The 137,011-nt window shown below is 40.7% G+C and overlaps 1 protein-coding gene across 1 annotated transcript; it reads right to left on the bottom strand.

The window, feature by feature from the left end:
* Positions 1 to 11,271: 11,271 nt before the first annotated feature.
* nck2a (NCK adaptor protein 2a) lies at positions 11,272 to 92,096 on the bottom strand. Its single transcript, XM_079821031.1, has 4 exons — positions 91,898 to 92,096; positions 25,055 to 25,296; positions 14,743 to 15,533; positions 11,272 to 12,860 (listed from the first exon to the last, which is right to left on the bottom strand). The coding sequence occupies exons 2-4, from the start codon at positions 25,278 to 25,280 to the stop codon at positions 12,666 to 12,668; spliced, it is 1,212 nt and encodes a 403-aa protein (XP_079677157.1). The 5' UTR covers positions 25,281 to 25,296; positions 91,898 to 92,096; the 3' UTR covers positions 11,272 to 12,665.
* Between the last annotated feature and the right edge of the window lie 44,915 nt (positions 92,097 to 137,011).

The raw sequence follows: 137,011 nt of genomic DNA on the forward strand, positions 1-137,011 counted from the left end.
TTTTATATCTCAATGACATGCAAGAAAACAACCAAATAAAGGATTTCAAGAGAAAAAAAAGGTAATAAATTCCTTCCTGTCACTTGAGACTGCCAACTTCCTACCCCTACTTCTAGGAAGCAGGTTATTTTCATGTAACTAATAAGTATTTTTTGTTGACATATACAGTATGTATCTACATAATCGTGAAGGTCTCTAGAATCATCCAAACAAAACAATTCTTACCACAGATCTATCGTTATTTGTACTTAGTCAAACGTGCAAGCGGAAACTATAGGTGCCGGGTAAATGCCATGTAAGTACATATAATGGGGTATACTGTGTTAACAGGTTAATAAATCAAGGTTTTTGGTCTTTAGTGCTTTTTGCTTTCATAATATCCCGCCTAAAACATAACTTAACCCTTTAACTGACATCTCTACTGTACAGTAGACCTTAAAGGGATAGTTCACCCAAAAATGGGGTATAGTTAATTCCAAACTGGATGAAGGGTCCTCAATAATTTGGCCCTTACAAGACAAAATTTTTAAGATTTTTAACTTCAACCGTTGCTGTGTGTCACTCATAGAATGCATGTCAATGGATACCGAACAGTATTTATATAATTTTTTACCTTAACTTCTTAACCCGCACCGGTTCGTGGACGGGGGGGTTGACGGAAGTGGGGGGGTGTGTACTTTTATCTACTTTTGTTTTATACAAAATATTCAATCAACTATCACAAACTATGCATCATTTGAAAGCTAAAACACTCAAGATTCATGTTCTGAACTTGTTTTTGCAATAAATACACCAGAGAGGAAAGGGTTAAATGAAACACTAAAGGACCGGCCATGTAAACATTAGAAAAATATCAGCGTTACTCATCTTTCATCTCCTGTCGTTCAGATCAGATCGGACGAATCCAATAAACACCCGCATACATCTCTGTGTAAGAGTCCATTCTTCAAAATGCATCCCACTTTTTAATCCAAAACAACGAAAAAATAGGGAAAAAACTAAAAATCCTCCGTTGTTTGCAAGAGAGTTTTGAGTTAGCGTGATCAATCATGTCCATTTTCAATGAAATATCGATTCTATTCCGTGTCTGGCAAACTCCCCCTGCTAGAATGGCTTCTCCCACGTATTTTAAACCCTCCCCCGTCTCTCTCCTTCAATCAGAGACTCTTCTGGGATGCATCATATAGAGGAAGTGCCTTACAGGCTTGGTGAGCTGTCAATCATTGCGCCCATGGTTTTCGTTGGATAAAGGCACTCGGTGCCCAGCCAATGCCTTTTCAACAAAGGTTTGATTGATGGACTTAGTAACCAATCAAAAGGCATTATCTTGCGCAGTTTGCGTAAGTAGGCTTTGGTGAATACTGTTTGCGCGCTGGCTGCACGTTCTCCATGGCGCAACTGCAGTGGAGCGCGCTGTCTCTCACTGACACTTATTATCAGCTAAATGAGTTTTTTACACTTTGTAATCTCTGTAAATAGTTGCTTTAGTTTTTCAGTAACTATTTATCCATTATAATTAGTAGTATATTGCAGTTTATTGCAGATTTATTTGAATGAAAAACGATACTCGGTTACTTAACGTAACCTCGGTTCTCTCTAGAAGAGGGAACGAGTATTGCGTAAGTTCCTTACGCTACGGGAAAGTATTCTTTCTTCGAGATTTCTGAAAAACCCAAAATTATCCTTAATTTTGTAACATTGTCAACGCAGTGCGGCAGCCTGGCAGACCATAGCAGGCTATTCCAGCGTGCTATTGGCTGCTCTGCTGGCAACTGCAGCAGCCTATCGGTGAGCCCGCGTGACGTGGCGACCAATGAGGGCGCTTCGCGCCCACCTGGCTTCATTTGCCTACAGGTGGGGCGTGGCCACGTGTATATAAGCAGGGCTCACGGGCTGCATATTCGGTTTTCTTAGTTCTGAAGCGTAAAAGCCAGCGGGGCGCACGGCAAGGAACGCAATACTCGTTCCCTCTTCTAGAGAGAACCGAGGTTACGTTAAGTAACCGAGTATCGTTCTCTTACGAGAGGTTCTCTCGTATTGCGTAAGTTCCTTACGCTACGGGAACATATTGTCAACGCCGTGCGCGCCTCGCATACAGCATATGTATCCCAGGGAACCGGGGACCATAACACTGCTCGGGCAGGGTGGCCGGTAAAGAAAAAACGGGCCACCACATATACAGACACTTCATTCGAACTGACGGGTGGTTTACGACGGGTGTTTACAACACCCTGTCCCATGAATGAGGGAACGGCACCTGCCGGTCTCCTTCAAATTCACCACACCTTGTCTCATGAATGAGGGAGCGGCAACGCCGGTCGCCTTCAAATTCACAATATCTTGTTATATGAGTGAGGTAACGGCACCGCCGGTCACCTTCAAACTCACAACAGCTCGTCTCGTAAATGAGGGAACGGCACCGCCGGTCTCCTTCAAATTCACATGAGCCTAGTACCGAACTTACTACCAGTATGTGAGCTATGTCTGCGCAGAATCACTGGGCAGAACCAACGGCCCTATTGAACTGATAACACTTTCGCCTGTAAGGCAGGAACTTCCAGATTGTAAAATCTCACGAACGTAGACGGGGAGGCCCAGCCTGCCGCCATACAGATATCGTGGATGGAAATCCCTCTGGCCCAAGCCCACGAAGAGGCCATGCCTCTGGTGGAGTGTGCTCTGACACCTAGCGGGCACTGCAGGTGTTTGGAAGCGTATGCAGTTGCAATCGCGACCACTATCCACCTGGACAGGGTCTGTTTCGAGGAGGCGAGACCTTTAGTGCGCCCACCAAACGAAACAAATAGCTGCTCAGAACGCCTGAAGGCGGCGGAGCGTGTGACATAAACCCTCAATGCCCTGACAGGGCAGAGGAAATTGCCACCGTCCCCCTCATCGGATGCTGGCAGAGCCGAGAGGGAGATAATCTGCGCCCTGAAGGGAGTGCCGATCGCTTTGGGGACATAACCATGCCTCGGTCTGAGAATGACCTTAGAGTCATTAGGACCGAACTCCATACACGTCGGGCTCACTGAGAGCGCGTGTAGATCCCCCACGCGTTTCACTGAAGCCAGAGCTATCAGAAACGTGGTTTTCAGCGAAAGGAACCTTGGTTCCACAGTCTCGAGCGGTTCAAAGGGATGAGCCTTCAGGGCCTCTAGGACCAAGGCCAGATCCCATATAGGAACCGACGGGGGCCGCGGGGGATTCATCCGTCTGGCTCCTCTGAGGAAACGGACGATGAGCTCGTTCCTTCCTAGCGTGCTACCTAGCGTCGTCTGAGCGAACGCTGCTATAGCCGCCACATACACTTTGAGCGTGGAAGGGGACCTGCCCAATTCCAAAAGCTCTTGGAGGAAGGAGAGCACCCGCTGGACCCCACATTGCTGTGGGTCCAATCCCTTGGAAACACACCACTCAGTGAACACCGACCACTTAGAACTATATAACCGCCTCGTCGAGGGGGCTCTAGAGTGTGAAATCGTGTTCATAACCCCTTCGGGCAGGTCAACGGGTATCCGTTGGTCACCCATACATGCAGAGACCATCGCTCTGGATGGGGATGCCAAACTGAGCCTCCTGCTTGAGAGAGAAGGTCTGCTCTCAGCGGAACTGGCCAGGGGGGTGAGTGCGACAGCTTCACCAGCTCTGGGTACCAAATCTGGTTCTCCCAGCGCGGTGCTATAAGGAGCACCGGACGGCGCGTTTCCCTGATTTTCGCTATGACCTGGGGCAATAGGGAGATCGGCGGGAAAGCATACAGCGGGAGGCTGGGCCAAGTTTGGGACAGCGCATCCTCGCTTTTGGACAGAAACGTCGGGCAGCGGGCGTTCTCTTTTGTTGCAAAGAGGTCGAGCTCCGCTCTGCCGAACAGGCGCCATACCAGCTGGACTGTCTGGGGGTGCAGGGACCATTCTCCTGGGAGAATGAGGCCCCTGGACAGCTTGTCCGGGCCCACATTGAGGTGGCCCGGCACGTGCGCAGCTCTCAACGAGCGCAGCGAGCTGTGTGCCCACACGAGCAGGCGTTCTGTCAGATTGCCCAGACCTCTGGACCTGACACCGCCCTGCCGGTTCACGTAGGACACCACTGTGGTGTTGTCCGACCGGACTAACACATGGTGTCCTCGTATAAGCGGGAGAAACTGCTTGAGCGCGTTCTCTACCGCTATCATCTCCAAACAGTTTATGTGTAGGAGTTTTTCCTCGCTCGACCAAAGGCCCGAGGCTGATCTGCCCTCGAAAACGGCGCCCCAACCCGTGGTGGAGGCGTCCGTCGAGATGACCTTGCGGTGTGAGATGGCTCCCATCGTCACTCCCCTCTGGTACCAGTCGGCTACTAACCAGGGCTCTAGGGCTGACACGCAGCCCTGAGTCACTCTGATCCTGAAGCCACCGGACGCCCAGGCCCTGTGAGGCACTCGGGCGTTTAACCAGCATTGCAGCGGGCGCATGCGCATTAAGCCCAGCTGGAGCACAGCTGCAGCTGAGGCCATACGTCCCAGCATCCTCTGAAACAGCTTGAGAGGTGCGATTTTGCCTGGCCGAAAATACGCAGCCATGCGCCGAACTTGGCGCGCGCGATGGGGTGACAGGCGGGCTGACATTGCCACAGTGTCCAGATTCAAACCCAGAAATGAGGTTGATTGCGTGGGCACTAATGAGCTCTTGGTCCAATTGACCGTGAGCCCTAGGCTGTCCAGATGGCTGAGCAGCATTGCCCTGTGGGCGAGGAGCTCGGCCTCCGACTGCGCCAGGATGAGCCAATCGTCCAGATAGTTCAATACTCGCATCCCTCGATTTCTCAGAGGAGCGAGGGCCGCGTCCATGCACTTCGTAAATGTACGGGGTGCTAGTGACAGGCCGAACGGAAGGACGGTGTATTGATAAGCCTGGCCGTCGAAGGCGAATCGTAAGAATGGCCTGTGACGCGGCGTTATCTTGATTTGAAAATATGCATCTTTCAAATCTAGGGAGATTAGCCAGTCTCTCGGGCGAATATGCGCGAGGATCTGCTTGGTCGTGAGCATCTTGAACGATCTTTTCATAAGAGCTTTGTTCAGACGCCTCAGATCCAGAATCGGTCTGAGCGACCCATCCCTTTTTGGCACGAGAAAATACCGGCTGTAAAAGCCTGACTCGCTCATAGAGTGGGGAACCGGTTCTATAGCCCCTTTGCACAGCAGCGTGGCTATTTCTGCTCGAAGTAGATGTGCTACTTCCTCGCTCACTCTCGTCTCTGTACGCGCACAGAAGCGCGGAGGGCGGCGAGCGAACTGCAGAGTGTAGCCGTGCTTCACTGTTTTCAGCACCCATTCTGATACACCTGGAATGGCTTCCCACGCTCTCGCGTGCGCCACACGGGATAGAACGGCCTCCGGGCTCGAAACGCCGCGCTTCGCGGGTTTGACGGCCCGTATAGGAGGGGCGGGCGCAGTGCGCGCGCTCTCTGTGCTGTGGGCCAGCCGATCGCTCGCGATGGCTGGCCGCCCTACACACTGCATCTCTGCCGCTTCGAGCGGGGAGTGGCTTGTGTGCGGCCCTACACTCATCGCTCCGGCCACCCTGGGCGGAAAATAAATGGTGTGTGGCGTGGCGCGTGGCGCCTGAGGCATAATGTTCGCGAAAATGTGTGAGCGCGTTTGAGCGGGCACAACTCTTACGCGTGGAACATGACCGGTTAAGAGTGGCTGTGTGACAGCGCGTGTGGTGGTTAGTCGTGGACGCAAACAAGCGGACACGTGACCTAACTCTAGCACTCGAGCGGCCGGTGGCCGCTTTATGTGAGTGGGGGACACAGGGTTTATAGTGCTTGTGTGCAGGGGTGAACACAGAAAAGTGGGCACATTTACTGCATTTGAAACACATACGGCGCGAGCCGTGCGACCAGAAATAATGCAACTTTTGTGATTTCTCTGGTTCGCCGTAAAAACGGCGGTTGTTGACAGGCGAGAAGGCATTTTTGCCGGCTCGTTGGCTGCGTGAAATCCATCTGCAGCAGCCACAGTGGTGGGGGCTGACAGGAAAAAGAGTTTTGACGGTGGTCCGGCCGCGGCGGGACTTAACCGTCGTTTCTCGCCTCTTGCTAGGAGGACTTTGGAGGCTCGGGCTTCAGCGTGATCCTAGGCCGGGGGCCCCGAGGTGGAGGCGGCTTACCACGGCTGGAAGAGCGCGATCTGGGGCGGCCGCTCGGTCTTCTCTGAGACGAAGGGGGCCGCGCTGGGCGCTGCGCGGAGCTCGTTGCTGGCTGGTCACGAGGACGGCGAGCAGCGGAGCTATTGCTAGCGCCGGGGCGTCGAGGCAGGAAAAGGTTCATGGCCTGCGTCGTTTTCTGCACTTCGGAGAAACGGTCGACGATCCCCTTGACCGCTGGTCCGAAAAGCCCAGACGGAGAGAGCGGGGCGTTTAGGAAGGCCGCGCGCTCTGTTTCTCGCATGTCCGCGAGCGTGAGCCAGAGGTGGCGCTCAGCTACCGTGAGGGAGGCCATAGAGCGTCCGAGGGCCTGTGCTGCGGTCTTGGTGGCGCGAAGGGAGAGATCCGTCGCGCTTCGCAAATCCGTGATTAACTCAGCGTCACAGCATTTCTCGTCCATGTCGCGGAGGAGATTAGCTTGGAGGATTTGCAGCACGGCCATAGAGTGCAGAGCGGACGCAGCTTGACCGGAGGCAGCGAAAGCGCGGCCGATCAGCGATGACGTCACTCTGCAGGCCTTAGACGGGAGGGCAGCCTTTGAGCGCCAACCAGAAGGCGGGCAAAGGTGCGCTGCGACCGCCTCTTCCACCGGAGGGATAGCGTTGTAGCCTTTCTCGGCCGCGCCGTCAACTTGTGAGAGCGTCGAAGAAGCCTGAGACGAGACCCTCGCGGAGAATGGCGCATTCCAGGACTTTGCGAGCTCCTCGTGAAGCTCCGGCAAAAAGGGTGCAGTCCTGGAGGTGGGCGCACGGCGGCGACTGTTTAGGAAGCATCCGTCAAGTCGGTTCGGCGCTGCCACCTTGGGCGGGGCCCATTCGAGGCCTAGCTGCTCGACAGCCCGGGTGAGAAGGCGCAAGAGTTCGGCGTCCTCACCCGCTCGAGAGCGTCCGGAGCCCCGGACTGAAGAGGACGCGGAAGACCAGTCCTCGCTGTCGGAAGCCATGATGGAGCAGCTGTCGGCGCGTTCCGCGGCCGCATCCGCCTCATCCCCGGAGGCGGCAACAGAAATGGCGGCCTGGGGTGGGGGCGGGGAAGGCGAGAGTGAAGCGGGCGGGAAAGGTTCCGGCGAGCTTCTCTCTGCGAGCTCCGGAGTCCGCTGCGAGCGGCGCTTCTTCTTGCGCGGCGTGGCAGGGACTGGAGGGATATCATCTTCGAACAGGACGAGTCGAGCCCGCAGGGTCGACATCGTCAGTTCTTCGCACTCTTGGCATCCGCCAGCGTGGAGTGCGGCGGCGGCGTGATCACGGCCCAGGCAGAGAGCGCAGATCACATGGCGGTCCCCGGAGCTGAGCTGCGCGTGACACGAGCCGCAGGTGGAACGAGACATTTGTATCAACGCTCGGCTCTTTTTGTGAAAAGTGTGACGCAGCGGCGACAACACTTTGAGCGTAAAAGGATATGGGGCTGCCGGATAGCAGAGCAGGCACGGAAGGCTGAAGGTGGCGCGATGCTGCCGGCTTCCTCAGGCGCTGTCCTCTGCTTGCTTGTCTGCGCGGTCACGGCGGCGGGTTCCAGATCCAGCGATGCGAAGGGCTTCGCTGAAGAAAAGAAAATCGAATATGCAGCCCGTGAGCCCTGCTTATATACACGTGGCCACGCCCCACCTGTAGGCAAATGAAGCCAGGTGGGCGCGATGCGCCCTCATTGGTCGCCACGTCACGCGGGCTCACCGATAGGCTGCTGCAGTTGCCAGCAGAGCAGCCAATAGCACGCTGGAATAGCCTGCTATGGTCTGCCAGGCTGCCGCACTGCGTTGACAATGTTACAAAATTAAGGATAATTTTGGGTTTTTCAGAAATCTCGAAGAAAGAATACTTTCCCGTAGCGTAAGGAACTTACGCAATACGAGAGAACCTCTCGTAAGAGAACTACTCTTTACAATAGCAAATGTTCTGAAATAAATGGCCTTTTTGAAATGACGCCTAGACTTTTCTTGACATAAAAGCTCACAGAAGCTACATTACTGAGAGAATCATCCTCATATTTGAATCATGACATGATTAGACATTCAGTTTTATATTTAAGTTATTTTCAGGCTCTTAACATTAAATTATAATATTTTTTTCCCTAATTGAAAACAAAAAACAAAAAACGTGAGTCACTTACATGTATATTTACATGTATATTACTCTGTTCCCATATTACTTTGAGTTATTATGACTCTTGGGTAGCAATATTTCAAGTGTCTAGTTTAAAATAAGACCAGGTTTATGAATATAGACCATAGGGTTTAAGAGCTGCAGACATTTTCATTTGGGTATATCGTTTTCAAAAAATTCCACAAAAATGGGGCGCTTGTTAAGAGGTTAAATACAACACCATGTCCAACAGCCCCGAAAGTGCAGCACTTCCGGGAAAGAAGGTCAATGTACACGATCTAGTGTAGAGACATCACTTCCTGTGTGTGAGGTCTCTACACTAGATCGTGTACATTGACCTTCTTTCCCGGAAGTGCTGCGCTTTCGGGGCTGTTGGACATGGTGTAGTATTTGAGGTAAAAAATTATATAAATACTGTTCGGTTTCTCTCAAAAACCGATCGTTTCGTGTCTTAAGACATAAATGTGTCGTCACGAGCCGCATGGATTAATTTGAAGTTGTCTGTGCATGTTTTTTTTACCCTAATAGAATTAGACCCCATTGACATGCATTCTATGAGTGACACACAGCAACAGTTGAAGTTAATCTCCATTTGTGTTCTACTGAAGAAACAAAGACACCTACACCTTGGATGGCCTGGGGGTAAGCAGATAAATGTCAAATTTTCATTTTTGGGTGAACTATCCCTTTAATTCGATAGGGAAAAATATCATATTTTATGATATTATGTCTTGTAAGGGCCAAATTATTGAGGACCCTTCATCCAGTTTGGAATGGATGCGTTTCATTCTAATCGGTCAAGGACCCTAATTCTTTTTATGACTAGTAGCTAACGATTCCATTATAATGTGGAAATTCAGACAAGTAATGAGCTTACATTTACATTATTATATGAAATCACCTACTACAGTCAGCCATTGAATACTATAGGACTATTTATTTATTTTTTTATATATATATATATAGATGTAATTTTTCGTCATTATATAAATTTATTTTCATTTAACTTTTTGATACACAATGCCCTGTTAGGGCAACTTAATGGCTGCACTTTGAACTGCACTATGTTCCGCCACTTTAAGACAAATGTATTTGTTGTATTTTCATATTCAACAGATTATTAGATGCAGCTTTTTTGAGTTTGCATCGAATGTTCTTCGACTTTTATACACAATAAATTTGTTTATGAATAAAGATTGATCTGTTGAAAACAGTTATTTTGAGTTAGATGCCAAATGTTCTCATCCTAGTCAAATTTGACATTGAAGAGGTGCATACAACACATTTCCCCACCGGCAACTATAGTTGTGGCACATTCAAATACGATTTTCAAGAAAAAAAAAAAAAACCTGGGGAAAATAAATGCAGAACATGTTCACATAGGACACTATTAACATGACTATATGCATGAAACCATTCAGAAAAATTTGGCCACAAATGGGTTAACGTAGCAGTGCTCAGCATATCAGAGGGATATTTGTGTATGGGACGGGTCGGGTGTGATGAGCCACTTTGTGCCAGAAAGTTCAGGGCCACTTTTTTGCCCCAGTCCGCCAACATCAATAGGCACACACTCAACAAATAATAAAAACACTTGTAGCTACAACATAAACCAACATTACGAAATAAACCAACAACACAAACTGCTAAAATCGAAGCAATAATAAGTCACAGATAAAACCAACAAGAATAGAGAAACTCCACAGCATAATCTATTCAACTGCGATTATGAAGAGACAACTCCAGTGACGTCACAATAACAAGCGTGTATAAAGAGGAATTCACTCTTGAGCTCTGTGAGTGTCTCTCAACTCGTAAACACACATTCATCAGCTAAAGGAATACATTAACACTCACACACTTTTCTCTGCATCGACAGCCGAGTGAAGATTTATCAGGGGATTGCGGATGCTTTGAAAAGGTGCATCTCGGGCATAAAACCTGGTTTATCATTGCTCGTCTGCTCGAGCAATATTTGCATAACATTCATTGTTTACATATCATTACTAAAGCAATCGGTAGTTGGCTAATACCCAGCTCAACGTTTAGAGATTACAACACAAATCAGTTCATGACCATATTAATGATCTTTTTTTAATGTTTTTAAAGCATTGGTTAATTAATTATTTAAAAAAATCCCCAACAAAAATAAAGACAACATTAAACACAAAAATAAAGATGTGGGGTATAATGTGACGTTTAAAGAGTGCAGGTGAGTATATATTTTTGGAAACACACAGTAAAAAAAACAAAAAAAACGTATTTGCTAATTATATATATTTTTTACCAATTACAAAATTAAACTGACATTTTAGCCTATTATGCTACAGCTGCACAGCTCATCGCTCCATATTTATAGCCAATTCCATATTTAGACGCTTGTCAGTGTGACTGGAAATGGCTATAAATATGGAGCGATGAGCTGTGCAGCTGTAGCTAAATATTTGTGACGTCACATATAAATCAGAATTCACTCTTGAGCTCTGTGAGTGTCTCTGAACTCCAATACATATTCCTAACCCAAAGCAGTCAGAGTGTAAGTGCATATTGCAAAGTTTAACAGTAGCACAAACGTCCCAGGACCTGCAGTATGTCAGTAGATTTCTTCTGACACAAATATTCCACAAGGTGTATTTGCTTATTACAGTAAGGTAATATGATAATGGCTGTTACTATGCTTAGATAAGAAGGCGCTTGACATTATTGTCAAGGATAGATGGAATAGGTCTTAAAAGATAAAAACGGGTATATGGTCTGAAAAGACTGGGAAAGATGCATTGTTTTGTTTCTGGTTTACTCTAGAGCTGTCTAATGGTGACATCCACTGGTGAACTGCACACATGACATGCAGATTTTCTAAACAGTGATATTTATATTCTTAACATGGACTGATACAGTCATTCTCTGCACCATAGAGATCAGTATATCTGGGGGGGAAAATTAGAAAAGAAAGCACAGGCAACAGCGCAGAAGGTCATTTTACGTTATTCTGCAAAACTTTTATTGAACAAAAGTATTTCAATTCTCACCACACTGTCCTCAATACAGTACCATAATGCTGGATCTAAACGATTCATATATGCACCATATCTTTTTTTTAATATATATATATATATGTACATACAGTGGAAAGAGGAATTAAATAACATTGCTCAATAACATTCAGACAAATAGATTCTTTTTTTTAAAAAAATCTGAAAACCCCTTGACCAACACGCTTATTGGTAAACAGACAGAGTAATTGACAAAAGTACGGACATAAAAGCATATTTTTGTTTTATTACTCTTGAATTAGTGTTCACAATCAACTATGTGTTACTGAGAGCAGAGAAGACGTGTTGGTGAGGTGCAATAAGACATCAACAGTAGCAGAACTGGAAGTGGGTGGCACATTCGGTTGAAAGGACACACATTCGAAATCTCCTGGTCTACAGAAACTAAGCTACAATCTCTTGTTTTATCCCCGTCTCTTTGAACGCCTGTCGTATCTGCGGCATTGATCTCCCTTTATGAAGTACCCTGATTCTGAAGAAACCCTGAAGTGACTCGGATCCAAGAGAAATACCTGGAAAGCTGTGTATGTTCGCATTGTAAGAGCAGAGAAGTCCAAACACTGCCTTCATGAATGCTGGACGGACTGTAGATGCAAAAACAGCGTCTGCAAAGGCTCAGAGGATGAGACAGCACCGCTTTATTTCAGGGTGAGATCTGACTGTCATTCCAACACTTGGTTTGGATTTGGATTCAACCAGTGTGAACGCGTAGAAATATTGCGTGGCCTTTGGATGAGCTCGATGAATGGAGACAAACCATCTGTTGGGAACCAAATCACACTCCTCATAATCTTCACATGGCCCAGCTGCTCTGAAGGATCAAGGTTAAGCCATGCACATGAATCTATTCTCCTCTACGAATTCAGTAGAGCTACAATTGTACATACGGTAATGCTCTTTTGGGCAGAGAAATGTAAACCAGTATAATGTGGGCTGAGGTTGTGGATTAACCAGCAGCAGGAAGAGCAGAAGAACAGCTGTCCAGAGGCCAAGAGAGTTCTAAGTAAGGATAGCATTCTCAGTCTTTACTAAAACCTCCAAGGTGGCTGTAAATCACTTTAAAAAACAAAAGAGAACATGAATATAGAAGATGGACATCTCATTTTAAAAGAATGATAAAGTTGCTACTGCTCTGTACAATAGTGGAGGCAATATAGGGCTCTGAAATGTCCTTGAAGTTGCTTGGGAAAGGAACCTATCTTCATCCCCTCAGTCAAGGGTTCAGTAAAGTCAGAGGAGTGTGCAGGAAGAGAAAAAAAAAGACACAGAAGGAGGACACGGAGGTGCGTGGGGGGGAGAGGTAATGTCTGTTAAAACCAGATTCAGGCAAGGGGCTTGACAAGGTAGAGTTTGTCTCCTTGCTCACTGGTGAAGATGGGAGCTTTCTTGTAGTGCTCTACAAGCTCATCTATACTGCTAAAACGCCGCTGACCGATGCAGTACACCCCGTCCTGCAGCTGCACCTTGAAGTGCTTGTTCTTCCCCACAGCCTTCAGAGAAATGGAGAAATCACTGGGCTGGAAAACAACAGAGAGACATTCGGAGAGATCAATTGATGGGACATTGTTGCTGCTGCTTTTCCACACCAGATGGCAGCATTGATTTAAACTAAATAAGGTCACATAACAGCCAAAACAGAATGTAGCATTATTGGGCAATAGAATTTGATCAAGATTTCTTTAATGAAATTAATAATAATAATAAACTTCTTTAATTATTCTTTGTGAGTTCCATCCTTCCTAAATCACTTATCACTGAAAAGCTGATGACCAGCTTTTTTAATGTGAAATGCTATTTTTTTTAAATATTTTTTTAATAACTCAGAAATTATATGCATAGTAATCATTTACAATTGTTTTGAGAGCACAAAGCAACAAACTAGAAGACAGAAGAACTAGAATAACTAAGTTACATAAGGTCATGATTTTGGCATGATTTTAAAAATGCAACATGCAGAAATATGTGTTATAATACAACTGTGGTGTAGTTGAAAGGACCATTCAGACAGCTTTGGTGATTATAATTGGAGTGATTTCATTTTTTTGTGTTGCTACGATCCCCTCACATCTGGTGTAGGCTTTTGGTTGCCAAGAAATATTGCAACTTTGTGTATTACTATAGAATTCAAATTACATGTGTGTGTGTGTGTGTGTGTGTGTGTGTGTGTGTGTGTGTGTGTGTGTGTGTGTGTGTGTGTGTGTGTATATATATATATATATATATATATGAAATGAAATAAAGTACTTTTTATTCATAACGTATTTCACCAGATTAGGAAAAAGGGTATGCAATAGTATTAAACAGTGCAATTGAGGGACTCAACACAACTATTAAAAAAAAAAGGTTCAAATAAATCACTGATGCATTATGAGAAGGGGGTGAAAACATTTGAGCAGGATGAAGATGTCCATTGTTCATATTTTGTTTAAATATCTTTTTTTATTTTTTATTTAGTACTGCCCTTTGGAAGCAATAGAAGATACATGTTTCCCAGAAGGCAAATTAAGTACAATGTACCTTGATCTTCAAATTCTAACCCCCCCATGTTTCCTTCCGAAGCATCAGTGAATGTTTGCACCTTTTTTAGTAGTTGTGTTTGAGTCCCTCAGTTGTCCTCAGTGTGAAAAGATGGATCTCAAAATCATATGGTCACTGCTGAAAAGGGTTCAAATATGCAAAAGATCGAGGAAAACTGAAGAATTTATAGGACCTGGAGGATTTTTCTGAGGAACATTGGGCAGTTTAACTGTTCAGGACAAACAAGAAACTCAAGAACAACCATCACAAAACAAAACAAACAGCCATGGATCATCCAGGTAACGACACGCAGTATTAACAGGGGAATTTGTATAAATTCAGCTACTTTTTTTTACTTGTGGACTACATGTAAACATATTTTATGTAAAGTAACTCATTCAGAACGGTACTACATAAAAAATTACACATTTTGAATGACCCCTCTTATTTTGTTAAAATAAGCATTTTTCAGATTCTGCAAGGTGTATGTAAACTTTTGACCATGACTGTATATTGCATGACCATATATATGTAATAGGAGATAAAACATTTCTTATGATTAAGATTTTGGTCATACTGTTCCCTATACAATTCCCTATACTATGGGAAGTCAAACTCTCGATGGAATTCAAATAAGTTGCGCAAGTTTCATGGTTTATTCAGAACTGTCCAAATTGGTCTGTGGTCACACAATACAGTCAGTGGGTTGTGCAAGTAAACGTATCCACTATCCTGTGGGTCGCACAAATAATTGGTTCACACTGTGCGGTTCAGATGGCTAGTGGTGCTTTTTTACACTTTGTTTTCCCATAAATTACATTTAAGGTTGTTACAACAGGTAGTTTGGCATAGCACAGATGTGAGCGAATCAGTTTAACTTACCGATGACTCGCTGTCCCGTATCAGAAAGTCCCCTTCCGCTCCTCTCTCATTAAGCGCACACTCTGCTTGGTGCCGTGTCACGTTACCATAGTACCAATCCTTTCCAGCGAATTTGCCTGTACGTGAGGGCACTGTGTGACTGATGTGAGGTGAGCCATGACTTGACCCTAAGCCCTTTGCTACTGGCCCATCACTGAGCACAACCACATAGTTCTTGGGCACAAGGCCGACCATGCCGCGGGTGTTTTTACACCTCCACCACTCTGGGTCATTCTCTGGCTTTTCCAAAACCTCCATAGTCTCACCCTTCTCAAAGTTCAGTTCCTCCTCTGTAACTGAGCTGAAGGGGTACAGAGTCTGGACCACATGCAGAACAGAGCTCACAGAGCCTCCCGGCCGGCCGTTGGCCATCGTCGCCCCTTGCCCCACTTTCAAAGACCGGAAGCCCCCCAACGTGTCCCCAAAGACCCCATCATGGTCTGCGTATCCCACCTCCTCTTGGACATAGTTGGATGGAAACCAACCGACTCGGCCACCATGGCTACCCCTCCACCAGCCGTCACTGCACTTCTCCATGACAACCACCCTCTCCCCTTTAATGAGGTTGAGTTCATCTTCACGCTCAGCTGCGTAAGAGAACTTCACCTGTGCGGGAATGTTCAGGTCATAGATCCGCTCGGCCCCGCTCCCTCCACCTCCTCCTGCGCTGCCATTGGATGGGTATTCGGCCTCTGTGCTGGGTGTGGGAGATGGATCACGAGCACTGGTCTTCCTTTTTGTTTTTCCCAGACCTGAGAAGAATAGAAAGAGGCAGAACAGTAAGGAAATGAAAATTTGGAAGAAAGCTGCCATGATTCATTTGAGTCTAGACAGATCATTGATATGACCGTAAACAGACGACATGCCTTTCTATTGCAATGTACTTGCTGGTTGCAAACGTAACAATACACATTCAGTGTGACCAGAAAGACATGGTTCTTTCGAATGAATGAGCCCCACAAAGACAAAAAGAAAATGTATTGGTTTAATGCCAAATGGGACAAAACTTATTTGCCAATCTGTTGGTGATATGAGTGGTGCAGAAATCACAGACTTCTCCTTTAAATTCCCATACCTACTCTCTAATCACAGACTGCCAAGTATCCTTGAGTTCCCTGATTTCTTAAAGCATTACATTTTCTCCTATTATAGAAAATTGCCACCACTTCTGGGAAAATAGAAGCTGATCTACTCAAGACGAGTGATCTGACAGAGCAGGCTGTGTTAAAGGCCAAGAAGGAAAGTAAACACTTGAGTCCTGGGGGTGCATTGGGAACTGTGGAAGAAAAGAGAGATTAAGGATTGAAGCTGCTCAAATTCAGCTTTAAAGAGAAATGGGATTACTATGATCTGGTTATCTAACAAAGGAACATGTAACCTAAGAAACAGACAATGCTTTGAGCGCAGATCATAAAAACATACACTGTCAGCACTAGCAAAATCTTGAACAGATTATGTTTAATAGAGATGAAGTGCTATGAAAAGTTCATATCATGATTATAGTGACAAATGACGGTTATCAATATTATCATAGTCATGTTAAAATGTGCTGGAAATATTCAAAAAGTACTGACACACACTTCAAATACGGCTTCCATGACAATTAAAATATAAAATAAATGTTGTGCATTTTATTGTCATCCCTATTAATAACCTGGCAATGTGCAGGGTTAAAATCTGGTGTTCTTTTATATAATACAGGTCAAAAACTGTTTTAGCAAAACCAAATCAGCGCACATAGGTCTTTGCCCATTTTCCAATTTTGCTCTGCATATAAATACCTTCACCAGCTTTCTGGCTGCGTATTCAATGTGTGCATGTTTTGGTTACAAAACTGGAGAAAAGCCATACGATTTTAAAACCTTGTTGTTTGGTTTTTATAATGAGTGTTTCGTTGTACATGTCAATACATTCATTCTCTAAATGCCAGTGAAACAGACAGGTACCCTGCCGTATCCTAAGTAGGACCCCGGTTGGAATCTCAGTGTCTTGACAGGTAGCCAAAAATTAGCCCTCTCACTTGTTTCCAGGTAACAGAGTAGATCTGCCATTGCCTCCTCTACCGATCCCATGTGGACATGTACACCACATAATCAAAAGCTTCATGTGTGTGCATGTGCACGTTCAGAGTACATAGTAGTATTGTCACGATCCTGGAATCTCCATCTTCAATACGACGATACCATTTTCGATACCACAGGGAAAACAGCCATATAGATAATTTGTTATTATTTCATAAAATTCTTTTGACAATTTTGGTAATTTAGTTGCAATAGCTTACACACAGAGAGAGTAAATAAACAAATTGCAAACGATAGCTCAAATAAATACAATAGAATACAATAGTGGGTCTAGTATTCAGGTAAGAAATAGGCCTACTTCAGACATGAAAGTAATTCATGTAAAATAACACTGGATAGTCTTCATTGTAAAATACAGATTCATGATTACAAGTGAAATAAAGAGCAGCTTGTGATTTTCTCTGTCTTTTGTTCTTTGATTAACATGACAGATATCTGTAGGATTATTAGGCTTATGTCACTTTAAGAGCATATGCACGGATCAAATATACCGTTATACAACATATGTTTCTCTCAACTATTTATGTTCCAAAACTGACTATATTTTAGAGGTCGACCGATAGTTGATTGGTGGAACAATCGGTTATCGGCAAAAATCCTCACCGATAGTTTTCCCATGTTGCGTCCATTGCTGGAGCGGCTGAGACGGGTGCGCTGTCATTACACAGTACAAGAGCTCTGAGAAGGGTCTGTTGGCATGATATAGCACGAGAGCGGCCTCTAGAGGCTAAAAAAAAACCTCACGTGTGTTGTTTACATTATCACGTGAGGCTGCGCGCTGAACGGAGAGCACAAACTGCACAGAGAGCGCTGACACATCAGATATTTAAAACATGCCAGCGAAGCGATATGAATACAGAACACTACAGTACTTGTTGCCAAATCATTATAAAGTAATTCATTTCTTGACTAGATGCTGCATTAACAGGTAAATAACAGCAGTGTGTATGTTTGTCGACGAGGCTGAGAGGACGCTAATAGCAGTACCTCAAGCAGTTAAAACAATGTGATAAAAACACACGCAAGTCCGACCCAAATGTTGCATATATAAAATTAGTGATGTGAGAAAGCAAACTGTATCATCATGCTGCCGACAGAAACATAAACAAAGCATAAGCGCATTTGTTTTTTATTAGATAATCGCCTTCTAAAAAAGCAGACTGTTTGGATTTGTATGAAATGGTAACACTACAATAAGATTCCATTTGTAACATTGACTAAGGTTAATAAATGCTGTGGAAGTATTGTTCATCGTTAGTATGTTAATTTCAACATTAAATTGTTTGAATTTGTATCTGTTAACCTTGGTTAATGCACAATGAACTAACATGAATGATCAAGGTACAATTGTATTGCTCATATTAATACATGCTGTAAAAATATATGCATAATGCTTATAGTTCATGTAAGCTAATACATCCTTGTTGCATAGGGACTTGCATGGTGTTACCTATGAAATGTACATGCATGTTTCTAGATTATAGGTAAAGAACAAATTTGACCAGTAATATTTTAATGTTTAAATTATTTTCTGAAGAATTTGTTATGTTAGAACTTCTCATTTTAATATTCATATTTATATGTTTTTAATTTAGCCCATTTTCAAAGTCCAGCACTGTTTTAATTATGTTTTTTTATCCAGTATTCATTTTAAAACTATCGGTCAATTAATCGGTTATCGGCAAGTGCGGTCCAACCTAGTTATCGTATCGGTAAAATCCACAATCGGTCGACCTCTACTATATTTACCTGAATACTTTGCAAGACGGATATTTTGACATAATTGTGTATGTATTTGACTGTTTAAGCGCAATAAACCACAAAAAAAGAAGTCAATTTGGGGCCAACTCTACAACTATATAACCGGAGCGAATGAGACGAGTGAGTGAGAGGAGGCGGGTGGGTGGTTGTGTCGCTGTCAGAGAAGAGAGAGCGAGAATGCACAGCTGGTATCGGTGTATCGATACTGCAGAAAAGGCCGTTTCAGATTTTTCAGTATCAATACAGATCGAAATATATTTATATTTTTGACAACACTAGAACATAGTGTAGTGAGGCATGGAGATTGAGCTGAGGCCTGCCCACTCCAAACCCTGTCTCAAAAGCAATGGGCCTCCCAGGCAGCAGGGGGAGTATGCTGGAGCTGATGAGACTGAGAAAGGTGCAAGGGGAGGATGAGAAAAATCTCTAAAGAAATTCATCCTGACGTGAGTTGACAGGAGAAAGAAGTCAGTTTGGCAAGTAATGATGCACAGAATAACAGAGAACATTTGATGTCTGTCACATTTCTCTAGGAGCCTATCAAATGAACTGCAAAGCTTTCACACATTCATCCATGCGTGCTTGCGCGCACGCACGCACACACACACACACACACACACACACACACACACACACACGTCACATGCCTAGGCACTAACAGATACGTGTGAAGACAAAAAAAGAAGCCCCATTTTCCATTAGTCCTCAACTCCTGGGTCCTTGACCACTGAAGTACACTTAACAGGTAATTCCCTTGGGGATGTCAGTCTCATACCACACTGCACATTAATCTGGAAATACCTCTGCCAAAGGCTTTCTGAGGTGAGAATTGACCGGAAACCATTCCTGACTTTAAAGTAAGATATATCAACCCTTTGCAGTCTGGAAGGTAGGGATGGGCTTGAGTACCCGACAACTCTGAAGTGAGAACAATGCTCTATCGTGATATGAAGTTAACATGAATTAACTAATTACATGTTATACATGTTCATTTGGGAATGAGGGTTTCACAGAATTCTCAGTTCCTTGTGTCAATTTTATACATGCCCCGGCAATGACAATGTTTTTTAGATCATTTCAGGAAAAGTCTGTTTAAACTATCCGGACGTGCAGATCCTTTGATCTCAAGCAAACGCTTGTCTGATATAATGGATGTAATTAGTTGCCAAGATAGGATTGGTCAGTAATGTTTTTAACGTTTAAAGTGTCAGTTAGCATCAGTGCTCTAAACAGTGACTTGCGGTCTGGAGTAGTAACAGTATTCAAATCTCTACGATGGGGGAGTGACCTGAACTGAAACAAGAACAGTTGAAAGTCAATCTTCCAGTTCAAAGGGAGCAGAAACTTTCCCCCTATGCTAGAACTCGGAGACTGTGTTGGCTGATAGTGGTGTGTACTTCTGAGGCTCGGGCTGACAAGGAATGAACACAGCAACACAAACAGAAAAGAGACCTTTTGGGAAATCTAGAAATAGAAGCACGTCCCACCACCAGTGACAAATACGTGAGAGGAACGCCTGAGAAGGCTTAAAAAAAGGAAGAGAACGAAGACAGGAAAATCTATGAAAACTGAGTGCAAGTAGTCTTTGAGGTGACACAATGTGAAACCTCTTTTCCAAAGTCCCAGAGAAGGATGAAGCTGTTGATTTGAGCAGATTTAAATAGCCGATCTGGTCCATCTCAACTACTCAACATCTCAACTACTGCAAGTAATACAATAACAAAAACTCCCTTATGGCTGTTCCGACACATTCATATTAACAGGCATATTTATACACCATTCCAGAAAGGCACTCACACAACTGTACACCCACAAAGCCCTATTTTTTGCATTTGCTTTCTTCATTTACAAGTTGGCAAAATAACCATCCATTAACTAACATTTCCAGAAAGCAATCACCCCTTTCTCCTTAACCTTTACACTTATGGTTTACGGTCTTCTGTCTGATATAAAACTGACTTCTTAACAGGCAAAAATCACCCAACCATCAAAGCTGCAATAATGGTGTTCCCCCCTACCATTGTGCTGTCCATTAACCTCCATACCACAATATTACCCAAATATCTCTTCATTCAATTAACTCCCCATCTATGCGATTAGCTTGGAACTTAACCCACAGTAAACCTGCAGGCTCCATTTGCCATTTATTGAGTCTTGCCTCTATTAGGGAAATACAATTTTGCACATTAAGAATGTTTTTTTAGACAGGGAGACTGTTCCTATCAAAGCACATCAACATCCACATAGTGCAGTGTTGATATTTTAGAAAGTGATAGAACCACTGATCTGTATAATGACTGGATTACTCATCGCGTTCTAAGCTGCCAGCAGGCGGTGAAGCCACCGGAAGTGTATGAGCAGCCATCTTACGATTCCCTACAGACAGAGGACCTCATTGACTTACAGCCAAAACATTGACCTAAAAATCACCCAATTTGCAGTGGATCAGTCGCACAGATATATGTATGTACATTAATTGAATAACTGAATCTGTAATGTTTATGGTCTTTTCGGGCAGGAATAGTGATAAATAGAAATTGTTAAGATGGGTCTACTGCACACTGCTGACACAGGTAACTGAATTTCTTCATGAATGTAATTATGCTGGAAATATTAAGCATAAACATATATCTGGGATTATTAGCAGACATTTTTTTGAATATTACAATACAATCCCCTATTACTATATTGCACTGAAATGTATTAAAATCTAACGTTTACCATGCATCATCTTTTTGTTGACCAACATCCACTTCAGACTCTTAGAGATCTTGGAAACCCTCGAATTGTATGTCTTTTTACTAGCATGACAGTTTGCCTATGAAATAAGCGTTATTTATATATTAATAAAATATTAATACCAATAAAATTATATAACATTTACATAAATCACAGTGAATTGTACGGAACTGTATGGCAAATTATGTTGTATGCACATGCCTTATTAAGCATAAATATGTATTCAGAAGTGTATAAGAATTATTTTGACAATTGGAATTCAAATGTCCCGTCCGTCAGCTGATCTGATAATCACTACTGTAATGTTTAGGACGTTTGCGTTGTAAGAGGGAGACTTCAGATTTAAAAAACAAAACGCTGAATCGTTAGGTAATGTTTTCTCATTAAAATGAGAAAAGTTTAATCTATCAACTAGCTCCGCTTCACCTTCTTCATTGCTCTGGTTGGTTGTAGCGCTATCCTATTGCGTGCAGAGGGAATTTGAAAGACAACCGTTTATCCCGCCCCTCGGATTGAGCCCTGCCAATGGTGAGTTCCCAGACCCAACATCTTGATGTGGGTCTGGCTTGTCAGGCTAATGATTTCCTATTAATTCAATAGAATGTGAAAGAATACCAATATGGCGGCACGTTGGCTTCACTTTTTATGACGTCATGAGCAATCCAGTTCTCTATTTATATCGGTGGATGATAGAACCCCCAACAGGATCAGACAAAGGAATAAGATCAAATTGATATAAGGAAATAAAAAAGCAAGATTTTATCAAAAGTACTAGTACTTTAGTCCCAAGTCAATATTAAATATAGGAAAAATGTGGGTGCATGCCCTGAGTGCCCATGCTGTGCGATAATGTGTGTGTGAACAATCAAATGCATTTCTTGGTTAAAATGCCTTAATGTGGTTTTAATGTAAACACAGTTGGTTGTTCAAATGCTGAACTTTATTCTTTGAAGTCCATAAGACCCTAGGGTGTCCCATGTGTCATGTTATGATTCATAAAGCTACTCATGGGCCTGTTTGAGGTCACCCTTGATACATCCTTTTGTGGACTGCACAGCAGACAAAGCAAAAGTTAATAACGAAAGAAACTAACCAACTATCTTTAACTTAAATATCTGCCACTGGTTAGACAAACAGATGGAGAACCCAAGGGATCGAGGTTTGAGGCACATCTTTCAAAGCATCTTTCTCTTTTGACAGCCACTTAAAAGTAGCTGTATGCACCAGCCAAGCATCTTCTATTAAAAGGATAGGTCTTTTCGGTCAAGCTAATGTTGCTGCATTGGGCTAGTTGGGGATACCCAAACAAACAGAGCTGTTAGCACCACAGAGTTACATTCTTTTCACCTTTTTGTTCTCTTGTTGGAATGGTTTATTAGGAACTGCCAAATCACAGCACAACTCTTGTGCGATGCAAGTGGAATGATGGTAAGTGTGAGTTCTGGAACTCAGAGGTGCCAAGAGGAAGTGAGCGTTTGTGTGTGTGAGGGCACGCTGACAGTTCTTTAGAGAGATCCTCTGATCTTCAAAGAGTGACAGGTTTTGAGCTCAACAGGATGGAGGGAGGGTTTGAGTATAGGTATCCGTGACAACCACCAATCAAAGGTCCCCTGTGGCCTTTCAGTGGGAATTAATTCCCAATGCAGAATTAACTTAGAAGGTCAATGCCGCATATTCATGACCTTCCTCTTGGTATACCAGTAAATGGTCCCCTGTTATCTTTGTTTCACATTATGGGGAATACTAATGTAATCATAACTCCAAATAATTTCACAAATTAAAAAGTCACTCCCACTATGTTGATCCATCTCTACTGTTCATTATCCCAAGCTGGATGTTTTTCTGCGGATGAACTGATTAAATCTGAATGAGGAGTCTCATTTCAACACTTGCCTAACCTGCTTTAACAATTCTCCACTGAACCTGCCTGGAATGCACACGCATTCACTCACACACAATGGAACACAATGGAAAGGAAGCAGGTAAAATGTAACATTCAGCTTTCATGAAAGCTGAATGATAGCCTACTCCAATTTCATTGGCTGTCACAGGGACCTGCACGGGGAAAAAGCATTGCGTTTAACAACTTCAGTAGCTATTAAACCTCTCAGTGTATCTACCCCCTGCAGCAAAGGAGGCATTATCGATTCACTGCTTCCCGTTGTTCAGAGCTCATTAACAAAATAACAAAATGTTATTCAGAGCTCATTAAATCTTGGTAATCACATATGGAATGAACAAAAGCATAGACGGGGATAAGCATGATTTAGAAATGCATAAAAATACAATGGTCAGTGCAGTGTGGATGGTATCTTAAATAAAACAGAATGCAATATCTTTTAAAGTTTTCCATATTCTCTTTCCAAACTTTCCAGGTTACATTCACAACCAGTACCCATGAATAATTTTTCTTCATCTGCAGCACGGAAATGGAAACACTCTGGCCTAGAACTCATGAGCAGGGCAGAAATTGGGATGCACTGGAGCCAGAAATCCATTAATCCTCACACACCTGTAGTGTCTTGCCTAAATGTAGGTCCTGAGATGGCACATGCAGAGAACTGATGGATAACTTGCACTAGTAAAACAAATATTGGCCGGTTATATCAAATACGATTCTGTACTATTAGGATAAATAAAAACCAAAGCAAGAGAACACACTACATAAAAAGCATCTCTGAACATCTCCAAATACAAAGTAGAATATATCAATGTTTACTTTGAGGTCTAAACTGTATAGTGTAACAGAGTATTGGGGATTTTGCTAATGGACAGCAGGGGGCTCCTGACGTCCAGAGTCAGCCCCTAGAGCCACGCTGATCTTGAACACTAGATACATTTTTAAACAGTGACAATTTTTTAATTACATAATTCCCATTGCTCCCATCTTAACAAAACAATAAATCATCAAGAACTTAAGGCAAGTGATTGTTCAGATGCTTACTTTTGGTGTTGTGAAACATATTATATAATTAAGATGTTTAATTAGAATGAATGAAGGAAGGCCCTGCACGCTGATTTTAAATCAAAGTACCTCAACAATAAATTTAATCATTTTTACAAAGCTTAGCACATGCAATCAAAGGCACTCCACTGGTTCAGTCACTTCCTAAATCCCAGTGTTTGTTTTGTGTTGTTAGCTTGTGCACAACTCGCTGCAAAAAACGACAGTCCCAAGAGTCTTCCTTAGTGCCTTGAGATAACAGATTGAGCGTTAAAGGCATGAAGCGCCGGAGGCGTATGGGGGAAGTAGGGCATGGCAACTGTGAGGGTGTTTTATACATGTCATCTCCTACTGAAGGAGTATGAGGTCTAGACCTGCACAAGCTATTCAGTATGACTTTTAGATCAAAACAACACCATTTATCTAATGAGCAGAACCTTAAATCTCCTTTGGAAAAACTGAGGATTTTTAGCCATGAAAATACCTGTTGTCAAATTAAAAACTAAACTTAAACAAAGGAAAGCAAGCCTTTTGTTAGATTTTGCTGATTTTGGCATGTGTTATGGACTTGGGGATTTCTGTTTTCTACCTACTTGACTATATATTCTACTTGCCTAAATAAAAAATAGCTTCCTAGGGCCATTCCCAAGATGGCTGCCGAATGAACCAACTTGCCTTAAAGGGACTTTGCTAGTTTGACAGGACTGTGAACTGGTGAAATGCTTCACTGAACTGTGAGACGTCTTACCGAGAGTATCCTTCAGGTTCTTCACAAGTGAGGTTTTTTTCAGACTGTTCTTTCGCTCCACGTAATTAGAGGGGACGTAGCCGGTGCGGTTGGATGCGTTGCGGACTCTCCACCAGGTCTTGGAATCATCCAGCAACCACAGGCGCTCGTTCTTCCGGATGTCCAGTTCCTGGTCTTGCTGAGCCGTGTAGTCCCACTTGGCTATAACAATCACCTCCTCTGTCATCTTTCATCGAGTCCCACTGCCAAAAAAGAGAGAGAGAAATACATAAATAAAATTTGGAAGAAGAGCTAACTCCAACTAACTGACCAACTATAGCATTCATTAAGTGCCAAGGAAAATGTACAGATAAAACCCTTACAAAGGTCTGGACAATCTCTTGCAGTAAGACAGTAAGTCAAGCCTCTATGACAAATGCATGACTCAGACAAGAGACAGACATGATTACATATGCTCTATTTAACACATCTTAATCAGCAGGTGAGCTCACACTCCCTCCACCCAACCCATATACCAGACGGAGGGAGAGAAGAGCAGGAGAAAAGACATGACAAACCGTAGGAGTCAAGAAACAAAAGGGAGTTTGGATGATACAGTAATACTTTAGGTAAGACACAAATAACAAGTCATTCACAGGTTCATTTCCCTGAAAAGTGTAAACACTTAGGCTCTGTGGTGTTATCAAAACATTGCTGTTTGTTTGAGAATCCCAATCAGCGCTTCCCTTACAATGATATAACTTGCTAGCCTAGAAATCTAGATGCACCCTAGAGGCAGCAAATCTAATTTTCAGCCAGGGTAGTCTAGCAACTCTCCGTTGGTGTGCGAGCTGGAAAAACCAAACTCTGGTCAGGCCAATCACATCGTGTATAGAGTCGGCGGGTGGGCTTAAAATAATGATGGCAGAGTTGATGCGGTTCCGCGTGCTACTTGTAAACAATGAAGCTGGTGAACAGCGGTCTTTCGAATCGGGACTCTGGAAGACTTAGAGTTAAGCTTTTCTTTGAGAAAAGAACAAAGAACGGCACTGAAGACATTCTTAAGAAAGGGAGATGTGTTCGGAGTTTTGCTGACCGTATACGGCGAAAGTTTAATCTATCAACTAGCTCTGCTTCACCTTCTTCGTTGCTCTGGTTGGTTGTAGCACTATCCAATTGCGTGCAGAGGGAATTTGAAAGACTTGATTATCCCTCCCCTCGGATTGAGCCCTGCCAATGGTGAGTTCCCAGACCCAACATCTTGATGGCTAATAACTCACTGCTTAGCAACCATAGTATAATTAATCGTTGGAGAAATTAACTAGCTAGTCACAACTGTTTCCTGAAATTGTAGTAACTTCGAACCATCTGTCCAAACCATGTGTTTTCATTCTCTTGGACAAACTAAATCACATAAAATGAAATCGGAATTAAAGATATACTGAATGTTGTCCCAAATTATACACTAAACAATATGCATTATGTGCTCTTACTCTCTAGTGTATGAACTGACACTATAAGGTTATTTTTGCTATCCAACATCAACGTCTGATAGCCCCTCCTCCTCGGGTACGTAAGCGACAATGCATAAAGTGTCCAACATTCCACATTAATTAAGTGAATAATCCGGGTATTTGAAGTGCAGTGGAATTTTTATTGTAAAACACTTCTCGCACTATTCATACAACAAAATTGCATAGAATAGTGCAAAAGTATATGAATTGGGACGCCAATAGTCCACATCTCATCCTAACAAGAAACGACTTCTAACCAGATGGTGAGAACTGTACTTCCAACCACACAACTTTGCGATGCTGTTTGCAAATGTTCGTTGTAACTATGGTTTTAAAATACACAGAATTGTTGCTAATGACGGAACTTGCGACCATAGCTGGCTAACAATGCTTTTGCCAGCTCGATACACCAACAGAAGCTTGCAGAAATGGTAAACTTGTTTGAACACATTATTTGTGTACTTCCATTTGTTGACACTAGTGGCAAAAAAGTTACACATCACCTCAAGTTTAGATGTGAAAATTGTAGATAAATTGTGTTAGTCTTATTGACAATATTAGGATCAGGAAATTATCATACATGTCTCCCATTGACTAACAAAGCACAATTTTTACTTTGGTGAATTTTTTTGAGAATTATTCAATTGATTCCAACAGTAATATGTATGCATTATATCACATTATATCATAACATGGCATTATATTGGACACCTGTTTTGCTCTGTCTTGGCCTTTACAAACCCATATTGGTTGCCATCGCTAAAATGTATATACATCCTCATTCCATTAAACAGCGAGACCGGATATACCTAAATATAGCTGACAACAGTACTAAAAGCAAACAATGAATCTGAAGACTTAGAAAGGGAGTGTGAGCAATAAGAAGCAAGTGATACAGGGAAAGCGATATAGGCAGAAAAGTGTTTTCGCTCAGAGTCGCGAAGGTTAAGCCACTTAATCCATGCCATTGGTCTCATTAAATAAAGAGCTAAACCTTCAAACAGAAAAGCCATTAAAAATGACTGAGACTGTCAAAGGCTGAGCAGAAGTTTTCAAAATACATGGAGTGTTCTTGTTCCTCTGAGCAAAATGACAGAAATGATAGTAGGCAATTGCTAAAGCCATAAATGAATAAGTAGGCGGGTTTATTGGCATGGCCAATTTTAAACGGCTTGCCTGAGATGTGAGAGAGAGTTGCTGAAGGATTAAATATGCACTGAATAGTAATGGACTGATTAAGTATTGATGGTGTTTCAGGCAAGCGCACTTAAAGCTCTGTGCTCCTGCTGAGAGAGGCTTCAGGCGCGGGTACTAAGTCAAAATGCACAGCCATTAGAAAGAAAGGGCAGCCCTAGTGAGTCTGAGAGTCTATGTGCATGTGGGTGTGTATGCGTGAGCAACAGCTTTCATTTCACGCTTTGCCTACAACACACAAGTCATGCAGATCCCATATGCAAAGCTTTTTGGTTTCTGAATTCTGTTGTAAGTCTTTTCTTTTCTACACTTTTACCAAACTACCCAGTTAATCCTTTAGTGTTTGTCTAGCAACGTTTATTCTCCTGGTATGTGAAAGCAATAAGACCCTAGACTGTAGAATAAACAGACCTTCCATCGAAGAAAAAAACTCGCTGCAGTGTGTGTCTATCAGCACAGGACTTGGAGAGGGAAGTTGAAGTCTTCCTCAACTGTTCTCAGAAGGTCGCTACAGTATTTAAGTTGTTTTGACAAAGCTAAGTCGTAGCTCAGCCTCAGCCAGCGAACCACAGAACGTCCACTGACCATCTGATGCATGTTGCACATAAAACTGCCAAGTACTGAACAATTGTTCAAACTGCACGTAAAAACAAGACAAACTGTGGCTCAGATGGTCTCTTTCTATCTAAATGGGAGATTCTTGGCCAGAATAAGCTGCAATGTGGACCAGACCTTATGCCCAAATCTGGCTTCACAAGACTAATTTGACCTGTGAATTATGGGCTTTAAACTCAAATGCAGATACACATACCATGTCCTGCGAGTTCACTTCATTAGCATTTCACCATTTAATTTGATAAAAACGTCATATCTTCACTACAACTCATCAAAAAATGTAGGTTTAATAGTGTCAGAAATCCTATTGTAATCAAATGATAAAATTGTTAAATGTTAATGTTTGATTACCACCATTTTTGATAATACATTTGGGTCACATTTTCGATTAGGGTCAAATTTTTAATATTAATTAACCTTAATTTAACGTTATGAAGCGACGAGAATACTTTTTGTGCACAAAAACCAAAAGAAAAATAATGACTTTATTCAACAATATCTTCTCTTCCCTGTCACTCTCTTACGCTATTCACGTTTTTGGGCTATTCACAGTGCAGTGCTTCCGAGTTGTTCAATAAACTCATTATTTTTGTTTGTTTTTTGTGCACAAAAAGTGTTCTCATCGCTTTATAACATTAAGGTTGAACCACTGGAGTCACATGGACTATTTTAACGATGTCTTTACTACCTTTCGGGCTTTGAAAGTGGTCGTTGTGTTGCTGTCTATGTGGGGTAAGAAAGCTCTCGGATTTCATCAAAAAATATCTTCATTTGTGTTTCGAGGTCTTACGGGTTTGGAACGACATGAGGGCGAGTAATTAATGACAGATTTTTCATTTTTGGGTGAACTAACTAGGGGTGTGCCATATCATACCGTCCACAATAACACCAGTATACATTTGTACATGATAAAAAAAGTGTCATCTCGCGATATCAATGATATAGCGACGCGATTATGTATGGCACATTTACGTATCCCCATCGTTGCTGAGAAATATAATGTAGTGATCCAGTAGCTTAGCTATTTTATTGCTGAAAGTCGCAGGTGGTGTTGATACGTTTCTGTGCTCCTGAATGCGCAGCGCGATTCAACTGAATTCAACTGTGCATTAAACGATTTTATTGCACACCTTCCAGCCAATCAGAATCGAGTATTCAGACAAACCATGGCATAAATTAAAATAGTTATTGTTAAACTAAAATGTTAAAGAGTTATGTTATACTTTTACTTAAGATTTCCAGTGAAAACACTACCAACTTGTACCAAGGCTACTTTTGTTACTTTGCTTACATTCGACTGATGCTATGTGACTGTGTCACTACTATTGCACTATAATGCTGCTGCTGCTTATAAGGTTTTCAATGGAAAAGGATGGAAAATGCTAATAAATGCTGCTGCCTACCAGCTGCAATCACCAATAAAACTTTGTTTCATATATTTTTTCCTATATCGTCATAAATATCATTATCGTAAATATTCTTGAAATAACGTGATATAACTTTGAGGCTATAATCACCCACCCCTACAACTAACCCTTTGGGAAAAAAACTGAATTTGGGAAAAAAATGTATAATTATTATTCCACAAGGCCCTAATTTTACCTTTGTTTTATTTCTTTAATGAGACGGCAATTCTAATATTAACACCCATCAAAGCACAGCATATAACTCAAGAGATGCCTGCCACACACAATTACACCACATAAAGGACTTCATTACCTCTGGTGAGATGAGTATCCATGCTGGGCTGTATTTCATAAATGCAAATATGGCAGCTAAAAGGCAGAGCTCGTTTTCTCTAAAAGCGGTCGTTAAATGACAGTTCAATTAGGAAAGAGGCTGGCCAAGACAGAGCAGCAGCTGGATAGAAATGTCCCCATGCTTTAAATCAGTCATTCCACTCTGCTGACTGCGAGCTTCAGGTTCAGAAGGTTACCAGAAGCGTGTCACCTCATTTGCCATGTTTGAGTACAGGGTGGGAAAGAAAGCCACGGGGAACAAGGAGCTGCTAAACGAGATTCTCTATCCGGCATACAGAGGGGACGATTGGAGACAAAGGCGGCAAGAGCAGGCCAAAGCTCGTCACTGAACACTGTCAAAGAATGCAGATAGGTAAGAGAGGGAAAAATGGAACAGACATGGCAATAAGGATGGATCAATACAAAAATGACCTATTTATGATATGATCTTTTTACTAAAATAGCTTGGGGGTGGGGGGTAATTAGTACATTTAAAAATGATAATTTGTAAAATAAACAGATTTATATTTAGATGGGAACTTCTTAATTCTGTAATCTTAAAAAAATTAATTGAAAATATTAATACATGAAAATAAAAAGGTGGTTAATTACTGTAACCACCAGTGCACTCAGTTAATCTGTGAAGTGAGGATCATATAGTCATATTCAAATAAAACTGCTGATGATGATCATTCAAAAATGCCAATATATCATCAGCCATGGCAATATATTGGTTGACCACTAATCATAATTTTAAATGCACAATGCATTCAGTTCCTCTCTAGAAGAGAGAGAGAGAGAGAACAAAAAAAAGTATGTGTAAGGGATGGGTCCGAATGGTTAACTAATCGGCCAGTCATCCAATAATTGACTTAGTGAGTTGATTACTAATTTTTTTAGTGGTGGTGCAATATAAATTTGAGGTTCTCATTTAGGGGGCCTCAGCAAACTTTCAAGGGGGCCTACAAGATGACTTAAAATTATATTTAAAAAAGTAATTATTAAAACTCATTTAAAATGTTAAACACACACAATACATACAAAACATAAATACATGCATACATAAATAAATGGCAAATGTATTAATGAAATCAACATTTCCAGTGCTGTCATAATTACAACAGAAACTCCAGAGGAAATCTTTGAATCTTTGAATATTATTTTGGCCTTCAAGTCTAAAGGTTGAGAACCACTGATTTAAAGGGAGACACACTTGTCAAATGTAACTTATAGGAGCATGCAGCTCTCGTACAGTCTTCTTAAATAATCTCAACTAAAGCAAAGCTGCTATAAACATACAGTACAAATTCATCTGAATCTCAAATCTGAGTCTGGTGGACAGCCTAATTATTATAAAGGGCTGACTTAAAGGGATAGTTCCCCCAAAAATTAAAATGGTCGCACAATTTACTCACCCTCAAGCCATCCTAGGTGTATATGACATTCTTCTTTCAGACAAATAGAAACAGAGTTATATTAAAAAATGTTCCAAGCATTATAATGGCTGTCCAAAATTTGAAGCCCAAAAAAGTGCATCCTTCCATTACAAATGTAATCCATGGGGGTTAATAAAGTCCTTCTGAAGTGAATCGATGGGTTTGTGTAAGAAAAAAGTAAAATATCTAGCTTCCAGCAGACCACCTTCCTTATTCAACTTACAAAGAAAATGTGTAACGCGTCTTCTTGCACTTCAAAATGCTTACACAACATCCGACGCCATCGTTGCGTAATATTTTTTTCTCCGTAAGATGAATACAGAAGGCGGTCCGCCGGAAGCTAGATATTTTACTTTATAACGTGTTAAATATGGATATTTTTCTTACAAAAACCCATCGAGGTCACTTCAGAAGGCCTTTATTAAGCCTCCTGGAGCCATGTGAAGTATGTTTATTATGGATGGATGTGCATTTTGGGCAGCCATTTACTGCCATTATAATGCTTGGATGAGCCAGGACATTTTTTAATAGAACTCCGATTGTATTCGTCTGAAAGAAAAAATGTCATATACACCTAGGATGACTTGAGGGGTAAATTACGGGGTAATTTTCACTTTAAGACTAGTCGACTGATTTTGTTAAACATCTCATCTGAATCTGATTGATAAATAAAGATAAAAAATATTTAATGATTTCACAAAACCCTTTTTACAACTTTGTGTGAAATGCCAGCTGTGCTGAACAGTAGCACATTATCATGCATGTCAGATACCAGCATTTGCAATGGTTTTATCACCAACACGACTCATAACACAACATGACGTGAAAATACTAAATTAGCAAGAATAAATGGCATTGCATGCAGAGTATGCTGGTGCAGTGAGAACAGATATCAGAACACATTCTTCTTCAAAGAAGCTCAGAAATGGAGGATACAAATATGAATGTTTGCTCTACCATCTGCTGAGATAACAAAGTCAACACCATTTGAAGAAAAAGCTTGTTTGTAGAAATAAATGTGTGACAGATTTATGGATACAAGCTTCTGATATAATTGTACATCTAATTAAACACTGCATTGCTATCATCACTCATTGTTTCTAGTCGCATCAGGACAGAATCATGGTCATTGTGTCCTGGAACGCTGTTAAAGGTCGCCGTCCATCTCTTTCCCCTCTCTCCTCTTCAGAGATCCGAGGAGGTCTCTGTCCCGGCAGCGCAGTGATAGATGACACTCATTTCGCTAATCAGAGCCCCGCCCCCCTGTAATATCCACACAGTTTAGCCCACCTCCTTCATAATCAAAGCTGTTAAGAAGAGCGATGGCTCTGCCGCGGGAAAGCAGATCAATCCTCACGGCTCAGCGTTCACTCAGACGCCGGAAAGCTGCTTGGTAATGATCAATCTTACCCTGCTCAATGTCAGCTTATGCTCACTTACACACACACACAGACCAGAGAAGCCTTTTAACCAAGAAGAGACAATTAGCCGGGATATAAACATTTCTCACCACAAGCAGAAAATCAGTCATACTCCACTTCAGATCTGAAAACAGAGTCTGTCTTACGTTCGGCAGCCATGATGTCTAGTGTACAATGTTTGTGAAGACCGGAACAGAAGGAAGCCACTCTCTGACCTTGAATTGATCTATCCTCAGCCAAGATGTGTTCCCATAGTCCAGAAGCACTTAGCACTCTGAGTCCGGCTCTCGAGGGAGAAAAAGCATTTAATACAACTAATACATCCGCTAGGCAAACGTCCAGCTAACATTCGCTTAACCCAACTAAACATCGGTCACACGCAAAGCAGTTGTCAAATATCTCTGCCTAAAAAATATATTCACTGCTTTATTTAAAAACAAATAAATGCTTCCAAAAAGGTGTTTTCATAGCGATGCCATTGAAGAACCATTTTGGATTCCCCAACGAACTTTCAGTGAATAGTTTTTCCTTAGCGTGAACAAATTTTCCCACAATAATGAACCTTCTGTTCAATGTAAATGTTCCAAGGATATTAAAAGTTCTTCATGGAACCATAGATGCCAATAAAGAAACTATATGTAACCAAGTAAAATAAAATCAATGCAATATAAGTTCTTTTATAATAATGAAGGGCTTAAAAGAAGCCAGAATTGTACTTGTTTTTAGTAATTGACCAGAAGTATTGGGACATTAAAAGACAAGCTTGTAAAGTCAAGAAATATGTAAATATGATTAAAACATGAAAATGTTTCAACACATACATATTTTACTATTTTACTAAGGACAGCACATTTAGAGTTCCATCCCTCTTATGTCAGCATAAGTACCGAGACCATTTACAACTTAAAAGCAATTTAGTTGCAAATCACAGACGTTATTTGAAATACTTTTCCAAGCCGTTAATGCAGCCATTTTCAACTGTTGCTTGTTTTGGTGAGTTTCTGCCTTTAGTCTCCTCTTCAGCTGGTGAAATGCATGTTCAGTAGGATTTAAATCTGGAGATTGGCTTGGCCAATCTAAGACCTTCCATTTTTTTCCACTGATAAACTCCTAGTTGGCAGTGTATTTTGGGTCATTGTCCTGTTGCAATATTAACATATTATTGAACATTGTTCAATATGTCATCAATAAAGATTTGTGAGCTTGTTCCAGAGGCAGTCATGCATGCCCGTGCTATTACACTACCTCCACCGTGCTTTACTGATTCATTTTCAGCTCCTGTTTTTCTTCACACCTTTGCTTTCCCATTACTTTGATAAAGGTTAATCTTATCGGTCCATAAAACTCTGTTCCAGACCTCTACAGGCTCATCTCTGTGCACTTTTTTTTGTTGCAAACTCTAATCTGGCCTTTCCATTTTTGGTGCTAATCAGAGGTTTGCATCTCGTGTAGCCTCTGTAATTCTGCGGTCGAAGTCTCCTGCGAACAGTAGATTGTGAGACTTTCTGGAGGTGATTTTACTGACACTTATTTTAGGGTTCACAGCTTTGATGATTTGTCTGTCATCAGCTGCTGTTGGTTTTTCCTCGGTCGACCTGGTTGATGTCGGTTGCTGAAGTCGGTGCTGGTTTCTTTCTTTTTCAGGACATTCAGAATTGTTGATTAGGCTATGTCCAGTGTTTGTGCCAAAGCTCTAATTCAGTTCCTCTTTTCTCTTAGCATCCAAATTGCTTGCTTTTCTCTCAAATTCAGCTCCCCCATCTCAATCCTGGCTTGTTATGTGTGTTGTCACCAAACGCAAGACTCAGAATGCAGAATCAATAGATATAACTGATACTACACATTCCCTGCTTTTATTGTGTGAACAATTAAAAGCAACAGGACACTGATCACTTAGAAACACCTGTGAGCCAATTGTCCCAATACTGATGCTGACATTAGATGGATGGATGAAACTCTAAATGTGCTGTTCCTGTTAGTTCCTGCATGTACGTGTTGAAATAGCCAATAATAGAGTGTGACTCTGTACTTTTGGCTCATATTCATCTTTTAATCATTACAGATTTCTTGACACCACAGCAAACAGAGCAACTTTGTCTTTAATGTTCAAATAATTATAAATGGCACTGTGTGTGTGTGTGTGCATGTTTATGTGATTTATGGGGACACAAATGTGTGTAATGACATGGGTATTACACTGGTATTACAACGTAAACGCGGTTTATGAGGACATTTCATATGTCCTCATATTTCAAATAGCTTTAAAAATATACTAAACAATGATTTATTAAAAATGTAAAAATGCAGAACGTTTTCTGTGATGGGTGGGTTTAGGAGTAGGGGGATAGAATGTACAGTTTGTACAGTACAAAAACCATTCCGTCTATGGAATATCCTCATAATGTAGTTGCACCAACGTGTGTGTGTGTGTGTGTGTGTGTGTGTGTGTGTGTGTGTGTGTGTGTGTGTGTGTGTGTGTGTGTGTGTGACATTCATCTAGGCACCAGTAATACTGCTATAATCTCTATGTACAATCACAATACATAATTTTAGGGCTTTTTGTGCTGAAATCATGCTTTTTGTACTGACTCTACAAATAAATGAAAGTCAAAGTCAAGTCATTCTCTTTGATGTCTCAATTGTTAGTGCTAGAAAGCGATAAGATGACAAAAAGGCGAACAAATGGAAAACTTTGCTTCAGTTTCCTGGGGAGAAAAAAAAAGAAAGAATAAGAACAAGGAGAAACAGAGCACAATAGAAATCAAGAAAGAGGACGTTATAGATGTACCCTTACTTTCCCAAAATCCAGCCAGGCCTTCCCCCGCAAGTGGGAATTTTGAGTGGGATTTAAAGAAAGGGTTCTCTCCGGCTGAATCAGCACTCTATAGAAACTCTCTCTCTCGAGCTCTTTACATAGCACAAAACACTGGGGAGAGAGGTAAAGAGGCAGCACAAGGAAAAAGAGGGGGGGGGGGGAAAGAAGGGCTGTCGGATTCTTCAGTACACAGGTTAAGCAAGAATACCAGTCATCTATTTTACGCTTTCCTGGCCTCTTTTGTATTCTTGTCATGCCAACAGTGGACTGCCACATTCATCTCACTCCAGCAAACATCTCTGGCACTAATACAGACGCATTCAGAACCATCCAAACCGTCACAAGAATTGAGCTAATGTAGTGGGGTGTGGAGAAGGGGACCGAGTGAATTTGGCCCAGTATGAAAGAGTTAGAGAAATCAGGTCAGGATCTTTAAAAAAGCAGGTATATGTGCTTTTCCATTAGTCTGAACCAGCAGTAAAGCGAATGAACTCACACACACACCAACCGGGTGATCTCAGAAACACAAGACATGACATCATACAACAGTGAGAAATGGATGAGCAGCTTAAAATAGAAAGTGGCAAGAAGGAATCAAGTTTGACAGTGACATGGCGAGACAGATTTCAAACCAGTTATTTGTGAAAATGAGAGACTAGGAGGATGATGAAACGGCGGTAGACTGTCAACAGCAGTTATGCTAAAGGATAACTTTACTTGTGATATTTTACATATGGACAAAGTAACTACTTGAATCTGAATCTGTACCTGAACAGTCTAAGAATAAATGTGAAAATTAGGGGTGTTGAATGTAATTGCTGAATCGTAATAATCGTATTAAATCGCACCATAATCGATTATAGCCTATTGACGTATCTCGGACATCATTCGTTACATACGTGCTTCTGCAAGCGTGCGAGTGTGTGCACAAGGCTGCATGAGTGTATGTTTGCTACATTCAGGAAGTGTACTTTCTTGGAGAAAATAAAATAAAAAAAGTTAATATATATCTGACTGCTTGTATTCATTGACAAAAATGTAGCCATGTGCAGTAATATAAAACATTGAGGATGCAATGCATCATGATATTGAACCGAATCGTTGACATGATAATTGTAACACCCCTAGTGAAAATGTCTAACATTTGTGAGATTTACAGTAAATGCCACCAAGAGCACATTCACATGGTACTCTATGAGAACTGTACAATTTACAAATGAAATATTTTTAAAACTGTTATAATCATGGATGCTTATTGATCGATGCGGTGTTCAAATCCTGCTAAACATACACATCTAAATACTAATTTACCAGATTTACTAAAATCACATACAATAATTAATTATCTTTTAGTTCTTTTTTTATCTTTTAGCAGAAATTTGCTTAATAAAATGCCAATTTGTGCTCTTCATGTTGCTCATCAAAACTAGTTTGTGACAAACCACATACACTGTATTGCCAAAAGTTTTGGAACGCCTGCCTTTACATGCACATGAACTTTAATGACATCCCATTCTTAATCTGTAGGGTTTAATATGGAGTTGGCCAACCCTTTGCAGCTATAACAGCTTCAACTCTTCTGGGAAGGCTTTCCACAAGGTTTAGGAGTGTGTTTATGGGAATTTTTGACCATTATTCTAGAAGCGCATTTGTGAGGTCAGGCACTGATATTGTACAAAAAGGCCTGGCTTGCAGTCTCTACTCTAATTCATCCCAAAGGTGTTCTATCGGGTCGAGGTCAGGATTCCGTGCAGGCCAGTCAAGTTCATCCACACCAAACTCGCTCACCCATGTCTTTATCGACCTTGCTTTGTGCACTGGTGAGCAGTCATGTTGGAAAAGGAAGGGGTCATCCCCAAACTTTGGGAGCATGAAATTGTCTAAAATGTCTTGGTATGCTGAAGCATTAAGAGTTCCATTCACTGGAACTAAGTGAAACCCTGAAAAACAAGCCCAACCCCTGAAAAACAAACCAACACCATAATCCCCCCTCCACCAAACCTTACACTTGACACAATGGAGTCAGGTAAGTACCGTTCTCCTGGCAACCGCCAAACCCAGACTTGACCAATGGATTGCCAGACAGAGAAGCTCTAGAGTCCAGTGGCGGCATGCTTTACACCACTGCATCCAATGCTTTGCATTGCACTTGGTGATGTAAGGCTTGGATGCAGCTGCTCGGTCATGGAAACCCATTCCATGAAGCTCTCTACGCACTGTTCTTGAGCTAATCTGAAGGCCACACAACGTTTGGAGGTCTATAGCTATTGGCAGAAAGTTGGTGACTTCTGCGCACTGTGCACCTCAGCATGCGCTGACCCCGCTCTGTGATTTTACGTGGCCTACCGCTTCGTGGCTGAGTTGCTGTTGTTCCCAATTGCTTCCACTTTGTTATAATACCACTAACAGTTGACCGTGGAATATTTAGTAGTGAGGAAATTTCGCAAATTGACTTATTGCACAGGTGGCAACCAATCACGGGACCACGCTTGAATTCACTGAGCTCCTGAGAGCGACCCATTCTTTCACAAATGTTTGTAGAAGCGTCTGTATGCCTAGGGGCTTGATTTTATACACCATGGAAGTAATTGAAACACCTGAATTCAATGATTTGGAGGGGTGTCCCAATACTTTTGGCAATATAGTTCAACACAACACCACTAATAACGATTTGTAAGCAGATCCTACATAACCATACAAATTCATATGAATTCACAGCCAATTCTACAAAATGTAAAATAGTTACAAATTCCATTGATCTTATCAGTAGAGTTAAATACTATTTATTGATATCGATCTAAAATTGTGATTGGTATACCACTAATATCTATGACTCACCAGTTCTGTTACAAGCATGTCACGTTTATTGTTTTAGCTGATATCCAAAGCAAATAAAAAGCATCCTAAAGTCCAAACTCCAATACAGTGGGCTGTGCTTGCGGTGACACAATGTCTCTGATGAGGTTAGCGGTTGCTCCTCTTCGGTAAGCAATAAAAGAAAATGAATGACTGTTTGACTGCTTGGTGACGTCATCCAAGAAGCTTTCACGCAAAAGCAAAAGGCTAATGGTGAACAGATTTCCACTGAGGTCTCGCTCTCCTTACAAACATTTGATCACAATGCAAGAAAAAAGCTTATTACTGAGCAAAACCTTTGAAAAAGCTACAGCACATGACTTTCAGCATGTCCCAAAGTGATGCGATTGCATGCTACACTTTTCTTACAAATAGCAACCATGTTTGTGTCACAACCAAATCAGGACTGTTTCTGTCATTGATTTGCATAATGAGAGTGATCTGAATTAAGACTCTGAGTGCAGTGAAAAAACATTGAAAGCTAGTTTGTCTTTGATGTCATTCCTCTACTTTGTTCCAGCAATGCTTTTTCCGCAAATGAATTCAGCATTGTTCAGCAAACAATCTTTCCATTGTTCAACATGCATCTCAGACCTCTGAGTAATAATCTAAAGAACCCGCTGATCCTGAAATGACCCCTGAACCCTGACATATAAAGAAAAAACCCACACAAATATGCACAAGTCATAAGAAAATCTTGACTTACATTTGAATACTATTGAAGTTCTAAAAACCATCAAAGATCGTCTAATTTATTCAAAATCTATGAATAAATATTATGCAATCTAGGGATGTGCAGAATGACATATGTTTAGGGTGGTCTGAATGATTACTCTACTACTATGATCTAAAGCAGTGGTTCTCAACAGGTTTGGCTGTGGGACCCACATTTTCCCATGGTCATTCAGCCACAATCAAATTGACAAAGTACCATCCCACTCCACTTAACATACACATAAATTGTAAAAAATATCGCTAACACTATTAAATAGCAGTCCCAAACTAGTTTTTGTTAATACAATAAAGTTAGTAAATTGAGCCACCACACTAATCAAAAATATAACAAACAACACAAAGTGAAAAAAGTTAAGGGGTTAATGTTACGGTTACAGTTGCCATGGTAAATAAAACATATTGATACTCATCCAGATGAATACACTCTAAAAAATGCTGGGTTAAAAATAACCCAAGTTGGGTTGGAAATGGACTAACCCAGCAATTGGGTTGTTTTAAGCAAACATTTATCCCAACCGCTGGGTTAAAACAACCCAATTGCTGGGTTAGTCCATTAGTGCACTGGATAATGACACAACAACATGCTGCAACTAACGATTATTTATATAATCGATTATTCGGTTGAAAAAAAAAGAGATATTGCAATTGTTTTTTTTTAAATAAAAAATTAATTTTAATTAATTATTTTAAATAATAATTTCACATCTTGCCCAAATGCTGTCCCCCAAACAATGGTGTAATATAAAGCCTATGAAAAACAAATATAGTGAATGTATCTATGTAGGCAATGCTGAACATTATGCGCAAAAAAAGGGTTAAAATACTTTCTAAACCTAAAAACAACTGATTGCTTACTTTTGTAAAGCAGAAATTAAAACGACCAAATTAAAAACGATAAAAACAAAAAGCACAAAATGTTAACTTTTGGCATAAAAGGCATAAAGAACATATTCACTCGTATGAACAAAGTAATTATATTACATTAATGGGCTATTCCAAAAGTAGTGCCTTTAATGTTACAGCTCTAATAAGTATGTACTCGTGTTACATGTATATTTTTTAAACCTACACTTAATTTCTTACAAATAAATATTTTAGCAAAATGTGTATTTTAGTCAGAATTATTGCACTCCTGTTCTATTGTGTTTCATCTGTTTGATATGTTCAATGAACACGCTTGAACACGACAAGACGCTTGTTGTCAGAATATGCCAAATGGAAATACTCGCGGGACTTTCTAACATTTACAGATAAGGATATACACACATTAAATATAAGTTATGCGCTGAAGAAAACACATGTCAGAGGCATTTAACAGCACACGCATGTGTCAAAGCACGACAGGGCAAGACGTGGTAAACGCTTTTGCTTTTGTGCGAAGAGCTTAAAAATATAAAGTACTCTCATGTTTCAGACAACTTGGATCATGTACCTTTCCCGCAGCAGCGCTCTCTTTGTCCTCCGCTATTTTCCATATGTGTTTTGTCCAAAGAAACGTGTTACTCACAACTAAGCATGTGCCGGTATCAAATTTTCATGTTGCGATTAATTGCTGAAGCTTTTAATCACAGTATTGAAATAAGTTGCAAAAAAAGTGTTGTCATAGAACAGGTTTAATAACTTTCTAATAACCAAAAGAACCAGACATTTAAATACAATAAAGCAATACACAAAAATGTATAAAGTAAATAAATATTTAAAATATTTGTATAATTATAAAGAACAAGAGATAACATTTTACAATAAGATCTCACTTGTTAATGCATTAACATTAACAAAGAGCGAATAGCTCCATTTTTACACAAGTTATTCTTTGATAATGTTAGTTTAAAAAAGCAACTGTTAGTTAATGTTAGCTCAGGTCCATTAAATAATAAAGTTACAACTTTTGATTTTAATGTGTTATTAAATGCTGAAATTTACATTTAACTAAGATTAATACATGCTTTAGAAGTATTTTTCATTGTCAGTTTGTTAATGAATGAACTAATGTTAAATAATGGAGTCTTATTGTAAAGTGTGTGACTGAACAACAAAGAATCAGAACATATTCAAACAATATCTAGGGCATGTAGCCTAGTCCAGATTGAAATATAAAATGTTTAAGTTTGAAAATGAAAATGAATAGCCTTAAGTCTTTAAGTATTAAGTATTTGGTTATGTGATGAGCACCGTAGCGAATACAGAAAACTGAATGGCTGTGTGTTTAGTAACACAAGTGTTTTGTTTACAAGGATTACCAGGGAAACGGCTGCATTTCTGCTGTTCCATCAGCGCTTCTCTTTCACTCGTTCCGCCATGCGCTGCTCATGCACGTTGGGTGTGTTTACATCAGTGCACGTTCCTCTTTGACGTGTTGTTCATATTAAACGGTTGCTGGGTAAATTATTCTTAAAATGCCTTCTAAAAATGGGAATAATTCATAATAAATATCTGATATCACTAAAAATCACTTTATTTTGACGTGCCCACGATAACAATATCGTGCATGTTCATTATCGTGATATATCGTATTACCGTATACCGGCACATGTCTACTCACAACTGTAAAGCGACGTAACTGGCTGATGGTTTCCTGGGCACAGGGCGCAGACACGACTTGATAATAAACGATTTTATCGATTAGTTGTTGCAGCAGATACTGAATTAGGCAACACATTTTTCTCAGGTACTTTAACTGCTTCTGACAGAAGAGTCAACAGCTTTCACGCATGTCTTTCAAAATAAAAGTCTTGCATAAAAAAAACATGTGGAATATTTGCACACTCCGTGACCCACTTCTGAGTCGCAAATCACCAGTTGAGAAACACTGACCTAAACAAACCGATTAATACAAAAAAATTTGGCTGGTTTCCAGTTCATCTGACCCAGATGAGACAAGTTTCTTAGAGTGCTTTTATACCTGCCTCATTTAGTTCGGTTGAATCGTACTAGAGTTCATTTTCCCCTTTGATGCGGTTTGTTTGGTCAGGTGTGAAAGCAGCAATCGCACTCGGGTGCGCACCAAAAGCGTACCGAACAAGCGTACCGAGAACTCACAAGAACGGCGCGATCTTCGCTTGAAATGTTTGCAGTGCATCAGGTTGTTTTTTTCAAGCCGCATCCGCGCTTCATTATAGAAATGTATTGTTTGCATATTGTGGTGTATACAAACAATGTAATATATTATGGCCAGGGACAAAACAAGCTCACGCATTCGCAGTTTAGGAAATAGGCCATGGCCAATGAGTGATGTGGATGTTGTCATGTGACTGCATTTTGGTTCGTTTCAACTGATTTGGACCAAAGCAATCAGTGTGGTATGAAAAGGAACCAAAAAAGCTGAAAAATGCTACAATGTATAATTGTTTGCCCTTGGTTCGGACCAAATGAACCAAACTAGAGATGTGAAAGCGTGCTTATCAGGTGTGAAACAAAAAGGAACAGAGTGCAGGATGTCTCAACACACGGTTTAAAAACGCCAGTTTTTTACTTGACAAGGCATTTAAAATATGCAAGATGCGTCAAAAAACAATGCATATTCGGCCCCCACCTCCAAAATAACCTTCCAGTTCACCAGACTAATATAATTACACCAACTCTGTGCTTGTATAATCACGCAAATGTAGGACTATGAAAAGTCTCCATGAAACTGATGAATAAATGTGCGGTCACATTAGCTACATTTCGCTAGCAAAGAAGCTCCATGTCTACTGCTAACAGTGTAGCACATCTCACACAGAGCTTTCGGTTGGTCAACACGGCAAATTAGCGTGAAAATCTTGAACCCATAACAAAATCTGTGTGGGGAAATCTTTTGCCCTCACGTGCCTGGATTTTGTCCGTGAAAATTCCCTAAACAACGGTAAATGTGACTACACCTTAAGAGAGAAATTTGTCAAGATTGAAATTAAACATCAGTTTCCCATTTCATGGGATACACATGAACACTGCCATTTCTTACGCCACACAGGAATGTGGGTAACCTCCATCTATGTCATGGGTCTGACAGCTCTCACGCTCATCTCCCCAGGACAGATTACCGTGCAACACGGATCTCCTTTCCAGCGCTGAGCATTCTCACTCAGCCTTTCCCTTTCTTCCCCCTCTCCTTCCTAAGAGTATGGGCCATTGTTTGCAGGGTTTCCATGGTTGCAGTGGCCAAACCCTCTCTGTGGCGAGGGACAGACAGGCGGACGGGTGTCTGGAGCTGAACAGAAAGAGGAGACTGAGCCCACAGAAACTGAAACAAAAGGGTTTGCCATGCCCAGCACACCAGAGATGCACTGAACAGGTGGTCCTGAATGGCAAACCGCATAGTTTGGAATCCTTTTCCAAAAAGCTTTCTCGCCCTCTAAAAATCAGGAATACTGTTAATCATTTATTTTCTCATCACTGCTGTGAAAAATGAGGGATAATATTTAGTGGTGGGTGCTATAAGCATATATAATGATATGAGTAATTTCAAATGACAGTTATGGCAGGATATATCACAGTTCATTTTGCTGTGAATTTAAAGGGGAAAAAATGCTAGCGTTCAAAGATTTGTCATTATCAGCAAGATTATTTCAATGTTTTTGAAAGAAGTACCTTATTTTTACCAAGGCTGAGTTTATTTGACCAAAAGTATGGTAAAACCGTGATATTGTGAAATGTTATTACAATTTAAAATAACACCTTCCAATTTTATTAAAACATTTTTTTTAAATATATATAATAATAATGGCAAAGCTGAAATTTCACCATCATTACTCCAGTCTTCAGTGTCACATGATCCTCCAGAAATCATATGATCTAATATGCTGATTTCATGAATTTCTTATCATTATCAATGTTGAAAACAGTTAATATTGTTGAACAGAAAGTTCAAAAGAACAGCATTTTTTAAAACAGAAATCTTTTGTAACATTATAAATGTCCATATTTTTTAACTATACAGTAGTATAGTGTATATAGGATACCATACTTTAAAACAAGATAAGATGACACTCACTTTCCCCTTTTCTACTTGATTTTGCTCTTCTGAGAGTCCTGCACTTCCTTCAAACGCCTCATAATTCCCTCTCATGCTGCTTGTTTGGTTGGTTGCTCCTCAGAGTGAGGTTATTTCTTTTCTTTTCCTGTTTGTGAGCTCAAAAATATTCCCACTACACACACTAACAAACCGGAAAGAAGTGATACACTGAGAATAAAAGCTTTGAAGTGTTACCCACTTATGAGGTCTGTCTTCTCCCTATAGAAACAATGTTGTATGGTTTATTCAGAGAAAATGTCACAGGGAGGTCAAAGCCCACATTTGTGGGAACACTTGCTCTACGGCATGTTATCTCTTTCAGCTCCACTATTGGGGTCACATATCACACAACAGGCAGGATATTGTCTAAGATCTACAAGTCCATCCTGTTCTACAACCCAGCCCTGACATGCATTGCAACTGATTCCTTATCCGTTACAATTAAACACTGCAGTGTGCTACTGTCGACATCATCCGATCTAAAAAACCAACCGCACTCAAGCTACATTAAACATGCTTTCAGTAGAGCATGTGGAGTGTATTGCAAATTCAGCTCAGAGATTCTTCCCTCCCTGTGGTGTTTATTTCCTCAGTAGTTTAAAGTCGCAAATCAAATCATCCCGATGCATCGCCCCAGGGTGTTTTCCATGTGAATCTGAATGGAATCCATCAGTGTGGGTAAAACTGTTGCCTTAGACAAAGACGAAGTTGAACGCAGACATTTCACAAGGGTTAAGGAACAACGTGCTGCCATTTAAAAAATAATTCAGCTTTACATTCAAAGCTAAGGGCGGCTAACACTGCATCAAAGAACGCTGAGCATCCATTGATTTCAAAGGGAATGGTGTGTTACAATGACATTGAAAGTTGAGGAATTTTACTTTGCTGCAAAATTCAGTGACATGCATACATTAACCAATAAGAAGTAGGTCCAACTTTGTTTTATCTTTTGAGGTCTTTGTACATCCTGCAAGTTTCATTGAAATCCTGCAAGTTTCACTAAAAATAGCGCTTCAACCCGTGCACGCGCTCATGAACTTTAAGGAGTTAAAACACCATCCTCATTATAAACAAATCATTTATTTAATCAAGATCCAAAAAAAAAGCCAGCTTGTTTTGATATTGTCTTTGACGTCATAGGAGCAAATACATTTGCATATGACTGCCTACAGAACAAGACATCAACGAACAGACACCATCACACCATAGGCCCCGCCCACTGGCATTCATTTGCTTAAAGGCTGACATTTGACTACACTAGATGTGAGCGTCACTTTGTGTCGAAAGCAAAATAGAGCTCATTATAATCACTGACGCTGTCTACACTGGATAAACTATACAGATGCACGTTCATTTTCGGACATGCTCCATGCACTTTAGTCTGAAGAAAGAATTTAATATAATATTTTCCTAAGGGATGGGCGAATGCAGTTCAGAAGAATAGCTGAGTACGCAGAGTGAGCTGATGCAGGGAAAGTGCATGATACAATTTGTCCTAAACATGACACATGCTTTATATTAAGGGCTTTAAAATAATTGGTAAGATATTGTTAACGCGTAACTTATAGTTTAAAGCAGCTTGACCTGTCACTGTCAGACGCTCTGAGAGATACTTGTGCTGACAGACAGATAAATACCTGCAGTGTTTAATGAGTTTGAAATATGGTGCTTTCCTCAGTGCATAACTTACATTTCACAGGGATATTGTCCATCTGTAAATAAAGGCAAAATCTAGAGTTTTTTTTTTTTTTTTTTTATCTGAAAAAAAGTTTAACAGTGATCAGAGAGCTTACAAATCAGTGAAGCATTGGAATCAGGATCGGTATCGGCCGCACCATGACAAGAAATCGGTACTCGGTATCGGCAGAAAAAATCCTGATCGGAGCATCCCTAATAGAATTATATTATATTATTAATGTAGACATGTATTAAATGTATTAAAGGAGTAATGGAATATTATTACAGTATTTTTATTTAGCTATAGAATTTGTGCATTTGTAGGCTACTAAATGTTTTTAGGCTACTGTTTTTCACACAAATACCATAGAAACCATGTAGCCTAGATACATTTTACCATGGCAAAGAAGAGCTATATGCATGTTTTTAACTGTGGTCATCATGATCTATATCTATGATACTATGGAAGACCAATGGTTCATTTTAATCTCTTTAAATTTTACCATATAAAAATGAGGTTGTTACAATTGTTACAAAGTTTTTGTTGATGAACATAAATGTACATCAAACTCCTAACTACTACTCCTGTGAACTCACTGTCAAATGTGCATTTCTAAGACAAAACATGTAATATTATTAATACTGCAGCTGAAGATATATGCCAAAGTCAGGCGACACAAACCTGTTTCATGACTAGAAACAATATCACCCGTTAGCACATGCAGAAACTAAGACATACATTTTTTCTATTAAGAAATGTATTTAAGGAAAAGTGTAAGGAATTAAAAAGTGTTTGTCATATTCTGACAATAAAGAGTAGTTTAAAACCACAATTAACAGTCTGGTTTCTATAACTTTCACTTAGGAGCAAAAATCTGCCTTTAAATGTTAAAGAAAGAAATATTTTACAATTATCATGATAATTATCGATACGACTGATATGAAAAGATTTTATCGAGATAATTTTTTGGCCATATCGCCCAGCCCTAATTTCATCCCAAATTAATTTCCCCATTCTTAGAACCCCATCTTGCCAGGGGTAAATTACCCCTTTAAGCACATATTGAGGAATTGGATATAGGTCAGTTAAGAAATCCAGTTCTCCGTTTCCCGCCCTTTCACATAATCAAATCTTATATATTCTTTATCAGTAAAATACTCCAAGAGTTTTTTATAGTGTGTAACAATGCATGACATGGGTTGATGGATTCATTTAGCGAGTGAACATCCTTCAGCAGTAACAGTCAGGGAGGTCTCACGTTCACCGTAGGCCTGCAGTAAATCAGATCATACCAAACTGAAGCACTGCAAATCTTCATGATACAATCTCCAAGTATTCCTGCTGTGATCAAAAGGATATGTGGGGAACCAGGCATGCCAGCGTTGCCCTGCAGCAACGCATGCATAATAAACAGACATGTTGAAGAGTGCACGTAAAAAACATGCCATTAACTCACCCACAGTCTCATCACAAAACAGGTACGGACAAAAATACAAAACGCCCTTCAGCAAAGAGAGACATTTACAGAAAGGGCAGGATGTCACAGGTTTCTGGTGTCTCATTACCTGCTCATCTCCCTTGTGCGAGGGTTCGACCTTGCCTCCTTTACAGGGCAGGCCTCTGACAAGCACCCTTTGTGACTTCAACAGCGCCAGAGGCAAACCGAGGCTAACCAGCGTTCACTAACCCGCACGGCTCTCAGCTAGTTACACTGCGCACAAATGCAGCGCTACAGAAGGGCTTCAGCACCTGTCAAAACAAACATGCCCGGCACACATGTCCGCTGAGTCAAACCAGAAGAGATCTCAGTCAAGCCGCACAATAAATTCTTTTACGAGACATCCAAGCCTGCCCACAAAATTATCCCACTTTACCTCTCACAAAGGCTCAGCTTGGCTCTACCGCTACCTGCTTATTGTGTTCTGTGTACAAGCAATTATGATAAGGTATAGTAATGTAGGTATATATCAGGCCACTTTGAGCTGAATTGATTCACGGATGAATAGTAAGGCTTTTACAAAAGGATTCTGCAATCGATTCGACAACTTTACATAAAATGAAAATCAACGTGTGCTGTAAAGCTCCAAATTCACAAAAAAGCACCATTAAAAGTAGCTTAAAAGTAATTCTTATGACAAAGTATTCTGAAGCTATAAATCAGCTTTGTGTAAGGAACAGATAGATTTTTTAAAATTGGGATATACAGTCGAGTGCAGGATATTTTTAGATATGTTCCGATACCCTTTTTCCCTTTCCGATACTGATTCTGATACCTGGGCTCACGGTATCGGCCGATACCGATACCTGGGTTTGTATTTGTATACTACTAGCCCTGTATGAATTGCTAGAATTATTTTATGGTGTGCTTCAGACTTATCCCTTAATAAAACATGAACAAATACATACAGTGAACTACTGTATTTATTACAGTATTGTTATTATCTGACATGCATTTGACAGTAATATTATTTATTTTTCTTAAGCGAAAAATAACTTCAAATGCAGCCACAAATCTAACACCGCAAACTAAAAAAGATATTTTAGTTTTACAATATAACTGTATAAAAAACTGTGCAACATGATATATTAATCAGAAAATAATCTCTTTACAACAAAACAAGTAAAAAATAAGCAACCGTCTAGGCATAATTATTATTATTAATAGAGACGTATTATTATTACATAGAGACGTAGCTAAATCTACTGTAGGCTATAAGAGTAGCTTAATATCGTCAATTTATTCACATTAAACCAAACTTTTATTTTGACGGGTTGCCGTGAAGAGCTTTGAGTGTCATGATGTGACAGTTTTCTCAAATGAAACGGTTAATTCTCATAAAGTGACGGTTTATGCGTTTGTGTCCTCATATAGTGACACGGAAGAGACTACAAAGAAAGCGTGTGTGTGTGTGTGTGTGCGCACACCCGCGCATCTGCGCCCGTCATCCACAGAGACGTAGAATTTGCAGGAGTAATATTTAAATAGTATTTTGCAGTTTAATATTCACAGACACTAGTATATATTCGGCTACAGTCTGGAGCCCTGTGCTTAGATTAACACGGAAGCGACTGAACGCAGCTGCTGGTACCGAGTATACTCGGGAGTCAGTAACTTACTACCGGTACTACAGAAATGCTGGTATCATCACAATTTTTGCATTTCAGCACCGACTTGGTACTGAAGTACCCGTACTTGTGACATCCCTAGTCGCCGTTTTACTGTCTGGTTAGTCCAGTCTGAAATACTGCTAAACAGCGGACATACTGCTAACGCATTTTCATTTCTTCTTCGCTGCTCTAAACAGGGGTTGGTTGAAAACCGCATGAAACACATTAAACAACATATTTGTTACACTAAAGCAAAATTTTTACATAAATATAACTACTAAATCATTCATCATTGAGAATTATTCTGAAATCATGGCTAGTGGTTAATCTGCCTATTTGGCCATTTTTAGATTATTAGTATTGACCAATAACTAAGTAGACATTAGTGTTATTTTGGTATCAATGATATGATATGATTTTCTCAATATTTTGAATTAGGTTTAAGTTTTATATGTTCTGCTTTTATTTCAAGTTTAGTTGTGTTTTTGACTTCTTTTTTAAATATGTCTATAGCCCTATTCGCAGGTTAGTATTATCTGGGGACCTCATGTGATTTAGAAATTACCCACCCACATCTGAATTTTGCGTGGCGCATTCGCACGGGATAAGCAAGCCTGTGATTTTACTCGAATTTACTGACTTATCTCCCGGATATGATGTCAAGACTAGTAAATGTTTTTTCGTTATAGATATAGCTGTATGAAATTATAAACAGTCGTATCAATATCATTTTGATTGTTTTATAGGAATAAAACTAATTTAGTTCAGTTAGAGAACAGACGCTACAATTAAAAACTGAACTGAGCAATAATAACAATATACGGCGGAAGATTCAGTTTCAAACCTAAATGTAAAAGCACCCATTTAAGTTTGTCATTGTCCTTTTCTGTTTTTGTCTTTTTCATTAAGAATAATATTAAACACACCATTCAAGCAATTTACTCCCAAATTGGTGCTCATTCTAAAGTGAAAGTAGCCTATAATCCGCGCGGCCGCACGGAATTCATATCGCACAGGAAACAAAAACCTTGCAAAAATGATATACGATCCGCCTAATCCCGGCCAAATCACAGAGACGCCGATTCGCACGGGACTAATATTATCACAGGAGCTCGGTGTTCGGCGAAATATGGTAGGTAATTTGCGGGGGAATTTTTACTTTACATATTACAGACATGGTCGATTCGCACGGGATTAAGATCACAGACATTCTCTGCAATTATTACAAATCACCAGAGGTCCCCAGATAATACTAATCCCGTGCGAATAGGGCTTATGCCGTTTTTATAAAGTTAGAGTTTTTAGTTTTAGTTTAGCTTAAGATTGCTTCAATGTAAACTATGAAAAAGAAAAATGCTGCCTTGTCAACTACCGGTAGCTGAAATAAATGTACGGGTTTTTACATATTTTATTTTATTTCAGTTGATGTTAATTTTATTTCACGTAATGAACACGTCTTTAAATACTTTAAGTTTTAGTTACAACAATATCCCTGGGTCATTTTATCTAATGCCTGTTCCAACATCCGACAGCTTTATCAATATGACCACAAAATCATTCATCATTGAGAATTATTCTGAAATCATGGCTAGTGGTTAATCTGACTATTTGGCCATTTTCAGATTATTAGCATTTGCCAATAACTAAAGTAGACGTGTGTTATTTTGGTATCAATGATATGATAGCTTAAGTTTCTAGATTTCATGAATTTTGATTTTTTTTTTTCAAATATTAGATTAGGAGACTAAGGAGAGAGAGAGAGCGAGCCATCTTACTTGTGAATTAATTGTATACATCATATTTATGAGTGAACATCAGCATTATATCAGTCACCATGCTCTCTAGACATCAATATTAGTCAGCCTATAATGGTGGACCACTAATCAACTTCCTGAAACAAACTCAAATCAAATTCCCACCCCTAATATGTGGCATAAATGAGCAACGGAGATGGGATGTCATAGTGCTTATTGGAGGAATGTTTGTCCCTAAAGCTTTAAAAACCACCCAGAATTCCCTCACAACCTTTGGCCCTAGGCTGCAGTGATCTTGGGATTACAGGTATAAATTCCAAACTAAGACTTCTACAGACACACGACATGCAAATTAATCTAACTGTATGGCAGCCCTATCTAGACTGGCCTGAAAATAAACTTCAGGCTCTCCGTGTGTGAGACCGTGTGTGTGTGTGTGTGTGTGTGTGTGTGTGTGTGACATCCAGCTGCTTCCACTGGGACAACTAATGACTCACTCTGTGCCCCAGCGGCAATGTATCCACTGCATACTTACATACAGCTCTCACGGATACACAGATTATATATGCTCCCACACAGGCTAAAACAAACATGTATCTCTCACAGCACTAAATCAGAACAGACACATCTTCCCACACACACACACACACAGTAAAAAGCCTGTGGTCTATTATACATACACGAGTATAAGTACATAGAAAATAGGATACCTGCGGTCCTAAGCCGGAGCATGAACAAACATCCAAAGCGACACATGCCTACAGATCTCATCTCGTTTCTCTGTGTGCGTATGATACGACCGGGGAGATGGCAGCTAAACAGACAGCCGTGATCAAACATGGGGCTTCGAATCGAGCACAAGATTACGAGCACACGCTCTGGGGATGAAGACGAACGAGAAGAACCCGCAGCTGTGAGAGACCGAGAAGAATTCATTCACGAAGATTGAAGGCATATCTCTCTCCGACTGAGGTAATGAAAAAGGGCTTGTGAACATGAGTCTTCTGGCTGGGAGAAAGGGGCTTGTCAGGAATGAAAGAGGAGAGGATGTTTTCCGGAGCCTGGCGTGATCATGGCGGTGCTGTAATAGGCCTACAGCCATAAATCTCAATCTATATCTAACAGCAGCACTACACACACAGAGCTACATCTATATTACACTACACTGTGACACTTGGGGAGGCAAAACGGGCATACTGAAACCCTGCATACCACTGATTACAGACATTATAAAAAAGAAGGAAATGGACCACTTGTATTAAAATGAATGAGAGAAATCACAACACTTATCTTGGAGGCTGTAGAAATAAAAGAGTCCCAGCCAATCGCCTGTTTAACTTACTCATGAAGCACACTACCATTCCAGTTTTTTTTTTAAAGAAATTCATTCATTTTAATTCAGCAAGGGTGCATTACAAAAAGCATATTAGTGCTGTTACACACCAAGCAGACGACCGGATGTCGCCAATGTCTGTCAGTGTCTGTAGGGCTAGTTTTTGCAGTGTTTCTCACACGTAGGCTTTACGTAGTCACTTTAGGCTTTTGTCTTGACACTCAAAAGGGAGAGTAAATGTGTTATATGTTTTTGGTGCAAAATGAATGTTTAACGGAAGATTTAGTAGTATTTAATGTTTTGATATGATAGTTTAGAAGAGTTTCATTAGGTTGTTTTTTTTTGTAGGGTTACCATCATGGTGACGAGTGGAGCTGCATGATCTTAATTTGAGAACAGATATGTATTAAATGTTCTATATTGCTGTACTCATTCAGCAAGTGCTATGCTATGCTAATGCTATCACAGCATTGTCACCAATTAAGCAAGGTAGCATATATTTCATTAGCTACTTAAAATTGAGATTACAAGAATTAGCTTGCTCAAATACTTCAAGTTAAGAGTAATTAAAATGCATGTCGTCGCTTCCCGATGAAACTCACGTATGTCCAAAACGGTTACTTTTCAGGAAGTGAAAAAAACACCGTATTTCAAATGCAGTTGAATGTAGCGTTGTCATACTTGGTACGGCATCTTTACATGTAACCATAATCTTGCCAGTGTAATGATATAATCCACATTTGACCAAAATTGAGTTTAAATGGACATACGTGCATATTTTACAGTAACGGTGGTCGATACGCGTTCTTCCGATCATTAATTAGAATGGCCAAGTCGCGTTTCATATTGACAGAGGAATACGCTCAGTTTATTAAATAGCCTACGTCTTATTTTATTAAATACGCTTAGTTTATTTAATATGAATTATAAATTTATTAAATGTCTCTTGCAAACTATGAAGGGACAATGAATCAATACACTGACATGGTAATGCTAGACAGATGGTAAATGGTAAATGGACTGCATTTATATAGCGCTTTTAACAGACCAATGGCCATCCAAATCGCTTTACACATTGCCTCACATTCACCCATTCACACACCGACGGCGGTGTCAGCCATGCAAGGCGCCATCCAGCTCGTCGGGAGCAGCTGGGGTTAGGTGTCTTGCTCATGGACACCTCGACACTTGGTCAGGTGGAACCGGGGATCGAACCACCAACCTTCCGGTTTGTAGACAACCTACATGAACCACTGAGCCACTGCCGCCCCAAAGATACTTTGTTTGTACAGTCCTACCGTAATTTTGTCACTCCTAGATGTACGTCTGGCGTCAGGGGGGAAACGTTTACCTCGATGAAGGAAAGTCATTGTCTCACCAGGCTATCCAGTGCTGAGCTTCGATGAAACTTCACGAGACCGGCGAGATGCTTCCACAGGGCGGGAGATACGCGGCGTGATTGACAGCTTTGACACCAAATGGATATACAAAATCAGATGACATGATTTCACAACTTTCATTGGCCATTTAGATATGTGAAGCATACTGTATACGGAAATGAACCTGGACATTCAATCCGTCGAAAAATCTCAAAATCGGCAAAATGGACATACGTGGTTTTCATCGGACAGCGACGATGTATACAAAATTAAAAAGTTCTGCTTATTTAAACTTAAAATTTCGTAACCTAAAACATTTGATGTAACAGATTACCTCAATTTTTTTGAGTTTGGCCAACTTATTCGGGTTTACAGTGAAAATAGCATTGCAAAAACAACCATATTTTCACATGCTGCAAGATTGTATTACCGCCCACACCTATTAAGCTCAGCGTCAATAAAGCTTAACTAGAATCGGTGTGAAATTCAGAAGCTTTGATCAAGATCGACAATTTCCATGATAAAGCACTCAGGCGTGAGATTTCTGATGACTCGCATGTGCTGTACCACAGCTGCTCGGTTTGACCTCTGCCCAATTAAACCCCTGTGTGATTTTATCAGTGGTACCATAAACCCCCCTTGAACTGGTGGGTTTGGCTCTCTCTTCCATCTTCGCTCCATATGCAGGTCCCTCATGGCACACGGTGCGGACAGCAGTATAAATCTGCTCATTTCATTCCATCACAGTCCCTCTGAGACGTCCATATGGAGGGTCTCTCGCTGTCTTCCTCTCTTCCTCATTACTCCATGTACAGCACACCCCAGTTGGAGCGTGTCGGGCATAATCCCAAACTGTAATCAGACATGTGGGTAATTTCTTTAATAGGTTAGCTTTGGTTTTACATCTCCCTCTCTCTCATCGGGTAATCCAGAGAGAGCTTCGACAATAACCCTCAAATATCATCAGTATGCATAAAGACTGAACTAGAGGGCGATGGAATATTCATGTTTTCCTAAAAACCGGATGGGTAGAATTAATCAAATCACTCAATAATTTATTAATGCGATCACTTTAAGGTGGGTTATTAGCTAGAAAAAATGCATGCAATGTAAATGTATGCGATGTATGTTCAACCCCAGGGGGTTTTGGGACTCTCTGGTGTCTATATAGCTCATAAAATTATATTTTCTGCTCATAAAACTGGTACCAAGTTGATACTTAAATTAAATGTCTATATATTACGATACTGGAGACTATTAGACTAGTCATATGGCATGCTTCTTATGGGGCGTTTTCTTTTTATGTCCTTGTTTTTAAAATACAGATGGAATTTTATATTGTTATATACACACTATCGTTAAAAAATCTGAGGTCTGTAAGATTTTTTAAAATCCTTATGCCAAAAGACTGATATTAATTGGTGTAAAATACAGTAAAAATAAATATTACAGTTTGAAATAACTGTTCTATATTTCCGTAATGGCGTTCAAAAGAACAGCATTTATTTAAAAATAGAAATCTTTTATAACATTATAAATGTCTCTACTGTCACTTTTGATTCATTTAATGCGTCTGTACCGAAAAGCACAAATTTCTTAAAATTATTTATATAAATCTATAAAAAAATAATAAACACAAGTAAAAACTATCCAAACCTTTGAATGGTAGTGTAGATGCACTGACTGCTTTCAACTTGATTTTTAGTTAGCAATAGCAAATCAGTTTTTTGCTCTCGTATCAAAATTGGTAATTGAGAATTGTGAGATTGTGCTGTACTGGCATAAACTACAGAAGTTTTGATCCTGCTAGGGAATTAGGAATTACTATCAATTGGGAAACAAAGTAAAGAAGGTTGATTGGTATGTTGAAAAAAACCTTCACAGATGGAAGATGTCAACATCTCAAAAAGAGAAACCGTACATAACCACAGGACCGTTCTTGTAGATACAGTAGCCTGTCAATAGTGTAAGGCTCTTTTATGCAAACACAACTCTCTACAGATGTGCATATGGAACAGACCTTAATGAGCCGTCCGATGAGAACTGCTGTTTACTCACACTGAGTGTGTCCTTCACCTTTCCTTTGTACTAAAGAGTTCCCTCTCTGCTCACTGCTGAATTATTCCCTTTGATGCACATAAACACACACACACATAGAGTTTGCAAACCTGCCACAGGCCCCTCTTCTCTTTTCACAGTTAGACCTCAGGGTCTGCATCTCTGAATCATGTGTTCACTTCTGTGCATAATCCCTTGACCATGAATAATGTTTTTCAAGCCTTCAAGAGCATTTACAATCGAAGTGTTTTTTTATTAATATCCTCTGCACATGCTTTCTAAAATCACAATTGGTAAGCAAAACAGTGGAACAACATGAGGCTGAATAAATGAGGACAAATTTGGTTAAACAGGTCCCTTGAAATACTTTCTCACCGTTTTATGAGCAGTCAATTAAACCTCTATGCATGGAACTAATTATGAAATCACAGCTAGAATTATTTTTTTTTTAAATTAATTTTCTACATCTGACCTTTGACATTTTTTAGGGTGGCATCATTTATAACTGACTTTGTCCTATTAGGTCCGAATACCATTTTTTGAGCTTCGAAGCTTTGGTAGTAATCAACATCGGATATTCGAAGCTTCGGAGGGAAGGAGCTGAACATATTCTTCTCTCTAATAAGTGGCGCGCCTCACGTGGACAGGGCTTATATGCTCCGAGAACGGACACTGCATAGTGATACAAAACACACCGGTCTGTTACGTCCCAGTTTTTATATATTATAGTAAAATAATTTTGTTCAGTTAAAGAACAGATTTACTACAATTAAAAACTGAAAGTGTCACGTGAGCCGAACGAAAGTCAGGTCTCATTCGTCATGAGAGTGAGGAGTTGAATGACAAGATGATTGTGGAAGATTTGGTTTCAAAGCGAAATGTAAAAGCGCCTATTTGAGGGAGTTTGTCATTGTATCGTTTTGTTGTTGTGTTTTTCATTAAGAATAATAGGCTAATGAACCCACATTTCAAGCAACCTGCCCCCGAATTGGCAAACCGAAAGTAAACTGCACACGGCTGCATTCGTTCACAGCTGCTCACTGCACAAGCACTGCAATGTGACGGTGAGGACAAGAATTTTCTCACAGTCACATCCCTAACAGGTAAAAAGGCTAATACATTTTGATTCTATTATTCTATTTTACCCAGTGTCAAACCAAAGTAGCTTAACCTAAAATGCAAGCTCAGGCATGCGCTTCTTCCATATAAGCGCGTGCAGTTTTGTGCTCTAGACAGAGAATATCCTACTCCATTGCAGGGAACACTAAGAAGCAAATACACTTATTAAGTATAACGAGGTTGGGTTCCTATTCAACTGTCCATTCTATTAAAAAGGGCTAGGCTGTAAGATAATTGTAAAAAAATTTATAAAAAAAAAAAAAAAGAGTATTGCATTTCGCCAGATTTTATAGTGTAAACATATGCAAGCGCGAACCGTTTCGAGGGGGATGCCAGGTGTGCGTGAAAAAAACAAACAAAAAACTAATATTCTAATCCCAAATTTGAAAACCGAATACCAACCCATCGAATATTTGAATATTCTGGTCCTATTAGGGTAAATTATTTTTGGCAAATTGTCTGAAACTTCACAAATTCAGATTAGGGATTTTCCCACCGGTTAATCGATGCGTGAAAACACCGGTATCGCCAGCAGGTGCTTTTAAATCGCTAATTCTAAACCGAAAGTAAAATGCGCACGGCTGCTCGGGTATTCATAACGGAGCAAAGCAAAGCACGTGTTTCCAATGAATTCCTATGGAAGATGAGCTTTCCATTGGAATGAACTGAAAATGCGCCAGTGGACATGCACCGCTAATGACAGTGCGGCTGTAAACGCGCCATGAATGAATGACAGTGTGGCTGCGGCTGTGCACATTTTACTTTTGGTTTAGAATTAGCGCCAATTTTGGGGCGGGTTGCTTGATTGGTGGGTTCATTAGCCTTTTATTCTTAATGAACATAATTAAAGACACAACAACAAAACAGTACAATGACAAACTCACTTAAATAGGAGCTTTTACATTTCGCTTTGAAACCAAATCTTCCGCCGTCATCTTGTCAGGCTCTCGTGATGAATGAAATCTGACTGCTGCAGCTGGAAAAAAAACACAGTGGGGGCAATGCCACGGTGGGAAAGTGATGTAACCGGTGTTGCACCTGAACACCAGCAACACCGGCTATTGCAGCAAGCCTAATTCAGATGGAAGAGCTGCACGATTCTGGATAAATTGATGATCACAATTGTTCTGTTTAAAATGGCCATTGCAATTCTCCCACAATTCTGAAGAAAAACGAAACAAAATAACATGCAAACTAGAGGTTCTGATAAAATGTTCATTGCTTTAGTCTATTTAAAAATATATTAACTTGAACAGAATAATTAAACAAAAATTTGAATGGAATCAATGTCTCAAAGAAAAAAAACACTTTCGTTATTGGATGAATCAGTGTTTGTGATTAAATCTTTAAAATGAATTATTCAAATGACAATTGCTTCTCCCCACCTCGTGGTGTAACAATAAGCAATACAAGTGTCAAAATACTGATTGATGGTTTATACCCGAACTATAAACTTTTATCCCAGTACACTTTTATCCCCTGTTATTTAAAGGTGCTGTAAGTAAGTTTTTGACTTTACTAAAACATAAAAATACCATCATATGTTTGCAGATATTTAGGAAATATGCTTAGTTCATATACTCGTTTCTCCGAAAAACAATGCTACAGCCAGTTATTCTACTTTGAAATGCGTGTTCCGTGTCGGAATGTCTGTTTTTGTTTTGGTCTGGGCGATAATGCACATTGCCAATTTATCCAATAGTATTTCAACACCACAGGTTGCCAGTTGGCAGATAACACAGAGTATTGCTTCCATGGAAGCCAGCAAACAAACTGGGTCAGAGATCGCAGATTCTACCTGACCTAAAAAGCCTCGGCATCCATCTAAAAATCATTTTTGGAGCATCCCTGTGAGGCCAATGGCAGCGGCATCTTTCCTGACCTCTGGATCACATCTTCCAAACTGGCATAGGATAATGTACCCAAATGCCGGACTTCCACAACAATCGATGACCTATAATCTTCATCTCTGCCATCACCCTCACAACTTCTATCCTCCTTGATTCTCAACTTCTTCCTTTCTTACTACGACCATATTTTCTGATGCACTGCAGTCACTATCAATCAATACTTTCTGGAAAAGGTACAGCTTTACCTCTCTGTCTTCTATAAAACTTATTAACATCAACCTAAAACACACACAAAAAGGCTATTATACTGTATGCCAGTACTGAACAATAGAGCCAGCTACACAGAAAATATGTATCCCCTAAAAGGACTTTGTCATTTATGCATGACGCACAAATTTTTTTGGTATTTGAGTAATTGATTTTGCAAAATGTGCATTAAAAATGACCAGAAAACATAAAAAAATGTAATTTATATGCCTTTCTGGTCTAAAATGAACTCCCTATGGTGCCTTGACACCATAATGATTTTCATTTTATTAGCTGACGGGGATGTCATATGATAATACTAAAATTTAGGGGGTTTATTTTTTTGTTGAATTTTATTATTGTAATGTATTTTAAGTGCAATTTTCTTTGTGTGATTAATAAATGACGAAGTCCCACAGATGGATAGGTTGATTTCCTCAAATTGTAAACTCAAATCAGTCAAAACCAATAGCATGAGAGGTTCTGTTCAGTTAATTTTCGGAACAATTCTGTCGACAAAACCCTACCCTCGTCTTTCAAACGTGTAGGACTTCCTTTCTTTTGTTTAAAAAGGGTTTCAACTGACAGCCTCAGTGACCTTCAGTTTCATTGCATCTTTTATCAGTAAAATGAAAGCGAACAGTGACTAAGGCTGCCATCCTGCTAAACATCTCCTTTTGTGTTCCATGAAAGAAAGAAAGGAAGTCATGGGTTTAAATAACATGTGGGTATGTGTGATGACAGGATTTTCTGTTTTTGACTTAACTATACCGTCAAGTCCTTTCCACATGACTTCATCAGGGCTCTACCCGACATTTCAACACAAGCGTCATGCAAATAGTCATGCAAATAGTATCATGGAAGGGTGTGCTGTATAATGATAAATCACATTATTGCAAAAGTAAAAAGCTAAAATTGCTCCAAATTCAGGTTACAAGTATGCAGTAGCATTAGCTGAACATCGACATGAATCTTTAGGCTCCTCAAAAGCAGCCTGGATCCATCACACGGAAATTCAGGGACATAGTCCTCCATTTACACATCAGCTACATGACAGCTCCACTTTGAACGGAATAGAGTTTTTCCCCTTCATTTTTCCTTGATTGAGCAAATCACAGGGGAAGTAGGCACTAGGCAGAGACTCTGAAAACTCGCTCACCCTGCAACTCGTGAACAAATGACTGGCATTCAGTCCTTTTAAAAGCGATCCCCTCCTCACCTGCCCAACGTATCTCTTCTCAGCCACCTCCACTATACGACCCTCATCCAAAAATAGAACACTTTTACAAGAACTAGGATGACAGCACGGCACGCTGCAACGGGAATGAGGCAATTAGGTCTAAAACAAGAGAAGGTGCGCTTAAAGACATGTTTAAATACTCAGAACCAGAGAGACAAGAATGAAAGAACGCAGTGGTATATTTAGAAACCAAAGTACTGTGAAGTTATCACGGAGATAAACAGACTCAAATAAAATCGGTTTCTAAGCTCCGCTGTGACAATGAAGATAGGACTTCAAAAGCACAGCTGAGATATGTGCACTTGTCAGAGCAGAGATGCCGTGAAGTGAATATTACAGCACTTATGCTGCAGCTATCAGTGAGAAGCATTCATGGAGACAGATGCAGTGCGTGTCTGTCCAAAGTATATATAGACATCACTTGGTTGAGAGCCAAAGTTCAGATGATAAAATGTAACTACAAACAACTACAGCTGCAACTAACAAGTACTGTTCTGATAAGAATCTCATCTAATGATTATTAGAATAATTCATCAGTTATTTAATATAAGGAATAATCAACAGAACATTTAAAGGGGTCCTATAATGCCCCTTTTTACAAGATGTAAAATAAGTCTATGATGTCCCCAGAGTGTGTATGTGAAGCTTTAGCTCAAAATACACCACAGATAATGTTTTATAGCATGTTAAAATTGTCACTTTTTCTGAGAGTGTGTCCCTTTAAATGCAAATGAGCCGCTGTCCCAGCCCCCTTTCAAAAAGAGGGCGGGGTTTCAAGAGCTTGTGTTAGCAGGTCCGATTACCACACGGAGACACGCATGGAAAATGTCCGTGCCTTTTATGTTCAAACCGCAGTCGGACAACAATAGAGAGACTCATGATGAAGAGACAACATGTAGAATGGAACAGGACGTTTCTGAATGGTTAGTTGATGAATTTATGTAGCAGATGTGGAGTTACTATCTTCAAGTCATTGATTATCATATTCTCTCATGATAATCTATAAATCGCTCGTGACGGAACTGTTGCAATATGCCTTCAGAGCAGGGCTTAAAAACTGAAAAAAATATCAATCGGTTCACTCCGAGCAGAATCGATATTATAGCGTTTCCGTTTTTGCGTTCCTCAATAAAAATTACTGTTCCGAAAACGGTTTGATTTGAAAAAATACCGGTTAATAACGTTATTTTAATTTAGCCTATACTTTAAACAAATATGTATAAATAGACTTATTTTCACTCAATAATAATATAACGCATGGTAAATAAACTTGAATATTTATTTCATAACATTTTTAAAACCACAACAGAAATACATGCATTAATTACAAAGCATAAACAGCGGACCTGTTTTGGAGCGTTAGACAATCGAAAGTAGCCTCTTATGCCTAATTCTTTTCAGAAGAGTGATAACATTCTTTGTAACGTTACATAACTTTTTTTCAACACGTACTTGTTTTAAAAATGTATAAATAAAGAATAAATAAACTGGATAACCATTAATGCACCGTCAACTGGTAATTTCAAAGCAAACACTGCGCAACACGTCGCATCACATAATCAAATTCAGTCAGCTAATAAAGCTTGATCATTTAATGCAATATAACATACCATTTAATACGAAGCATCAACCGTATAGAAAACATTAACCTGTATTGGCAATCTGAAAGACTATAGGAAAAATGTTTGATAGAAGCTATAGCCTACTTGGATAGGCTTAAACGGAATCCATAAACTAGCCTAAATCAGTCTATTTGAGCTTAAAGTCCGAACTGCTTATTTAAACGTACGAAAAGAATGTCCTCCAATACCTGCGCTTTCATTGTAGACCTCAGCGGGAAAGAAATGTACTTGAGGCATGAAAATGCACGCTCTGCACTGACGGTAGATTCATAGATGACTGGTGCGCGGGCATTTCACTCACGCTTGATCCATCAACGTCACATGCTGTACTACTCATTTCATGATTGGTCACTGCCAAGTAAAAATAATAAAGAGAACGATAAAATAACGTTATTAACCGGTTAATGGTCATTTCAAATTAACGTTTCTGTTCAGAACGATTCAAATTGATTTTGATTTCGTTTTCGTTTTTGTTCCTCTTAAAATTTCGTTCGTTTCCGGTTTTCGTTTTCGTTCCTTGAACCGGTTCGGAGCCCTGCTTCAGAGCCAGAGAATAAATGCTGTGTGAAGATAGAACAGGTATAGTTTAGTTTAATTACAGTTATAACTTATGTTGTCGTCTTTCTTTTATGACATGCTATTGCATTTGTGGTACGTACTGTATTGCAATAAATGTGAAAAGACGGATGCGACAGCTTGAGCAGACTCCTTAATGTGCTCTACAACCCCAACTCTTCCTCTTCTCAACGTGGCCTTTGTTGCGTGTTCCTGGGGCAGGGTTTATGTAAATAGAGTTAGTGATGTCATTAACTCGTGAATAAGCTCATTGTAGTCCCTACCAGCTGTTTGTTGTAGTCCTTAAAAAGCAATTTCTGTAAAAGAAAATATCTCCCTTTGCTTTGAACTTAGGGTGTCGTAACTTTGCAGATGTTGTTTATGCTCAAACAGCAACATTACACACTAACTAAAATTAAAAAAAGTGAAATCATAATCAACCACCCTGATATAATTTTGAACAAAATCACAAAAATTCACTCTGGCTGGTGAACACCTTCAAAACTACCAATGGTTCATAGCGATTATATAATCGGTGGGTGTGGCTCTGGGGCTCTGCCATCTTTGACGTGGAAAGCTTCTCCGGTTAATGTCTTCTGTTCAGTCCATCGAGGTAAGACGCGAGTAAAAACATGAACACACTGGAGAGCTGCTTTATAGTAGAAAATGAAGTTACCGGGGCCTTAAATCATCTTTCTCATCTAACTCGCTTTCACACACACCCAGCAGATCACTGAGGAACCATCTCACCCAGCACATAACTGGTTTCAGCTGCTCTCCTCAGGCAGACACCTGGGATCACTAACAGCTAAAACCCCCTGATTAAAGAACAGTTTCTTTCCAACAGCTGCCAGGCTGCTCAATAAACATCCGTGGAGTAACCATATTACACCTCAGGTGCACTTTAAGACCCATGTTTACATGCACATCAGTATTATCATAGCCCATTTTCAATATTTTAACTAGTGCACAGATTTCTCCTGTTTTGCATATTGTATACATTTGCATATTATATATTGTATTATTTATTGTATTCTCCATCGTACACAGTCATTTATACTTGCACATTCGTTTTGTTTGCAAACCTTTTTTGCACACATTTTTATTTATAATGTTTTATTGTATTGCTTTGTATTTTATATCCAACTATTCAGCTTTTGTCTTGAGCTCAAGGTTTAATTAGGCATGTGCTATGTATATATAAAACAAAGACTAAATGAATCTTGAAAATGCCTTTTAATAGCAATAACAATTTTTTTTATGCACATAGCCTATATATTTTTAGATTTTTTTTATACTACTTTTTAAAATATATAAATACATATATATTTATAAATAATCTGCACTGTTCTGGTTGCCAGAACTTTACCATAAAAAAATATGGTAGCAAAATGTTTAGCTTTACAGACTAACTTAAATTTATGGTAAAAACCTGTGTCACACAGGAAATTCTGGGAATGTCAATTTATGTTTTTTCATTGGAAATTTCTCTGATGATTTGTTCTTTTTCATCTTCAAAAACTGTACATTTACATTGGGACCTATTTGAACGATCTTGCACGCATGGTCTGAAGCACATGGCGCAGGTACACTTAGGGAGAGTCCGAATCCACTTTTGCTAGTTTGATGTCTGAAAAAACGGTCGGCAGGTCCAAAAGGGTTGTACCTAGTCTCTTAATGAGTCATGAGTGTGTTTTGGGCGTAACGTGCAACAAACCAATCAGAGTGTCATCTCCCATTCCCTTTAAAAGCCAGTTGCGCTTGCACAATGGTGGATTCGCTATTTACATGGCGGAATTTGCGAGCGGAAAGACTGAACGCTTCTCCAGAGAGGAATCCTTTTATTTTTAATATTTAAAAATGTTTGTGTGCTGCTGCGCGTCTCTGTGTGTGTAATAAGCAGAGTGTACGCGCATTGTGCACCCGCTTATAGGCGCATATTACTAACGCGCCCTTTAAATAATGCAAAAAATACTGCGCTGTTGACTATAGACCAGGTTTCAGTTGGTCAATGGTGCAGTCGTTTTCAGTTGCCTCAAAATAGCATCGTGCCAACAATGCCCCTGACCACAGACCAGCACGTCCATGGGCGAACAGATGGGTGCGAGTGCATTTGCTATTTACGTGGCACTGGACGTTAAAATTAAACACTTGCATTATGCCGAGTGTATGATAGGGCCCATTAAATGTTTAATTGGATATATTACAGTTTTTCACATTATATAGTAGGGAAACTTACCATTAACCTATTACAATAACTGTTGTTTTTTTGTTTGTTTTTTATTTTTCACACTGTCAACTATTCATTCTGGCCCTACAGACCACTACAGCTCGAGATCACAAGAGAGTGATGTTTAGGAAGCGCCATCTTAATTAGTACGCCTTTCCCTCCTCCAGCTGAATATGAGCAGTCAGGAAAGTGAGGAGGCTTTTAGGGCGAAGGGCAAAGGTTAATGGTGTCGCCGAGCTGATGCTTAAAGGTCAGCACATTGACAAGGCTTTTAGCGCAGTGGCAGAGAAAAGGCTAAGTCACAGAATCTGGCAGGGGACTACCACATCCCACAATGCAACAGTGCGTTTGTGTCACTCAGGCCCTTCCATGCTGCCTGACGGGGGACGAGCTTAAGGGGGTGGTGGGTCATTATCTAACCCCTATGGCGTTATCGTGACAGAGCAGGCGGTTCTGGAGAGCGAGGCTGGGGTCCAGAGGAAAGACAGGAAGCGTCTCGCTAAGAGCAGATCGTGTTCTGGGCTCCTGAAGGGCAGAGCCTGGCAGCATGTCCATGCACAGCATATGTCACGCCGAGTCAAAACAGCACTTACGGCTGAGACAGCAAAAACACATCCCGCACCTCCCTCTCTCTCCACCTATCCATCTACCTTTCCATCCATCACTCAAAAACTCAACCAAAACAGGGCTGCAAACTAAAATAAATGACTAGTAGGGAGCCATCAGCTTCTACAATGCAAAATGTTTTATCTGCCAGTATAATCTCTCGATAAAGTCGGCTGTTCGGAAATGTTTCAGTGCAAAGCTTCTTATTCAAACCTTTAACCCATGCTGTTAAAACGGGGTCATGAACTGCATTATTTTATTATGTTTCTTGGGATGCACTTATAATGTTAGTGTTATTTTTACAATTGACATAATTTAGAAATAAAAGGCATTTTTCCTACCCTGGTTTTAACCCTCTCATTTGAACGCTCTGTTCGAAGGGGCATGTCTACTTTGAGACTAAATGCCCACTGCTGTGATTGGCTAACATCTTTGTATATGAAATAGCCATTTTTTGAGAGAGATGTGGAACTCTCTCAAAAAACCTCTAGCATGTTCTTACTATTACAGCTCTGACAGTTAACTAATCTTGGAAAGTATTGATTTATATATATATTTATATATATATTTTTATATATATATATATATATATTTTTTATATATATATATATATATATATATATATATATATATATATATATATATATATATATATATATATATATATATATATATATATATATATATATATATATATATATATATATATATATATATATATATATATATATATATATATATATATATATATATATATATATATATATATATATATATATATATATATATATATATATATATATATATATATATATATATATATATATATATATATATATATATATATATATATATATATATATATATATATGACAAGTAAACAATGCAAGAGATCACACATGCGTCAGACCGGACTGGAATCGTTATTAAAAATGATAAACTGCAGATAGTTTGCGATCCAACTTGTCTGTGCGCTGATCTGCAGTGAAAAGGGGAAAAATAAAAAAAGATTATGGCGGAGGAAATGGTTGGGGAGACGCGGGGAGCAAGGATTGTGTGTTCTGCAAAGAGAGTTTGAGGTAAATAATAAATTTTGCAATGTGCTGCTGTGGCGGCTGGTCAATCAAATGTTTGTGCTTTGTTTCTGTTCTGTTCTGTTTGTTTATATCTATTAAAATACGGATATTCGGTTCTATAACTCCTCCCTGAACCTCCCGCTGCCCTGTATCTTGCTCTCTCATTGGCTGTAGGTCATCGCCGATGAACACATTTCACACAGCAGGAGTTTGAATCGCCGACAGGTCCAGATATTTGTATTCTTTATATATTTGAGATATTGAATATCTCACGGGCGTCTGCGACTCATCTGCGATTCTCTCTGATCATGTCTTTGATCATTCACACTGCGTGATTGTCACATTTGCCTATGATTTTGGGCATTTGACGGCGATTTCACAAAACCTGTCAGCGAGTCAAAATTGCGCCTAAAATCGGGCAGTGTGAACTCGGCATAACAAATGCTTCAGTGTGAAAGAAACTCAGTCGATTTTGGTCATACATGCAAGTTTGATACATCATTCAACTTTTATTTGTGTACACGGAAAGTAGTGCTTTTTGCAAAATAAAGAAAACAAACAATGCACAATTTGCCACCTCTCTCTCAATGAAATCCATTCTGATACTTGTCAGAAAATGTAATTAATAAACTGTAACTACCTTTTTTAATAAGCTGTAACTTAGTGAATACTTGTCACAGAAACATGAGACATATGTCCAAAGATATGTTGAAATGTCAGGTTTTAAATAATGTAAATCAAATCGAAAACAAATATTCTCTGTTTATGTAATCTGTTTGAAAAGAGAGAGATGTCAGTCGTTCACGAGCGCCTCATTATCCGCTAATGCGGCCATGCCCACAGATAGCACATTCTCTTCAAAGGCAAATTCTGACACGGTCCATGCGAGTACCCATGCAAGGTCACTTGCAGAAGTCATGGTTATTATTTATTGGCAAGTTAACCAAAGGATTAATTGACTAATCAGAAAATAATTAATAGATTTTCAAAAAAAGATTATTGGGTATAATATGTCTTGCTTTATTTTCTACAGCGAACATACCGGAAAAATTAATCATGGTTCAGACAACTGTGAACTCAGTAACAGCTGAATGTTTCATAAGAGTCATTTTTTTGCAAATCAAATGACTCACACTGTGTTCATTGAACATGACAGATACAGAACAGTGGTGAAGGAAACATGGGTACACACTCTAAAGATTAACTAGTGCAACTAAATAACTTCTAGCATAACCGCTGAAAAGGTTTTCCCAATAGTCATCAACAGTGAGGATGCACCAATATTAAATTTCTGGCCTATACAAATTAGATAATAATTACTTTAAGGAGTGTCTATTCACACCAAGTGCAAATAGTGTGCCATGTTGGCAAGTGCTATTCGCACTAGCTCCGCCTAACAACTCCTGGTTGGGACGAACAAGATTACAAAAGCGTGCACATTTCAACGTATTCAGTGGCGCAAACAGTAAAGCGTACAGCTTAAGGATCTAGGTTGACGTGATCGACCCGGGTTCGAATCTGCCTTTTGCAGAGCTCGCTCTTATCCCTTTTCTCATCACATATCACATCGGAAAGGCATTTACTTTCAATAAAACTTAAGAAAATGTGGAAATAAAGTGCCTACCGAAATGTGTAATAATAATAAAAACATTTATTGGGTAGGGTTAGGGGTAGGTTTAGGGAGGGCTTTTATTATTCCATTAAGGCGGCATCCATTTAATAACTTTAATAAATATAATCATTTACACTCTGTTATTATTGCATCCTGTTAATGTACAACAATACTGAGGTGCAAATAGTGTGCATCTGTCAAAATAAAGTATAAATTGCAAAATGTGTAAATAGTAATTACATGCAAAGAACTGCTACTACTTTTTGTACGGTGTAAATAGAATATATCACTATTTTCACTTAGTATGCTATTTCACTTAGTAAATAGCATCTACAGCTATTTGCACAGTGTAAATATCATCCATCGCTAAGAAAATGTTATTTTCACTTGGTGAAAATAGCATCCATCAGTATTTGCACTTAGTATAAATTATTAGTGAATAGTACCAAGAGCTTTCTGACCCCTCCATAGACAGCAACACAATGGCCACTTTCAAGGTCCAGAAAGTTGGTAAAGACATTGTTAAATTAGTCCATTTAGTAAATGAAAAAATAGAGGAAATGATTGCAATACATGAAAAAAAAAATCTGTAATATCAGTTTATATCCTATGTTACTACTAATATATCACACATCGATAGCGACTAATTATTAAATTGTTATCACTGTCTTTTGACACTTATGCAACCATTTTCGTTGCAGTCTAAAGCCCAAACTCATCCCATCTCAGTCTATCAATATACAGAGAGTCTGTCCTTGGCTTATGTTGACTCTCCTTCTGGGTCTCAATTTCCATCTTTATCTTCCCGCAGATGATGTCATGGTAAAGCCATGTGCCAACTAAACAAGGGCTGGCAAGGGACAGGATTGTGGTATTTTGGAGCATGGAGCACTAACAAGTATTCACACAAATCCCTCTGTTCACTGCATGTCCTCTTCTGGTGACATCAACTCAGCACAGAGATGGCTTAGGCAATGAAACAGAACTTCAATTACACACTCATCTGCTTTGGCCCGAGAGGTTTTAGGGCAGAGAGGACACTCACTCTATGATTGTTCGCTGTGTCCCCCCTCAAAATTCCCCCCTGAGCTTGGGGGCGCATTGCAGCTGTCACAGGCCTCTATTCCCATTGCCTAATAAGCTAGTAATGCAAAAATCTCTATATAAAAAACCCTTTGCCAACCAAATTGTAATCTGATGGGTGAGGGAGTCTTTTTATTAGAGGCAGCAGCCAATAATTACCATTCCACTTCACTGAGTACCGGCCCAAGCAATTAATGTGTCATCCAATTAGCCCACCAGGAGATCCGTAAAGAGCCCGCCATTGTTAGCATGCAGATGACTCAAACCCAGGTGACGCTCAACATTTGCAAGCTCAGTTAGCCTACAACTTAATGTGTGCGTTTCAGTTTATTAACTTAACACAAAACACTCATTTCAATAAAGTTAGAACCACCTCTTCACTTTTAAAACACTACAATTAGCATCCAAAAGCTTTTTGCCTCTGCACATATAGTGAGTGAATTAGGACATTTTACCAACCATGAAACTGCATTTGCATTTTTATTTAACCCTTAAATGCATGAATGTTTCGCCAATCATTATTACGTATTCGGGTCTTTAGCGACCCGGATCTATATCTAGCACTGATATGGATTTCTACCTGTTTTGATAATATTAAATTCTCCTGATATTAGACTAACAATTATTGAAGAATAAAATAAAGCATATTTTGTTACCTTTTGGAGCTTTGAAGGGTTCAGTTTGAGCAGATGTTTTATACCATCATCACTGTCCTTGTCAGCTCATTTCCCAGTACATTCAGCATCTGGCTCATATTAGCCATCTCAAGCATATTCTCAAAACTATCATTTTCAGCATCTTCAAAATCAATATTTTGATCGCTGACAGCTTCTTCACCGGATCCACCATAAAGTGACAGTGACACCAATATTTAATTGAGTTCAGTACTTGCTCTGCAGTAAATTGCTGAGCCATTTCAAGTTTTGCTGATGATACTTCCTATTCTTTTGTTTTCTGCAACGTCACATCATCATTGTGTATCAGACATTGCCAACTGTTACACACCGCGGGTCATTAGCGACCCTATACAATTTTTTACAAAAAATGAATGGGAAAACAGGCATTCTTTTATATATGTATTGTTTTTTTTCTTGTTATCTTGTTTATAATGAATTGATTGAGGAATACTAAGAAGGTCGATGTCCAACTTTTAAAATATGAATGAGGAGGAGGGTAGTGAATGAATAATAACAGTCCCAGGTCACTAAAGACTCGAGGTATGCATTTTTAAGAAATAATACTTTTATCCTGACAGATAAAATGAATCAAAAGTGACAGCAAATATAATGTTACAAATGATTACATTTTGAATGTCTATACATCAAAGACTCATGCAAGAAATGCATCACCATTTCCATAATAATAACATTGATAATAAAACGGGTTTCTTGAGCAGCAAATCGGTATATAAAAATGTTTTCTGAAGGATCATGTGACACTATTTCCATCCAAAGTTGCAAATTTAACGCATAAAACATTTGCGAACAAGAGAACAAAATCGTCGCTTCCTGGGAAACTGCCGCAAAATATCTGTAATAAAAATGGGAATTCCTGCAATCGGGGATGCCACTGTGTCTCTTTTTTCCCTACATCATAAAAGATTGGTCTCTGAGCGCGCAGCGAAACACAAAGTGGTCATGTTCTCTTGTGTTTGGATGCCTGGAGTTTGGGAATGCAATCTTGTGAGACGCTTCTGGGGGTGAATTAGTGAATTAAACCAAATCATACTGATGACAGACTTTGGCTCAGGCATTTCAGAATAACGAAAACAACATTTGAGATGCTGTCTAATGAAATTGGTCCGCTGGTTAGTCCAGTTTTCAAGTCACATTCCTCTGTTGAGGCAAAGTCACATGAGGGTTATTTTTTAATGCGCATGTCTTCTTATCGGATAAAAAAATGTATCCATCTCATTGGTGCTTACAGGTTGTTTTTTTAGAGCATCAATGTTTCCATCCAGCGTTTGTAATGTGATATTCCAAAATATGCATAAAAATAATGTGCATGGAAACATAGCTACTGAAGACTGGAGTCTTTGCCATTATGTAGAGTAGTGTATTATAGTACTTTTTGACAATTTAATTTTTGTTTTTTGTTTTTCCTTGTATATGTATGTCAAAAAGTGCAGCTCATCATGTCATAGCATCATATTCAAGGCAGTCTCAGTCTATTCTCAGTCTTTCTGTTAAAATACATTCAATTCATAACACATGGTTTTTTAGTAGATGGTTTATATGTCTTTGAGCTTGAGAATCAGACTATCATTTTTACAGTTCTATGTAAAGTATGAATTATGTTGCACTTCCTGATAAAGTTACCTTCTATTTTATTTACCTGCCAAAGCATTTATTTGACTCTCTTTGACAATAATGTAATGCAAAAAGGCAACAACAAAAAAAAAGAATAAGAGCTGGGGAAATAACAACAGCACACATTCACACTGCCAAATCCAGCACGGGAATGTGACACTCAACCAAGTGGACAAACATGCTCTTGTACAGGAAATGGTCGGGTCAGAGTGCACATCATTTCCTCTGTAAACAGAGGGGTGCATTTCAGAAATGGCCATTGAAAAAAGAAGGTTTGTGAAATGCAGAGGGGATTCTTTCTGGAAACAAGTCTAATGATGCAGCCTGAAAATCAGTCCAGTTTCTTGCTCTCAGACTCTCAGTTCAAAATATTTCACCTTCGCGAACCAATCCATCTCTCCATCTGTTTCATGAAGTTCTCACTCAAAATAAACAAAAGGTCAATAGTCTCCTAATTATAAGATTAAATCGAATAAACTTTTCTTAATTAGCAGCTTATGGAGTAGGACCTGGAATTTATTCAATTTGATATTTATGGCGGTGTTGTTTGGGATATTAGCGCAGCCTCAAGAAACCTGCATCATAGAATTATTAATTGTATGATTTTGCACACAGATCGTATTGGAGATCACAACATCTTCCTCTCAAAATTGACAGTTTGTCCTTTGGTACATAAAGTGTGGACCTACCATGATGTTTCTGGGAAGTAATCTTTAAAACATTTTTGTGTTATAAAGCTATGGACTTATATATGCATACTAGTGATGCACCAAAATTATAATTATTTTTATTAGAACGAAACTAATTCCAAAAAATTAATCAAATGTATTATTAATCAAATGTATTATTTATTAATGAATACAAACAGACAAACATTTCAATTGCACATTTGGCAGTTATCATCATTTGATATAATATAATATTTAAACAATTCAATTGCACATTAGGCAGTTACCATCATCTGATATAATATGATATAAATTATGTTTCTACCTCAATATGTTGAAACAGAATCATTTAAATGTCTGTACTAAAAACTTGTTTCCATGACAGAATTATTCAAACATTCATTAAACAATGAATACATGGCTAACAGGTTGAGTAAAAATATAATGAAAATGTAATATATTGAAGTGCATTGAGGTATATTTATCAAAACGCATCTAGAGTTTTTTCCTAGTTAAATATGAAGCTAAAGTCATTGAATCTGCTTCCCTGAGGTAAATGTTAGATTACATGACATTGTTTACAAGCTGTTTTATTGATGTCTCTCCCCGGTTGAAACACTGATTTTTAGGAAGTTGTAGTGTATCATTCAACATGCCTTCTGATGCTCATTCAAAATTGGCAAAATTTGAATGCTGAGACTTTTTTTTATATTAGAAGTAACAAAGCACACAACTTATTGTAATTTATTGAATGGGAGGTATGCTTAATTGTTCATTCATCAACTGAAAGCAGCATAAAGTGAAAGATTGATTCTTGGGATTTGAGAATCAATATAGATTCTTCAAAATGAGAATCTATTAAAATTGAGAAATTGATATTTTTATCCTAGCTCTAATTATTATGAGACATTTCAGTAAGTTCAACATACCTTGTGTTGTTCATTAATGTTTATTTCATCCCATAACTTGTAAATATAAAGAGATCACATGAACGGCTACAGTGTTCTGTTAAGCCACATTAAGTGTGCGAAAATAACATTCATTGTTTGAATTGAATGATAAAACTGACAGATTTGGAAAGCTGAAACCATTTTATATCAAAACTAATAATGCAGAAAGCTTAGAGCAGGAGTTTCCAGACTCGGTCCTGGAGGGCCGCTGTCCTGCAGAGTTTATCTCCAACCCCAATTAAACACACCTGAACCAGCTAATCAGTGTCTAACTAGGGCCTTGTAAGACACTGATTATCTGGTTCAGGTGTGTTTATTTGGGTTGGAGGTAAACTCTGCAGGACAGTGGCCCTCCAGGGCCGAGTTTGGAGAGCCCTGGCTTAGAGGGTATGCACGTGACGTCACCATCGGCCAGAGTGACTGCGGTTACACCCACTGAGTGGCAAAAAGACTGAGGCAGCATTGGTTTTCAGAGTGTGAATGCCACAGGGTTGTTGGGTCTTGGCCCCCCCTTGGACATCCCTGTGCCCCCTAATATTGTCCACACCGAGGGAGACGGACTTGATCATAGCATGTCATTTTCTCTCAAAAAAAAAACACTTCCACTTGCTGCTTCCGCTACGGATTGCTTTTAGAGGGAAAAGCTGCTCATAACTGCTGGTCTAAGATCCGTTTTCTTCGTAATAACAACATATTAGCGAAAAAGAGTTGGCAAAAGATCCAGTGCGTATCTGTATTTGCGCTCGTCAAATGATTCAATTTCCAACGTGTTTTCGCTTCGGTGAGTAATGTAGCCAATCACAGACATGTTTGTTGATTTCTGGTGTTGAAGTTAGAATCCACTCACACATTATGTAAATAAGAGATTCATTGTATAGTCAGCTTCACTGATTAATATAACGGAACTTTGTAAGGCCGCGTTCATTGAATGAGTGATAGGTTTTAGTGATTATAAAGGGAGTGCTCTTTACGCGTTGTCTAGGCGATATATATACACAAATAATAATAATATATTCAGAATTTGAATAAAACTTTTGTTTTCCATTCTTGCCACCTACACACTTCAATACATAGGCCCACCCACATTTAAATATGGGATTTACCATCGAAGTTGTGATGACTGACATCACTATTTATGTATCGAAATATAAATGTCAGGAAAACACGATTCCTGGCTGCATGTCAATATCTATGGATCACTGGATCTTTGGTAAGTTGTGAGGAACACTATATCGAGTCCAACCTTTAGTTTAAACTGATAACTGTTTATTTAACTCGCATTTTCGCCTAATAAATCGTCATGCAGCTTCTGCCACTCAGTCCCGGCTGAGGGGGGCATGTTCTGCCGGGAAAGTGACGTCGATGCATACCCTCTATTGCGATTATTGGATGGCAGGCACACTAGAAATTAAGTTTAGTGAAGTTCTGTTCGCACATCAACAGAAAACAGCACAGACCAAAAGACTGATCTTGGGATTTAAGAATTGATATTGACTCATCGAAATGAAGATTGATCAAGAAATCAATCCACACAGATGAAATGTTTATCTGTTGTAGCTTATCCGCATAGTGTGCACGTAATATACACCAACAGTCAAAACGCACCATTGGAAAAGCACTAAAAGTGATTATTTCGGTCATTGATTTGGGCACTCACTTTTTTATACCAAAAAAACCCTTCATTTTATTGCCGTTTTGGCTGAAAATGTTGGGTTGTAGAAATTCTGAAAAGCTTTGAAAAGGTAGTCTCTCTCAAAACTAAAAAGCTAAAACAAAAGCTAAGGCATTTTAATATTAGTGACAGTATGGCTGACTTATGGGCCATAAAAGCTTTACTCATTAACCTGTGCTTGTCCACACCCTAACACAATGCTAATAGTTATAAGGAAGTCATTTGAGTGAGTTTTGTTTTGTTCAAGTTCTCTCAAGTTTGTAACCGTGTGTGTGTGAGTGAGCACATGTACAAAAAAAGAATGTGCTAATATACCACACCGCATAGGCTCCAGTCATACAAAACAAACAAACAGGAGAATTGGCAGCAGCCCAAGACTCTTGACTCCGCAGTGCAGATTCAGGTCAGGTCGTTCCTGTCGCTTGTCTCTCTGCCATTCATACTCATTTTTTCCATTCTCATTTATACTTACTGCACTGAGGTTCACAGAGATTAACCCCTCGGCATCCAATCTGTTACATCCATCAAAGCTGTGGCCCATGCTCACATTCACAGCTGAACACTTCCAGGTTTGCCAACTGATGCTGTGGTGTTTCATCTCCAAGGGAAAAACTGCAATTCAAAGCTGTCTGAAAACACATCTAAAAACACCATAGGAAAACTTCTCATCATAAATCTAACAAAAAAAAAGTACTGATGCATGTCTTTTTCCCCTTGTAGAAAATCAAGGAAAATTCCCACCAACAACGACACAAGCTGGATTCTCCATTTGAGGCAGAAGGCCAGGCCAGAATGTTGGGTAATTATGGATGTGCAAACCTACAGTCAATGACATACAAGAGTGTTCATGATAAAGAAAAGGAAAAATCTGGATACACTTTATTTTAAAGGGTTAGGTCACCCAAAAATGAAAATTAGCCCATGATTTACTCACCCTGAAGCCACCATAGGTGTATATGCCATTCTTCTTTCAGACGAATACAACCGGAGTTACATTAAAGTCCTGGCTCTTCCAAGCTTTAGACAGTGAATTGTTGTTTCGCTTTTGAAATCCATTTCTGTAAGCTGAATACGGAAGGTATTCTGGTGGAAGCTAGATATTTTACTTTATAAAGTTTTACATATGGCCTTTAATAACCTCCAAGAGCTGTGTGGAGCAGTTATATGATGGATAGATGCACTTTTATGGACTTCAAAAACGTAACAACAATTCACTGCCATTATAAAGCTTGGAAGAGCCAGGTCAATTTTTAATATAACTCTGAAAGAAGAATGTCATATACACCTAGGATGACTTGAGGGTGAGTAAATCATGGGCTAATTTTCATTTTTGGGTGAACTATCCCTTTAAGGTGAGGTAGTTGCATTGTACTTACTCAAACAAGTACTGAGTAATATTTATTAACTACATGTACTTACAATAGTTACGGTTAGGGTTTGGTTTAGTTCTTGTAATTATGCATAATTTCCTGTTATTAGGCAAGGCAAGGCAAGTTTATTTATATAGCACATTTCATACACTATGGTAATTCAAAGTGCTTTACATAGAAAAGGGAATTCAAATAATCACAAAAAATAATTAAAAGAGTAAAAAGATGATACATAGATAGACTTCTCATCTGGTAAAACATTTCAGCTTATATTTAATTAATTTAAACTTGCTCTGGGACTTCCCAATACCGGTTGTCTCTTTCTCTGTGGATTTCTTTCAGCACGACTAAATAATTTGTCGGACGCCTCCAGCAGGTCCGATCTTTCACCTAAAGTCGGCCAGGCAGAGCTGGACTATTTCAGTCCACGCTCCGATTAATCACCCACGCAGTTTTAATTTCTCTTCCAGCAACTTCTTAACTGCGCTGCCTTTACCCACTATTACCATAGTAAGTACATGTAATAAAAAAGTGTAACTACGCCACCTAAAAATAAAGTGTTACCCAAAAATCTTTCAAAAATCTAATGTAAAACACATTTGAAAATTCTTAGAAATGTACTCTTTGTATTCAAATTGGTTTCATATGGTTACTGTGAAAATGTAATGTGTAAAATTAAGCAAAAAGTAATAACATGTTTCCCTTCTTGATTAAATGCGTGTACAAAATTATGTTTTTGAAAGAAGTCTCTAGTGCTCACCAAAGCTGCATTTATTTGATCAAAAATACAGTAAAACAGTAATATTGTGAAATATATAATTTATCCCTGTGATGGCAAAACTGGATTTTTAGCATCATTATTCCAGTCTTCAGTGTCACATGATCCTTCAGAAATCATTCTAATATGCTGATGTGATGCTCAAGATACATTTCTTAAATATAATTATTTAATATTTTGTGGAAACTATGCATTTAATAGAAATAGAAATATTTGGTACCATAATAAATGTATTTACTGTCACTTTCATTTCATTTGTCCCTGCTGAAAAATACAATTTGGTTTACTAACCACAAACTTTTGAATGGTAGTATAACATTTTCCAGGTAAAAAATATTTACAAATACAGTATTACATTTTTAGAAGTTGCACCACATGACATTTAACAACCTGAACTCGTCTAGCTGTGTCAAATTGCCTGATATTTTAAGAAACTTCAATAGGGTCTGCAGGGGTCCTCTCTATGATATCAATTGAAACAGTTTTATTTCAGTGAATCGGTTACTAAAGTGGTCCTTTGAAGGCTTTCGAAGTGTTTTATACCATGCTAACGGTCTAAAAGCTAAAGACTCAAATCTCTTTTATCCTCTTAGTCGACCGGTTGATGGACATTGACTAGTCGACTACCCTGACCCATGCCTAGAGGCAATGGCCCAAGCTCCCGTGGCTTCGGTCCAACAAACACACACCATAGCTTCATCAGCAAATACTTTCACGTGCTTCCATGAAAGAGGGCTGTGAGAGGGAAAGCATGTGTGTTCTCTTTCTCTTTAGGACTATCTCTCCCTTTGGTGAATAAAGGAGGAGCATTTTGCACACTCAGCCGACGTGCAATTCACACTGCGGCACAACCAGGGCAAAGCCAGTAGACACAGCGCAGGGGTACTTGCACAAAGCGGTGGGCTGATGATGGGATCCACCACTGGGACATGAACAAAAGGGTGTCTTAACAGTTTAACTTAGATCAGAAAGAGATAATCTCCAGACATTCTACAGCACACTTACGGACCGCACATAGTCCATTGCCTGACCGTCTGATGCATACTTCAGAAATGGCAAGAGCGGCCTGAATTACTACAATCTGGAAACTAATTCCTGTCTAGCAGGGCTTCTGTGGAAAAACAAGGCAGGATTTGACAACATTTGCAAGATTAAATCATTAATAATCAGAGTTTGTTTGAAAAATCTTTGAAATGTACGGTAAAAAAAGGCAAGTAGCTTTTCAACAATGTGATGTAAATATAGAAGATACACACTGTCATGGTAACACGTATGACACTAAAATAATGAAATAAACATTAATTTAATAACATAAGATGTAACAAACACCTAATGTATATACATGATAAGAATGTGTGCATTTAAAGAACTTTATATATAAAAAAACATAAAATGTGAAGTGTTACACAGGAAATTCTGGGAATGTCAGTGTCAGGGATAGTTCACCCAAAAATGAAAATTATCCCATAATTAAGGCCATCCTAGGTGTATATAACATTCTTCTTTCAGACGAATACAAATCAGAGTTTTATAAAAAATAAAAAAAATGCCCAGGCTAAGCCAAGCATTATAATGGCAGTGCAAAATTTGAATCCCACAAAAGTGCATCCATCCATTATAAATGTAATCCACACGGTTCTGGGGGGTAATGAAGGCCTTCTGAAGTTAATCGATGGGTTTGTGTAAGAAAAATATCCAAATTTAAAACCTGTATCTTCCATATTCAACTTATGAAGAAAAGGTCATTTTCATTTTTGGGTGAACTATCCCTTTAAAGCTTTTCAGTGACAATTCGATTTTTGCTTCCAAAAAACTGTTCATTTAACAGTATTTTACCGTAAAATTAATTTAAATGTCTCGTTAAGATTTCTAATAGTTTTTCACTGCATATAGTAAGCAAACTTACCATTCACGAATACATAGGTTTTTACCGTAGCATTTTTTAAAAAGTCTTTAAACATTAAAATTCTGATTTTTTTTTTTTTTGCAGTGCAGATTTTCCCGCTCCATAAAGAGCATATAAAGTTAAAGGCCACTGTGGTTTGAGTCTATGGGTTGAGTCTAAATTGGTGATTTGGACCGGACTTCATGCCAGTAGTCAAAGCCTGACTACACGGGTCATGTAGCAGGATTTTTTGGGTACAAGCTGATGAGCTAAAAGCAGTTAACTACACTAAATCGAGGATCTGAGGTATTTAAAAGAATCTAGAGCATCGAAAAAGTACATCTAAATTCTATTGCTGAGGTCACAATGTTAAGCTTTAAAAAGCACAGTCTCCTATCACGAGTGACCTCGCGGAATATGACAGACTCCCAGAAGGAAAAGAGGTACAGTGGGAAAAGGGGGGAAACTGTGGAGAGCGAAAAAAAACAGTGGAGGAGAAGAAGAGAGAAAGTAAGATAAAAGAAGAGATAATGGGATTGTCTATCAGGCTCCTTCACAGTTTCTAAGAAATTGGGTAAGAGTTCAAGCTGTATTGTCTTACAAGAGAACTACTAGAGGAGAAATTTCACAGAAACCGTGGCACTGCAGGAGCAATTGCAACCTCACCCATGTTCAAAGTTCACTTATGAGAGAGAACAGGTCCGGCGATGGAGAATAGGTATAGGATCACGTAACCCTTGATGTAAACACAGCTTAACGCGTCCTACTCTACATCCGTTCCCTGAACTGAGAGAAAAGGGGAGATAAGGAAAGACTCCGGTATCAAAATCACATTATGGTGTATATAAATGTACTCTGCCTTCCAAGAAGGGGTTCAAGTATCCTGTATCTTCAGAAAGTTTGCTATGGCTTTTTTAATGTGCATGAGTGTGTTTAGTGTATCGGGAACAGGGTTGAGTAAGATATTAATTATATATTCATTATTTTGTTAACAATATAAGTTAAACATCATTGTAATCAATGGCTTTTAATATGCTTTTTATTTGGTAATTATTGATAAAGCCTTTTTAAAAACCTGTGGTCTTCCGTGGGCGAGTTCCATGCCCGCTCCTTCTCTCATAATTTACGAGTATGACAGTGCCATAAAGAAATACCTTTCTTTCCATTTCAGGGAATTAATAGACTCATACTGATTCATAGATTTGTCATCACTCAGAAATGTTCATGAAAGTACAATGTGGCATTTTACATGTTTTAAAATGTTTTACCAAAAAAAGTCAGCAAGGATGCATTAAATGAATCAAAATTAACACTAAAAAGGCATTTATAATGTTACAAATAAATGTTTTATGAGCAGAAAATCAGAATATTAAAATGATTTCTGATGGATCATATCATAGTTGCCGATCGGCCAGGCATCCAAGGAAAAACATGAGAGATTCACTTTCAAAAATGTGATTGAGAATCGGGGAAACTCACTGATTGGTGGATCTCACATCGGGTCCCAGCGGGTCATAATACATGCAACATAGCCGGACAAAAAAATATGGGGAATGAGCGACTATGGATCATGTGTCACTGAAAACCGATGTAATTTTCTGTGTAATCTGAAAATTCAGATTTGCCATCACAGGGGGGAGTGATTTTTTTTTATATTTCAGTTATTTTCAATGGTAATATTTGATCAAATGCAGTCTTGGTGAGCCAAAAAGACTGGCCAACCATAAAAAGACCTAAGGACCTCCGCAACACAACTGTTTATTTAGCGATGCCAAACACTTAGACACAATTGGATTCAAACAAGCAGAAAATGAAGTTAATTAAATTAACTGAAGCAACAGCCACCGATGCTGCTCCAACAAACCCTCTGACAAAACAAAGCAGCAAACGCTGAACAAACAGAATCAGACTTGACAGTGAAAGCACATGAAGCTCAACTTCCCACTGGTACATGTTTTGTGTGCGAGTTTCTCATGCAAACTCCTCTGTTCTTCCTCCTTTCCTTCTATCTCTCCCCCCTCCCTCTAGCTCAATCTCCCGTCTCCTCTTCTATGTGGTTGACAGCACAAATTTGTGGTCATGACCTTTATCTCAGAGGCTGACTGTGAATGGTCAGGCCTTGGGCTGTGTAGCTCTGAGGCAGTCACAGATATCCACACACAGCGCCTGGTCACCTACTCGCAGACAATTAACCTCACTGTCTCCAACATCTGTTAATGGTCAACACATTTATTTCAACACATCTGTAACACAGAGGTGTTAGTGAGGCCAACAGGGGGTGCTCACCCTGTGGTCTGTGTGGGTCCTAACGCCCCAGTATAGTGATGGGGACACTATACTGTAACAAGCACCGTCCTTCGGATGAGACGTTAAACCGAGGTCCTGACTCTCTGTGGTCATTAAAAATCCCAGGATGTCCTTCGATAAAGAGTAGGGGTGTAACCCCGGCATCCTGGCCAAAAAAATCATCCAGGTGGATGCTGCACATTGGTGGTGGTTGAGGAGATTCCCCCCTTCTATGTAAAAGCGCTTTGAGTGAGTGCCTAGAAAAGCGCTATATAAATGTAATTTATTATTATTATTATTATTATCTATCCATGTTTTAGTTGCTAAAACTCTTGATATACAAGTCTTTCTGCTGCTTAACCTATACATTGAAATGTTAAAGGGATAGTTCAGCCAAAAATGTAAATTCTGTAATAATTTATAATTAATAGTTTATTTCAATACAACACAAACAGAGACGAATTGATGAATGTCTTGGTGACACGTTTATGAGTAATAACAAAGGGAATGTCCCAATACTTAAACTTGCGGTCTTTGCACTTGATCACTTGTCTACTTATATGATGCATTTCCGGTATTTAGCCCAAGTGTCCAAGACAGCAAGTGTGTGCAGAACTTCTGATTACCTGGTGGGACACACTAACACTGTGTCCTAACCAGACGTAACGTAACGCAATGCAACGCATTATAAAAGGCATATTTTCAATGTTAAAGGTGCAGCTAATGGTTGAAATAGGTACAGCAATACAAATTCAGAATATTGGAGAGAGCTTTTCCCCCGCCCCCCATTTTCCTCAGACTCGACGCTCACGCGGGTTGCCAGATTGAGGACACGCAACTGAAACAAGCATAATTGACAATGGAAAGCGACGAGCCTTACTGTAAAAGTTAGGCAGCTTTTTAGGTCGTTTGCAATCTGCCCAGTTCATTTGCTGACCTTGCTGTGTTTTCCACCAATGGGAAACCCGGGATGTTGAAATACTATTGGGTAAATTGGCAGCGGGCGGGATCACACATGGATGTGACGGTGAGGAAATTTTGGTGGGGGCTTTTAAAATGCTAATTCTAAACCGAAAGTAAAATGCGCACGGCAGCTCGGGCCTTCATAACGGAGCGGAGCAAAGCGAGTGTTTCCAGGGAATTCCTATGGAAGATGAGCTTCCATAGGAACGAAATGAAGACTTGCCAGTGGACAAACATCGTGAATGACAGTGTGGCCGTAAATGTGAGCGACCGTGAATGAATGACAGTGCGGCCGTGTGCATTTTACTTTCGGTTTAGAATTAGTTCCAATTCGGAGGTGGGTTGTTTGAATGGTGGGTTCATTAGAGTTTTCTTTTTTAGAAACAGTTTTTTATTTCTGTGACGTCGCAACTGGAACAACAAAGTTGGACAATGATAATCTCAGGTACTGATGATGTGCTTTATTTAATGTTAAAATAATTTAATGTGAGTTTGAATATCATTTTGAGTAGGGCTGCACGATATTGGAAAAAAATTACATTGCGATATTTTGTTTCCCAACGATATATATTGCGATATTGAGAGCCATCAATCCAGGCTAAAGTCAATAATTACTATTCCATGATATTAATAATTTCACTAATAAGCAAGCTTCATTACAAGTGACAAAAAGGTCACTTAAAATTGTATTCCAAAATTAGAACATTTCTGTAAACACAAAAGCAGAACACATTTAAACAGCAGCTTTACACCAACCCCCCTGATTGGTTTACAACAATATAACTTAAAATAAATATATTTTTTATAAAACAAATTATAAGCATTTTGGTTCACAATCTTTTGTTTTTAAGTCAACTTTTCTTAGCAAAAGCGCCAAAGTAAAACGGTGTTGGTCATCATAATCATGGCACATATCTTTAGCGATATTAAACGTTATTGCGTATGTTATTTCTTTCTGTCGTTGAGAGCCTTTCTGGTAAGGTGTCACACTGGCAAAGGCATCACAAATATTTGTTTGTTTTGGTTGACATCCAGATTTGACTTTGTATTCGTCGTAAAGAGCTTTGTGGTGCCGTTTTAAGTGATCAGACAAATTGGTGGTGTTTTGTGGCCAGAACTTTATGACACTTCATGCAAAGTACCTCTTTTTGGTCAACATCCTCCTTTTTGGAGCCGAAATAGTCCCAAATAGATTATTTCGACTTTCTTTTTGGTACGAAATCCTTTTTTTGCGGCGGATCCTCTTCGTCGCGCAGTTTTAGCAGTGAATGTTGGCTGTGAGCGGTGAGCAGCGGCACAGCGAACCAATCACTGTGCAGGCACGCGGAACGTGCATGTCACCCCAGCAACAAGCCATACAACAAACTCGTGTTTACTGTGTGCTACCCTGGTGCTACCATTCTCTTAATACACCATGGGCTACTACCCTTCACATCGCATGTTCCGGCGATGTGACTATCGCTCACGTCGATGTCGACGTCACGCCGCGTCGTCATGTCACGTCGATGTCAAAACAGAATATTGTTCAGCCCTAATTTTGAGTGACATGGCCATTATGGCCATACTGAAAGACTATTTTCACATCTTGTGAACTCAGTGTGAACAAGTGTATTCTATTACAAATATTGCGATTTCTGATTGATATCCGCTGCATCTCGTAGCCATGTGAACAGACAAATTGCTCGTTGTGTTATAGTGTGGTAAAAATGCAAGTAAAATTTACACATTTAGATTTTTCAATAAACTTCTAAAAGTCTGTTCATTACTCCACATGTACTTTTACTCTACCTTTTTAGAGCTTGAAACTTTTGAAGAGCCATCTTCTTCAGACAGACAAAGAAACTCAAATCCTCATGACTTCCAGCTACACCTGAGCCTGCGTTCTGCTCTTCTGCACAGTGCTGTCAGAGCGAGGGGGAGGGCTGGAGAAGGCTCTGAATCAGCAGGGGAGAGGGGCAAGCAGAGCCCAAATCTGCTGCTCACTCCGTGCTGCAATGAAGCACTTAAAGGTGGTGTTGAATTTCACACTTCTGCCCTGTCCAGTCCAGAATGGCCATTTCACTGAGGAAATTCAAAACCAGCCATGCAGTTAAGATCAGGCGACCCTTAATTACAGCTCAAGAAGCCCTTCACAGGGTGTTTATGAGCGGAAAATGAATTAATGATCAGTTCAGTGTGTATGGCAGTAGGGTGCTAAAGAGAAGGGCTGAATCTGTTGTGACCATGATCATGTTCTTCCCAAGCAGAAGGGATGCATCTGTGTGCTTTCAAGAAGATGCGTGCATGTATGGGTGTGTTCAAAAGAGAGAGAGAGCATATATATTACACAGAGAGAAGATAGACCCTTTCATAAGGAAGATTGGGTCTGATATCTGTTAGTACAAGAAAACACAATCACCTTGCTGGAGCAGCTGATGGAGTGACATGATAGAGGTGCATCCCTATGCCCACGGAGAAAACTAGAAAGCAACTAGAAAGCACTCACAAAGATCGCAGGATCTAATCAGGTTGGCAGAGAAGTTTATCAATCTGCCAGGTAACAAATCATTGACGATGATGATTTTTTTATTGATTTATTACAATTATTTGAATATACTTATTCTATAATATGTATGTTTATGTTATAAATAACATTTGTTTTTAATTATTTTTGGGACATAAATATCAAATATGTCAGAGTTATTCAACTGCCCTGACAAAGAAAAAAATCCTCATTAAAAACAAAAGCAAAACTTTATAATTACTTCTCGAATAAAAGTAAGCAATGAAGCACTTTTGTAAAAATACTACAAATATTTAAAATGTCTGTCAATTCAAAGTCATGTGGTGCAACCAACAAATTATATCACAGTAAGTTACTTAAAATATCATAGTCGCTTAAAATATCAAAGGTTATGGCAAGGTTAATTCAGGTTGTAATGTCACGTGGTGCAACCTGCCAAAAACACTTCTTAATATTAATGAATTAATAAACATTAAAACTAGGGCTGTACGATATTGGGAAAAAAACTGACATTGTGATATTTTGTTTTACTGAGACATACAATATATTGAAAACAGTTTCAACAGATGAATTGACTACCTATATTTGGAAAGATTTAATTTTTCTAGAAAGATTGGGGTGATATTGTAGAGGAGTGAATCTGCATAGAAAATAATTAACAAATTACAAGCATAAATACAATAGAACAAAGATACAAACGAAATAAACAGTGCTTTATGTTTTTCAGGCAAGTCTAACAGTATTCAGGTACAGATATTGAATAACCAAATTTAAAATAATATATATATATATATATATATATATATATATATATATATATATATAATTCATATTTGTTAAAGCTACAAAAGAGATTTCCTTTTTGTATTTTGTTGTTTGATAAACATTAATCACCATCCTGCGATGTGACAATCGCAGTTGTGCAGATCGTGATATCGATGCTAAAGCGATAGAACGTGTAGCCCTTATTAAAACAAAACATTAGGGGTGTAAGGATACACTAGTGTCACGATTCGATACAAATTGTGATACTGAACCTGATACGATACTTATTGGGATATTTTAAGCCAAAAATAAAGGAGAGGTTTTCTTTATTGTTAAAATAATATTATTGTTATTATATTATTATCAGGACTCACATTACATTATTATACATTATATTCAACATTAAAGTAGTTTAATGTAGTAATGTTACTGAAACTCCGTAAACTTTCATTTTTTCCCTACGCAGTAGCCTTGGATAAAACTCTATATTGACAATCATAATCGTTTACATCAATGATACATATCGTTGCACTTTTATATGGCAATATTTCGATATAACGATGTATCGTTACACCCCTACAAAACAGCCATTGGCTGCTTTACATGTCAGTCAAATAGCCTGCCAAACGTTATGCTGGCAAGTCATAATTCTGGCTAGAGGAGGTCCGATAGTAAAAAAGAGTGATAAGAGGATGGATGAAAGAAGCAGCCAGGACTGCAATCCAGCAAAGACAGAACAAAGCCATAAAGAGAAAGATGCTCTATGCCGCTATACAAAGTCTGAGATAGTCCCTGGAAAGCTTGTGAAAGGAAGAGGTTCAGCCAAGGGACAAAGTCTAGTTCAATTTTCCAGTTTCCAGTTTTCACACGGTGTACAGCTCCTCAGTAAAAATCTGCTTAAGTGCTAATAGTTACTCATGAGAACGTTCCCCATGGTCAACAAACCTCGTTCCCTTAATGAAAACACAATTAGCCAAACAATGCCCTTGTTAAATAAATTGCCCTGTCTAAATGAATGCCACCACAACAGCACTGAACACCCAGACAGCAACCCACACAAACAAAGTCTGCATGGAAAACAAAGCACAAAACACCTGAATATGAGCATTCACCTTTGTCTTTTGTTAAGACTCTTGTCAAATTTAAAACCGTACACACCAACAAGCCAGCGACACAGTTTAAATGCTCTAAATCATCCAACAAAATCTAAAAGGCAATTTGTAACTAATTTACATTTTGCCAAATCGGTGGCTAATTTGTATGAATTTGTACATCTTATTCATACGATTTGCTTGTGACTCAGTAATGGTTGTTTAGTGGTGGACCTTCATGCTTTTTTCCTAAAAAATCATGTTTTTCTACGATTCTCTTTGTACAAAGTCTAAATGAAATCGCCACCTCGTAATATAGTTGCTTTCCTGTGAGATTGTTGAAATCATCCCTAGATGAGATCTTCACTCGCGGTCATCTTTCATAGGGGCTTTGCAGGCACTGAATATTCCATGTGGAAAAAAAGGGAGGTTTTTTTGCCTGATTTAGAGGAACAGTCTCTGGAATAGTGGTGCATGATCGCTTTCACAGTCAAATCTCTTTAGCCTACACATATGACCTATAAAAACCAGTGCTAAAGAGAAAAAAAAAAAATCATACACAGCCTTTCAATCCCATTCAACCAGAGGAACGACACATTGGAGAGCCGTGTGATGCACAGAATAAATCCTCTTTCTTACCAGAGGCCGCCGACCAATTCAGTTCCATCATTGCTAAATCAGCTGCATGCATAATGGCCGCTTGAGATTACAAATGATTATGGTAAAAATAACAAAACTCTGGCCTGACCTTTAACCATCATCTGTGCGCTCTATTAGATGGGACGTCTGTCTCCGGGGCCGGCAAATCTGGGGCTTCTCTCTCTTTTATGAAGGCTCTTATTTTGGGAAAGATTAAAATTTGCTGTTAAAAAAAAGCAATTTCCAGCTCCAAACCACAAACTCCGCTGTGATGTGATGTTGCAGATGCGAGCCTTTCCCTCCCAACACGATTTCCACAATCTAAATTTATGGAGACGATGACAAGCGGGATTTTTATTCATACCATCCAGATCCATTCTACAGCTTAAGATAGAGGGTTTGAATAGGGTCATTTCACAAAAATGTGTGCGCCACGAACATTTACTATACAAACTGACAACATTTTAGCGGACATCCACCCAGCAAGGGAAAACGGGTAGCCTTAACCACCAGTATGAGATAAATCAATACATTTACAAAATACTAAACCACAAACTATCTGCGGCTACGCTGAATACTTGCAAGACTCAGCCAAATCCATAAACACTATAATTACAGCCTTTTATAGAAAAGTTAAAGTACATTTAGGTCAAAGTTCTGAGGGAGCCAGTTGCAGAGACGTTGGCGTAAGCCAGCTGAGAGACGCAGAAAACACTTGCCTTGCAAGATTTCTAAGCCAGACGCAATTACCAACAAGAGCAAACTATAATTTCAAACAAATCATGTCTGGAACGGCAAAACCAAGCATGTCTCTAATTGACTGATTCATCTGTAAACCACATGTACATCATTCTGAACAAGGGCTGACAGCACTAATAGATTTATATGTCTTGCCTTTACAGACTTAAAGGGATGTTCACCCAAAAATTAAAATTAGCCCATGATTTACTCACCCTCAAGTCATCCTAGGTGTTTATTAGGGTTGGGTATCGTTGTTTGAATTTTACCGATTCCGATTCTTATCGATTCCTAATTTCGATTCCAATAGGGTAAAAAAAACAATTAGAAAATATATATATATATATATATATATATATATATATATATATATATATATATATATATATATATATATATATATATATATATATATATATATATATATATATATATATATATATATATATATATATATATATATATATATTTGCAATTGCACAAATAAATACAATTGAACAAAGATGATTGAAATGAAAATTTTCAGGTAGGTACAGAAACTGTAATCAAATGTATAATAACACTGCACTTTATTGATCAAATATAGGCTATACATTACAAATATAGTTCAAAGTTATTCTGTCTAGAACAGCAAGTGAATTTTCTCGTCTTTTGATGTTTGATTAACGTTATCATATAGACAGCATCAAGAAAATCTGCTGTCAATGACATGATCAACTGTGTTTACGAGAGTATTTTGACATTTTTGTGTGTATTTGTCCATTCGCGTAGCCTAGAAATCTAGACGCACCCTAGTGGCAGCAAATCTAATTTGCAGCCAGGGTAGTCTAGCAACTCTCCATAGACTTACGAGCTGGAAAAACCCAACTCTGGTCAGACCAATCACATCGGGTATGGAGTCAGTGGGCGGGCTTAACATAATGATGGCACGGTTGCGGCGGTTCCACGTGCTACTTGTAAACAATGAAGCTGGCGAACGGCGGTCTTTCGAATCGGCTTTGGCTGCAATTATGGAAGACTTGGAGTTAAGCTTTTCTTTGAGAAAAGAACAAAGAACGGCACTGAAGTCATTCTTAAGAAAGGAAGATGTGTTCCGAGTTTTGCCAACCGGATACGGCGAAAGTTTAATCTATCAACTAGCTCCGCTTCACCTTCGTTGCTCTGGTTGGTTGTAGCACTATTCAATTGCGTGCAGAGGGAATTTGAAAGATAACCGTTTACACCGCCCCTCGGATTGAGCCCTGCCAATGGTGAGTTCCCAGACCCAACATCTTGGCGACATAACCGACTGTGCTTTTGACATTTTTGGTGTATTTGTCCATTCGCGTGCTGTGCAAAAAGACGAGGTAGAGAACGCAGTTCATTATCGCACACTATTTATTCACCAATGGAAGCCGCTCTGTGCGCACGTGTGTGAGTGTGTGTGTGTGTGTGTGTGTGTGTCTGCAGCACAGGAAACCGCGTGCGTGTGTGTATGTGCAGCGGTTAAAAATCAATAAAATGTGCACACAGTAACCGATAAGCGGAATCGAAATGCGCGTTTCTTATCGAATCACCGGTTCTGGGCAATTTGGAACCGGTTCTAAAATGGAACCGGTTCTCGATACCCATCCCTGTATATGACATTCTTCTTTCAGACTAATACAATCGGGAGTTATATTAAAAAATGTCCTGGCTCTTCCAAGCATTATAATAGCAGTGAATGGTTGTTTCTGTTTTGAAGTTCATAAAAGTGCATCTATCCATCATAAAAGTGCTCCACACGGCTCCGGGGGGTTAATAAAGGCTTTCTTAAGCAAAGCCATGCATTTATGTAAGAAAAATATCCATATTTAAACGTGATGCACTGGAACGCCAGTCTCTCGTGAACACGCATGCGACAGTTAGCGGAAGTTAGAGATTACAGTTTGAAATATGGATATTTTCCATTCACTGCCATTATAAAGCTTGGTAGAGCCAGGACATTTTTTAATATAACTCATATTATATTCGTCTGAAAGAAGAAAGCCATATACACCCAGGATGACTTGAGGGTGAGTAAATCATGGGCTAATTTTCATTTTTGGGTGAACTATCCCTTTAATAACAAGCAAAGAAAACAGCAGATATAATGCCGGACTCCATAATTTGCTCAGATGGAGGGAATTGCTTTGACTGAACAGTCTTTTGTTTGGAGACTGGTGGCTGGTACTGAGAGAGTACCGTGTGCACAGCACATTCCAGAGCCTCGGTCCAAAAAACAGCACATTTGTAAATGAGATCAGTAAAAAAAAAAAAAAAAAAAAATTAAAAGTGTGCTTGGGATATTTTTAGACCATTTCAGCACTAAAAGAATATTAAGAATCCCGCAGAGATAAAAGAAGGAGAACACTGTGATGACAGACAGTTGTATTCAAATTTCCAAGACCGGTCCAAATGGTCAACAATTTCTATCTCTAGAAGAATCTATACATTTCCATTTCTGAAAAGTACAGTTTCAATATTTCCTAACATTTTTTGGTTCCCCTTGCCTTTGGAATCTTATTTATGACCGACTGTGTCTGGTGCATTACGTAAGCTCAATTATGTTGTCTTTCATTGCGCAATGACAGACACGACGTGACGCTTACATGAGTTTTGTAATAGAAAATGCAACCTGGGTTGTAACCGTGTTCAGTCGTCATGCCTAAGATTCCTCATACCTGTCACTGCAAGGCAACACACTACAGATCACGACTCATGAAAGAAACGTGGGTGTGTGATCAGAGTGAAACTTCCAACCGGTCGAAACTGAAAATCTCCATATCATGCTATTCAAATCGATACGTAACTCAGACAAGAAATCCAACATATGTTGAAACACACTGTGAATGTGACGGGATTCTATTATTAACACACGTACCAGCGCTGCGTAGTAAGTAAAGCAGGTTAGCTTTTTTCAATCCTCTAAGGACGTTTCTTGAGAAACTATAAAAATAGGATTATTGTCTTCAAAGTAGCTCAGTATTTGAGCCACTTACAGCACCGTAAGCCGAGCAGGAGAAAATCCTGACTGGTGTAAAATTCAATTTTCATAATGCTTGGAAGTATGCAAGTACAGAGAGTCTGTTAAAAGGGAGATGGAAAGGAATACAGTGTCAAGAACCTGACCATAAATGTAGAAAATCCACAGCAACTCTAAATCACACGACGCTTCATGTTTACTTTGTGAATGAAAGAAACTATTTTAAGCAATCAGAGAGTGTATTAAATTAACTAAATCTTTCTTTGAGGCCAAACATTCTCAAATGATCTTTAACGGTGTCGTGAACTCAACTATTTAAGCATTTTCATTTGCCATCATAGATTTTGTTCTCGTGTTCTGTTGAGACTGACAGTGTGTGAATCAACTGTTTGGTTACCCATATTCTTCAAAATATCTTCTTTTGTGTTCAGCGGATACAGGTTTGGAACAACTTGATGACCAAATGTTAATTTTGGGGTGAACTATCCCTTTAAGGATCATCTAATCAAAACCCAATAGGCAGATGTTACTGAACTTTAACCCCTCTGCTAGAAGAAAGAAGAATGTGACTATAGTAACATACAATTTCAATAAAACAAAGATTTCTAGAGCAGAAATCCTAACAGAAAACATGAAATAAGGTCAACTTTTTCCATTGAGGATGTTTAAAGCATGTCATTAATTAAGTTGGGTTTTTGTTTACAGTGATCATAAGATTATTGGAGGGGGAGTCATAAAGTAAATGTTAAGTATGTTTGAGCTATTAAAACCGAACATGAGCATTAAACACCATTGAAGCCAATCACACTTCACACCAAGAGCCAAGTTTCATTCACTTCTTGCCATGCTAATTCATTCAAAGCTCTCTCGCCTCAGTGAATAACATTTATATACAAACAATAAACAACGATATAGATAATCATCCCTTAAGGCACTGGGTATATATGTCAGGGAAAGCTGTTGTTTTACAATGTGGCGCGTGCACACAACATAGAGAATGACAATGGGCATTCTCAGCAGCCATCATTTCATTCTTTCTCTAATATGATGCCTCAAAACAAACCCAAAGCAAAAGCGGCATTTAAACTGTACTATCAATCAACAGATGATCCTCACTCTTACACGAATGTGTCAAATCCAGCAACTTTAAGGAGGCGGTTGGGATCTCTATTGTGGCAAGAGCGGGTAGAGACAAAAGACGAGCGCGAGAGAGACAATCACTCAAAGTGCTCCTGTTTCTTTCTCCTTTTGCATTGCAACACAGCCTATACACTGATCCTCTCGATATGGAAGCAAACGCGTTACTGGCAACAGTTTTTGCTAGGAAAGCACACCGAGGCAACTTTAAGCGAGCCTTTATTACTCTAGTTGACGTTTTAGTGTGTTCTTCTTCTTACCTTGCAGTAACTCCTGACAGATCGGGCTTTAGGACGAGCAGAAAAACACGCTCTCTTTGCAGACTTGTGTTGGTAGGACGATACGTAGCGAATGTAAATCCGTCTCGGTGAGTTTGTGTCCGTCCGTGGGCCCAGGCTGCTGCTGCTCTCTCTAACCCTCGGTCTGTTCAACCTCTCGCTCTCTCAGCCAGCGCGAGTCAATGCACGGGTGACGTCACCGCTGCCATGGCACGGCGCGAGCGCGGAGGGAGGCGCGAGAGCTCTGGGGGTGCTGCTGCTGATGATAATGATGGAGGGTCTGCTCAAATATTGAAACACTTCTCGGTATATTAAACACTAATAAAGTATGGTAAAGTTTAGAAGGTTGTGGAAGTTAATACATGCACGAGAGCAGTGCCCTCATATAATACAAAGCAATGCATGTACATTGAAAGTTAAAGATGCATGCCTACTAGTGGCCTACTATTATATTTTACAATAAATAAAAAAAAGATCAGTAATGTAGTTGAAGGTTTAGACTGTTATGAATATTTAGATTTTGTCTGAAAATAAATCATAAAAGCGGTTTGTTTATATTAAAAATTGCATAGATGTAGGACATTTTTCTATAAACAAACCACTTTAATGACTAATAAATCATAAAAGAGATTTGTTTGTTTGTTTGTTTATATGAAAATCTTATAAATGAAGTGCCAAGGTGGGCCTTTTACCCCACACACGGGCAAAAGGCACAACTTATTTATAAAAATACTTTAGCTAAAATAATGTTTTAATAATGTCCAAGTTAATATTTTGTTGAAACTTTAGCAAAGTTTGTACTATTACAAATATAATAACAAATATATGTTGTTCAATAAATATACTGTCATTAAAATATGTTCATTTTAAAAATACAGAAACAAAATAATTTAAAAAGTAAAATCGATAATTTTTTGTTACATAAATCTACTACATATTGTGTATGTGTATGTATATATATATATATATATATATATATATATATATATATACATATATATATATATATATATATATATATACACACACACTGTAAAAAAAAAAATCTCAGTGAAAAAACGGTAATATTCCGGCAACTGGGGTGCCAGAAAAAATAACAGTAAAATAACAGAAAATAACCAACAAGTAAAATTACAGTTATTTTCTATAGTTCAAAATACAGTTTTATCTGTAATTGATATGATATTTTACGTAATTTATTGAACTTTTTAATGTAATAAAACATTAAATATCCGATCAAATTAGCACATAATCTGTCCGCGATCCCGCCAAGGATCAGCCAACTTTCACCTGTATCATCAAAAGTAGTTGTTAAAGGGATAGTTCACCCAAAAATGTATTTACTTACCGTCAAGTTGTTCCAAACCAGTATGAGGTTCTTTCTTGTTGAACACAAAATAAAATATTTTGAAAAATGTTGGTAACCAGACAGTTGACAGTAGCCATCGACTTCCAAAAGTCAATGTCAAAACATCAACGTTTGTTTACATTCTTCAAAACATCTTCTTTTGTGAAGAAAGAAACTCATACAGGTCTGGAACAACTTGGGGGTGAGTAAATAAATGATGACAAAATATTCATTTTTGGTTGAACTATCCCTATAAGAAAAGTGCTGAGCTTTTTTTTTGCCATCTAGTGGTTTAAAAGAGAATTGTGTCTTTGGCCCTGGGAAGAACCACAGAAGAACCATTCTGTGAAAGAGCCTTTCAGTGAACATTTCTTAAAGAACTTTTTATAATCATCAAAAAAAACAAAAAACACTAAAGAACCTTTTGTGCAAAGGAAAGATTCTTAATTTCTTAATTAATTTCTTCATGATACAATATAGCCAACCAATTAAGAACCTTTATTTTTAAGAATATACATTTCACCACACAAAATGGTGAAATGTGGTGACATTGACAGGCTATATCCTTCTACTATTTCCCTTCTAGCTTTTAGTGAACGCTGTAAATGTTTTCAGCAATGTATGCACTGTTGCACTGAACATTTGTATTCATAGAACTATCGTGTCTGCTGCCAAAACCTGACGGGAACTGCAGACTACACTGTAGTAAAATGTCATCCCATCGTAGTCACTTGAAAGAATGAGTAAGTCTGATTCACCACTGAGGTTTTTATATTTTCAGGAGATGGGGGTAAAAAACACACAGATATATTGGATTTTGATGAGAGTTTCTCTCAGGCTGGAGAAAAACGTTTTATTGGCTCAATAATTGACTGCAATGCAATGACCAAAAGTGCTTTCATCTGAGTGCTGTGGCAGTTTAATCATGCATCTTCCACCATGTATAAAAGTGTTGTTGTGAAAATGCAAGAAATTGGCTAAGAGAGAGACAGAGTTCATCACATTTTGCAATGGGGCTATAATATATATGTAATAATAGTGCAAAGGATGGGCAATTTAGGGAACTACCTGAAACTATAGTAATGTAATATCCAGTGTAAATGCAGTGCAAGCGGGACTCGAACCCTGGTCCGCCGTCATGAGAGTCGGAAACTTTAACAAGGGATGCTAAAGGCTGCAACCTCTAATGTCAGTCGCTAGAGTGTACCTTGAGTTAAGAGGAGTGAGGTTTACTCGTCAAGCAACTACTAGCTGGCCTCCGTTACACTCACCCCCCTAAACCTCACTCCCATCCGGGTCACGGCACCAATGTAACCCCCTAAACCAATGTGAGAATCGGACGCTCTAACAATGAGGCTAAAGACTGCAACCTCTAGCGTCAGTCGCTAGAGCGTCTCTTGAGATCAGAGGAGTGAGGTTTACTCGCACAGCAACTACTAGCTGGCCTCCGTTACACTCACCCCCCTAAACCTCACTCCCATCCGGGTCACGGCACCAATGTAACCCCCTAAACCAATGTGAGAATCGGACGCTCTAACAATGAGGCTAAAGACTGCAACCTCTAGCGTCAGTCGCTAGAGCGTCTCTTGAGATCAGAGGAGTGAGGTGTACTCGAACAGCAACTACTGGCTGGCCTCCGTTACACTCACCCCCCTAAACCTCACTCCCATCCGGGTCACGGCACCAATGTAACCCCCAAAACCAATGTGAGAATCGGACGCTCTAACAATGAGGCTAAAGACTGCAACCTCTAGCGTCAGTCGCTAGAGCGTCTCTTGAGATCAGAGGAGTGAGGTTTACTCGCACAGTAACTACTCGCTGGCCTCCGTTACACTCACCCCCCTACACCTCACTCCAATCCGGGTCACGGCACCAATGTAACCCCCTAAACCAATGTGAGAATCGGACGCTCTAACAATGAGGCTAAAGACTGCAACCTCTAGCGTCAGTCGCTAGAGCGTCTCTTGAGATCAGAGGAGTGAGGTTTACTCGCACAGCAACTACTAGCTGGCCTCCGTTACACTCACCCCCCTAAACCTCACTCCCATCCGGGTCACGGCACCAATGTAACCCCCTAAACCAATGTGAGAATCGGACGCTCTAACAATGAGGCTAAAGACTGCAACCTCTAGCGTCAGTCGCTAGAGCGTCTCTTGAGATCAGAGGAGTGAGGTTTACTCGCACAGCAACTACTAGCTGGCCTCCGTTACACTCACCCCCCTAAACCTCACTCCCATCCGGGTCACGGCACCAACGTAACCCCCTAAACCAATTTGAGAATCGGACGCTCTAACAATGAGGCTAAAGACTGCAACCTCTAGCGTCAGTCGCTAGAGCGTCTCTTGAGATCAGAGGAGTGAGGTTTACTCGCACAGCAACTACTAGCTGGCCTCCGTTACACTCACCCCCCTAAACCTCACTCCCATCCGGGTCACGGCACCAATGTAACCCCCTAAACCAATGTGAGAATCGGACGCTCTAACAATGAGGCTAAAGACTGCAACCTCTAGCGTCAGTCGCTAGAGCGTCTCTTGAGATCAGAGGAGTGAGGTTTACTCGCACAGCAACTACTAGCTGGCTCCGTTACACTCACCCCCCTAAACCTCACTCCCATCCGGGTCACGGCACCAATGTAACCCCCTAAACCAATGTGAGAATCGGACGCTCTAACAATGAGGCTAAAGACTGCAACCTCTAGTGTCAGTCGCTAGAGCGTCTCTTGAGATCAGAGGAGTGAGGTTTACTCGCACAGCAACTACTAGCAGGCCTCTGTTACACAAGGAACTAATACTAGAGTCACACAACTTCATAAGGCTGGTTCTGTTGGGTTATGACCCAAAAATGAGTCACTTGTGTAAAATTACCTGCCATTAGTAGAATCAAGTCAAATTAAGCAGATGTCAACATGGATAAATCACTGGACATGTCTAAAACACAATATGGATTATCTAAACCAATATGCAGCATCTGTGTTTGTCCCATGAACTGAGCCAATCTGCTGTGTTTTGTATTCTCACAACCAGGCATCATGCCTAATCCTGCGTTTGAGGAACATTGTTATCCTCTGCATGTTACCGACTGAAAACACGGAGAACGGCATGTTCCAATCATGGATTTGTGCCTGGCACGTTCTGATTTCAGATGGAAAAACTGCACTAAAAAATATTTAAGCCTCACTTTAAGAAGTTTTAACAATAAACTTAATGTGACATTAATGTCACACATGTTTGTTACATAAATGAAACGGGTAAGAAACAGGAAAGATTTCTATACTCAATAAAACATGGCATAGATTATTATTAACTATTTGCATCTTATTTTATTTAAATAATCATATTTTCAGAATGCATTTATTCAAATAGCTTAGAATCAGGGTAAATATTAATTGGGAAAACAATTACATTTATTCAGTTAACAAATATGAACATAATATAACTAGCTGTGGAACAAGCAATATTCAGTTACTCAGATCCAAACAATTTGTAATTATTGATGATAATATATATAAATATAAACCTGATTATTGTGTTTTAAATCACATTCAGTTTATTAGTAAATCTTGCCTGTTTCATTTATGTATGACTGACAAATATGCATTGCATTAAGTTATTTGGTTTGTTGGTCCCACTTTATGTTAGGTGTCATTGGCCCGCTTTCACAGACAGGGCTTAGATTAAGCCAGGTTTAGGCCTTTAGGGCCAATAGCTTTTATAAACGTGTCTTAGAAAAAGCATTACTGGTGTGAATCTTGTGACAAAACAATGCCACTGACATATTTTTGAGACTGACATATATCAGAGCAAGTTGCTTTCAGTTAAAACAACTCAAACATGCATTTTAGTCTGGGACAATCTTAAACCTGGTCTATGAAACCGGGGGTTTAACTACTAACATTTAAATGAATATTTTGATACAACTGAATCATTTGATGATCATTTCAATGCACTTATTGTGTACACACATGTTCTTACATTGCACTTACATAAAAAAATATGTAATGTAATCACAGCTGTAAATAATTTTGTTAAATCTAACCTTACACTTTAACTCAACCTTAAACCTACCCATATCAAACCTGTCCCTAACCTTAACTGTATCCCACCTCAATAATAGCAAAAGTGTTTTGCAATACAACATGAACACAATAACATTGTACTTATTTTTTACGCCTAATATAAATTAAAATACATGAAACTTAAATTTTGGTGACCACCTGGCAAATATGCTGTTGGGATTCTGTGTGCTGCCAAAACAACGCCGACCCAGTCATGTATTCTTTGAGACCCCTTAAGGTGTGCTGTGGTATCTGGCACCAAGATGTTAGCAGCAGGTCCTTCAAGTCCGATAGTTTGCGTGGTGGAACCCCAACGTGTTGGTCCAGCACATCCCACAGATGCTCAGTTGGATTGAGATCTGGGGAATTTGGAGGCCAGGTGCAACACCTTGAACTCTTCATCATGTTCCTCAAACCATTCCTGAACAATGTGTGCATGTGTGGCAGGGTGCATTATCATAGTATTGGAACACCATTGTTTGGGAGTGTACCTGGTCTGCAACAATGTTTATGTAGGTGGCATGTGTCAAATATACGTCCACATGAATGGCCGGACCCAGGGTTTCCCAGCAGATCATTGCCCAGAGCATCACACGCACTCCACCGGCTTGTCGTCGTCCTGCAGTGCATGGTGCATCGCTTCCCCAGTTAAACTTTGCACACTTACATGGCCGTCCATGTGATGTATAAGAAAAAGGGACTCATCACACTCGATCTTCCACTGGTCCAGTTCCGACATTCGCATGCCCATCATAGGTGCTTTCGACAGTGGACAGAGGTCATCATAGGGATTAAACGTGTGAATCACTGTGTGTTGTGACACATCCCTCCCATAACATTACAATTTTGTGTGACTTGTGCCTCAGCCTTCTGTTGTCGTGGACCAGATAGAATTGCCTTCTCTGCTCTCATGCATCGATGAGCCTTTGGCACCCAACACCCTGTCGCCAGATTGTGGTTTGTCCCGCGTTGGACACTGTATATTCTAATCACTGCTGACCAACAGCAACTCACAAGCCCTGCCGTTTCAGAGATACTGTCTCCCAGTCGCCTTGCCATAAAAATTTGGCCCTTGTCAAAGTCGCTCAGATGTTTATTCCTGCCCATTTCCACTGCATCCAACATGCTGATTGCAAGAAATTATTGCTTACCATCTGCCTTGTTAGGAGGTGATCAACGATATTTGCTTTACCTGTGACAGGTCGCTTTGGCTCATCAGTGTATATAGCCCATATTCTGTACGTATAGAATTCCCTAAATTTGCCAAAACGTGTAGTATAACTCAAAGCAAACTGCACTGAATACTGTGGACTCAACAAGATCTTCCATTTCCTGTCTGACAGATTAATCCTAATTACAGCTGTTTTATGTATATGAATTACATTTTTACACCATTATTGCATGTTAATATTTTGCATAATCATGAGGCCATGTTGCTTTTTTTAAACAATTATTGTTGCATACCTACTCACTATTTTAAAAAAGAAATAGCATGCAGTGTGCAGTCTTCAGCAAGTAAGGTAATATTCCATTCTAAACATGAATATAACTATGCTTCATCAGCAGGGCACAGCTGCATCTGAGCTACTACAGCCTTGCGCATCGTATTTATTAAACTAGCCTGCATAAACAGGTTACTGTATATGCTGTTTCAGCAAATATTGGTGAGCCCAAGAACACTAATGGTAAGCTGAATATAATAACTACTCAGTTTTTAGAGACTTTCAGAGAAACCGCTAAGAAAAAAAGAAAATAAGGCACTGTCATAAGGCACTGTCATGTCACAGTCATGATTAATTCTGCCTGCATGACCTCCTTAATACAGTAGCCTAACAATTACTGGCACACACACACACACACACACACACACACACACACACACACACACACACACACACACACACACACACACACACACACACAGTAGTGCAGTGTTTGATGGCCATTTTCAAGTGGTGGTTGATTATGATTTCACTTTTTTAACTTTAGTTTGTATGTAATGTTGCTATTTAAGCATATATATATACACTCACCTAAAGGATTATTAGGAACACCAGTTCAATTTCTCATTAATGCAATTATCTAATCAACCAATCACATGGCAGTTGCTTCAATGCATTTAGGGGTGTGGTCCTGGTCAAGACAATCTCCTGAACTCCAAACTGAATGTCAGAATGGGAAAGAAAGGTGATTTAAGCAATTTTGAGCATGGCATGGTTGTTGGTGCCAGATGGGCCGGTCTGAGTATTTCACAATCTGCTCAGTTACTGGGATTTTCACGCACAACCATTTCTAGGGTTTACAAATAATGGTGTGAAAAGGGAAAAACATCCAGTATGCGGCAGTCCTGTGGGCGAAAATGCCTTGTTGATGCTAGAGGTCAGAGTAAAATGGGCCGACTGATTCAAGCTGATAGAAGAGCAACTTTGACTGAAATAACTGTTACAACCGAGGTATGCAGCAAAGCATTTGTGAAGCCACAACACGCACAACCTTGAGGCGGATGGTATACAACAGCAGAAGACCCCACCGGGTACCACTCATCTCCACTACAAATAGGTAAAAGAGGCTACAATTTGCACGAGCTCACCAAAATTGGACAGTTGAAGACTGGAAAAATGTTGCCTGGTCTGATGAGATTTCTCGATTTCTGTTGAGACATTCAGATGGTAGAGTCAGAATTTGGCGTAAACAGAATGAGAACATGGATCCGTCATGCCTTGTTACCACTGTGCAGGCTGCTGGTGGTGTTGTAATGGTGTGGGGGATGTTTTCTTGGCACACTTTAGGCCCCTAAGTGCCAATTTGGCATCGTTTAAATGCCACGGCCTACATGAGCATTGTTTCTGACCATGTCCATCCCTTTATGACCACCATGTACCCATCCTCTGATGGCTACTTCCAGCAGGATAATGCACCATGTCACAAAGCTCAAATCATTTCAAATTGGTTTCTTGAACATGACAATGAGTTCACTGTACTAAAATGGCCCCCACAGTCACCAGATCTCAACCCAATAGAGCATCTTTGGGATGTGGTGGAACGGGAGCTTCGTGCCCTGGATGTGCATCCCACAAATCTCCATCAACTGCAAGATGCTATCCTATCAATATGGGCCAACATTTCTAAAGAATGCTTTCAGCACCTTGTTGAATCAATGCCACGTAGAATTAAGGCAGTTCTGAAGGCGAAAGGGGGTCAAACACAGTATTAGTATGGTGTTCCTAATAATCCTTTAGGTGAATATATATATATATATATATATATATATATATATATATATATATATATATATATATATATATATATATATATATATATATATATATATATATATACAGTATATATATATATATATATATATATATATATATATATATATATATATATATATATATATATATATATATATATACATATATATATATATATATATATATAGGCCTACACTCACAAATCACTATTATATAAAGTGCTCACTTCGTCAGGCATTTAACACTTTCACAAAATGGAAACCGATGATCATCCGATGCTGACAAGCAAGTGAGCCGGAAGTTTATTTCCCTGGCAGCTGCAGTCGGAGCACAGGAATTGATCCGTCTGATTTATCTGTTGCATATTGTTTACTTCAGCCATTCCATGATCTAAGACCTTAAATGAGTAGGAATTATGATATCCGTAGCTTTGTGGAAAACAATAAAGCCAATTGATGAGTACTATATAGCTTCATTAAATCCCAATAGGGGTGCTCCGATTGATCGGCCACCAATCGCTATCTACTGATAATCTCTTTGGGAAGTTTGATAGGTGGTAACCTATATATAAAGGCCAACCTCATAAACCGATCTCATGTTGATGACGCATAAATATGCGCGGCTGCCGTGAAAGGTACGGCATGACATGCATGTCTCAATCTCCGCCCGACACGGGTAAAATAATTATAATGTTGAAGGTGAGGTACAATTCATATTTCTTTATTAAATAACTTAAAACTTTCTGTGAGACGTAATTTTACAAACAGCGTGAGGGAATCACCGGATGCTCACACAAACTTCTTAAATGGTCAAATACACGCAAAAAAATGTACAGAATTACCGTCTTGATGAGTATGTAAACACAGTCAGGTTTGTCTTAAAGGAACACTGCAACGTTTTGAGACTTTATCTTATTCACAGTATCCCCCAGAGTCAGATAAGTCCATACATATCATTCTCATCTCGTGTGCCATAACTCTGACACACCCACCACTAGCCTAGCTTAGCACAAAGACTGGAGGTAAACGGCTCCAGCCTACTGCTCAATAAGTGAATAGGAAAATGTTGCCGTTATTTTGTCACTTATTGAGCAGTAGGCTAGCTGGAGCCGTTTACCTCCAGTCTTTATGCTAAGCTAGGCTAGCGGTGGGTGCGACAGACAGAGTTATGGCACGCACGGAGATGAGAATGGTATATATGGACTTATCTAACACTGGGGGATACAGTGAATAAGATAAAGTCCCAAAAAGTCGGTGTGTTACTTTAAGAAATTGTAAACAGTTGTGTAACAGTATATTGGATCTGTGCAGCTCGGCCTGACTGAGCAACCAACTAGAGAAGTGAGTTTCATCCTGAATCTGCTTGAGTTTGATCTTTTATTTGTGGATTCTGATAATATTTTCCACTCTTAAACCATTTGTTTTTACTCTGCTCTCTTTTCTTCTCTTCTATCAGGTCACTCAAACTTTCACTGATTATGTAAAGATCAGTAACACACTTGATTATCTTGACTACAGTTTGGTCCTTCCTGTATTTGATGAACATGACGCCTCTGTCTATGCTTTAACACAATTACCCAGCAGCCCCTCTAACAATCTCAACTCCTCCACCATCAAATTTTCAGCTACACACCATTCAGACAGGACTTCTGACAGGGAGGAAACATGTGACTACACAACTGTTAGACCATAAAAGACTGTGGACATTCAAGGACATCAGGTTGATTAACAGTCAAACCTGAATCATGCCAAACCTAAGAAAGCAACTCCTTGAAATATGTGTCGTGGATAAATCAGTATCAGAGACTGTTGACATATGCTTGGTTACATTTATGACCGACTTTATTTCATATCAACAAATCCTTCAGAATTACAGAACAAGAAACCAAACAAAATACATAGTGAAGAATTGGAGAAGTGGAGAAAGGAAATGTTGCATTAATATTAATGCTTAGTAGTCGGCACGTTATTACAACCCGCCAATATTCGGCCCTCACACTCCAATCATATTTTCTGACACCACTTCTATTTTAAATAATGGATGCATTATTAGCGCAATTTTGCAAATTTCACTTAGATAAAAAATCTCACATGCAGTTCTCAAAATGTAAAATGTTTATTTGTGTGTAAAATTAAGATGTATATAGGTCACATAATGTTTCCCATCAGACCCAAATAAATTAAACTTGAGCTAAGTTTGGACCAGTTTGTCTCACCAATGGTTAGTCAAGCCTTTTGATAAATTTTTCTGATGAGATGCTTGGTCACTGCAGACTGGGCTTTCAGATCCTTACTGTGTTCAGCTCTGAACTGGCAAGCAATTCCAGCTGCGGTGTTTAACTGATTCCCCATTGAAAGTCTCTGCATTTTCCTCTCCTCTCATGCAGTTGTCTTATGTTTTTTGGGGTTCTTGAATGTAATAGTGTCTTTGTAAATCTCCACAATTCAATCACAGATTTTAAACAGACAACTTCTCTTGCAATGGCTGAAAGGTCATCCCTTTGGCTTTCATCTGGACTACCTGTTGTCGTAGGGCTTACCATCTTGCAAAGTAAGTGAACATTGGAAAGTTTGGTGCAGTGCCAATTAAACAGTTCGCCAGATAATTAAATAAAATTAGCATCAGGTGCGAAATTAACACCAATAACTTGGAGGTATCTGAGGCCATGTCCACACTAATATATTTTTCTCTCAGTTTTGGCCTTCCGTCCACACTGAGACAGTGTTTTAAAGGGTTCATGAATTGAGAAATCAACTTTCCCTTTTGATATATAAAAGGTCATGGTAATATAAGAATATCCTGTAAGTTTCAGAGCTGAAAACTTCCTTGTTAGTCAAAGAAAAGCTTTTATAGACACCAGGCCCAGCAAACGATTGATTTCAGAATATGCCACACCTTGACGTCATCGTGTGGTGAAGCACCGCCTTAACAGAAAAAGAAAAACGCCTGATTCTGTAGCCTCGCCTACCGACTCGTGCCACTAACTTGACAGCTAAGAGCAGTGTCACAGGTCGGGGCGGGCCAAACCAGACTGCACCCACCCCTGGAAACCCGGGAACCACCCCGAGGAACGTGTCAAGGACCAGACAGACAAGGGAATAAAATACAGTTTATTTATTATTGTTAAAAGGTCGATGAATTGGATAAGTCCTAATTAAAATCTTCTTCTTGCCACCAGGACAGTTCAAGAGTCTACCGACCTCCCGGGACGGGAGGGGAGGGACGTTCGTGGCGGACCGGAGGGGAATCGGGGGGGAATCCCCGCGCCGTCCAGGTAGGTCACAGGGTAAGTATTCCTCTACGGGACTCAAGAGGGGAGGCCGTGGTCAGACGAACCCCATTCAGACTGGAACCAGGTAAGTATGCCGATGCGAGGGCGAAGCGAGTCACTGGGGTTACTCCGGAGGGAGGTACTCAGAGGTGGGGGCAAGCGAGCCACTCTCTTCTTCTTCTGAGCAGGGTAAAGGCTTCCAAATAGGGCGTGTGGGGACCACCAGGCGGGGGGGACACTTTGAGCGGGGCGCTCACGTCAGCTGAACACTGGGACAGACACAGCACAGTTTCGACGGTTCAACAATATGTGAAGCTTTTCAACTGATATACCTTCTCTCCTTTCAAACGGGGTCAAGACTTCCAATAGGGGCGTGTGGAGACCACCAGGCGGGCAGGACACTTTGGACGGAACACTCGACCACCAGGCGGGGAGGACACTTTGGACGGAACACTCCACTTCCGCTGAGCACTGGAACAGTATAGCAAAGTCTCAACGGTTCAACAGTATGGGAAGCTTTTCAACTGATATACCTTCTCTCCTTTTGAACAGGGTAAAGGCTTCCAATAGGGGCGTGTGGAGACCACCAGGCGGGAAGGACACTTTGGGCGGAACACTCGACCACCAGGCGGGGAGGACACTTTGGGCGGAGCACTCCACTTCAGCTGAGCACTGGAACAGTACAGCAAGGTCTCAACGGTTCAACAGTGTGTGAAGCTTTGCAACTGATATACCTTCCCTCCTTTGAACAGGATCAAGGCTTCCAATAAGGGCGTGTGGAGACCACCAGGCGGGGAGGACACTTAGAGCGGGGCGCTCGCGTCGGCTGAACACTGGGATAGACACAGCACAGTTTCAACGGTTCAACAGTACATGAAGCTTGCAACTGATATACCTTTTCTTCTTCTGAACAGGGTCAAGGCTTCCAATAGGGGCGTGTGGAGACCACCAGGCGGGGAGGACACTTTGAGCGGGACGCTCACTTCGGCTGAGCACTAGAACAGACAGCACAGTTTCAACAGTACATGATATATGAAGCACTCAGCACTAGCGGGGCCGGGTCTTTTCAAGCCGGAAGTTGGGCAGTTGCTTTATCAAGACCCTTCGTTAGAGACAGCGGGTGGAAGACTGTAGGAGAGGAGTGCACGGCAGACTTCTATTACTTCTCCACACACAAATTTCACTTCACAGCACAAACCGTGTAAATCTTCACTTCAGGCACTGCAATTCCACTCGCACACCGTGCATTCGGGCCAGCACTCACCCACCGGTCTTTTCTCCCACCAGATCGGATCTCGTCCTCGAGCAGGGCTTGACTTTGCTCCGGGAAAGCAGAAGAATGATGCAGCGATCACCACATTCGGCAAGGAGAGGACAGAAGTTGGAGACAGATCATTAATTCACTCGGTGTAATGTTCACTCGTGCCAAACGTTTTCCAAACTCTCCACACCACTTCAGTGTTAGTGCATATAAACAACGGATCAAATACTCATCACTTGCGTCTTTCTCACTACGGACGATATTCCTCAAGTCTTCGCTGCCAAATACTTCACTCCTTCCTTCCTCTTCCCCAACTCCAATCTTCCCCACTCCACAGCCCAGCCTCAAATAAAAGAGCAACCCGCTGACAAACACAGCATCATACGGGAGGAGAACCACGCAACAGTCTGTTTTCTCTCTGTTTTTAAAGCCTCATCTCAATAGGTGTCCCTCTCACAGCGTTCTCTATAATTGCCCCACACCTGCTGTCACTCAGGCAATCAGCCCCGCTGCCATGGCAACAGATTCACAGGGCATAGACCGGAGGTTCACTGGAAAATCCTGCAACAGTATTCACCAGGATCTTAGTCCCGTTCGGTTTGTTTTGTCACCCCGTGACAGCAGCATAGAGCTAAACCGCATTGAATTTCTAAGCAGCAAACATACCACATAAGCTTCATTCGGATTCCAATATTATGAATGCATGGATGAACTTTATTTTGAATGAATATCCAGCTCACATGGGGAAGACATTGCACGTATGTTCATTTAAACACGGATTCGTTTGTAAACGAGAGATTGGATTTGCAGACAGGATGAGATTACATGAACGAATGAAGCAACACACTAATGTGAGTGAAAAATGTTTTTTATATGTGATAGTATTGCATTGTTACAGATAGTGTTGATTATGTGTACATGTCTAACTGAACATACCTTAGCGCGCAGTCAAAGGCTGGAGAATCCTTTATTTTTGGTGTTGTGGTTCATTACTGTCTTGATGTGCGTTGTTCACTCTCTTGACTTGATATTTGAAGGGTGCGCAAAGTTTGCGGTTATATTCATCGATCGGGCGGGCCAAGTAACGTTAAGAAAAAAATTGCCAATCATTCCAATCAATTGCGGGTGGGTGAGAGATAAATCATTGTGTTTGTTTGATAAAGACATTTTGCGAGCCCTGGCTGTGGGCTGGGCGATTCATTCCGGTTGCCATGTGCCACACGCTGTCACTGACAGGGGGAGCAGAAGCTCACTAAATATGCAAATCTTATCCAATCCTAGCCATGGGCATTTACTTCCAAGTCTTCAGTGCGGCACGCCCATCAAAACTGAGCGTGTCTTGAGAGAGGCTCAAAACCAGGGCAGAAAATAGCCATATTACTTATTCATTATGATGTTTTTGAGTGTAAAAACCACACGAACGCAATAAATTGACCTCAGACAACAGTATAAAAAATTAAAAAGCCAGTTCATGACCCCTTTAAGCCAACGAAAAAGTAGCTTTTTGAAAACGCTCTCCAAAGTGGATCAATTTGAAAATGCTGACTTTGCGTCGTAGTGTGGACTGTGAAAACGGAGGAATTTGAAAACAATGACGCATGTTTAATCATGTGATGCATATTGTACCAATAGGTATTCATGTTTATACCGCTATTGTGCCAGTTGTATGCTATGTATAAAATATGTTTCATATCACAGTCCTGCAAAGATGATACAAAATGTACTCGCAATTGCTGTCCTGTGGCAAAACTTAACAGCAGTTGCCTTTTAGACCAAACATATAATGGTGAGGGAGTGGGATCCTGGATGCATCAGTGAAAGGTCAGATATTTTGCTTAATAAAATTATCCTGCCAGAAGAATTGTGAGATAACCTGATAATATCTTGTTCTGTATGTCATCTTGGTGAGATTTTATGAGGTTTAACGCATGCACAGTAAGGTGAATTTAGCATTTCCCGACGTTTCAGTGTGGACAAGAAACTTTTGGAAAACACTTGATAACGCTAGTGTGGACGGAGAGCGTTTTAAAATGAAAACGTCGTTTTCAAATGTATCCGGATTAATGTAGACAGCTGAAAGTGTTCTCTAACTTTGACCAGAGTTCTTTTTCAATAAAGATAATAAAGGTTAATGAAGGCCTTCTGAAGCAAAGCAATGCGTTCGTGTAAGAAAAATATCCATATTTTAAACTAAAATAACTAGCTTCCGGCAGACGGCCTACGCAAGTCGACTTACGGCAAAAGATTTTGAACAAGATTTTGTTCATTTTGAACAAATCTTTAATATGACTCGGGATTAACGAGCAGTCTCGGAGAGTGATTCATTCATTTTGTGTTGAAAATTGACAATGCGCAACATCCCATAGGTTCTGTATAGGAAACAGAATTAATTAGTTCACGTCTCGAGTCTTCTGGTTCGAGTCCGAGTCGTTCATTTATCCCATGACAGCCCCACAGAGGCTATGCTGTCTGTGCCGGAAAGAGAAATGATTAGGTCACCTCTCGAGTCGTTTGTTCTTTTGTCACGTGACGTGACAGCTGTATTGGATACAGAATTAGTTAATAATTCCCAAAATTCCTTACAAACAAGCGCATAGTCAGTTTTTTTTACTCGTACAGTTACATGATGTGTTTCTGGTCTCAGATTGTAGCTTTTTTTTGTCCGGTATAGACTGTATAGATCAGTTTATGGGGATGTCACAGGATGAACGAACAACTAGATCAGGTGAGGTAAACTGACTGAAATAGCCTGAATGAAGACCCATAAGCAATGAATTTATCATTTTTGTGTCTCATAATTTGTCCTTGCATTGCATTTTTTTTTCCTTATTTTAAATGTGATCAACGTCACGTAAGTTGATGTGTTGGGGGATTTGACTATAAGTAACATTTTAATTATATTCTGCTGAAAGGAACAAAATGACTCAAAAAAAGATTTGTTCATTATGATGAATGAGATTCAAAAATGACCCGAACTTGGATGTAGGAGTACGCGGTTCAAATAAATAGGGCTCTCAAAAAATTCTCGTTTTAGACTTCGAATTCATGACCGGTGTTTTGTTTTGCTCTATCCTCTGCAGTTCCACGTTCATCAATATGTCATGCATCAGTACTCTTTCGCCGTAAATCGATGCGTACGGCCGTCTGCCAGAAGCTAGTTATTTTAGTTTATAAAATTTTAAATATGGATATTTTTTCTCACACAGATGCATCATTTCGTTTCAGAAGGCCTTTATTAACCCCCTGGAGACGTGTGGAGCACTTTTATGATAGATAAATGCGCTTTTATTCAAAACAGGAACAGCCATTCACTACCATTACAAAGCTTGGAAGAGCCAGGACATTTTTTAATATAACTCTGATTATATTCATCTAAAAAAGAAGAATGTCATATACAACTAGGATGACTTGAGGGTGAGTAAATCATGGGCTAATTTTCATTTTTGGATAAACTACTCCTTTAACTTATGAAATATACTTAAAAAAAACAGCCATTCTACTCCTGTTAGAATAACTTCAAATAAGACTAAGACTTTGAAATTTAGGAAATTGTGTGTTCTCTAATTTTGATCTCCCCTTACATAGTCACATATTGCAGTGTTTTTTCAAGTCTGTTTGATGGCCATTTTAATGATCTTGTGACAGCCTAAGTTTACCAACAAAGAATGACAATGACTCGACCTCAAATAGAAAATCAATTTCAATAATAGAAGTGGTTTGGATGTTGCCGTTCCTCTAATGGGAAGACAACAAAGTAATTGAGGTCAATTATCCAGTGTTTTCTCTGTGCAATGAATTATTGGGCTGTGCACAGAAGCAAAGTAATTCAAGCGACAAAATTAACTGATTAATGGGATCATTTGCAGATTAGGAAAAAGAGCATTTCTCACAATTAAGACCCATTAAATGCAGTCATAATTAATAGTTTCGAAAGAATTTTCTCTTTAAATGTTTGGCTAGTGGTTACCTATATCTACAGGTGCATAATCATGACTGTTAAAAGCAAGTGGAGATCTTCTACGAAATGCACAACATCCCTTTTCATGGAAAGAAAAGGTGACAGGATCAGTTAGGCTACACTTGCTCTGCATCAACACAAATTAATTTTCATCATAATGAGTGTTTCCATTAATCATGAACTCGGTGTGCATTGATAAAAGCTACTCTCACGCAGCAAGGGGATTATGGGAATTGAGGAGAATATTAAAAGAGATTGGAGTCCAGTCAACATTAAGTGGGAAAAGTAAAAAAGACAAACACTATCATGGAGAATAAGACTAGAGATGAGATTTGCAGGCTGTTGAAAGCTACATATTTCACTTGGTTAAATGAGCAGGGAAATAAAGATACAAATATCGAATCAACGTACCCATCTATTTACATGGCATGGGCCATTGTTTTTATGTTTGAGCTCCCCCAAGTGATTGATGATGGTATTACAGTGTGCAATTACGCCAACAGAGGGAGCTTTCAGTTGTGACCACCACAGACACTGTTTTGAAAGGTTTCTACCCATTTACACATTTAGTGGCAAATGTGCTTTATTTTATGTGTCTCAGATAATGTGTCTTTGTTGTGTGATATTTTGTTAAGCTGTGCTGTAGTCTAATAAATAGACTGGACTTACTGAAACAAAACCAGCCTTGTCTGTAACAGTTGATAACCCATGTTCATATCCAGTTCGGACAAAGCAATCAAATTATGTGTTTTAGATAATGTTGAAGAATTAAAGACCAAAAATGTAATTATGCAATGCCAGTGTTTTGAATTCATGAATTCACATGCTTCTTGTTATCCTGGGGTAAGATCACAGTCAAATTATTGATAAGAAACCATAGGTACTTTCCTTGTCCAGCCCCTCGACTGAAAAAAAAACTTGAACAGTGACGCTGTTGACTGTGAAATAATCTGATAATTATCAGAAAGTTATTTTGACATGTCAATGTTGTTGTCATTGTATAATTATACTGTCCAAAACCAGTTCTTTTCAGCAGATTTTCTGGCCAAAGTAAATTTTCATCCTGAGCCAATCAATGTCTCGTGAACTTTAATATAATTTGAAAAAACAAGGCTTAAAGAGAATCACAAGGATTCATAAAGATAGAGCACCATATTGTTATCCTTTAATCACCAGCACACCATGACTCATACCTGATTTTCTCTCCACATTGTAAGTAAGAACTGGCAGCATGATGTCACATATTTCTTAAAAGACTTGCTTAACCTACCAGTTTTCTCTCCTGCTGGGATCCACCTGTTTCTTTCTGCTTTCACGTGGAAGAGTGCTGCATTTATGCGGAAAGGGAGAATAGGAAAAACGGGGACGCTTTGCACCCTGTGAGACAGCTGAATGGGGTTGTTCAACAAAGCCCAGACACAGAAGAGAAGTGAATGTCTGTCAGTCACTTTGTTAAGACGTAAAACTAAAAAAGTGAACTACTGCTTCAAGACAGCTGATGCATAATTACAGTAGGCTAGTAGTCTGTGCAAAATATGACAAGTAAGTTAATTGTATAATTACTTGTGAAGTAATAGAGGGATAATTAAACCTAAAAATGCTAAATAGATTTGAGTGGATGCTACTATGAAAGGCGTCCAAAAAACAGCATGTAACATTCAGTATTATGTTAAATGGTCTATAGACCTTATTTACAGCAGCGCCATCTTTGATTTTTAACAGGAATGAAAGCAAGGCTGTGAGGGATATACATGCATCTCTTCAGTGGGTTGTAGACTGCTATTATTTAGTGTGTTTTGGATTGTTCTGATGAGAAAACACTGCAAAAATATCTTTCCAAGAAATTTCAGTAGACAAAAAACTATAAGTAAATTATAATTGACCAGCTTTATACAGCTTTATACAGCTTTATAAAGCGAATGCCATTGAAAACTCGGCAAGTCTGTCCCACAGCTTAAAGTGTTAGTTCACCCAAAAATGAAAATTCTGTCATTAATTACTCACCCTCATGTCGTTGGACACCCGTCAGACCTCCGTTCATATTCGGAACACAAATGAAGATATTTTAGTTGAAAGCTGATGGCTGAGAAAGGCTTCAGACAGGCCTCCATTGGCATTCAGTACATTGACACTTCCAAGATCCATGAAAGGCACTTAAAACGTCGTTACAAAGTCTATCTCACCACAGTGGCTCTACAATAATTTTACGATGCGACGACAATAGTTTTTGTGCGAAAAAAAAATCAAAATAACACCTTTAACCAACTTGTTCTCGACTTCCGTGTGTGCCTCCACGACGCATGCGCGAGAATATGACGTAGCGCCGGCGTTCGGGAATCCATGAAATACACACTTTAACCCCATTTTGAGAACTACGCCGAGACCTAAAGCACGATCAATGTAGAATCCAACAGCTTAGACACGCGCGTCTTCCTCTGCTCGTAATCAAATCGCTTCTGGGTCATATGTCAGAACGCCGGCGCTACGTCATATTCTCGCGCATGCGTCGTGGAGGCACACACGGAAGTCGAGAACAAGTTGGTTAAAGGTGTTATTTTGATTTTTTTTGGCGCACAAAAACTATTGTCGTCGCATCGTAAAATTATTGTAGAGCCACTGTGGTGAGATAGACTTTGTAACGACGTTTTAAGTGCCTTTCATGGATCTTGGAAGTGTCAATGTACTGAATGCCAATGGAGGCCTGTCTGAAGCCTTTCTCAGCCATCAGCTTTCAACTAAAATATCTTCATTTGTGTTCCGAATATGAATGGAGGTCTGACGGGTGTCGAACGACATGAGGATGAGTGATTAATGACAGAATTTTCATTTTTGGGTAAACTAACCCTTTAATTTGCTTTTGCTGCTCTGAATAAGGTTTAATTCAGAAAGCCTTTTAGCGACAGCGGTGGTCGTTAAGTGAACTGCAGCTAGCAATTATATGCTCGTGCTCGCACACGCAATGTAGGACAAAAGACTGGTTCAAGCCTTCAAGGCCCCAATATAGCTACTCATGGCGAGGTTCTTTTTCGTTTTAAACTTAGAACTTGGAAATATCTTTGCAGCAACAATGTTAACAAACATCCAGACGCCGTCCAAGCTGAGAGCGTCGTTTCACCACCTCTGCAAGGCATGAAGTAATTAAAATTACACTGATAGATTATAAAATATATTTGAGACTATATATACACAATATATGGCTCTTTGAAAGTGTATAGTTTAATCCATTTTCTTTGACACATTCCCCAAATCCTTCACATAAAAATACACCTACACACGCTTTCATAGACCACCTAAAGTCAGGGAAGGTCTCGTTTCAATACAAGCTGTTTACATCTGCAAAAAGATATATTTACAAATTACACATTTTAATGTATCAAAATGAACATAAACATGACATATATACATGTAGCCCCTTAGATTATAGCTTTGTTTAGTTCATGTGGAAAAACGTCTCGGTTACGTATGTAACCCTCGTTCCCTGAGGAGGGAACGGAGACGTACGTTAGTGACTAACGAATGGGGGTTTCGCTTAGAAGCCAATCATCTTCTTCGTATTCAACAGCGCCCAATGGCAGTGCCAATGCCATAGGCATGCGTAACTCCGCCCCACCTCGTGGGTATATCAGGAAGTACGCTGGCAACATCGCATTATGTTACTGCTGCAGGAGCCAAGACTGAACTCCGCGTTCCAGGCAGCACAGCTGACGTGGCAAGGAAACGTACGTCTCCGTTCCCTCCTCAGGGAACGAGGGTTACATACGTAACCGAGACGTTCCCTTTCGTTCAGTCACTAAAATAAAAAAAAAATCAAATCACTTTATTGTCACACAGCCATGTACACAAGTGCAACAGCAGGTGAAATTCTTGGTGCAGTTCCGAGCAACATAGTAGTCACGACATGACATGTACAACATTTAGAGCAGCATCAGATTACACTGATGCGCCCACAATTACTCACAGCACAGTAAACTCTACAATAAACAATAAATAATTTACACAATGTGAGTGTGGTTCTCACAGCTTTAACCAATATACACATACTTACAATATACATATACTTTAAACAATATACTTTAAACAATATACACACTAAAACATACATTAAACAATATACATTACGCTATAATAATAATAATAATAATATACAATGTACAGTATACATTATTATTCACAGTAGAGATCCAATGTGCAATAGGTGCTATATGATAAATAATAAATTATAATAAATGTGTATATAATGTGTGTGTATCTACAGTGGGTTGTGCTGAGTGATATTCTGTCCAGTGTGTGTTATGATCCTGATGGATCAAGAGTTCAGGAGTCTAATTGCTTGTGGGAAGAAGCTGTTCTGGAGTCGGCTGGTGTGTGTTCTGATGCTGCGGTACCGTCTGCCTGATGGCAGCAGTGAGAGCAGCCCATGGCTCGGGTGGCTAGAGTCTCTGATGATCCTCTGAGCTCTCTTCACACACCGCCTGGCGTAAATGTCCTGGAGGGAGGGAAGCTCACCTCCGATGATGCAGCTGGCCGTGCGCACTACCCTTTGCAGGGCCTTGCGGTTGCGGGCGGTACTGTTGCCGTACCAGGTGGTGATGCAGCCAGTCAGCAGGCTCTCTGTAGTGCTGGTGTAGAAGCGTGTGAGGATGTGGCGGTTCATTCCAAACCTCCTCAGCCGTCGCAGGAAGAAAAGGCGCTGATGAGCCTTCTTCACAACGGCCTCGGTGTGGACGGACCATGAGAGTTCCTCTGTGATGTGGACACCGAGGAACTTGAAGCTGCTGACTCTCTCCACCGGTGCTCCATTGATGGTGATGGGGCGGTGTTCTCTCTCATTCCTCCTGAAGTCGACCACCAGCTCCTTGGTCTTGCTGACGTTGAGGGAGAGGTTGTGCTCCTGACACCACCGTGTCAGAGTGTGCACCTCCTCTCTGTAGGCCGTTTCATCATTGTCAGTGATGAGACCTACCACCGTCGTATCGTCAGCAAACTTGATGATGGTGTTGGAGCTGTGGGTTGCCATACAGTCATGTGTGTACAAGGAGTACAGGAGTGGGCTGAGAACACAGCCCTGAGGGGCTCCAGTGTTGAGAGTCAGTGGTGAGGAGATGTTACTGCCCATTCTGACCACCTGGCGTCTGTTTGACAGGAAGTCCAGGATCCAGCTGCATAGCAAGCTGTTTAAGCCTAGAGCCCGGAGTTTAATGTCAAGTATGGAGGGCACAATGGTGTTGAATGCTGAGCTGTAGTCTACAAACAGCATTCTCACATATGTGTTCCTCTTTTCCAGGTGGGAGAGAGCAGTGTGAATAGTGGATGAAATGGCATCATCAGTGGAGCGTTTTTTGCGGTATGCAAACTGCAGTGGGTCCAGTGAGGGGGGGAGAACAGAGCAGATGTGGTTTCTGACTAGTCTCTCAAAGCATTTGCTGATGATGGGGGTCAGAGCAACAGGACGCCAGTCGTTTAAGCAGGTGGTTTTTGCTTGCTTCGGTACAGGAACAATGGTGGACGTTTTGAAGCATGTGGGGACCACAGACAGGGAGAGGGACAGGTTAAAGATGTCCGTGAAAACTCCAGCCAGTTGGCGCGCGCACGCTCTGATGACGCGGCCCGGAATGCCGTCTGGACCCGCGGCTTTACGGACGTTCACCCGCCGGAAGGATCGGGTAACATCCGCTAAAGATACGGAGAGTGCACTAACCTCTGTATCTTCAGCCACGAGCTCTCTCTCCACGAGGGCAGTGTTAGTTCCCTCAAAGCGAGCATAGAAGGTGTTTAGCTCGTCCGGGAGAGAGGCAGCGGTGTTCACGGTGGAGTTTGTGTTCCCTTTGTAGTCCGTGATGGTGTTAATTCCCCTCCACATGCTTCTGGAGTCGGTGGTGTTGAACTGTCCTTCAATCTTGTCCCTGTACTGGCGTTTTGCTGCTCTGATGGTTTTCCGGAGGGCATAACTTGCTTGTTTATGCTCCTCCGCATTACCGGAGTTAAAGGCGAAGGTCCGCGCATTTAGTGCCGCGCGAACATCCACATTTAGCCACGGCTTCTGATTTGGGTACAGCCGCATTGTTTTGGTCGGAACAACGTCTTCTACGCACTTCCTGATGAAACACGTTACGCTATCGGCGTAGACCTCGATGTCGTAATCAGAGGCCGACCGGAACATCTCCCAGTCCGCGTGATCAAAACAGTCTTGTAGCATAGAGTCCGATTGGTCCGACCAGCACTGGATGGTTCTGAGGGCGGGTGCTTCCTGTTTCAGTCTCTGCCTGTAAGCGGGCAGAAGGATGATGGAAGCGTGATCCGATTTGCCAAATGGTGGGCGCGGGAGTGATTTGTAACCATCCTTGAAGGGAGAGTAACAATGATCCAGAACTCGGTTCCCTCGTGTGTTGAAGCTAACATGTTGGTGGTATTTGGGTGCAATGCGCTTGAAGTTGGCTTTTTTAAAGTCCCCGGTCACAATAAACGCAGCCTCAGGATGCGCGGTTTCCTGCTCACTCACTGTCCTATACAGTTCTTTCAGTGCCCGGTCTGTGTCGGCTTGTGGGGGAATATACACCGCTGCGGAATTTGCATGCGTAACTCCGCCCCACCTCGTGGGTATATCAGGAAGTACGCTGGCAACATCGCATTATGTTACTGCTGCAGGAGCCAAGACTGAACTCCGCGTTCCAGGCAGCACAGCTGACGTGGCAAGGAAACGTACGTCTCCGTTCCCTCCTCAGGGAACGAGGGTTACATACGTAACCGAGACGTTCCCTTTCGTTCAGTCACTACGACGTACGTTAGTGACTAACGAATGGGGGATCCTATACAACAACGCCATTCAGCTGTCATCCAGTGCCCTGCGTAAGTGTGAGATCCCGCCACTTAAGGCCATAGGACTCCCACTTAACACAGGATTACCAAGGTACACTGGGAAGCATATCCCAGTGAGGGAATGCCAAGATGCCTACCCGTGGGGAGGACTTAGAGAATACACATATGACCCGCTGAGGGCTGCATATGGAAGATCTCTAGGGTACCAGCCGAAGGTGGATTTTTAACCCTAGGGGTGGCAGGGACTTGCCAAGGGAAAGACACCTGCTCACTGAGGAGGCTTACGGTGGAAATACTCGTGTGGGGGTCGCCGGAGGGGAACCATGCACACGGAGCACCTGGCCGGACATGAGGGTCTGGGCTCGAAAGGGCAGACTGAACTGATGTCGGCGTAAGCAGTGCTGGAGGAGCTCAGGGCTCTCGGGGAGCTCACCTGAGGAAAATATCGCACGTATCCAGTCCTTGGAGTGGAATGGCGAGCAAGCGAAGACACCTGAGCCTGGCCCATTACCGGCCACCCGTAGGGGCGAGTACATAGTCGGACACTGGCTCCACTCGGAGGTTGTAGAATCTGGCGAATGTGTTGGGTGTCGCCCAGCCTGCAGCTCTGCAGATGTCTGTTAGTGAGGCGCCATGCGCTAGAGCCCAAGAGGAGGCCACACTCCGGGTGGAGTGTGCCCTCACACCAAGGGGACATGGTCGGCCTTGCTGCTGGTAAGCCAAAACAATGGTGTCCACTATCCAGTGAGACAACCTCTACTTTGAGAGAGCACTTCCCTTCCGCTCTCCACCATAACAGACAAAGAGCTGGTCTGAGGTCCTGAAACACTGCGTCATGTCTACGTAGGCGCGGAGAGCGCGTACTGGACAGAGCAATGCCAAGGCTGGGTCTGCCTCCTCCAAAGGCAGCGCTTGCAGGTTCACCACCTGATCTCGGAACGGAGTGGTAGGAACCTTGGGCACATATCCGGGGTCCCAGAGGCCCAGTACTTCGGGGTGTGGTAGAGGGGACTCTCACTTCAGTACGAAGGTCATGGAGTCTTGACCGCAACACTGCGATGGTCATGTTCCCGCAGTGAGAACATGACGCATCCACGAACGCTGTCTGAGCATGCTGAAAGCCCAAACATACCAGACAGTGTTCGTGCCCATCAGAGGAGGAAAGCAACCGACCACACCCAGAAGTACACGGACGAGACATCCTGAAAAGGACGCGTCACGTGTAAGCTCTTTTATGAGAGGAAAGCCTCGCAGAGAACGCCGAAGCGCCCAGGGACCACACACCAGCTGTCTAGCGGACCACTGCGCAGATCAGCAGGCAGTATGATGATCACTGGAACGCGCCGTAACACCAACGCCTCTGGAAAGCTGCTCGTCTCGAAAGCTGTCGAAGACTCAGATCAGGCTTGTAGGAGTGAAGAGATCCTCTTGGCTCCAAAGCAGAAACATAATGCGATGTTGCCAGCGTACTTCCTGATATACCCACGAGGTGGGGCGGAGTTACGCATGCAAATTCCGCATGCCCATGGCATTGGCACTGCCATTGGGCGCTGTTGAATACGAAGAAGATGATTGGCTTCTAAGCGAAACCCCCATTCGTTAGTCACTAACGTACGTCGTAGTGACTGAACGAAAGGGAACTGACACTTTACAATATGTTTTCGTTAGTTAAAATTACATTAGTTTACATTAACAACAATGAACAATAATTCTGCAACATTTATTAATCTTATTTAATATTAACCTTAGCATCTACTAATACATTTTTTAAATAAAACATTGATAACATTAGTTAATGCACTTTGAACTAAAATGAGCATCCGCATTGGCATTTTATTAACTAGCATCAACAAAAGGTTAATAAAGGCTATAAATATATTGACCATTGTTCATGTTAGTTAATGCATTGACACTTTTTACAGATAACACCTTATTGTAAAGTGTTACCGGACAAGTTAACTGAATAGCCCGTTTAATCGTTCTGCCTTCTGTAAAATATAAAAATTGTATTCAGTATTCTGTAAATATTATAAACATTAAAATATGGGATCATCTACTTCAACTGAAGTATGAGATCAGATACTCAGCCATGAGTCAATATACATTAGTGTATAGCATCTGAAAGTCCAAACATGCACATTTACTCTGAAGTGTTTTCAAACAAGCACACACAATACATTATTTGTATATTTGTTATTATTAAACTTCTTTTTTTGTCACATAATGGAAATAAAAATGTGATCATTATTCCCTCAAGGTTTGTCAAAGTATGTATGGACTCTGCAGTGGTACAGTTAGAGTACATTACACTGATACTGATACTCCCTGTGGGTCGTGCGTAAAGGCAGTGGTTTCATATTGTAACAGTAATTATGATGATGACGTTGGCGCTGCTGATGATGATATGATGGATGATGCATTTCGAAAACATCAAGTCAAGATGATGACAAAGGGTAATTATGTCTGCCAAAATAAATCTCCTGAAGTAGAGCTTATTCCAAAGTAATTCCAAAAATGTAAACTGGCATGCTGAAATTCTGACAGTTATAATAATATACTACTAATAATAATAATTGAGTAGCAATAAAGTACAAATCAGTGTATCAAAATTGCAAACAAAGTATTATGTGAAAGGCAGCTTCTTAAATTTATATTTAGTAATCTCTAATGTTTTTTCAAATAAATTAAATTAAAAATGTAATAATAATAAAGTGCCGATAAAGTCCTAAAATCAATGTTTTATCAGGATTGTAAACAAAGTATTTTGTCTTAGACAGCTTCTTACACACTCATCTCTATGTATATGAAGTCATTATAGAGTAAATAATTTAAAAAAAGCAATGCATCAGCAGACACTAAGAGTAATTATATAAATGCCTGTTGCACAAAGTCAGCATTTCTGAATGCCGTCCTGCAGCCGCTAGTTTTAATGATAGAGCTAGTGCATGGGTGAGTTTGTGAGGAACGGCAGAGCAATGAACCCTTTTGATATCTGGAGCAGTTGGCTTTCACTAATCATAGTGGGGATCCGTGTCCATGGTCCAGGCCCTTTTGTGTTTAAATGCTCATCCCCAGCTGTCTGCACCTTAAGAGCGCTAGATTTGCTAGATAAACACTAGAGAGACAGACTAACTCCCCTGCACTATTAATAAAGGAGATCAAATCACTCCGGTGAGACTGCTGGAAAGAAGATCGCTTTGTCTGTTTACTTATGCCTTCTAAAACAGCATCATAACTGGCCATTTGTTGCTAAATTATGGTTAAATCTTAAAATAATCTCAAGGTCATTGTTCATTTGACACAAAAACATCCTGGACTTTTCCATGGATGAAGTGAACTTCGGATCCCCTGAGGAGAGCCTGGGGTGAAAGCAGTTTCTCCTATAGCCTACTCCCCAAAATAACCATCTCTGCTAGGATACCAGGCAGCACAAACATGCAGCAAATATCCACGGGGCTTTAGAGGAAATGCATGGCCAAGGGAACCCAGATTTTACTTTCGTCCAAGTGAAGAAACATGAGCTTCTGCATGGTCACGCAAAGTGAGCTGCATTTTACAAACTTATGAATGGAGGACCCTTTTGAAAACCCACTAAGAGCAGAGCTTGTCTGCAGCCATAACAGCAAAGTCCATATGCAAATTTAATGAATTCAAAATTCAATACCCAAAATAAAATACCTTTGGTTAATGATGCTGATGATTTTGCAGCACGGTTTATAACACTAGGCTAATAAAGAAGAGTACCTCCCAAATTTAATTTCAGAACAACACGTGCACTGAAAACCTAGGCTCTGAATGGGTCAGGACAGCAGACTGTATTATTTTGTACAAACAAACATGTGTTTTATAAAGTATACAATTGTTATACATAAGTAAAAGAAAAAATACCTTTATAGAAATTGACTCAAATAAAGGTATAGGAGCTCATTAGAAAATTACTTAAGTAAATGTTTTAAAGGTCCCATGGCATGGCATTTTTCTGTTATTTTATAATGTTTCCTGAGGTGTACTTGTATTGTTAGTATGATTTTTACATCAAAAAATGTCATAATTTAGAAATAAAAGGCATTTTTTCTATACTGTTATTACCCCTCTGGCTGAATGCCCTGTTTCAAGGGCCGTGTCTGCTGTGAGACTTCAGTGAAAACGCCCACTGTTGTGATTGGCTGACATCTTTGCATTTGAAATGAGTGTTAGATTATGCTGCGGAGGGGGCGTGGTTTAGCGAGGCACTGCACGCACGCACTGCATTAATGAGAGAGAGAGACTGACTGACTGGGCACTCGTGAACCACGGAGAGCTGGAGGAAGTTTTATTGTACTGAGTTGTTGAGATCGCTGTGCTGTTAGCGCAAGCTTATTTGTAGCTGCGAGTTCTGAATAAACACATGTCCCAGTCACATTGACTCTGTCTTCCACCTTATTTTACGAACTTTGTAACACATGTAATGTACCATTACAGCTGTCGAGATGAATGAATCGTCAAAGTGTGGATTATAGCATTATTTTATGATCTATTCCTATCACATGAAAGGCTGCAGTGATGAGCATTGAGTACACAGAAGGTCTGTTGATCGTGTGAATGCAGTGATCTCGTCATTGCAACTCATTTTCTCTCACAAAATGCTTTCACCACAACTAACAGCAAACACAACATCGACATGAATACATTAAGAGCTTCGCTGTGCTGCATAACAGCGTCATTCATTATAACAGGAGTTTGGGCAAGTGTGCAGATACACTCGCGACGTGTGATTGACAGCTCCGGACATTATAAAGAGTGTTCTTTGATTGCTTTCTGTAGTTTAATCACTTAAATAACGGATTTGTTTCATGCTACTAACAGAAACGATCGTTTAAGTCACTGGCTTGATTCACTGATGCATTACGCTTTGGGCATCAAGACGGCGATCATTAAATGATCTAGAAAGAAAGTCTGAGTGCACTTGAATGATTAGCTACGCATCAGAAATCACTGATCACAGATCAGGCATTAATGAACACTGTTACTCGCTGTTTGTGGCGGTGCTGTCGAATACATATTGTAAAGTCTGTTTGTAAAGCCTGTGCTGACATAAACTGAATCCATTTTCTCCTCATTCTCTGGGCGGGCAAAGCAGAGGAAGGGGAGGTAACCTTTCCTGTTATGACGTCATAACAGGACAGTTCAAGATCAGCTCCTCTGAGCTGTAATTTTCTCAAAGGCAGAGAAAGACAGCCAGAACTCGGTTTACACCCATCAAAACTTCAAGCCACTTGGGGACCATATGCAGGCTAGGGGAACTCATATTAATTTTAAAAAACCTCATAAAATGAAAATGTCATGCCATGGGACCTTTAAAGCTAGTATAGTGGTAGTTTTAAAACTACTTGAACATCCTCATCCCTGAATTCTTGTTTCAGCAGGAAGTCCACACAGGAAAGAAATCCACATTCAGTGAACCATTTCATTGGATTACAGCCTGAAGTAACTAATTACGTTGGTAAAATGGAAATATGTTTTGTAAAAAAGTTAAACATAACTAAAGGACCATTTACCAACAAATTAATATCTGACAATGATGTGTGTGCTCGTAAGGTCATAGGGCCCTATTTTAACGTTCTAAGCACATGGTCTGAAGCGCATGGCGCAGTTGCACTTAGGGAGTGTCCAAATCCACTTTTGCTAGTTTAATTTCTTTTCGACTGAAGAAAGAAAGACATTAACATCTTGGATGACATGGGGGTGAGTAAATTATCAGGATTTTTTTTTTTTTTAAGTGAACTAATCCTTTAAATACATTGTTTATGTGAAGAAGTAAAAGTAGGCTATATATCATTATACGTCATTATATGACAAAAATCAGTTAATGACCATATTAATGATAATTTATTTTATGATAATGTCTCTAGAAGTATCTAGATCTTTGACATTACACAAAAACAAATAAAGAAATATAGCCCTGACAAAATAGTGCTGTAGAGCACTGAACCATAAACAAGTGACTGCCTTCATGAGTGAGTTTAGCCGCGTTTCCACCGCAGGAACTTTCCCCAGGAACTAGGAACTTTGGGGTGGTACTCGGTGTGTTTCGTCCACAGGAACCAGGGTCTAAAGGAAGTTCCGGGTAAATATTTCCCCCCTCCGAACGGCCCTGCTCCCAAGGTAGTACTTTTTCAAAGTTCAGGAACTTTCGGGGGTGGGACTTGGGCGCTGAACATGCTGATTGGTTGAGCTCACGCAGCATTTTATTTCAACCGGCATTTTTACAACCTGGTCTCACAGAATTCCGTGAAATGAACACGGGCCCCTTAACTCAAAATCCGTGGCAGTTTCACGGAATCGCCGAAAAATCTGTGACGGGTCCACGGAAGTAATGCCTAAAACTGCCACGGATTTTGCAAGGTTCGTTCTGCGTTCAGTAAATAACAGTCTTGCTCTTTCTGTCCGATGGCACGCGTTCGTCTCAGCCATCTCACGTTCAATGTCCGTAGTAGCTGATAATAACAACCTACAATCTAGCTTTACAAGCTTTCAGAATACGCTTTAGTATCAGTGCTCGTCTCTTTTCTGCCGTTTTGTTAATGACCTCTTTAGTAAATCAATACATAACCAGCAAAAGCAGCACTGCCTGAATATCCTCCATACTTGTTATTTTTGCAGACAGTATCGCACAAAAATGATTACTGTCCGTCGATGACTGGGAGGATCAGTCGCGCGCAATCCTACATAACCGGACTAATTTGCCTAATCTTCACGGTACTTTAGACCGCAGTGGAAAAGCAGACAGTAGCAGGTCTGGGGGGAAAAAAGTTTCTGGTACAAATTGTTCCGGGTAATTTCGGTGGAAACGGGGCTTTATTGAATCATTTACTCAAATGATTCCTGCAATACACTGATTAACTCAGAAACAAAACAAGTGACTGCTTAATGGGTGAGTCATTGAATCATTCACTCAACTGATTAATTCCACAATGTTCCTGTTACAAACAGAGTTAGACACGGATAACAGAGCCAGGTGAAAGCAGAGTTTATTTCGGAACCAGGAAGTGAGCAGGTGCGGTGAGAGTCTGAGTGAGAGAATCAGGTAATGCTGGATAGGTTGGTAATACAATACGTCTTGGGATCTTCAACACAGGAACAATGGATCGAAGGAGACAAGGACCAGGAGACAGGACGAGACGAGGAGACACTCAGGGTTCGTTGGGGATCAGGTAAGTAGTCAGGTGAGTCCGAGGAAGCAAGCATGTAGGGTCATGTGCAAACGATACCGGACAGTGACTGAGTGCGTGCGTGGGGCTTAAGTGCAGGTGGTGATTGCAGTGATGATGATGTGCAGGTGTGTGTGCTCAGAACTCAGGTGACAGGGATCGTTGTGGTAGTGAGGGGGTGGAGCCTGGCGTGCATGTAACATTACCCCCCCCCTTCACGGCCATCTCCTGAGGGCCGAGGACCCCGACGCCGTGGTGGTCGACCTCTACCCCGCGGTGCCGGTCGATCAGGGCGGGTAGCGTGGAATGTCTCTAGAAGATTCGGATCAAGGATGTCATGCCTGGGTACCCACGATCTTTCTTCAGGGCCGTACCCCTCCCAGTCTACCAGGTACTGTAGTTGACCACCACGACGCCGGGAGTCCAAGATGTCCTGGACCTGATATGCTGCGCCGTCGTCAACGAGAAGTGGAGGGGGAGGCTCCGGAGTAACGCCAGGCTCTGGGGAAACAGAAACAGAGGGGTAGTGAGGTTTCATGAGAGACACGTGGAAAGTGGGGTGAATCCGGTACTGAGGGGGTAGTTGGAGCCTATACGTCACCGGATTGATCTGCTGCAGGATCTCGAAGGGGCCAATGAACCTGGGACTCAACTTCTTGCACTGCAGATGCAGTCTGATGTCCCGGGTGGACAGCCAGACCTTCTGCCCCACCTGGAACGTCGGAGCATCGGAGCGGTGAAGGTCGGCTGTCAACCTGCGTCTGCAGAGTGCCCGTTGTAGCTGGTGATGGGCTGAGTCCCAGACCCTCTCACTCTCCCGGAACCAGTAGTCAACCGCAGGGACGTTGGAGGGTTCCCCAGACCAGGGGAAGAGGGGCGGTTGATAGCCGAGTACGCACTGGAAAGGTGTTAGGCCGGTGGTGGGTTGTCGAAGCGAGTTCTGTGCGTACTCGGGCCCATCCTAGGAACTGGTTCCAGGAGTCCTGGTGGCCGTGACAGAAGGTACGGAGGAAACGGCCAATCTCCTGGATCTTTCTTTCCGTCTGCCCGTTCGTCTGAGGGTGGTATCCGGACGTGAGGCTGACGGTCACACCTAGGAGTGCGAAGAAGGCCTTCCATACCTTAGAAATGAATTGAGGACCTCTGTCAGATACGATATCTTCGGGAATGCCATAATACCGGAAGACGTGGTTAAACATGGCATCCGCAGTCTCTAGAGCTGTGGGAAGTCCTCGTAGTGGGAGCAGCCGGCAGGACTTCGAGAAGCGATCGACCACTACGTGGATACATGTGCAGTTCTCAGAAATGGGCAGGTCTGTGATGAAGTCCACCCCTAGGTGTGACCACGGATGGTTGGGAACGGGCAGAGGCAGGAGTTTCCCAGCTGGCAGGTGTTGAGGGCTTTTTGACATGGCGCATTCCCGGCATCCCCGCACGTACCTTCTGACATCAGCTGGCATGTGTGGCCACCAGAAGCTCTGGCGTAGCAGCGAGAGGGTTTCATTGACCCCAGGGTGACCAGTGCCCAGTGAAGTATGTGAGGAGTGAATCAGAGGGATGCGTCGTGATCGAGTGATGTATTGCAAGCCCGGAGGACAGCCCGGCGGCACGTTGGTGGAAACATTGGTAGAGGGCAGGGTCTCTTCTGACCATGAGATGGGACTGAGGAAGAGCTTCGTGGGGAGAATGGGTTCCTCTTCTTCTTCAGAACGCTCATCTGGGCCGTGGATGCGGGAAAGGGCCTTGATGTTCTTGGCCCCTGGCCGGTAGGAAATGTGGAAGTCGAACCTTGTGAAGAAGAGTGCCTAGCGAGCCTGTCGGGGGTTGAGTCGTCTTGCCTCTCGGAGATACCCCAGGTTCTTATGGTCAGTCAGGACCAGGAACGGATGTTTGGAGCCCTCTAGCCAGTGTCTCCACTCCTCCAGTGCGAGCTTGATGGCCAGAAGCTTGCGGTTGCCGATGTCACAGTTAACCTCCGCCGGGCTGAGCTTGCGGGAGAAGAAGGCACATGGATGGAGACGGCTGGGGTTCCCCTGCTGCTGAGAAAGGACCCCACCCACCCCGGTGGTAGAGGCGTCCACCTCCACAACAAAGGGAATCTCGGGATCAGGATGGACCAGGAGGGGAGCTGTCGTGAAGGTGTCCTTCAGGGTCTGGAAGGCTTGGGTGGCGGATGGGGTCCAGGACAGAGACTTGGGCTTGTTGCGGAGCAGGCTGGTGAGGGGACTGGCGATGGAGCTGTAGTTTTGAATGAAGCGTCTATAGAAATTTGCGAAACCCAGGAAGCGTTGTAGTTCCTTCACGGCAGTGGGAGTTGGCCAAGACCGGATAGCTTCCACCTTCCTCTCATCCATCCGGATGCCACTGTGATCTATGTTGTACCCGAGGAACTGCACAGTGGGCTGGTGGAATGAGCATTTCTCTGCCTTGAGGTAGAGCTGGTAGTTCCTCAGGCGTTGTAGGACCTCCGCAACGTGGTGGCGATGGTCGGCCATGCTCCGGGAGTAGATCATGGTCATCTATATATACCAGCACGAACTTGTGGAGACACTCCCGGAGCACCTCGTGGATGAAGTCCTGGAATACGGAGGGGGCGTTGGCGAGTCCATATGGCATCACTAGGTACTCGTAGTGACCAGTGGGCGTGACAAAGGCGGTCTTCCACTCGTCCCCCTCACGTATCCGGATGAGGTTGTAAGCGCTGCGGAGGTCCAACTTCGTGAACACAGTGGCACCACGGAGATGTTCCAGGGCAGCTGGGACGAGAGGAAGGGGGTAGCGGAACTTGACAGTGATGTTATTTAAAGACCGGTAGTCGATACAAGGCCGCAAGCCTCCGTCCTTCTTTGCCACGAAGAAGAAGCTCGAAGCAGCAGGGGAGGTAGATGGACGGATGTAGCCTTGCTCCAGCGCCTCCTTGATGTACTCCTCCATGGCCTTCTCCTCCGGGAGAGAGAGGGGATAGATTTTCCCCCTGGGCACTGGTTCACCTGGCAGCAGATCGATGGCGCAGTCCCATGGCCGATGGGGAGGCAGCTTGGAGGCCCGTTGGGGACAGAAGTCGTCTCTGAAGGGGGCGTAACAGGAGGGGACATCCACCGATCGTCTCTCTACCAGACTCTCGATGGAAGTGGCACAGACGGGGAGATCTTGGGGACGCGGAGAGGGACGGCAGGTGTAGTCGCTCTATGTGGAGGATTCCGACTTGCACTCCGATGGGACCCACGGAGCGACTAACCTGCCTCCGACTGAGTGGTCTGCCCGTTACCGACTGGACCTGGTAGATCGTCGAAGTTGCAGACGTGCGGAGCTTGAGCTGACGGCAGAGGGTTCCCGAGATGAAGTTCCCGGCTGACCCAGAATCGAGGAGGGCAGTAACTGAAAGGGAGATTCCAGCAGCAGTAAGGTTCACAGTTGTGGTGAGTGGCTTCATTTTAGAGAGTCAATGATTGCACTCACCATGGGTCGAGGAGGACGGACTGGGCATTCTGAGATGTAATGCCCAGGTAGACCGCAGTAGAGACAGAGATTCTGGGTCAGCCCTCTCTGCCGTTCAGCTGACGTCAGCCGGGAGTTCTCCAGTTGCATGGGCTCGGGGTTGGGTTCTGGAGTGCTGACATCACCTGGTCGGCGGAGGAACGATGACGACTGGCCCTGGTGCTCTTCGATGCACGACTGCATACGAGAGGCGAAGCGGATGGAGAGTTGGATGAAGCGTTCTAGCCCGATGGTATCCTCGTATGCAGCGAGATGCAGCCGCACCCGAGGATCCAGACCCTGTCGATAGGTCGTAAGCAAGGACTGCTCGTTCCATCCACTAGCAGCAGCGAGGGTTCGAAACTGTAGAGCATACTCATTAACTGTGTAGGTAACTTGTTTCAGATGGTATAGCTGTTCTCCGATCGACGAATCCCATGATGGTTTCCCAAAGACTTCCTTAAAGTGCGACAGGAACCCTGACAGGGTCTGGATCACTGGACTGTCTGTGGACCACATGGACTCCGCCCAACGGAGCGCTTTACCGGATAGTTGTGATGTGATAAACGCTACCTTAGCGCGATCGTTGGGGTATAGGCGCGGCTGCATCTCCAGGACCAGCGAACATTGCAGAAGGAATCCGTTGCAATCCTCCGCCGAACCAGAGAAGGGCGCCGGTCTGGCCATGGGACTGGCGTACTCGGGGGGCGAAGAAGTGGTTGTGTGGATCCCGGAAGTGCTCGCCGGTGGAGGTGCAGGTGCGCTGGTGGGAAGAGCTCACCGAACGGCGTCGACGAGCTCTTGGAGTGGATCCGGGGTGCTCATCCTGGTGCGCTGTGTTGGTCCGGTATTCTGTTACAAACAGAGTTAGACACGGATAACAGAGGCAGGTGAAAGCAGAGTTTATTTCGGAACCAGGAAGTGAGCAGGTGCGGTGAGAGTCTGAGTGAGAGAATCTGGTAATGCTGGATAGGTTGGTAATACAATACGTCTTGGGATCTTGAACACAGGAACAATGGATCGAAGGAGACAAGGACCAGGAGACAGGACGAGACGAGGAGACACTCAGGGTTCGTTGGGGATCAGGTAAGTAGTCAGGTGAGTCCGAGGAAGCAAGCATGCAAACGATACCGGACAGTGACTGAGTGCGTGCGTGGGGCTTAAGTACAGGTGATGATTGCAGTGATAATGATGTGCAGGTGTGTGTGCTCAGAACTCAGGTGACAGGGATCGTTGTGGTAGTGAGGGGGTGGAGCCTGGCGTGCATGTAACAGTTCCATTGTACCATCACTTTTTGTAACTTTTTATTTCTTCAAGTCATTATAGTAGTCCTGTCAGCTTTGCGGATGGCACAATGTTGCTGAATTTTTACATACTGCATTTGGATATATTGATTGACAGAGGATATGTCTCAATAAAAGCCTGTTGGGTTTGAGGCTCGAAAGAGCAACAGTTTCATGGTAAATTCTGAGTAGGTGTTGCTTTCTAACGCTAAGATTTTGCTTTGTTGAGTCTGTTTGTACTGGCATACTGAGGAGAGGAGCAGTCTTTTGTAATGTTACCATCAGGCTGGTAAGCCTCTCTTAACCCTGCCATGGAATGAGTCGCTATGAATAGACTCATCAGTGCTGGAGGCAAGATTGGGAGATTGAGTGAGGCCCGGTCTGGAGGAACTCATTGGGAAGGGTTATTGATCTCTTGTTATGTAGAGGAGGTTTATATGAAATATGCGTTTGTTAGGAATGAAATGTAGAGGGGTTTGCCTAATGGAAAGTGTGACGACGAGATGCGGTGTGATATCGTCACCTGGTCCGTGTGAATGAAATGCATGAGCACTATGTGCCATTTTTACAGTTATTATTTACACACCCGGACAATAACAGTTTTAATTGTGTTTATCATTCATTAGGTTGGTGTGTGAGATTGCATTAAATGAAGATGCTGTTGTGTAAACTCAGTGATAGGTACATATCAACGAATATCTCAACACATTTAATTTACCAATTCGGCTTTCAGTTTTCAGTAAGGACATTACACATTTGTTTATTACTATACCGTTTATTTAAGTTTGGTGAACAAAGATGATCTCCTCTGTCATATGCCATGTCTTTGACACTAGCGTTCACTTCCGGGTTGGATTGGGGGTTTCCCAAGGGAGTGGGCGGTTCCAGGGTTGCATATTTAAATTGTTTTTTTGTGTTTTTTCCAGAGGATATTTTTCTTTTTATAGAGTTTAGTCCAGTTCCTATTCTGGCTGGAAATTAGGGTATTTAGGGTCCAGATTAGGGAATTTAGGGTCCAGACCTTCTCGGCCTTTGGCGGAAAAAGGAGGGGTCAGTGAGCTGTGAGATGAATTTTCATTTGTGCTGTTTAAGCAAATTTGCTTTGTTCTTTGTAAGCTAGAACAAGTGTACGTTGTATAAAGCATTTGTAAATATATATTTTTTCCATTTATTTTATTTTTTCTTTAACCGTGTTCACCTATTTTTAAATAGTAGAGATTGACTGATATATCAGTTTCCCGATATTTAAGGATTTTCACATAATCGGGTATTGGTTTTGTAATATCGGATTCCCCGCAAGGCCCCACAAGACCATTAAAGCACTACGTCTATGTTATGTAGTTTAAACTTGGCGCTAAAAATAGACAAACTTACAAAGTCATGTAATCCATCATGTCCCAATAAAGACTTAACTTTACATTAATGAAATAAAACAGCTATGAATGAATGCATGTTGAAAATAAATGTGCTGAATTTAATTCTCGCTCTGTTGTCTATGCTCATCTCGTGTAGTCGCGTTCATAGCCGTTCGCTCACCAGCTTGGTGCTCCAACATGGCCACCACAATATCCATTCGTTTAAAAAAGCTACTTAAATTACATTAACATCTACTATATAACATTTATATAATTAACATCTAAGTAATTACAGCTCTGTGGAAATGAATTATTATTGTAAATGCATAGATGAAAACAAACAGCGTTCTGTCATCAGCAGGTATTTCATAATCTAGACCGACAAAAACACTAATAATAATTCTGATAACAGGCCAGATGAGATGGACTCTGTAATAGCGTTTTTTATAAAGAAACGTTGCTGTTTTGTTTATTTTTCTGCTTATTCCAGAGAATAGTCCAGCGTGTTCCATTTTTTTTTCCACTTTCTGACTATTTGGACTAATAAAAATACACTGAATGGCTTATCCCTGTCTACGCCTATGCCTTCCTATCACCTTCCTTGGTCTCTAATAGTCTACACTATGACAGAAAGAGATGTCATTAGAGCATGGCTCTTTGATTCAGTGGCTCGGGTATGCTAGATTTATAGATGAGGTCAGAAAGATGAGATAACTAGGAAGAGAAACAACAAACCAGTATGTTTTCCCTTTTAAGCTTACTATCTGCACTTACAATTTCAAAGACACAACACTCTTTGTGATATGAAATGTAAACTGTAAAAAGAGGCAACCGGCAATTGTTAATTTAAACAATTATTTCTACCTGATTTAACTGAGAAAATATCGGGAACTTTTTAAATGCACCATGGAAAGTCTCAGCTCTGCACAACTACAAGTACAAGGTGGTAGTGTTTTTGATAAATATATACCATTGTTTCTTCAAGATAAAACTTGATTTGGGTAAAATATGGCTTCCTTCCGTTTTAGCGTGAGATAAATAAGAAGGGTAAAGGAAAAGTAAATTAGATCAGACAAACACAGGACTCACTTTTCCTACTGAGTCTTTGAAACAACCTAGTGAAGAATGCTGAAATAATGACAACCATCTGACTTCAATTTCCTGTCCTTCCAAACAGTTCAGTGTGATCTGTGGTTACCTTACAAAGTCTCTCCTCAAATGATATCTTCCTTGAACACAAACATCTACTTATGTTTAGTTTCATTGCGGTTTAGTTTGGTTTTCCCTTTTCCTGTTTGCCTGAGTTTCAGGCTGTGTCCAAAATCGCCCCCTTTAACCCCATTTACTATTCCCTACATTAGTCCTCTAATATAGTTCACTTTAGGGAGTGAATGAAAACGAGTGAGCGAATTCGGACACTGAGTGCGCTGGAAGGGCTGCTGCTTTTGCATAGTTTGTGCTTGCTGTTTAATAATTATTTGAAACTAGTAGTAAGATGAAAATATTTAACTCTGTCATAGAAACTATGTATAAACTTCAATCAAACAATTTAATAATCAGTTAAAAAGGAATTTATACCTGAATGATATTATGCTGTAGCCACATTGGACCAGTGGATAGTGCCCAGTGGGCACTAGGCTTGCTACGATAGTCAGTGTTGCCGGTGTTACCGGTGATCAGACTCAACATCGGTTACATCACTTGCCCACCGTGGCACCACCCACCGTCGTTTAGATTTTTTTTATAGTAATAAAATACTCTAGTTCAGTTAGAGAACAGACAATACAAATAAAAACTGAACGTGTTTGCTTAATAAAGCATGATCCGACCGTGAGTCTCGGCAGGAGTCATTAATCAGAGAGTGAGGAGCTGACTGAGATCGCGAAAGATTTGGTTTCAAAGCGAAACGTAAAAGCGCCTATTTAAGGGAGTTTGTCATTTTTTTGTTGTTGTTGTGTTTTTCATAAAAAATAATAGGGTAATTGTGCCAGGGGGGGCGTGGTTTAGTGAGGTCTGTGACGGGAGAGAGAGTCAGGAGACAAGTAAGCCGTAAGTGGGTCAATTGCAAATAATAAACACCTGTGTCTTGTTCCAGTAATGGGCATGGAGAGACCGGATATAAGCCACCAGAAAGAGAGCTTCCGGGAGAAAGACTGACAGGAGACTCGGACACACACACACACACACACACACACACACACACACACACACACACACACACACACACACACACACACACACACACACACACACACACACACACACACACACACACACACACACACACACACACACACACACAGAGAGGAGAGCTCTGGAGAGCAACTGGACTGTTTGAGAACTTTTGATTTATTTTGTGAAACGCCTGTGAGCGTGTGCTGTGTTAAAAGAGTGTGTGAAACACAGTAATAAAAGCCACCGAGTCTCCATTAAGCCGACCCTGCCTTCTTCCTTCCTTACTCATATCGAACTTTGTTACACTAATGAACCCACAATTCAAGCAACCCGCCACCGAATTGGCGCTAATTCAAAACCGAAAGTAAAATGTGCGCGGCCGCACAGAGCGCGCATTTAAGCCTTGTTTACTTTCGTCTGGCTCCGCTGACTGCACGCGCGCCTCGTCCGCTTGGCACTCTGCGATGACGTCATTTTTTCCAGGCGCACCCTCGTGCGGACGCGTCGAGTATAAACTATAAACAAGGCTTTACGGACGAACTGTCATTCATTCATGGCGTGCTTCTCAATCATAGACCGATCAAGGCCTGATCAGTGCCCTGACTGAACGAGGGAGCTGATTGTGACGCACCCATGGCCTCACAGAGCGCGCATTTAAAGACGAGCTGTCATTCTCGGTGCGCGCACTGGTGCGTTTTCAGTTCAGTTTTCAGTTGCGTTATGAAAGCCAGAGCGGTCGTGTGCATGTTACTTTTGGTTAGATAGAATTAGTGATTTAAAAGCCCCTGCCGGTGATACCGGTATTACCGGTGTTGTCACACGTCGATTAACTGGTGGGAAAATTTCCTCACCGTCACATCCCTAGCGGGCACCATCATCTGGTCATTATGGGTAATTTCTAGCCGTTGAGTATACATCAGTTGTACAATTGTGGTGCATTGTGGGATTGAATGAGTTCACTTGATAACGTCCAGTAACGTTCCCTTGTGTATTTAAGACCTGAGTTTTCCTTAATTCGTTGTCCAGTGTTAACATTTAATTGGATGTGTAGTGTGCTCTTGCGTTTTCTGTTTAATGAAGACATTGTCTGTTCGTCATTTTGCTTTTTGCGTCATTCCTGTGGATTTACTACAGCCAACCATGACAGAACACAGGACCTAGATTAGATAAGATCGATACGGTGAAATAAATAATGGACATTCTTGCTGTACGCTTCCCCTTGTTGAAGCAGGGAGATCGGGGGGACCACACAAGAGACTTTCTACATCTGATGTGCCTCAATCACTATACCCGGACAGCTAGCTTTGCATATTTACATATATATAGTATGTACATTCATATATTCAAACATGTCTCAACAAGTAGTCCAAGGAAAGCCTGCCCGTGGACGATCCTTGGGGAAATTTTGTTCCCTATGTGTAATTGTGGGTCTTCATTCACCATCTGTGCTGCAGAAGAAGACATTACCAGCCCCACTCTGGACCCAGAGCCCAGCCAGCCACCAACAATACCCTTCACAGACTTCATGCCTGAGCCTACCACAGACATGGAGCCTGAGCCCACCATGGCTCAACAGCATGTCTGACCAGGTGAGTGAGCCGGCAACATCCCTCATGCTGGAGGTGTCCTCGTGGTGTTTGAGGGAATGGATTGGAGCCTTGCCCATGCTGAGGGTTAGCTTAGTCTAGCCTCTGTGGAGTTATTTGAGAAACTAGAAGAGGTTACTCCCCAAAGCCTCCAGGCACCAAGTCTTCTGTGTCTCTGCTGGTCCCGCCCAGCTCCAATTTTCCTGCATCTCCACTGGTCCCACCCAGCTCCAAGTCTCCCTCATCTCTGATGGTCCCACTCAGCCTCCCTGTCCTGCCTCCTCTACCTAATACAACCAGTTCCTGTCTCAGCTGGCTTCCTTAAGTTCCTTGGCTCCTCCTCTTTTTACTCCACTGTGCTTCGGGTCTTCCAGTCTCCAGCTCCTCCTTGGCAAGTGGATTCCCTGGCTCCACCTCGGACCGCCAAGCCCATAACCCCCTCTCAGTCCATCATCCTTACGACTCCACCTTGTCCCTCCGGCCCCACTTTGGACAGTCGTCGCTCTGCCTACGCCATGGAATTCCGGGCCTTCAGCTGCATCTTTTCCCTCCACCCCTTCAGCTCCATTGGGCTCTGCCTTGGTCCTCTGTCCCACTGGCTGTGCCTCAATCCTCCGGCACACATACTCCTCGGCTCCGCCTGGGTCACCAGCTTTCCTGGCTCCACTGTTGGGGTCAGATCTTTGACTCCACCCTGTTATGACACGAGGACCTTATCACTGATTATCTTCCCTTGTGTATTTAAGCCCTGTGTTTTCCTTAGTTCCTTGTCCAATGTAAACGTATAGTTGAAAGTGTAGTGTGCTCTTACATTTCCTGTTAAATAAAGACATTGTTTGTTCGTCATTTTGCTTCACGCCTCATTCCTGTGTATTTACTATTGCTAACTCAGAAACTTTCAGTGACATCTCTTCTCTGCTCTGATAACATGTCTACTGGAACGAGGGCGGGACAACCTGTCACTCACATGAGACCACAGCAATAGCCAACCAGAACAATCCAACCATCCAATCAATTCCCTATGGACAAAAGTCCCGTCCTACCTTTTTTTCATGTTCGAAAAGCCGTTTCACTTGGAAATACATCACAACAGGGAAGGAAAGACTATTCCAACTTCCATTTAATGCCGATTTTAAGATTTTTTTGTAAATAAATACCTGTGACTGTACTTTTATTTGCCTGTTACTTGTTTCATTAGGGCTGAGCAATTTTGTCGATTCTGCGATATAAATCGATATTTTTTCTCCCAAGAAAGTATCGATTTTTAAGCCGCGAGTATCGATACATAAGTCCCATTCAAATCCCCGTGTTTACCTCCATTTGCGTTGCAGGAAGAGCGATTTGGTCAGCCAGCCGCTAGTATCGCTGTAGAGCAAGTGAACTACTAACTTTACATAGACGCCGACGTCTATCTCTTCTTGTTTACGGAGTCAGAGCGAGGAGATTCAAGAAAATGGCGGCGAATATAAATCCAGCACCTTCATGCTTAAAAGCAGATGTGTGGGAGCACTTTGGGTTTAAAAAGAAGAAGGAAAGCGACGACTTAGACTCAGGGGTCAACAACATGAGTCGCCCGCAAGGACCACACGAGTTGCCCGCGGGTCTGTTCTAAAAATAGCTCACCATAGCTTCCGTAGGGCTCCAGACTGAAGCCGAATATATACTAGTGTCTGTAAATAATAAACTGCAAAATACTATTTAAATATTACTCCTGCATGTTCTGTGTCTGTGTGGATGAAGGGCGCCACGCGCGCACTCGCTCTTGTCGTCTCTGCCGTGTGTAGTCTCTGCCGACACGAACGCATAAACCGGCACTTCATGAGAATTTACCGTTTCATTTGAGAAAACTGGGTGCGTCTCAATCAGCTCCTGGTTCAGTAGTCAGGGCACTGATCAGGACACAAGTCAATGGGCTGATCCCTGATCTGAGCCCTGACTGAACTAGGGAGCTGAACGAGACGCGCACCCACTGTCATATCATCATGAACACAGACACTGGTATTCACGGCGACCCGTCAAAATAAAAGTTCGGTTTAATGTGAAGAGATTGACTACAGATTGTAGCCTACAGTAAATTTAGCTACGTCTCTATGTAATAATAATACGTCTCTTCTAATAATAATAATTATGAAATAAATAATAATAATTATGTAATTATTATTGGTTGCTTATTTTTCACTTGATCTTTCATTTATAAACAATGTTTACTTTTAAACAGCATACAGCCTTTACATGTTTATGTATTATTTACTTATGATTATCATCATATATAATAAAACATTTAAAAAAAATAGTGGTATTGTACTGACTACTGGAACTACTACTATACTCTTTCAGGTGTAAAACAGTTTGGATATTTGTTAATATGAGAATTATGATGCATTATTTAAGAGTTTTAAGTATTATATAACATGAGTAGCTCTCTGTGACTTTCATTTTTAAGAAGTAGCTCTCAAATGACTTAGACAAAGCATCGCGGTTGGTTTGCAAGCTGTGTGACACAAACGTGAAATACTACCAAGTGTCAGTGTCAAGCTAAAAAAGCTGTCAAAGAAACTGTTCAGAACAGGCCACTTGCTGCAATTTGTAAAACTCCATTGTTAATTGCAATACTGCACTTTATTACTTTTTAAAGGCTTGTAAGCTACAGTTTGCACTGTTTCAATAAATGGAACTAATTTTCCCAACACATCTTTGATTCATTTTGTCCAGCATTTGCAAGCTGTAGACTCTCTGTCCAGTCAGAGACATATATTGTGTAATTGATGATTTTAGTTTTCAGTTCAGTTAATTCAATCCAAGTAAATGAAACACTCACAAGATGTCACCAAAATCACTCTGTCCCCTTTAAATCTTTCAGAAAATGATGTAAGTGTATCTAATTTATATCGAATCGTATCGTACAAACGCAAAGAATTAAATGCTTCTTGATCTGACACATTGGGCAAACAACTAAAATCAATGGAGTACCCTGCGCAAAGGGGTACTCTGTGCATTAAACATTTGACACAGAGGGGTCCTGACCAAGGGTCAATATGTGACGAGTTGGGAGTGAGAACGTGTTGGCATTTTCTCATTTAATTCATTATCTTAACACATCTGATGTAATTCTGAATGATACCAGTAAGGTAGCAATACACATCTAATAATAATAATAATAAACTTTATTTTTTATAGCACCTTAAAAAGTTGCATCTCAAAGCGCTTTACAAAGATAAAATAAAAATACATTAAAATAAGAAAAGTCAAAATGAACACCAAAACAATTTAAGAAAAACATAATATAAAGTAAAAACAACTGCAAAATAAGTGTGTTTTAAGAGAAGATTTAAAAACACTGAAAAATTCAGCATTTCTAATCTAAGAGGAAAGAGAATTCCAAAGTTTTGGAGCAAAATAAGAAAAGGCCCGGTCACCCATAGAGAGTAATCAAGTTTTGAGGAACTGTTAAAAAGCCAGAATCGGAGGAGCGGAGATTAAGTCTATGGTAAAATGTTCAGACAAATATTGTGGTGCCAAACCATGCAAAGAGTTGTAGGTAAACATGAGAATATTAAAAATTACGCAAAACCTGACAGGGAGCCAGTGCAAGGACTCCAGGAGAGGAGTGATGTGCTCCCTTGTCCTGGACCTTATCAGGATTCTGACAGCTGAGCTTTGCACATACTGCAATTTATTTAGGGTAGATTTAGTGACCCTGGCAAGTAAAGCATTGCAATAATCGGTGCAGAGAAATACAAACATATTGATTAGCTTTTCAGCAACCAAAAAAGATAACATGGGGTGTAGTCTTACAATGTTTCTGAGATGGGGGAAAAAATTACCAGTAAGCCTATTCTAGACATGATGATGAAATGTTACATATGCATCAAATATCACCCCCAGATTTTTTTGTTTTGTTTGAAACTCTAGAGACATCCACATTTAATGTAAAAGAATCAACTTATCTGAAAAAGTAAATGTTAAACATTGATGGCAGTGAATATATCCACTCTGCATATGAAACACAAGCTCCATGGCTGGTAATATCTTAAGCTTTGAGATGACAGATGTGTAGGGTGTTTGCCG

The sequence above is a fragment of the Gobio gobio genome, assembly GCF_949357685.1.
Source record: "Gobio gobio genome assembly, chromosome: 7".
Lineage (NCBI taxonomy): Eukaryota > Metazoa > Chordata > Actinopteri > Cypriniformes > Gobionidae > Gobio > Gobio gobio.

What these genes read in the sequence shown, in the direction of transcription:
- nck2a (XM_079821031.1), bottom strand. Translation starts at nt 25,280, where the DNA reads ATGACAGAGGAGGTGATTGTTATAGCCAAGTGGGACTACACGGCTCAG. An exon ending in GAACCTGAAGGATACTCTCG is followed by an intron (nt 15,534 to 25,054) that starts GTAAGACGTCTC and finishes TATTCTTCTCAG; the next exon opens with GTCTGGGAAAAACAAAAAGG. An exon ending in TACGGGACAGCGAGTCATCG is followed by an intron (nt 12,861 to 14,742) that starts GTAAGTTAAACT and finishes GTTGTTTTCCAG; the next exon opens with CCCAGTGATTTCTCCATTTC.